This window comes from Zalophus californianus, chromosome 4 (assembly GCF_009762305.2).
Source record: "Zalophus californianus isolate mZalCal1 chromosome 4, mZalCal1.pri.v2, whole genome shotgun sequence".
Lineage (NCBI taxonomy): Eukaryota > Metazoa > Chordata > Mammalia > Carnivora > Otariidae > Zalophus > Zalophus californianus.
In genome coordinates, this window is record NC_045598.1 from 189,621,434 (window position 1) to 189,754,761 (window position 133,328).

Consider the following 133,328-nt stretch of genomic DNA (forward strand, 5'->3'; position numbering starts at 1 on the left):
CCCGCCCCCCGCTCGCGCTCCCCTCTAATGTGTGATCTGGAAGCTCTATAAAGCCTGATGTAATCCGTAATGCAGTCTCTGGCTCCCGATTCGGGATCCAGTTTCAGAGAGCGAGAGATTGGGGAGCGCCGGCAGCCCGGTGGGGGGAAGCAGCTCGCCTCTCTCCTCCTCCTTCTCCCCGTCCTCGGCCTCCTCCTCCTCCTCCCCTCGCCGCCCCGCCCCCGGCTCAGCTCGGCTCGCCCCCCCCTCAGGAAGGGGAAAAAAGGCGAGAAGAGCGGGGCAGGCGAGAGGAGCGGAGCGGCGGCGGCCGGAGAGGGAGCGGCGAGCGCAGGCGGCGGCGGCGGGCGCGGCGTTGGCGGCGGCCCCGGCGGAGCGAGCGCGGAGCCGGCGAGCCGGGAGCACAGGCGGCCGCGCCGCGTCCTGGCCGGGCCCCGGCCCGCGCGCCCCGCATCGCCTGCAGCCCGGGCATCCGGACCCCCGGCGCCTGGGGGCCTCCAGCAGGCGGGGGGAGGGGAGGGGGCCTGCGTGCGCCGGCGGGGGCACCCCGGGGTGCGTCCGGCTAGGCCTGGAGCGGGCCGGGGGCGGCGGCGGCAGGAGGAGCCCCCCCCCCCGGGGTCGGGCGCCCAGCTCGGCCGCCGGCGACGCGGGGCGCTCCTGGGGATTTGCAACTCGCCGGATCAAGTCTTCGCCGGCGGGGCCGCCGCTGCTGGGGAAGGTAAGGAAGGCTCTGGCTGGGAACTGGGGGCTGGGGGCGCGGCGAGAGGGGCGCAGCGAGGGTGGGAGGGGGTCGGGGGAGGGGCGGGCGCCCGGACTTCCTAACTTCGCCGTTTGGGGCTTCGCAGCTCCGAGGTTTGCGCTCGGAGCTCGGGAGTTTGGGACCCCCCCCCCCAACGAGCCCCCTGCCTCCTCCAGCGGCAGCCACGGAATCCGGCAGGTCTCTGAGCGCCCGCACCGGGCGGGCTGAGGAGGGGGCGACCCTGGACGTGGTAGAGGCTCCTTGGCGCTGCTCACCTCCCCCCCCACCCAGTCTACACACGCAGCCTGGCCAGGCTAGCAGGCTGGGCTGGGGAAGGCATCCCCTCCCCATCACATGCACAGACCCAGGGCAGGCTGGAGAAGGCGTTCCCGTTGTGTCCCCAACACATACAGATATTGGCAGGGGTCTTTGGGAGCCCCAGATGTGACCCCTACAGCCACACATAGACCCAGGTAGGTTGAGGAGAGGCACCCCAGTGTGTCCCCCTTCCCTTCATGACACTCAGAGCCCCCTACAGACATTGTAGGGGCCGGAGATGTCCTCCCCCCACGCAGAGCCCCTGGGCGGGCACAAGGAGCCTCGGTCTCCCCCTCTCAGCCCTCACCCGGTAGACCCGGCACTGGCTTTGGAGCCTCCCGGAGGTTCTCTTCGCCCCGAATCGGGAATCGGCAGAGGGCCACCCTAGCGCCCCCCACCACCCCCCACCACCCCCACACACAAACGACCTGGCTCGTTCTATTCTCGTCTTCTTTTCCACTTGCTCGGACAGGCCGCGCGGATAAGCCGCTCCGAAGTTTGGGTCGGCCCTGAGCCCTCTCCGCGCGAAGCGGCGAGGCTAGGAGCCGGGCATTCCTCGGTCCCCATCCCCAGCGGGCAGAGGCCGCCGGCCCCCCGTCGCCGCTGCGCTCTCTGGCAGCCTCGCGTAGCTGCCTCGAGGAATGAACACGTCCCCCTCCCGGGGAGGCTGGGGGCTCTGGGCCCAGCCAGGCGCCCTCTCCCCGGGTTTCCGTGGCCCCCTGGGCAGGGCAGAGCGCGCCTCGGGCCTGCCTCGGAGCGGGCGGCGCGGAGGAGAACCGCCGCGGAGCCAGGCGGCCGGGAGAGCTAGTCCGAGGCTGCGGCTCCGAGCCCCGGTTCCTCCGCCGAGCCTCGGCGGCTCCTGCTGGGTCACTTCCCAGGCAGCTCCGAGAGAGCGCCCAGCCTGGCAGCCAGGCCCCAGCCCGCTGGGCACCTTACCCTTCCCACTTTTATTTTGGGTTTCCAAGTTTCTTGGAGCGCAAGGACCCAGGCTGGGACCTGACGAGCCATAACCCACCCCTCGTAGGCACCTTCCGCTCGGCGCGCTCCCCATCACGTCCCATTCCCCCGGGTCTGGGGCAGGGATTCCTTAGCGGCAACTCGGGAGGAGTTGAAAGGCATGAAGGCGCGTGGGTGGGCAGGGGGCAAGCACCCCCGCCCTAGAGGAGCCTCTTGGCGTAGGTGTTGGGAAGGTGGCTGGGAGGTCTGCGCTCCCACCCCACCCTCGGGATCCAAGGAGACCCTTGGCGCCCTCCCCCACAGACACAAACACACGCCCCCTCCGAGCAGCGGCCGCGCGGGCGGTGGTGTGGGGGGAACCGGAGGCTAGGGTCCCTTTTCGTATCCGGGAGGTGGTACACGGTGTTTGGGGTCTGGAGAAGCGGCCATGGCGTCTTCTAGAACCCTGAAACCTTCCATTCCCCGACGACCCCCGCAGCCGAGGAGGCAAAGAGGGAGGTCGAGGGAGGGAGCCGCTCCCTCCCCGACCGCAGGCGACAGAAACTCTGCGCCCGGACGCCGGGTGCCGCCGGGTCCGGCTTTGAGTACCCCGGCAAGGTCAAGCAGGCGAAGGAGGGGGCGGGGGCTCTTGGGCGCGCCCCCGCCCGCGCAGAGTCGCAGCCTAGGGAGGGGATGTGGGCCGCCCGCCGAGTCACCCGAGCACCCGCCACCCGCGCCGGGTCCCTAGAGGCGGACGTTGCGCGCATTCGGGATCCCGGAGCGCCCCGCGCCGAGTCCGGCGCCTTCCTTCCCGGCTCGCTCGCTGCTCCTCCGCGCTGCTTTCAGACTTGTTGCGCCTGGATCTGGGGGGCGGGGGACGGCCCGGGAGCCCGGGAGCTCGGGCGGCTGGGGGCCGAGCCCTAGGCCCGCGGGAATGCGCCCCGGCGGCGCGCGGACGGGCACGGCGCGGGGGGCTCGAGCCGGGAGTTTGCTGCCTCGGATCCTGGAGAAGGGCTCTTGTCCCCGCCGCGCTCCCGCGCGGGGGCGAACACAAGGCGATTCGTCGCCCTCGGCCTCACGCCGCACTTCGCCGACCACAGGCGGGGAGGGGCCCAGCTAAGTTGCCGAGCCCTCCAAGTCCCTTCCCTCGTCCGCAGGCTCCGGCCCCTCTCGGGCCTCGGTGGCCGCGTCCGTGCAATGGGAGCGCGGGTTATGCTCTCGGAGCCCTTCCAGCCCAGGCCCTCGGTACTCGTCCCGCGATCCAACGTGCTGGGCCCGCAGCGTGCTGGGTCTGCGGCGTCCGGGCCGGCCAGGTCCCGAGGCAGCGGCGCGCCTACAGACACTCGGCTGCGAGGCTCGGCCATAGGCGGCCCCGGCAGGCCCGGGCGAGCGGCCGAACGCGGGCAGCCTCGCGTGGCGCCATCGCTCCGCTGGCCCGCCCGCCCGGCCTGGCCCGGCCCCGCCTCCCGGAGCGGGTCCGGGGACCCGAGCCCGCCCCCTGGGAACACGTCCCGGCCGGGGCCCGGGCGGCCGGCGCGGGGCTGCGGTGGCGGTGGCAGAGGGCGGCGCGCTGCCCCGGACGGCCGGGAGAGGGCGCCCGCGCCCGCCCGCCGGGCCTGCCCGCCCCTTCCGTCTCCTTCGCGCCCGCCCGCGCCCGCCCCATCCTGGGCAGCCCCCGGCCGCCCCGCCCTCCCGCCGGGTCCTCTGCTGCCCGCCAGGCCCGGTCACTGGCGTCTCAGCCGGGCCCCGTCACCTGTCTGTCCGCTCGCCTGGCCCCCGTGCCCTTGCGCACTGTGCACAGGCGTGAGCGAGCGTGTTTGTGTACATGTGTGCCACGCACGCTTCCGGCATGTGTGTGCAGACACGCACACTGTCACATCTGTGTGCGCGACGCGGTGCAGGTCTCCTGGGAGTGCGCGCCCGGGATGGCAGTGTTCCGTTGAGCTGCGTTTCACCCTTGGGCAGGTCCTGTGTCCGCACTGTGTGCAGGAAGTGGACCCTGGGAGTCAAGCTCTATCTGAGCCCCATGAAGACCCTGAACCTGGAGGGTTTGTGCCAGCAAACCCACACTCCCATTGTCCTCTGCAACCCTCCCACCTCCGGCCTCCCCGGCTGCAGCTGCGCCATAGGGCAGGGCTGTGATTTCCGGGGGAAACACGCATGGCCCAGGGCCCCTGTGCATCGTCCGCATGCACACACACACACTACACCTGGGGGTGCCCACGTGGGTACACTTGCACTGGGGGTGCAGTGAGGGCCAGGGGGAGGGCATGGTCACAGCCCCACACCCCCAACGTGGAGGCTGTCGAGAGGATGGGAGTAAAGATGCTCTGACAAGCCCTGTGAATCAGCTCTAGGGGGTGGAGGATAACAGCCAGCCTGCAGGGGTCCAGATGTGGGGCTCCCACAGAGGCTTCCGCCAGAAGGGGTGGGTGGGTGTGGTGAAGGGAAGGGAGCAGCCATGCAAAGGCCCTGTGGCAGGCGACAGGACAGCTGTGAGGAATGGACAGGACTTGGAAAGGAGGAGGAATGGCAGGTGGGGGCTTCAGAGGGAGTGGGGCCTGACCTGAGCCCTGGAGGCTTTGGGCTGCTTCCTGGGAGCTGGGGGAGGACCAAAGGGGATCTTAAAGAGGGGTGGCAATTTGGCCTGATGGACATGTCAAAGCAGTGGCGGGCGCCCCTGTGGACAGCAGCCTCACAGGAGACGGAACGCACAGCCAGTGACAGGTGCTGCCACCCACACCTGTACCGCATGGCAGACTACATCCGTTAGGACCAAATGCCCCTCAAGACCCCCCACCCAGCTTGCAACAGGAGCAGACTCAGTGCAGCATGCATGTCCCATCAAGAAAAGTGCACAGAGTACCCCTGCCCTGCGGTCTGGACCCCGCTGTGCATGCGCACACCCCAGGGTGAGGTGTTGCTCAGAGGGGAGAGTCTCCATGGGCACAGCTGCAGGGGACGGAACACGACCCCCCCCCCCCCGCAGGAGCCCCGAGACCTGCAGATGCGGCTGGATGCAGAGCTCTGGGCTCGGATCCCCTCAGCTGTGTGCTGGGGCTGGCAGTCCCCCAGTCTCACAGGGTGAGGCAAAGACCGGCGCTCAGGGACAAAGCGCCAAGCGCGCTAAGGGGGCACCTCTGTTCTGCTCACCCTCACTTCCCCTGCCATCCCCCTTCTTCACGTGAACCCGCACCTATTAACCGAAAAAGTGGCAACGGACGGGAACACAGGGTCTGGGGAGCAGAAGGGAGTCTCCATCTCGTGCCCAAACTCCAGGTCCTCCTGCCCCGTGTGACCGTTAACGATTTCCTAACTTGCCACAAGACAACTGCGTGTGTCTGTCCTGAAAATGGTTCAGGCAAATGGAAGTGTCCAGTGTGTACTGTGCGCCTCTGGCTCGCCCTCCGCCCCACTGTCACCTTTGGCGCCTCCATTATCTTTGTGCTGGTCCCACCACCTGTCTCCTGTGCATGGATCTCTGTGCGCCCCTGCACCACCAGAAGCCAGGAGAGGCCTCCGGGGCAGGCGCCAGAGTTGGGCCCCGGCCCAGGCAGTTTTGGGAGGCTGGCTGCCAGTTTTGGGGTTCTGACTCTTGGCTGAGACGTGGGCTGAGGGTCCCTGAGGAGGAGATGCTGAGGGCTGGTGGGCAGAGGCCTCAGAGCTCTGCAGGGCCCCGCAGTGCCCCGCAGGGACCTGGCCCCCACCCGGATGGGGGGGCGGAGGGGAGCACCAGACCCCACCCCCTGAAGTCTGTGCCTCACCCTCGCCAACCCCTATTAAGCCCTGAGCCTGCATGGGAGTTGATGGCCCCAAGCTCCCTCCTGCTTGGCAAGGTGACTTTGGACCAGCCGCTTCTCGGAGACTCCATGACTCAGGGCCAGGAGCCCTTCCACCCTGTGCCCCAGAGTGCCGAGCACTGCAAAGGGCACGGCTGAGGTTGGCGCTGTCGAGGGCAGGTCTTGGTAAGGACCTGATCTGGCTGGAGGGGGGGGGGGGTGACATCCGGTGCCCTGGGGAATGCATGGAAGGAGAGAGAATCGGCAGGGAGAGAGTGCCCTCCGCCGCCCGCTGCCCCTGCTCCCCACCGGGGCCCAGACGAGCCCTGACCTGTCCCTGGGCCCCACCTCGCAGGTGGTGCCTCCAGAAGCCTTCCTCTCGACCAGAGCACGCGCACTCGCACACTCACATGTGTGCACGCACACACTGGCACGCCGGCACGCCGGCAGCTCACTCACACTGCAAGTGCACACACTCCCTCCCCCACACAAAGCCTCACACACACATGTCCTGGGACACACACAGTCCCTCGTACATGTGTGTGCACACATGCTCTGCACCTGCACACGCTCCTCAGCACCCCAGCCCGTCCATCCGTGGGCCCCGTGGTCCTGCCCTGGGGCGCCGGGTCCGCTTGTCTCGGTCTCCTTCCAGAACTGGGGGAGGGGGGCTGTGGTTGGGGCCTTGAGCCCCAGCCCCTCTTTCTCTCTCCTTCTCCTTGGCTGCCCCCCACGGAGAGCAGAGGTCACCCTGGGTGAGGGTGGAGGCCCTGGGTGCAGCCTCCAGCTTGGGGAGACTTTGCCCCTCCAAGCACTGGGTCGGGATGCCTGCCCTGCGTCTCCTGGGGGGGTCAGTCTTGCTGTAGCCAGGGGTGCTATTGGACTCTGGGAGCCAGAGGACCTTACTTCCACGAAGCGGTTGCAGGCTAAGTGCCGGTCTCTGCTCATCCCCCCCACACGCTGTCAGGACCTCTGCCGTCTCCGCCCAGCCCGGCCTGCCGGGGATGCCCCTGGGACCTCAGCACATCCTGCCCAGGGCAGCCCCATGACCTGAGTGTGCCCCCCAGCCCCTTCCTGACCACTTCTTCCCACCCTTCTGCTGTCTGCTGGCCCTCTCCATGTGACCTTGGGCAGGTGACCTTGGACAAGCCCATGCTCCTGGGGACCTGGGGAGCACAGATCCTGGTGTGGAGGTGTGGATAGGGGCAGCACTCACAAGCCAGCAGCTGGGTGGGCAGGCAGCGGAGCCTCTGTCCGTCTCGGGGCACAGGGGCTCACTCCGGGCACTAAGCCGGCCGACACAGAGAGGAGAGGGCACAGTGACGTCTGTCACACTCGGAGCCTCAGCGACCCCCTCCTCGTGAGAGTCCCCCACCCCCGTGGGGAGCCCCTAGCCCTAGGACAGATGCCGTCCCTGTCCCCACTTAGGACGCTCCCCAGGAGAGCCAGTCTGCGTGCACGTGTTTGCGCCAGACGTGCATGACCCCACGTGTGCATGTGTGCGAGGGCGCGTGCATGCGTGGGGATGCAGGACACATCCGCTCCTGGGAGGGCCCGGCAGCCTCAGGTACGGCTTCCTGGGGCAGGCCCTTGCCCCGCGCCCTGAAGGACGAGAAGGGGTTCGCCGGGCGGGGGCAGCGGGGGCAGCCCAGGAAGGGCAGAATGGAAGCAAAGCCAGGAGCTTGAGTGCATGGAGTGTCTTCAAGGCCTGTGAGTGGTTCGGGGTGATGGGATCCTGGGCAAGAGGTGGCGAGGCCCCTCGGAGAGCTGGCCCCTGGCTCCGGGACCAGGGGGTCTGGGGCAGTGGGGTGGGATGCGGGGTGATAGTCTCTCACTCCTGACTACTGAGACGGGGGCTCTGTCGACCCCCTTTGTGAAATAGAGGTGAAGACTGCCTTGCCCTCCACGGGTGGGGGAGCAGGTAGGGGTCTGTATGGGGTGGCCTGAAGCAGAGCCAGCACAGGACATGCCCTTCCCAGCAGCGGACCTTCGGGTGGGGAGGGCGGCTTCCTCTCTTGGCCAGCTCTGCCTGGCTTCCAGCCAGGTCCCCCCGCCATGGCCCCTGGGCCCAGGCCGGCGGGCAAGGGAAGGAGGCTTCCTGGGGGCTGGGGCTGGCAGGCATGGCGATGTGGAGGGCCTCTCAGGGGCCTGGCCTGGGGGCTCCTCAGGGCAGGCTTGGGATACCCCGCAGGTCAGCTGAGGGGTTCACCGGGAGCCTGGTTCACACGGGCTGGGAGTGCGGGCAGCTGGTGGCTGTGGGGTGGGGGGCAAGTTCTCCCACCCCACCTGCTAATGTGCTCATGGAGGGAGGCCTGCCTGGCCCCTCTTGGCCTCTCCTTGTCCTGGGTTGTCCTGGATCGATAACAGCAGTACCCCCTTCTGCCCCCACCAGACCCGACATGGCCTCCCCGGGGACCAGGCTGCCTGACTTGCCACGGCCCAGGAGGGATGTGTGGGGGCTGATGGGACCCCCTGGGCAGGCAGGGCAGGCTGCCATGGGTGGGGGTGGTCGCGCGTCCCTGGACGGCCTCTCCTGCTTGCTCTGCCGGCCCCTGGGCTATCGTTGGTGCTGAGGGTGCCCACCCACCCCTCCCCCAGTGCAGCCTCTTCCCAGGACACACAGGCAGGCACTGTTCAGGGGGCCGGGCAGGACAACAGAGTGCCTTTTGTGGCTGGCATCTGGGGATGCCATTGGCGGCCTGGGGTGGGTGGGGAGGGGATGCGGAGGCCGGGCCTGAGGTGGGTCTGTGTGTGTGCATTGGGTCTTTGCGGGGGAGGGTGCTGAGCCTGGGGAGGAGGGTCGGACAGACCCAAGTGGGGCTGGAGAATCATGGAGCCTGCAGGGGCAGCGTCCAGCCCAGGCCCTTGCACGGTGGGGAAACTGAGGCACCCGGGGCTTCTGCTGTCGGGGCGGGGGCACAGATGGCCTGCACGTGCATGGATGCATCTGGGACGGTGTGGAAGGTGGGCGGGGCACCCCGCGGCTGATGGTGGCCCCGGGAGCCTTGCTGTGGCCTTGATTCTGCTCCTTCTGCACAGGGGTGCCGTGGGATTGAACAGGGGGGTTCCGTGGAGCAGCTTGCGGTCAGTGCTCAGGAAATAGCCGTCACTCTCACGGGTCCTCCTCACCCTGACTCCCAGCTTCCTGTCCCCACCTGGCACAGCCAGTTCTCTCGGTCCACACCCCCCCCACCGTCACGCCCCTCCCATTCCGGTGGCCTCTAGCCTGTGACCCCGCTCAGACACCTGCAGGGCTCCCCTGCCCTCCCGTGCAGGCTCAGGGAGGCCTTGCAACAGGGGCGGGGCTGAAGCTGGCCGGGGGCCGGGGGCTGCACACCAGGAAAAACTTCCTGGCAGCAAAGGCAGTTTGGCCCTGAGAAGGTGCTGGGGGAGGTAGGAACCTGAAGAGGTTCGGGTGCTAACGGTCACTGTCCTTGGGAGCCCAAGAGCGGCAGTGGGTGACAAACTGCAGTCACGCAGGCTGGGATCTGGGGGACCAGTGACCAGACCAGTGGCATGTGTGTGGGGAGAAGACAGCCCCCTGTGAGCGCTCCTGGAAAGGACCGGCGGTGGCCACACGAGAGCGCAGCACCAGGGGCAAGAGCGGAGCCTCCCCCAGCCCCTCACGGTTGGCCGCAGCAGGCTCAGAGAGCCCCGACCGCTGGCAGAGGCCTGGGCGCTGGATGTGGCTGAGGGAGGGGGTCCGAGCCAGCCCGGGGCGCCCCCGGGCAGGTGCTGCAGGAGCTGCGGGAGCTGCCCGCCGGCCCTGCACCTGGTATGGAGCCGGCCTTCCACCGGGCCCGGCCCTCCCACTCTGAGGCCCTGCCTTGGGCTCCTCGGGGCTCTGGCCTGGCCACTGGGGTCTCCCTAAGCAGTCCCCTCCAGGTCCCCTCCTGTCCCAGCCCCGGTGTGCATCTGGCCGACCCTCACATCCCAGGGAGCACACAGTGAGCCCTGTTCTCCTCTTGCCGTGGGACCATGTACAAGCGTGTGACCCGTGCATGTGTGCGCAGACGCGTGTGTACACATGTACATGTCTGTGCTTTCACATGCGTGCCCACACATGGGCATATTCCGACACGTATGTGGGCACACAGCTGCCTCCCATCTCCTTGAGGGCCCCCACTACCCAGCGTCATCTCTGTGACCCCGGCTCCCCCTGGCTCAGATCCCACGCAGGCCACTTCCTCGCTCTCCCTGCCTGCATCTGCCCCCAGCCGTCAGAGGGACCCCAGAATGAAGATCAAATCAGGCCCTGCCCCCACTCATCCTAGGACCTGACCCGAACACTGTCCCCTCTACGACACCACCCCGAGCACCAGGGCGGTCAGGACCACGCCTGGTATGCCCCCACCGTGTCTCAGCACCACTCGCCGTGGCCTGGGATAGACTCCACTTAGCCTCCCCCACGGCTGTTATGACCTGGGGCCTGACACCAGTGTGCCCCAAGCCTGCCCAGTTCTCTGCCCGCCTGGGGCCGCCTTGGCACAAGAAGGCTCAGAGGGGCGTGCAGCTACCCGAGGGGGCTCAGCTCTCCCTGGCCTGCCCCTTGCCACACCCTCACCCCTGCACGGCCCCCCACACATCCCACAGCCCAGCTGGCCACTGGGACTTCTGTCTTCTCTCTCCCCAGCACCCTCCCCCCACTCCCCTCCTCCCCCACCACCACCCCTGCCCTTCCCGCCAAGACCACTCTCCCCGACGGACTGCAGGGCTGCCCTTCTTGGGGGCACGGCCCTGCCTCTAACCCTCCCTGCCACCTCTTCTTGGTGTGCAGGACACAGCAGGCAGGCCGCCCCCTGCACCACCACCCCCACCGCCCCGCAGGTGCTCAAAGAGTGGAGTGAGCCAGTGATGATGAGGGCCGGTGGTAGGGTTGCCGGGAGGACCCGGGCTCGGCCTGGCTCCCGCGGCCCTGGGACAGGCATCGGGTTAGGTGCGGTGCTGAGGGGCCAGCTCCGACCGGCAGACCAGGCTGTGGATCCTGGCTCAGGCACCTGGCACCTACGAGTTCCACTGAGGCTGGCTCCTCTGGGGTCCCAAATGGAACCCTAACAAAGTGCCCCAGGTTACAGTTCGCTGCCGTCAACACAAAATGCCGGGCACAGGACAGAGCTCCGCAGAATGTCCCCACCAGCGCAGGCCACCGAATCCACGGAGGTGTGGAGCGCAGAGGCACACTGTCATCCCCAGCACCACATGGCTGAGCATCTACTTCTTCCAGATGGGATGACAGAGGCCCTAGAGGACCCCGTGCCTGACACAGGCCCTCAGGCCACCTCCTGCACCCACTCCTGGCCCCCCGGGACCAGCCCGCCTCTGCGGGAAGGTTATGGGATGGGCTGCCAGGGGCTGGGATGAGGGGCTGTGGCCGAGGGGGGCCCTTGGCCTGGGCCATTTCAGACTGTGCAGTCCCACTGGGGTCAGTGATGGGGCGCAGTGAGGTGGGCAGATGTATGTGGAGGTCAGTTTCTGCTGGGTTCTGCCAGCATCCCCCTGGGCCTGGAGCATTAGGGAGAGTCTGCCCCCGGGCTGGGGGCTGGCTTCCACATTAGGTCCCAGCCTGGGACTTGGCGTGGGGGGGCGGGGGTGCTGCAGTGGGGGCTGAGGCTCAGGAGAGGTTTCAGAACACACTGCCACCTCTCTGCAGCAAGCCTGCAGGGGACCGACCAAGTCTGGGATTGGCCGTAGGACCCCGGCCATGGCCTCTCCATCCCCATAATGTGGGGGCAGGTGGCCAGGACCAGGGGGCTCTGCTATGTCTACATCCAAGTCCGGCCCCAAGTGGTCTAGAGGCAGTGAGAGACCAAGGGCCAAGTGCAGAGTCTGCTCAGCTCTGCCCAGAGGTGCCAGGATGAGAAGTTTGCAAATTCTTTTCTCGGGGCACCTAAATGTCTGCCACGAAAGAGCCCCCAGAGGACCGGGTTTGGCCCAGCTACCCCAGATCCAGAGCCCCACTCCAGCCTCCTCTCCCCTCTAGAGCCACCTCCTGCCCCAAACACGGGGAAAACCCCAGGTCTAGCTCTTACTCTCTTGCAGGAGAGGGTGAGGTTTCACCCCCCATTTTACAGATGGGGAAGCGAGGCTGGGCGTCAAGAGACTCGCCCGAGGCCACACAGCCAGGAGGGGGCAGCCCGAGTCCAGGCTCCCCCACTTGGGTCTGCTCAGGGCCCAGGGCTGCCTGCTCCCAGCTCCCTGCTCCGCCAACAGCCGGTGCAGGAAGGACACCAGCCAGCTGGGCCTGGGCAGTGAGCAGGAAGCAGCGAGTCCCTGTGGGCAGGCGGCCGGCACGTGCAAGGTCAGCAGAGGGGAGGTCGGGCTGCCTGAGGTGCCGGTGGCAGCTCTCCTTCCTCACCCACCGGCTCAGCGGCTGCGTGCGATGGACAGCTGACCCAGCCTGTGGCCTTGGCGATAGTGGGGAAACCGAGGTCTGGAGGCAGAAGGAACTTGCCAGGGCGCACGTGGTGTCGAGTCCAGGAGGGGCATCGCCCATTTCTGAGCCCAGAGCGGCTCCGCTGTCCCTGCACTAAGGGACTGGCGGCTGCCGTCCCACCCCAGCACGCGGCCAGCACCCTCTCCCAGAGCAGGGAGGGGACCCCGTGGGCTGTGGCACGGGCTGGGGTCAGTGGGGGAGGTTCACGGTGGGTTCTCGTACCCCTCACCGTGACCTCCGGTGAGTCACTTACCCTTATAGCCTCTGGGTCTTCCCAGCCGGAAGCTGGGGGTCCCAGTGCCGGCCTGGCAAAGAAGGGGTGAGGCAAGGGCTTAGTGTCGGCTGAAGCCTGGGTGTATGTGGTTCTGGGTGGCTCCGTCCCCAGCCCTCCCTGCCCAGAGCTGCAGGGCCCCGGGGCCAGTGGGGGCCCAGGGTGGGAGGAGGGGGAGGGAGGCGGCCTGAGAGGCGGCCGTGACCCGTCTGGTAGTGTCACGGTCCTAGTGCGGTGAGGAGGCACCAGGCGACGGGCAAGCACCCCCACCCCTGGGGGATGGAGAGAGTGACTTCTCCCCTCCACAGCCCCCTCCTCTTCCTTCCGCTGAGGTCTGTGGGGTTTTCCCTGAAAGGCAGGGGATGGAGAGGAGGAGGGCCTGAGAGGGCGAAGACCCAGGATGTGTCCAGGAGAGAGAGCCAGGCCCCCCACCAGAGGCCCCCGGGGGTGAGCGGCGGCTGTGGCCATGACAGGAGCAAGCAGGCAAGCCCGGAGTCCACGGGAGCCGCGCCGGGCCGCTCAGCCACACAGGCACAGCGAAGGCCCCAGTGGCACGCGGCGCCCGGCCTGGTGCTGCCCATCCCTCCCTGCTCCGGCCAGGCTGGGGGAGGAGGCCCCCTGGCCCCCTACAGGTGGACACACTGGCAGGAGGCAGACATGGGTGGACCGGGCAGGTGCCTGGGAGACAAGCCAAGCCCTACGTCCCAGGCTGGGCAGTGGGGCCCGGCCGCAGCATGCCCAGGGTCCCAGTCTCCCAGGGGGGCTCACCCTATCCCTTCTTCTGCTCTTCTTCCAGCTACTGCTGAAGCCACAGGCCCGCGTCAGGGCCCCGAACTTTAGGAGCCACTGCTGCCCTCGAGATCATCGGAAGCGTTCCCCTCCTGCTGCCCTGCCCCCCACCCCCAGCTCCTGCCCCGCCCGGCCCCGCCGTTGCCGGACCCTGGCATGTCAAGGCCTGGCCCGCGCCTGCCTGCCCAGCCCGCGGAACCCCGGCGGCCCCGCGAGCTAGGATGAGGGGCCAGGCCGCCGCCCCGGGCCCCCTCCGGACCCTGTGCCCCCCGCTGCTGCTGGTGCTGCTGGTGCTGGGGCGCCGGGCGCGGGCGGCCATGGGGGCAGACGCGGGGCCCGGGGCCGAGCCGTGTGCCACGCTGGTGCAGGGCAAGTTCTTCGGCTACTTCTCGGCGGCTGCTGTGTTCCCTGCCAACGCCTCGCGCTGCTCCTGGACCCTGCGCAACCCCGACCCTCGGCGCTACACGCTCTACATGAAGGTGGCCAAGGCGCCCGCGCCCTGTGGCGGCCCTGGGCGCGTCCGCACCTACCAGTTCGACTCCTTCCTGGAGTCCACGCGCACCTACCTGGGCGTGGAAAGCTTCGATGAGGTACTGCAGCTCTGTGACGCCTCGGCGCCCCTGGCCTTCCTGCAGGCCAGCAAGCAGTTCCTGCAGATGCTGCGCCAGCAGCCACCTCTGGACCGAGGCCCCCGGCTGCCGGGGGGTCCCCCGGGCCCCAGCGACGACTTCTCCGTGGAGTACCTGGTCGTGGGCAACCGCAACCCCAGCCGGGCCGCCTGCCAGATGCTGTGCCGCTGGCTGGATGCCTGTCTGGCGGGCAGCCGCAGCTCCCACCCCTGCGGCATCATGCAGACCCCCTGTGCCTGCGTGGGCGGGGACACCGGCGACTCTGCCCCCGGCTCCCTGGCCCCCCGCGGGGACGTCTGCCTGAGGGACGGCATGGCTGGCGGCCCTGAGAACTGCCTCACCAGCCTGACCCAGGATCAGGGCGGGGATGGCGCAGCAGGTGAGTGCCCGGCTGGGAGAGGACCTCCACTGGCTCTCTGGGCAGAGGGCGGGCGGGGGGAGAGGGTCATCTCTGCAGGGCTACCCCGGTCACCTGCCTCTGGAGCGGTCACCTGCCCCCAGAGCGGTCACCAGCCCCCGGCACGGTCGCCTGTCCCCGGAGCGGTCACCTGTCCCCGGAGCGGTCACCTGCCCCCGGTGTGGTCACCTGCCCCCGGCGTGGTCACCTGCCCCTGAGCGGTCACCAGCCCCCGGCATGGTCACCTGTCCCCGGAGCGGTCACCTGCCCCCGGTGTGGTCACCTGCCCCTGGAGCACACCACCAGGGAAGCCAAATGCATTGGGATAAGGTTGCTGCATGTGTGTGCTGCGGGCGGGCGGCCTGAGGACTTTGTCCTGGGTCCCAGGGCCCGCGTGCCTTGTGCCTGGGAGGGACCTGCTGAGCGTCAGTGAAGGGATGAACGACGGATTTCTCCCAGGATGAAGGAATGTTAATTCCTGGCTTGGGGAGGGTCCTTCCATCTTTGCAGGCAGACGTGCTAAGGGGCAGTGGGCTGCTCTGGCCTACAGCGGGGTCTGTGGGGCCTCTGGGGACTCGGGCTACACGGAGGAAAAGTGAGCCGAGTGGGCTGTTTGGAGATGTGGTTGGGAGCTGAAATTTGGGGACTGAAGGTGGTTCGGCCACACCAAGCATGTAGCCAGCAGCTGGTTACGGTGCGCCTGCAAGGTGCTGCGGGCACCAGGGACATGCAGTGAAAACAACAAAGACCCATTGTCAAGAGGCTGCCTTCAGGGCAGAGGAAGGGGCCAGCAGTCACAAGGGAGCTCATTGGGGAAACAATGCCGGGGAAGGGTCTGTGGTGGGCTGGGGTCTCTGTTTCACCAGGAGGTTGGGGGTCACCTGGACCAGGGAGCCGTGTTCAAGATTCCAGGAGGGGCACACTGAGCCCCAAGGGTGTCGAAGGGCATTGCAGGCTGCGGGCGGGGTGGATGTGTGCGGGGCATCCCAGCAGAGGGCTGGTGGGTCCTGTGCAGTTCTCGGCCTTCGGAGCATCTTGGCTTCTCCTTAGAGAGCTGGATGCCCGTGCGGGAGGATGTGACTGGGGGAATGGAGTGCCGGTGGGGCTCGGTGGGCAGTCCTGGGCAGGTTTGGTAGTGGAAGCCCCCTGGCGGAATGCCCGGGGTTTCGTGGGAGCATCCGGGAGGCTGGAGCTGTGGCCGGAACAGGGAGGCAGCAGGGGACAGCTCTTCTCAGACTGCTGAATGGCATGCAGGCCAGGCAGCTGAATACAGGCGCCGAGCAGCCAAGGGCTGGGCCCGGCTGGGGGTTTCACGCTGGGCAGGTCACTGTGGGGCCAGGTGACATTGTCCAGGGCCCTTGGCCAATGAGGTCAGCGGACTGCTCCGAACCAAGTCTTTAAAGGCAGAAAATAAGTTACAAGAGGTTTCAAAGGAAGCCAGTTATCTGGGAACACAGTTCCAATCATGGCCCCCGGCTGTACATCCCAGAACGTCTGGGAAGCAGTGAGCATTGCTGGAGAGGAGCAGAGGAAAGGGGGAGGCCACTGCCTCTCCCGTGGTCTCAGGAGGAGGAAGGCAGAGCCCCTGGGCGGTGGAGGCAGATGGGGTGTCCAGGAAACGAGCACAAATGCCCTGGGGACATTAGATGTGGGGGGGGGGTGCCCAGCACCAAGGTAAGAGGCTAGAAGGGCTGACCTTTGGGCTGGGCAAGATATAGGTCGCTGTGACTTTGGCCTGGGCAGCTTCCGTGGTGAGGCTGGAGGTGGTCCTCGGGGGGTGAGGGGGAACAGAGCAGCCGGGCAGGAGCTGGTTTCCCCAAACCGGGCAGATGATGTGGGGCAGGGCCGGGCCCTGGCCTGGCCTGTAGTCTTGCTCTGCTACTCCCCGGTGGTCATATACTCCCTGAGCTTTCATTTCTTTGTCTGCAAGGAAGGACTGTGGTGCCACATTGGGTTTGACGGCCCCGGGGCCCGGCCCACCGTGGCAGCTATGCATCAGAGCTGGTCTGTGTTAGCCTCGCGGGGCTTTAAGCATTAGAGTGACACGCGCTGGTGGTCCTTGGGCTGTCCATGCAGAAGGGCGCTGGAGCTCAGAGCAGGAGTTGGGGACAGGGTGGTGGCCACGGCAGGCACCCTGGAGGGAGCTGATGCTGGCCTGGCAGGGCGGGAGGAGGAGGACCTGGGGAGGTAGAAGCTGACAGTTGTGCTGATATGCAGGACGTGGGGAAGGAGATGACTAGAACGCCCCCAAATCTCCAGCCAGGACACCCCCAAATCTGCAGCCAGGAGCTGGAGAAGCACGGGGTGGGGTTGCAATGGGGAGGAAGATCCGGAGGTCAGAGTGAGACTTCAGTGTGGGCTGGCCGGGGGTTCCCCAGGTGGGATTGTCATTTGAGCAGGGCACTCTGGGATCTGGAGCACCAGCCCAGGACCAGGTCAGCCTGACCCGCACTCACTGGGAGTCCTGAGCCAATCCCAGAAGCTCTGTTGGCCCCTCAGGCCGCTTGTCTTTAAAATGGAAAGAGCAAAAATAATCCTTCCTTGATTGCTTGAGGAATGAAGACCGGGTGGAAGCGATTTTGTGCAAAAAAGATGCCAGCAACAAAATACCAATGCCCGTGTCCATCATTAGGTGGGGGACAGAGGGCTTGGGGGGCAGGCTGCCGGAGGAGGGGCACTTGGGGACAGAGGCTGGGCAATCGGGGCTCGCACGGGAGATGCTAAAGAAGGAAATGCTTGGAAGTGGTATTCAGAAGAGGGCAGGAAGATGTGTGTGTTTCCACTCGTGTTCACACCTCCATGTGCACATGTGCAAGGACGTGTGCGCTGTATCGTGTGTGTATGCGTGTCGTGCATTGTGTGAGCACTGTGCTTGTGCGTCTGTGGATACAAGTGTGTGCACACATATGAGTGCATGCATTGTGTATGTGCATTGTGTGTGCATGCGTGTGCCCATGTGTATGTGCAGGATATTGAGCATGCACAGGTGCACGTTCACGCCTACATGTGTGTACACGCGTGTGCATGCTGGTGTGAACAGTACATGTGTGTACCTGTGCTTGTGTGTGAGCCCATGCGAGTGAGTACTCATGGTATGTACACATGTTCAAGCATGCATGTGTACACACGTGTGCACAGCTGGTGTGCACAGTACACCTGTGTACATTGTGCTTGTGTGTGAGCACTCACAGTATGTACACATAGTCAAGCATGTGTGTACATGTTTGCACAGCTGGTGTGCACATGTGTGAGCACTCGCGGTATGTACATGTGTTCACACATGCATGTGTACACACGTGTGCACAGTACACCGTGTGTACACTGCATGTGTGTGAGCACTCACGGTGTGCACGTGTTCATGCATGCATGTGTACACACGTGTGCACAGCTGGTGTGTACAGTACACCGTGTGTACACTGTGCATGTGTGTGAGCACTCACGGTGTGCACATGTGTCCATGCATGCGTGTGTGCATGGCTGGTATGTACGGTATACTGTGTGTACATTGTGCTTGTGTGTGAGCACTCACGGTGTGTATGCATGTTCAAGCACGTGTGTGTACGTGTGTGCACGGCTGTGTGCATATGTGCAAGTGTGTGAGCACTCGCCATATGTATGTGTGTTTATGCATGTATGTGTACATGTGTGCAAGGCGGGTGTGTACATTGTGTTCATGTGTGAGCGTATGTGAACACTCGTGGTATGTGATCATATTCGTGCATGCATGTGTATGCACGTGTGCATGGCTGGTGTACACAGTACACCGTGTGTACATTGTGCTCACGTGTGAGCATGTGCGTGTGAACACTCACAGTATGTACGTGTGTTCAAGCATGCATGTGTGTGCACGTGTGCGCGGCTGGTGTGCACAGTACACCGTGTGTACATTGTGCTCGTGTGTGAGCCTGTGCGTGTGAACACTCACAGTATGTATGCGTGTTCAAGCATGCATGTGTACGCACGTGTGCGCGGCTGGTGTGCATAGTACACTGTGTGTACATTGTGCTCGTATGTGAGCCTGCGTGTGAACACTCACAGTATGTACGCGTGTTCAAGCATGCGTGTGTATGCACATGTGTGCAGCTGGTGTGCACAGTACACCGTGTGTACATTGTGCTTGTGTGTGAGCGTGTGCACGTGAACACTCACAGTATGTACGCGTGTTCAAGCATGCATATGTACGCACGTGTGCGTGGCTGGTGTGCACAGTACACCGTGTGTACATTGTGCTTGTGTGTGAGCATGCGTGTGAACACACAGTATGTACGTGTGTTCAAGCATGCATGTGTGTGCACGTGTGCACGGCTGGTGTGCACAGTACACCGTGTGTACATTGTGCTCATTTGTGAGCGTGCATGTGAACACTCAGTATGTACGCGTGTTCAAGCATGCATGTGTACGCACGTGTTCACGGCTGGTGTGCACAGTACACCATGTGTACATTGTGCTCGTGTGTGAGCCTGTGCGTGTGAACACTCACAGTATGTATGCGTGTTCAAGCATGCATGTGTACGCACGTGTGCGCGGCTGGTGTGCACAGTACACTGTGTGTACATTGTGCTCGTATGTGAGCCTGCGTGTGAACACTCACAGTATGTACGCGTGTTCAAGCATGCGTGTGTATGCACATGTGTGCAGCTGGTGTGCACAGTACACCGTGTATACATTGTGCTTGTGTGTGAGCGTGTGCACGTGAACACTCACAGTATGTACGCGTGTTCAAGCATGCATATGTACGCACGTGTGCATGGCTGGCGTGCCCAGTACACCGTGTGTACATTGTGCTTGTGTGTGAGCGTGCATGTGAACACTCACCGTACGTGCGCGTGTTCAAGCACGCATGTGTACGTACGTCTGCGCGGCTGGTGTGCACAGTACACCGTGTGTACATTGTGCTCATGTGTGAGCATGTGTGTGTGAGCGCTCACGGTACACACGCGCCGCCGAGCATGTGTGCATTCTGAGGCTGGGCTCCGTGCAGGGCCAATTCCAGCGCTCCTGACAAAGGGCAGTGCCGCGGCTGTGTGGCCGGGGCTGGCGGTCTCGTGGGAAGACGATTTGGAGAGTGTGGGCTGGGACTGCCCGCCATGTGGAGGAGGGGGCTCACCTGCGCTGGGCAAGGTTGGCCAGCTGGTGGTCACCAGGCCCAGAGGCAGCTCCCACCTCAGGACATGTCCCTGGACCCGGAATGCCCTGGTGCTTCTGGGACCTTGGGAATAAAAGCTCTCGTAGCCGTATTAACAGCAGCGGTGTCTTGAGGGTTTCCTTTGTGCCGGAAGCATCCACACATTAACGAGTTTACTCTTTCTAGCAGCCCATGAGATAGGCCCACCAAGCACCCTCCTGCCCCTGGGCCTTTGCGCTGGCTGTTCCTTTTGCCTGGAACACTCATCCCCGGATACCTGCAGGGCTCTTGGTCTCAAGTTCTTGCCCAGACACCACCTTCTCGGCAAACCCTGGCCATGCTGGGTCAAACAGCGGCAGCCCGAGCCCCCCTCTCCAGCTCCACATGCTGTCCCTTTCTTTCCACAGCATGTATCGCCCGTGAACACACTGATAACTTGCTGATTTTGTTGGGTCCCTGCCCCATCCTCTGTCTCCGCTCGGGTGTAGGCACCACCTGGCTCACCACGTAGCCCCCAGCGTGCGGAACAGTGCCCGGCACGGGGCAGGCCCGTGATGAGTGCTCCTTCACTGGAATAAGGCACAGAGACATTGGGGCAACAGCCGGGGTCACACAGCTTGGCAGGGGTGGGCTGGCCACAGGGCCAACTCATGGCTCCCGGGTGGCATGCGTGGGGGCCTCTCCTACAACAAGCTTTGCTGGGAAGCTGGCACTCCTGTGTGCACATGTGGGCAGCTCATGGACCAGGGAGGTGCCGCAGCCCCTCGGAAGACACGCAGCTGAGCCAGGCGGGTGCCAGACCCCAGATCTCGTCCGCTGAGCCAGGTGCCCCGGGCGCTCCAACCCCTCACGCTGGCCAGGGGAGGCCGGGGCAGGCACGGCCCTCCATCTGCACCCCAAGAAGGCCGTGCATGGCGGCGCCGGGAGCCTGGCCAGCCCGTGGCCCATTTTCCGCCCCCCCCCCCCCCACCACCCGGCCTGTCCAAATGCCACATGGCTGCGTCACGCCTCCGACCTGGCGAGCGCTTCTCAGGCCAGAGCAACTGTTCGCTGTCCTCCCCGCTGCCCGCCTGCTGCCCCGCGCCGGGGTCTCTCGGGGCCGGCTCCCACGCCTCGTCCCCCCGTCTCTCTCCCACAGTCTCTCTCTGCGTTTTTCCGCCTCTGGTGAGATGGGGCCATTTCTCTCAAGGATTGTTTTAAATATTCATGTTTTAATTAAAGAATTTTATTGCAGAAGCGACACATAAGATAATGAAAAAGCAGCATCCTGGGGGCTGGGAGCAAGAGTGTGTGTGTGTGCATGCGTGTGTGTGTCCCCGTGTGTCCGCGTCCCTGTGTGTGCGCATGCACTCCCACCATCACGTGCCTGCACAGCGTAGGGGTGCTGGGCTGTAGTGTGGGACATACAGGTGTGTGGGTCCCAGGGGCTGTGGGTGTGGGACAAGGCTGTGATGCGGGGCAGAGGAGCCAGACCTGCCCAAGGCCACACACACAGCCCGGGTTCCAGGCCCGTCACCACTCAGCCATGACACAGGCCCCTGCAGGGCTTTGGGGGTGTCCCAACCCCAAGTGCCCCCCACTACCTTTAGAAAGAAGGGTCTGGAGCCCCTCTCCAGGGTCAACGGGGTACAGAAAGAGGCTGGGCTTGGGCTGTGGAGGAATGATGGGGATCCAGGTGGAAAAGCCACATCTCTGAAGTTTGGGGGTGACCGGGGGAGTGGGATGGGGCATAGGAAGGTGTCAGGGCCTTCCTGCCAGGGACTGAGGCTTATCATCTCGGCCACGGATACTGCTCTTTTTGCACCAGGACCCATTTATAAAAATCCAGAAAACAAGGTCCAGGCTCATTGTAGACAGTGCCTGTTTCAGACGAAATGGGATGTGACCCCATGAAAATGACAAGCTCACGGAAGCCATGGGGAATTCCCACCCGAGGTCAGAGCTCACCCCACGCACCCCCAACCCAGGCTGCCAGGGATGCAGAGCATTACGGCCCTGTTTGCCTTCCACGTCCCAGGACGATGGTGAGAAGGGGTGTCAGCTGAACAGCCAAGGCCAAGGTGGGGAAGCAACGTGTCCAGGTCAAAACACCACAGGGCAGAGCCGGGGTGGGACCCGGCCATCAGGCTTTTAACAGGACACCCTTCCCAGGACAGGGGATAGACCCCTGCCTGACCGAGGAAGAGAGGCAGCAAGCAAGCATATAATCCTACAGATGAGGCCAAGCCAGCCAGGTAGGCAAGCCTCAGTTTCCCTTCTGTGAAATGGGGATGGGACAGACCTGGTCCCAGGGTCTGCCTGAGGCTAAAGGAGATGCAGCCTCTAGCGCAGGTGCTTGCAGTTCTAGTCCTACCTGAGCCGAGGCCCATGGCCAGTGGGCACGGCTCTCAGCCCCGTCCTGAGATCGGACGGCAGCTGCTACGGCTGGGTGGGCTGCTGGCCACGTGGGTCCTAACAGTGGGAGCTGTGGGCCCCGGTGCAGGATCAGCTAAGTGGGGGCAGAACCAGTGGACAGGGGTTGGGTTGGGGAGGGGCATCGGGGAGCTGTCTTGTCCCCAGTGGTCCCCGTTTGCACATTCATGTGAGCGTGGGAGAGGAGGAGCCTGGGTGCTCCCTGGATAGGCCCTAGCTTGGTAGGGGGCAGGGGTCTTCCCGGGGGCTGGACCGTGCAGCGGGTCCCTGGGGAGCCCGGCCTGCAGCCGTGACAAGGACCCGTGGAGCCGCCCCCACTTGCGGGACTGGGGAGACCTCTGCTGGAGGAGACAGGAAGTGCGCGGCCCTCCTCTGAAGGGACCAAGGCCCCGGCGAGTGGGGGGCTCGGCGCGCCCCCGGCCGGCGCGGGGCGCTGGGGTGGGAAGGCGGCCGCGGAGCCCCCTCACAGGCTCTCTCTCCTGGGCGGCCATTAATCGGCTCTATTCATCCATTAATGAGATGGAAATGAGGCGCTGAGACAGAGGGGCATTGAGCCGGGGAAGAATGCGGCTTCTTTCCGCGCCTGGAGGGGCAGCCCGCCCCCCCAGCCTTGCCCACTGCTCAGCAGCCCCGGGAAGCCCGCGGGGCCCTGCGGGCCGAGGAGAGTTTGCAGGGGGACCCCTCCGGTCATGGACGCATTCGCTCAACAAACACTGATCCAGTGGCAGCCATGTGTGGGAACACACGTTAAAAATAAAAACGATAACAAAAATAGCAGCTTCCATCTCCTGAGTGATCATCAGCGGCCAGAGCATGGCCAAGGTTGGGGATCAGTATGTGACGGGGATCAGGCCTCAGTATGTGAATGGGGAGCAGGGATCATGCACCCAGGATCCCAAGTTAGTCTGTCACGAGGATCAAGGCTCCGAGTGTGACCAGGCTCAGAGCTAGACCCAGGGGCCAGCCTGTCCTCCAGGCTTGTGGGCCCCCTCCCCAGCCCCCCCGATGCGCCCCCTCCTCCTTACCCCTCCCCCCCACCTGGGTCACCAAGGTAACCAGCCCTGAAATAGTGGGTGTTTTGGCAGCTGAGGCCTAACCTGAGTCTATCCTGAAACTCTGAGCTCTGCAGCAGTTGCCATGGGAACCAAGTGGCATCCTCCAATTAGCCTGGCTTGGACACCCTCTCTCTCCCACCCACTGCCAGTTTCCACGTCACTCAGGCTTCCTTGTGGGGGCTGGGCTGGAGCAGCCAGGAAGGAAGGGCAGGACGTGCCCCCTGACCCTGTCACCTGGCTATCTCCCTGGACTCCAGCCTCCTCCGTTCCTTTGGGTCTGTGTGACAGGATGGCACGGCTTCAGCAGGCGACACCACTGAGGCCTGGAGCGAGGGGTTGGGGCTTGTGGGCGGTCCTGGCAGGTGGCCTTAGTCGGGAGGCACAGGGGGGCTTTTGGAAGCTGATTCTGGGCTCGGTGCTGGCTCCTCTCCTCGTCAACGGGAGGTAACTGGGCCTCCCTTCTGCACCTGCCTGGCGGCGTGGGCACGAGGCTGCTGCCCACCCTGCCCGAACTGCCCCCCTGTCCTGGCCCGTGGCCACTGGGGGCTCCCCAGCCCTCTCCCCAGGCCCCCAGTCTGCGCACCTACTCACGTACCCAGCCCACCTCTCTGGAGTCCGTACAGGATATGGGTGGTTTAAGATGAAACGGCATTTACGTAGGACCCTCCACGTGTACAGTTCCTACTCAGCTCTTGAGACCCTGGCTCCGTGCACCTTGGAGGCTCAGGCTTCCTCAGCGCCAGCACCCTCTCCCCGGGCAGACAGTCTGGCCCTAGCCCCTGGCTGTCCTGACCGCCACTCTGTGAGCCTCCATTTCCTCTGCTGTAAATGGGGTGAAAGTGGCCTCCTGGGCAGGCCGAGGTTCAAGGCTCCTGTGCCGAGGCGGCTGTCACAGATTAGGGCCCACCAGGGCAGGGATAGGGGCAGGGACAGGGGCAGGGTCCCCTGCACAGGAGGTCCCCCGGGGGGGCTGGCCACAGTGGCTGGGGAGGGAGCATCCTTTCTTGGAGGGTCCGACAGCCTGGCTCGATTGCCCTTTGGCCGCTCCCTAGCTGGGGGGCACAGGCACCCCTCCACTTCAGCGGGCCTTGGTCTTCTCATATGAGCAGTGGGAGCCACAAGGTGTCCCTCGTGGGAACTCAGTGACCAGTGAGAGCATCTGACCCAGACCCCGTAAGGGGCTCAAACCAGGCCCCCCCACCCCCCCCCCACCAAGAGCGAGGAACCATACAAAATGCAGCCCTGCTCCCACTGTGTGGCCCTGGCAGGCCCTTCCCAGGCCCGACAGCACATCTGCAAGCCCCGTGCTCCTGTGTGTGAGCCCCAGAGAGCAGCGTCCACGCCCGGCCACTGAGGGGCAGTGACTGCCGTCTGAGCCAGCCCCTCCCGCACGTTCCCTGTGGTCTGGATGCCTTAGCTGGCCTGCCTTCCCCATCCACCAGCACCAGCCGACGTGCAGGACGAGAGGCTTGACGGCTGTGGGCCCTTGGCAGAGGTGCTCTGCCCTTCTGGGCCCAGGGGGAAGGGGCTCCCGCGGGCCTGTGCCTCCCGTGCGCCTGCCCCGGCTCCCCCTGCTGGGCGCTTCCCAGCACAGGCCCACAGGCAATGAGGAGGGTCTCTGGCACCTTCCCAGGTGGCCACCCACAGAACAGATCAGCTCCCGCCCTGAGTCCCCTGGACACCAAGTGGGTTCTCCGGGGTCAACTCTGCCCCCAGTGACTGTCCACACCCATCCCCCCCCCAGCCCTTTCTTGCCATTTATCTCCATGCCATCAGTTCTGGGAAGTAGCTCCCCATCACCCTCAGATAAGAGGCATGAGGCCAGGGCAGGATGGACTTGACCATCCCATGCCAGTGGGCGGGGGGGGGGGGGCCCAGCATGGAAACCTGGTCTTTCAGCTCCAGCCCCGCCCTCTGCCCCTGTCCTAGGGCCCACCCTCGGGGGCTCCAGCAGCCTTCATTCTCTCCCTTGGGGTGGGGTCTACTTCCCCAAGCCACAGATAAAAACCAAACTCCAAGAGGCACCCGGGGCCCTTCTCACAGGCCACGTGTGTTCACCCTCAGGTGAGCAGGCCCCGTGGGGCAGTGGCCCAGCTTGAGTGCAGGTTCCCTGTTGGGCCCGGCCAATGCCAGCCAGTTTCCTGGCCACCTCGGAAGTCAGTGCCATGGCAGGGCGCCCCGCCCAGAGTAGGTGTTGGTGAAGCTGCTTACCCTGACCCAGTGTGCTCTGATCCTGCTTCACTGGGAGCGTAGGGGTCCTGGTGTCCCTGAGGACACACGGGATGGTGGTGGCTAGAGTCCAGCGCAGCACCGTGGTCCGGGCCTGGACCCCGTGGTCCCCGTCCATGGCCTTCGGACAGAAACAGCCTCCCTCGGCCCATCAGTGCGGCCTCCACACTCTGGCCCAAGATGAGCAGCCTCCCTGCGACTCGGCCATCAGCAGCCCCCCAGTACTTAGCCTGCTCAGCGTGCTTAGTAGACGTGGGCCACCCAGGGGCTCAGACAATCAGGGATGTTAGGTCTGGATTTTAGGGCGACAGCGCCAGGATGGAGGAGACTTATGACAGGCGCTGAAAGGGGGTGGCTGGAGGCCTTCGTCCCCAAGCTCCCTCGGCAGCCAGGCACCAGCCCTCCTAGGTCTGGGGGAGTGACGGAGAGAGCACCCAGGTCATGGCCAGGAGGTGAGGGCTCAGAGGACACTGGACTGAGGACCGTGGGGAGGGGTCCAGCAGGGCTTGAGGATCTGTGTCGGGGAATGAGGGCCCCCTTGGCCCTGGCACCTATCACCAGAACCTTACAAGAGGCAGCCATGGGGGGGGGGGAGGCAGGGCTGTCTTTCTTTCTTTCTTTCTTTCTTTCACTCTTCAGACACCCCTGGGGCTCCAGCTCTGTGTCCAGCCCCTACACTGGGGGCCTGGGTTCACAGCCAGTAGAGACCTTGGCACAGAGAGCTGTGAGAGGGACAGAGAGCTGGAGAGGGACACCCGGGCAGTGGGGTAGGCACCAGGCCCCCAGGGCCATCCCCCAAGGCAGACCCTTTCCCCAGCACCTCTGCCCCTCCCTGCCCCTGCCTGGCCTCTGCTTCACAGGCCCAGGACCGGCTGCCCAGGCCCGCACTGGTCTCCCGGCCCACCCCCCACAGGGCTGTGCTGCCTCACCGGCCCCGCACTCACAGGCTTCGGACCCGCGGGTGCTCTACGACCCTGCCCAGGAGACTTCCAGAGGTCACTCCCTGAAAGACACCCCAGCCCTTTGCCCCGCCCCTGTCCCTGACCCCCACCCTCTGATTCCTCCCAGGTGGCTGGAAGCTGTGGTCCCTGTGGGGCGAGTGCACTCGGGACTGCGGGGGAGGCCTACAGACGCGGACGCGCACCTGCCTGCCGGCTCCCGGCACCGAGGGCCACGGCTGCGAGGGGGTGCTGGAGGAGGGCCGCCTGTGCAACCGCAAGGCCTGCGGCCGTGAGTGCGCTGACGACGCGCGGGCGGGTTGGGCCTGGGGGGCCGGGTGGAGGGCAGGGGTCCACGAGGCCAGAGGAGGGAGGGAGGGAGGGGGCCCAGGGCGGGGCCAAGGGAGGGAAGAGGCCCGGGGCGGGGCCAGAGGAGGGAAGGGGGGTCCGGGGCGGGGCCAGGGGAGGAGGGGCGGGGCCAGGGGAGGAGAGGGGAGGGAGGGATCCAGGGCGGGGTGGGACAGGGTGGAGGGAAGGAGACCTCGAGGGCAAGGTCGGGCCAGGGGAGGAAGGGCGCCCGGGGCGGGGCCAAGTGAGGGGAGGGAGGAGCCCGGGGAGGGGCCAGGTGAGGGAGAGCGGGGGCCCGGGGAGGGGCCAGGTGAGGGAGAGCGGGGGCCCGGAGAGGGGCCAGGTGAGGGAGAGCGGGGGCCCGGGGTGGGGCCAGGTGAGGGAGAGCGGGGGCTCGGGGTGGGGCCAGGTGAGGGAGAGCGGGGGCCCGGGGTGGGGCCAGGTGAGGGAGGCTCGGGGGACGGGGCCGGACGAGGGAGGGGCCCGGGGCGGGGTGGGACCGGATAGAGGGGAAAGGAAACTTCGAGGGCAAGGTCAGGTGAGGGAGGGGCCTTGGCCCGAAAGAGGCAGGGTGGGCCCCGGGCTTTGTGGGGCGGCGCCTGGGGCGGGGCGGGGCCTGGGGCGGGGCGGGGCCGAGGCCTGGTCCAGGTGGGGCAAGCACCCGTAGAGGTGAGGACCCGGGAGGAGGGGGTGGGACCCCCGCCCCGCCCGAAGTTAGGCGGAACTGGGTGGAGGAGCTTTCTTCTCCCCTGGGGGAGTAGGAATTTGGGGGTGCTCGCGGAGGGCCGACTGCTCGCGGAGGACCCGGGGAGCCCGGGCCAGATCTGCTGGCCCCAGCCTGATTCTGACTCCAGAATGTATTTCTCTAATAAGCCTTTAATGTCCTTATGCATATTTTAGCCGCTTGCATAATGTTAAATCAAGTTATAATGAGACTGTCATTCTTCGGGTGGTTTATTCCCTGAAGAACTTTCCTGGGGAGAGGAGCTCATCTCAAGAACCTGGGGAGGGCTCTGGGGTGTCAGGAGGCCATGGGAGACAGGAGCGCTGGTGGGACGCTGAGCAGGAAAGAGCAACAGCCACTCAGATCCGGTCCTGCCGGCGATGCCTGCGGACCCTGGAGGAAGAGAAGGAAGGGGCGCAGGGCAGGGGAGAGGGGACCCACAGGGAGGGGTCTCATGGTGACCCCTCAGGGGCTGGTGTCAGGCCAGGGTGTCCTGGTTTCAGGTTTCCTAACTGCAGTGGAGCCACATTACCCGGGTGTGGCAAGCCTGCCCCCACTCTGGCCGGGGTCGGAGGGACACAGGGCCCAGAGCGCCCCTCCCGAATTCTGGGGGTGGTGCTGCAGGCGGTGGCCTGGACACTGACCTGAGCCCGTCCTGCAGCGGCCAGTCGCACCAGCTCCCGAAGCCAGTCCTTGCGATCCACAGACGCTCGGCGGCGCGAGGAGCCGGGGGAGGAGCTGCAGCAGTTCGGGTTCCCGTCCCCACAGACAGGTGAGCCACGGGGTGAGCGGGCCTGGTGTGCCCGCGGTTAGACTAAAACACTACAAAGTGGGGAAGGTTGCTTTCAGGGAACAGGGTCTTTGGGCAAATATTCTATGTTATTAATTGCTGCTAATTCTAGGTAATAACCTTAATAACTTACCTTTAGACTCACCTCTTAGGTGCCAAGCAGACTGGATTTAGGGGATTGGTGCGAGGCGAGGGGGGGCCTGTTTGGGGCTAGACCCGGGGACCCAGAGGTGGCACAAGGACACCCACAGAGATTCTCAGCCTTGTAGGGGAAATGGCAAGTCCTGAAGACCAGCCCAGGTGGGAACCTCCCGGGCTTAAGAGCCTAGCCAACGGCCTGCTGCCCCGCTCGGCGGCCCTGCTCCTCAGAGTCCGACCGCAGCCTCAGCACCGAGGCAGCGGCAGGCCTGCGATGCTCTTGGTCTGGGCCTGCAGGTGACCCCGCAGCCGAGGAGTGGTCCCCGTGGAGCGTGTGCTCCAGCACCTGCGGCGAGGGCTGGCAGACCCGCACGCGCTTCTGCGTGTCCTCTTCCTACAGCACGCAGTGCAGCGGGCCCCTGCGCGAGCAACGGCTGTGCAACAACTCGGCGGTGTGTCCAGGTGGGTCCGGGAGGGGGCGGGCCGGGGACTGGGCGGGGCAGCGGCGGACCAGCCGGGTTGCTGAGCCCAGCCACGCCCTCCCGTCCCCTCCCGCAGTGCATGGCGCCTGGGACGAGTGGTCGCCTTGGAGCCTCTGCTCCAGCACCTGTGGCCGTGGCTTCCGAGACCGCACGCGCACCTGCAGGCCCCCCCAGTTTGGAGGCAACCCCTGTGAGGGCCCTGAGAAGCAAACTAAGTTTTGCAACATTGCCCTGTGTCCTGGTAGGTGAGAGGGAGGGAGCTGGGCTGGGGGATGGGCAGGCAAAGAAAGGAAAGGGGGGAGGGCCAGTGGGTCACTGGCCAGCTGCAGGAGCCCAGGGCCAGCCCGCCAGGGTGCTTAGAGATTGGAGAGCCTAGGGCATTCTCACTCATGTGTCATGGGTGTTGGGGTGGCACCCCCCCCAGGTGCTCACACCTATGTCCCAGGCTTCGTGGTGGTGTGGTGGACCCCAGAGGCGTTCACACCTATGACCCAGGGTTGGGTGGTGAGCCCCTGGGGGTGTTGATTTCTCCCCTGTGGTCCAGGCCGGATGGTGGGGTGGGAGGCCCCTGGAGGCATTCACACCCGTGACCTAGGCTGGGTACTCACGCTGGCTTCCTGTTCCCTTTCTCCCCCGGGCCGGGCAGTGGATGGAAACTGGAACGAGTGGTCAAGCTGGAGCGCATGCTCCACCAGCTGCTCCCAGGGCCGGCAGCAGCGCACACGGGAGTGCAACGGGCCTTCCTATGGGGGCGCCGAATGCCAGGGCCACTGGGTGGAGACTCGAGACTGCTTCCTCCAGCAGTGCCCAGGTCAGGACCATGCCTGGGGCCTGTGGCGGGGGAGGTCACGGGGACCCCTGCACGGGGCGGGGTGGGGGGCTCTGGTTCTGCTCCCGGGTCTCAATTTTTTTTCTCCTCATGGCTTCCTGCTGCTACATCCCTGGGTCCCCATGTCTCTGCGTCCCCACGGCTCCTGGACCTGCACCTTCCTTGTCCCCATCGGGGTGTGCCCCGTGCCGGGCTGTGCCCTGCAGTGGATGGCAAGTGGCAGGCCTGGGCATCGTGGGGCGGCTGCAGTGTCACGTGTGGGGGCGGCACACAGCGACGGGCGCGCGCCTGCTCCGGCCCATTCTTCGGGGGGGCAGCCTGCCGGGGCCCGCAGGATGAGTTTCGGCAGTGTGGCGCCCAGCGGTGTCCTGGTGAGTGTCCTCGTTCCCGTCTCCCTGGCTGGGCTCTGGGCAAGGCCACCCGGAGCAACTGGGTGGGCTTGGGGCTTAGCTTTGCTGGGAATGGCTCTGCCTTGGGACAGTAGATGTTCTGGAAGGGTCTTGGCCTCCCAGAGCCTCTGCCAGCTCATGGTCCCCCTTCCCATACCCTGCCCCACCCACTGCTCCTGGCCCCTCGGCAGAGCCCCATGAGATCTGTGACGAGGACAACTTTGGCACGGTGGTCTGGAAAGAGACTCCGGCAGGAGAGGTGGCTGCCGTCCGGTGTCCCCGCAATGCCACAGGTGAGGGCTGGGGGGGGGCCGAGTCCCACCTCGCAGAGAGGCACTAACACGCCCTCCGGGCCTGCCCCAAAGAACTGTCAGCTCATGCCCACTGAAGCCAGGGCAGCACGGCTGGGCCCCACGCGGCCTGCCCCCGTGTCCTGAATGCCCCCCAAAAACCAGCATCTGCACAGAGCCCATTGCAACGGATGTCCAGTTATAGGTGGGAAACTGAGGCACAAAGAGATTAACACACCTGCCCTGGGCTTGCGGGGCCAGTAAGAAGCTGACTCTGAATGCAAGCAGCCTTAATCCCCGGGCAGCCCTGTGGAGGGTTTGGGGGTGTGTGGAAAAGCGGGATGTGCTCCTAAGGGGAGGGGCTTAGCTGCCCTGAGGGCTTGGTCTTCTTTGTTCCTCTTATTTGAAGGAATGCCGTCAGTTTGTGGACCCTTATTGCTGTGTGATGTACAGGAATTGATTTGACCTCTCTGAGCCTCCATTTTATATCTGTAAAAGGAGGGTGTTTGGGGCTGTCCCACCAGGGCTGTCGCTAGGAAGGGTGGGGTGGGACACAGAGGTTGGGGACAGCGACGGGGCCCACGGTGGGGCTGTGTACTCCTGAGCCCCACCCCGTCTTGTTTACGTGTTCCTGGGAGCATATTGCAAATGCAGAGAAGCAAAGTTAAGAAAACGTAGGTCCCACGATGGCGTGATCGCTGGCCTTTGGTCTGCGAGTATGACCACATTCCCGCCTTATTGTGATCCTGCGCCCCGCTGTGGAACAGGTGTCCCTTCCCGCCCAGGGGTTGGTGTCGGGTGGCAGTTCTCTGGGGTCAGCCCTGTGGTGTGCCACGGCTGCGTGGCCACTGCTGCCAAATGCCCCCTTGGTGTCCATACGATGCCCAGGCCAGCAGAGGCCCCTGCCGTGCTGTGGGTGGAGCTGGGCAGGGCCCCGGCCGTTGGCTCTCCCGGGGGCTCTGGGTTGAGAGGGGCTGCGGGAGAGGCCCCCCACTCAGCCGAGGCCTCCACCTCCACGCAGGTGGGGTCCCTGGGTCCCTGGCCCAGCAGCTGCCTTGCAGGAGCTGCCACTAAATGTGCTGAAGGAAAGAAACAAGGAAGGCCAGGCCCCGTGCTGGGAGCCCACCCCCCCGGCCAGTCCCTGCTTCTGAGGGCCGGAGGGGCTTGTGCCTAGGAGCAGGGGGTGGGATTTCTGCGCCGGAGGCAGAGGTGACCCGCTGTCTCCCCAGGCCTCATCCTGCGACGCTGTGAGCTGGACGAGGAGGGCGTCGCCTATTGGGAGCCCCCCACCTACATCCGTTGTGTCTCCATCGACTACCGGAACATCCAGATGATGGTGAGAGGGGGCTCTGGGGTGTCCCGCCCTGCCCGGCACTCCTCTGCCCTTTAACTTCAGACCCAGCCCTACGGCCGGCCCCATGACATGGCCTGCGGACACGAGTCAGCTATGGCCACTGGCTGGGGGCGGCAGGAGGCCCAAGGCCCTGCCTTGCCGAGTCCTGCAGAATCATGGCATCCAACCCCCTCCATCATCCCAGACCCGGGAGCACCTGGCGAAGGCTCAGCGTGGGCTGCCTGGGGAGGGAGTCTCCGAGGTGATTCAGACGCTGGTGGAGATCTCCCAGGACGGGACCAGCTACAGTGGGGACCTTCTTTCCACCATTGATGTCCTGAGGAATATGACGGAGATCTTCCGGAGGGCGTACTACAGCCCCACCCCTGGGGATGCGCAGGTGGACTCCCAGAGGGCAGCCCTAGGGAGGGCACCTGGGAAAGTGAATAGGGAGTCCCTGACTCCAGCCTCACACTAAGCCCTGACCCGGCCACCTGCTGAGCCCTGACCCCTGTTACTGAGCCCTGACCTGGCCACCTGCTGAGCCCTGACCCCTGTTACTGAGCCCTGACCTGGCCACCTGCTGAGCCCTGACCCCTGTTACTGAGCCCTGACCTGGCCACCTGCTGAGCCCTGACCCCTGTTACTGAGCCCTGACCTGGCCACCTGCTGAGCCCTGATCCCAGTTACTGAGCCCTGACCTGGCCACCTGCTGAGCCCTGATCCCAGTTACTGAGCCCTGACCTGGCCACCTGCTGAGCCCTGATCCCAGTTACTGAGCTCTGACCCTGGCCACCTGCTGAGCCCTGATCCCAGTTACTGAGCCCTGACCTGGCCACCTGCTGAGCCCTGATCCCAGTTACTGAGCTCTGGCCTTGGCCACCTGCTGAGCCCTGACCCCTATTACTGAGCCCTGACCTGGCCACCTGCTGAGCCCTGATCCCAGTTACTGAGCCCTGACCTGGCCACCTGCTGAGCCCTGATCCCAGTTACTGAGCTCTGACCCTGGCCTCCTGCTGAGCCCTGATCCCAGTTACTGAGCCCTGACCTGGCCACCTGCTGAGCCCTGAGACCTCCCTGGCCCCACCGCCCCGTTACTGAGCCCTGACCCTGGGAGCACATTGAGCCATAATTCTGGTGCCTTTTTCTCTGCTCACTGGCCCTTTTTCCTCTTTTTTTCCAGAACTTTGTGCAGATCATCAGCAACCTGCTGGCGGAAGAGAACCGGGACAAGTGGGAGGAGGCTCAGCTGGTATGACAGCAGCCTGGGGCCTCCTGGTCAGGGCAGCAGGGTGGGGCCAGGCATGTCTGCTTCTTCCCTGGGGCCCAGGCTAGCCCAGGTGGGGCCCTGGTTTTGAATCCCAGCAGGACCTCCGAGCTGGTGTGACTTTGAGCTGCTATCTCCCCATCCACCAGAGGACGGTAGCTCACCTTGTGGGCTCAGTGGCGGGTGTGGGAAAAGGTGTTGGCCACATGGTACGTGTCGGGGCCACTGGGACATGGTCCGCCTTCCTTCCTCCTGGACTGACGTGGAACCTGCCGCCATCCCTGACCCCAGGACAGTAGTCGGTGTAAGGACAGTGGGTCTCCAGAGACCACGGCCTTGTCCCCAGGCTGGACCCCTGCCCACAAGTACAGCAGCCTCTCTGGGCTCAAGGTTCTGCTCTGCCAGATGTCAGTGGAGTCTCAGAGGTCCAACCCTGCTTCCCAAGTTGGACCCGGAGCCTCTCGGTGACAGGACCCTGGATAGGGGGCGACAGGTGCAGGAGCAGAGGAATGGGAGGGTGTGTCCCAGGCTGGGTGGGGGGCTTCGATGACACCCTCATTACCCTCTGTGGTCCCCCACCGGCTCTGAGGCTCCCTGCCCCTTACCCCCACCCTGTCCCCAGATGGGCCCCAATGCCAAGGAGCTCTTCCGGCTGGTGGAGGACTTTGTAGGCGTCATTGGCTTCCGCATGAAGGACCTTCGGGACGCGTACCAGGTCACAGACAACTTGGGTGAGCCCCTGCCCACTCTGCTGACCCCCGGCCCTCTTCGCAGTGCTGGGCCGCCCTCCCGCCTCCACGGGAACAGGCGTCGGCCAGACGCCCTCCGCGGGCCCTCCCTGTGCCTTCGCACAGACTCAGCCCCCAGCCCCGTGTGGACCTCAGCCTGATGGGACCCCAGAGGGGAACCCCAGGGTGTCTCACCCCAAAAAAGGGCCTGCAGCACCGAGTCCTGGGCCAGAGCCAGCCCCTGCTTGCACCCGCAGTGGCCTGCCTGTGCTGGGACTGTGCAGAGGCTCCAAGGCAGGACCGTGCAGCCAGTCCTTTGTACCCTCCACCCCCAAGTGTCTCATCAGAGGGTCTCCGGCTCTACCCAGCGCAGGTGCACTGACCCAGTCTCTAAGATGGGACAGCCACCAGTTCTTGCCTCCTGGGGATACGGAGAGCCCCAGATCACCCCACCTGTCCTGCCAAACACCTGCAGCTAATGGATTCAATGGTGGTCATCACCCCACACACCCCACATACTTCACACCCCAGACCCACACACCACTGACCACATCATGTGCACCCCATACCACACACTCCACACACCACATACCACACCCCACACACCCCACGTCCCACACCCCACGCACCCCACGTATCCACACACCACACCCCACACACCCCACACGTCCACATACCCACACACCCCACACACCGCACATGTCCACATACCCCACAGCTCACACACCCCACATGTGCCTACATACCGCATGCACACTTCATATACCTACACACCCCATGGGTCTACACACCAATAGCCCACATACCCCATAGCCCACATACTGGACACTCAGAGAGATGGGCCCCATCTCTGTCCCTAGGTCCTCCTACAGGGAAGGTGCCCTTGTCCCATACAGCAAGTGCGTGGATGGTACAGCCAGGTAGCCAGGTGTGGAGGGGCCAAGGGAGTACGGGCAGGGGGCCCCATGAAAGCAAAGGCAGGGACGGACATGTGAACTGGCTGCATGTGGTGGGGTTTTGTTGGGGCTGAGGCCCCAGAGGTGGGTGAAGGCCAGGTGGTAGCTGGGCACCGCAGGTGGAGGCTGTGGGTTCCCAAGCCCCACCCCCTGTTCCCCACACCTAATGAGGGCAGGCCGTGGGGTGCTGGGAGAAGGGAGCATGGTGTCTGCCTGACATTGGCGGGCTTGGGGGGGGACTTGGAGACACTGGGACCCCCCCACCCCAGTCCTGTGCCCCCTAGCCTGTGTGTGCCACTTTGCCCCCAGGGATGACCTGGGAGGTGGGGTCTGTTCCCTTTTGTAGAGCAGGCAGGAAGGGGGGCTGGGCTCCAGCATCCCAGGGAGGAAGGGGGAGCCCCCAGGGGACACTGCTCCCTGGGGACCCCTTCATGGCCACAGTCCTGACTGCAGAAGCTGCCTTTGACCCGTGGGGCCACGGGGGCTGAGTCAAAGCCTGGATCCTCACCGTGGCCGGGAGCTCCTGCTGGGGCGGGGGTGGGGATCCTTTGAGGGCTTGGAAGTTGGGGTCCCTTCTGAGCCACGAGCTTCCCAGGGCCAAGGCTCCTGGTTGCACAATTGTTCTCTGCGTGTTGTCTGTCTCTGTCCCTGTGGTCTCTGGGCGGGTCCCCCTGCCCCAGTCCTCAGCATCCATAAGCTTCCGGCCAGTGGAGCCACGGATATCAGCTTCCCCATGAAGGGCTGGCGGGCCACGGGCGACTGGGCCAAGGTGCCAGAGGACAGGGTCACGGTGTCCAAGAGCGTCTTCTCCACAGGGCTGGCAGGTGAGGGGCCCCAAGCTGCGGGAGGGGCCCTCTCGGGAGACTCAGGCCCTGGGGTCCGAGGGCCCACCTCCCCGCCTCCCCCCGCCCCGGAGCTTCCTTCTGGAATCGGGCCTGCTGCTTCAAGGGCCAGGACAGCCTTCGTTTCTTCTCCGTGTTCCTGAGGTCACCCCCTCCTCCAAGAAGCCCTCCCTGCCCTCCTGCTTTTGGAGGCTGCTAGGCGACCTCTGCTGAATGCCCCAGTGGACCTAGTCACTGCAGGGACGGAAGGGGTCGTCCTGGGAGTGCATGGGAGCCAACTCTGGTTCCCGGGAAGAGAAGTGTGCCCTGCCTGCCCCCCTGCCCTCAGGGGTCACTTAGGGGGACCTAGGCCTAGGCCACCACCGCAGCTGTCGGACTACAGTGCTGCGCGTGTGTTGGGGGTGGACACCACCACGGAGCCCGGGCCTCCTCCCGGGGACGTGCGCTTCCCGCACCGGAGCGAGGCCCAGGCTACGGCGGGAGGGAGGAGGTGACCGCCGCACCCTCTTCCAGAGGCTGATGACTCGTCTGTGTTCGTGGTGGGCACCGTGCTCTACAGAAACCTGGGCAGCTTCCTGGCCCTGCAGAGGTGGGAGGCCCGGCTGGCCGGGAAGGGACACGGGCACAGCACGGGCGCGCGGGCCGGTGGGAGGCGTTCAGGGGAGGGGCTGGGTGGGGAAGCGTCACCCCTGTGGCCCCCTGACATGGCCTGCTGGCTCTGCCCCAGGAACACGACCGTGCTGAACTCCAAGGTCATCTCCGTGACTGTGAAGCCCCCACCCCGCTCCCTGCTCACGCCCTTGGAGATTGAGTTTGCCCACGTGTACAACGTGAGTGCCCCCTGTGTGCACGGGGCTGTGCATGTGTGCTCGATTCCTCCCGCCTGATCCCACGTGGATACTGCGGCCTTCTTGGGTCTCCCTTTAGCCTGCTGCTCGCATCCGTGACCGATAGAGGGGAAACAGGCTCAGAGAGGTGTGGTGATCTGCCCAGGCTCACACAGCGGGGGACGTGGGAGGCAAAATTCAACCTGCTTCTGTAGCCACTGCCCAAGCTCTAGTGGCCATGCCCGGCCCTGGTCGGCCTGATCTCGGGGAAGAGCCACCCCCTTCTGAGAAATGAGTCTGCCCGGGCCTCACAGCCCCGCCGTGCCCTGCTCCTTGGGGCTCTCCATCAGGCCTCAGCGGTTGCCCTTTGGACCCGTTGAGAGCCGGGAAGCCAAGGGTGTGAGCCAATCCATTACCCAGCCAGGACAGAGCAGCGCCAGGCCTCGAACCCCCGGCCAGGGTCGTGGCAGGAACTGGCTCTACTCTTTCCCGCTGTGTGGCCTTGGGCGAGTTGCTCGGCCTCTCTGTGCCTCGGCTCTCCCTTATCAGACGGGAGCTGTAGCCTTGGTGGAGAACTAACATTGCCACCAGCGCTCAGAGCGCACCACTACTCACAAGTGCCCCGGGACCCTGCAGCTCGCCCTCCGCCGGCCTGCAGGACAGGGTCTGCTCAGGCCCCGCCTGTGCCCACCCCGCAGGGCCCCACGGGAGGGGTCTCCCTGGCACGCCATTTTGTATTACGCTGGACGGGCTGCCTGGTCACCCAAGATGGGCTTCGGTCTCGCTGCCCAGCCCCCCTTGAGGAGGGGAAAAGAGTGGCTTGAGGGCTGGGCCAGTGCCCTCCCCGCTCTGGGCCTCGGTTTCCTCCTCCTCAAGCTCCATCTCTGGCAGCGACAGCAGAGTCAGAAGGCCCGCCTGGCAGGCCTGTGGGTAGCCCCTGGCAGTGACCCTGGGGCAGGCCTGTAGGGTGGGCACGTGACCCTGACTCTCGCTGCTCTCTCCCAGGGCACCACCAACCAGACCTGTATCCTGTGGGACGAGTCGGATGTGTAAGTCCACGTGGGCTTTGTGGCCTCGGGGCTTCCAGGGTGGGCTCGGGGGAGGCTGGCCCATGGGGAGGGGTGTGGTCTCAGGTTCGAGGCCGTGTCCTCACATCCACCCGTGTCTCACGTGATCCGTCCGTCCCTGTCCACGTCTGGCTCTGAGGCAGCTAGGAGCCCACCCAGCCCACCTCCCACCCCAGGAAAGAGTTGTGCAAAGGCCCGAAAGTGGGAGCAGCCTCCAGAGGAGGAGGGTCAGAATTTGGGGACATGGGGCGGGAGAGAGCTTGGCACTGGATCCTGGTGGGTCAGGTGAGCCTGGTGGGAGCTAGGCCTTCCCCACTGGGGAAGATGTGGTCGGGGGTTGGGCATCATTGTCGCCACCCGTCCCTCTCAGCGCTGGATCGGTATCCCTTAGGCCTCCCTGCCCCCCTTCCCCAGGCTGGCCAGGAGTGTGAGCGTGCACAGCCTGGCCCTACGAGCCTGGGGGCACATGCAGCAATCCCTTGTGCTCTGGGCAGGGCAGTGATGAGTGTGCGTCCTGGGAGGTCAGGAAGGCTCCCACGGTAGCTAACACTCAAGGAGGACACGTTTGCCTGGCAGGGAAGGGGACTGAAGCAGAAGCACAGCTTGAGCAAAAACATGGAATTTGGACGGTACGGGTGGAATGTGAGATGTGGCCAGGAAGAGCAGGTGGCTGGAGGACAGGCAGGATGGGCCAGTTGGTGGGGCTGTTGTGTCAGGAGCTATGGAAGCTGTTGGGATGGGAGCATCCACCCCCCCCACCCACCCACCCACCCCCATCCGTTCACCCCCATCCATCCATCTACCTGTCCACCCACCCACCCACCCATCCATCCATTCTCCAGTGATTACCGACCACAGACGAGGCACTTCTCTATCAGGTTTTGTCCTCAACCTTGTCCCGTCTCCAGTGAGGAGGGGCAGTAAAGCAGGAATATATAGATTTCTTTGAAAATGTCAGGTCATGCCGCATGCCAAGAAGTGGAGCCAGATGGATCTGATGGCAGGTGGGGTAAAGTGCCTTTTAAAGCGGGTTCCCGGGAGCCTCTCTGAGATGATGTTTGAGCAGAGGCCTGACATAGCACCGTGCACGTGGGTGTCTGGAGACAAACATTTTGGCAAAAAGGACAGGCAGTGCCAGGGCGCTGCTCTGAGGGCACGCGGGGCCATTCGGCAGATTCCACTGGCCTTTCCGGCTCTGGGCCTGGGGCGGCAGCTGGGCTGGGGGAGGGCTGGGCAACCTGCAGGCCTGGCAAGTGGCCCTCTGGCTTTGGTCGTCGTCCTGCTTTTCTCTGGGTTTTACAAGCGGCACAACCTCTTGGTACACAATGGGGTGTCTGAAAGGAGTGATGACATACAGAGCAGGGAAGCAGGCCCGCACGCTTGCAGCGCCCCAGCCAGCCCCGCCGAGTTTGCCTCCCCTGGCAGCCGGGTTGTGCTGTGGCTTCTGGTCCATCTGTCCGGCCCTTCCCGCCGCCTGGAGCTCCCTCCCACCGGGGGCAGTGCAAGGGCTGCCTGCAGTGCCAGGGCACGCGGCTCACCCCTGCTGCTGGAGGAGCCTCCTCTTTCTCCTCACAGCTTCACCCACATTTCCGATTGTCTCCAGGACATTGTTAAGCTCTTGGAAGTAGATTGCTTTCCAGAGAGGTGGGATTCATCCCCTTTGCCCTCCCTGGGCAGCTCTGGCCAGCCCAGCGTGTCCAGCTCACCGTCCTGAGGGCCCTCGTGTGGCCCAGGAGGACCACGTGGCCGACCGCGCCCTGGGGGAGCCTCCGCTCCCATCCTGTGGCCAGGTCCCCACTTCTCAGCTCTGGCCGTGAACACTGTCCCAGCGTGCCCCACCCACCTGCAGTGACCTCTGGTGGATGCATGGGATCATTAAGGTTTCTGTACCTGTGGGCCCAGGGCCCCGAGGGCAGAAGGAAAGTGCCAGTAGCTGTGCCATGTTTGAGACGTGCCCCGGGCAGCATTCCCACACAAGCTCCCTGTTTGGTCCTGGGCATGGCCCTGGGAGCCCAGCTGCACGGTCCGCCACCTCGGAGGAAGCGGCGCTCCCTAGAGGCCTGTGACTCAGCAGACTGCTCAGGAGTGGGGAGGGTCCGAGGCCCGAGGCTGGGGTGCTGTGGCAGAGGGAGCTGGCTCTGCCCCCCACTCCCACCCCTATTCTGCGCTGGACACCTTCTCCTTCCATGGCCAGGGGAGCTGCTCCTCACCCCACGAACGGGCCCAGAGGAGCCCAGGGTTTCCTAGATGACCTGACGTAGGGTCCAGGGACAGGGCCCCAAGTCGGCTTCCACCTGTGACCCAGGACCTGACTCTGTGCTGGCCTGGACCTGTGTGTGTGTGTGTGGACAAAGGGGGTGAGAAGGAGTGTCACATGTGTGCAGGATTGTGGGTGGGGGCTTGGGGGAGAGGGAACCAGGGACCATCCGTTGAGAAATAGTGATTTTCCATCCATGACAATGATCCCGAACGGAGCCCTGTCCTGATCACAGATGGAACCTTGACACAGGTCACCTGCTGAGCCCTGATCCCTGGTTACATACTGAGCCCTGATCCCGGTCACATGATGAGCCCTGACCTTTATCAAATACTCAGCCCTGACCCTGGTTACACACTGGGCTCTGACACTGGTCACGTGCTGAGCCCTGAGCCCCTGGTCACACACTGAGTCCTTACCCTGGTCACTCTCTGAGCTCTGACCCCAGTCACACTCTGGACCATGACCCTGCTCACTCTCTGAGCCCTAACCCTGGTCATATTCTGGGTCCTGATCCTGGTCACACTTTGAGCCCTGAGGCTGGTCAGATGCTGAGTCCTGGCCCTGCTCACACACTGAGCCCTTACCCTGGTCACACTCTGAGCTCTGACCCCAGTCACACTCTGGAACATGACCCCGCTCACTCTCTGAGCCCTGACCCCGGTCACATGCTGAGCCCTGACTATGTGTCTTCTCCTGGATCCGTTGAGCATGTTCACATATAATTATACATGTGTCATATGCTTGCAGGGCCACCTCCTCTTCTAGACACATGCGACAGTTGACCATGTGACATGCTCGTCTTAGAAAAACTGAGTCAGAGGCTTCCACCCACAGGACAGACCCTCCACCTGCCTCGCCCCCAGTTACACACACATTTCCACACGAAGCCTCGACACCCACGCTCGACAGCTCTGTCAACACTGGGCCCTGACAGCGCCCTGGAACCCCCCTTGCCGCAGATGCCCGCGTTATGTGGCCGGGTCCCCTCTCCCAGCCAAAGACCCCGATCACCCGCTCTGGAACCCCAGCTGACAGCATGGCTGGGCGCCCCTCCCCCGCAGCGCTACTGCAGCCTGGCCCTGGCAGGGAGGCCCGGGGAGCGGGGGTGTTCGGGAGGGGAAGGGGGGGTCCCTGCAGAGCTCCCAGCCGTTCAGGAGGATGGGTGGAGGATGGGTGTGCCGAAAGGATGGACTGCTGGGTGACAGAGCCGAGGAGGGCCCGGAGCCCATCCTGGGCCCCGGTCCCGTGGTCCCGAGAAGCCAGCTCCTGGCGTCTCCCTCACGGCAGCTGCTGAGTTAGCTCCTAGAAGTCAGAGCTGGTAAGATTCTGGGAGACCGTCCGCTCTGCTGACTTGCAAGTGGGCCGGCTGGGGCCCCGCGTGCAGGCTGGGGGCAGGGACGCCCTCCCGTGCCCCTGCTGCAATGCCCATTTTGGGGGCTGCTGGGGGCCAGCCCCAGGAAGGCCCCGGGAAGGGCAGGGCTCCACGCTCTGGGACCCACACGCACCTCGGCTGCGAAGCCTCTGGCAGGTGCCCCCGGGTTGGGGGTTTCCCTCCCTGGGTGGCTCTTGGCACCCTTACTCTCTGCAAGCTGAGCCAGCAGAGGGGGCGTTGGGACAGGCTGGCGGAGGGGGTGGCGTCCCGCACGCTCCTGAAGCCTGACCCCACTCCGGGCTCTTCAGACGGGCTTCGCTGACTCACGCAGGCTCTTGTCCACCGAGCAGACCGGCCCAGAACAGCGCCTGGCAAGCCAGGGTCGCCCTCGGGTCTGTGCTGCAGACCCTGGCCCTGCCACACAGGGACGCTCGGGACTCAGGCCGGCCCCTCCCCCGGGGCCCCTGCCCGAGTCTGTGCCCCGGTCCCTTTAAGAGCCTCACCCCCATCCTTGGTTTCCTTGGAGAGGGCAGTGAGGGGCAGGCGGGGCGGGGGGGGGGGGAACGGAAGGGAGAGTTGGCAGGGTCCCTAGGTCCCTGTCAGTGGCTGGTTCCCGGCCGGAGCCCTCCCACGAAGGCTGGTTTCTGGTGGGGGCAGAGGAGGGGGGCAGAAGGCAGATGGGGCAGGATGGCCAGACCACCCCCGCTCCCCAGCCCAGTCCTCGGCCTGGCCCCTTCCCCAGTACCCTTCTCTTCTCTGAGTGCCCCCCCTACTTTGTCCTTGGGGGGCAGGGGGCTGGCGGAGCTCCGCTGGGGACCTGCCCCCTCCTGCAGGGGCTGCTGAGCCCAGGCCTGCCCGTCTCCTTGCAGGGGTGGGAGCTGGAGGGGACAGACAGGCCACCAGGTCATGGTACCGCCGTTGCTTTCTGGCTGACAGCCCGGCTCCCCCAGCCACTGCCCTCCACCCCGTGGGCCCCTCGCTGCCGCCCCCCCTCAGGGCAGTGGGGACGCGTGGCCCGTTTGTGCCTGGCCCCTGTGCTCAATTCTGCCGTGGCCTCAAACACCACCTGCACTGAGAGGCCTTCCCGCCCATTTTCCTACACCCACAGTCCTGTCTGCCACATCCAGCTCAGACCCCAGCGAGCAAGAAGTCTGTGCAGCCGTGTGTTTCCTGCCTCCTGTTTGCCCCTCCCCCTGCAGAATGGGGGCCCCAGGGCAGGGCCTGGGGCTCGTCCACTGTCCACACGTCTCCCCTGACAGGGACACACAGTAAGCCCCCAGGAGGTGAACAGAGGCTGCTGGACTGTGCCCCATTTGAAGGGGGTCCCTCATCCTCAGGGGACTGGGGATTTGCCCATTCACTCCTTCCCTGCATCCAGCCTGCCCAGTGGGGTCTGACTTCGGTGACAGTGTCCCGCCGTCGAGGTGCCCCCACGCCACCCACCCAGCAAGATATCCACCAGGGTGAGCCCACCCCCTCACCACTCACATATGGGATTTAAGGGGGCCCCTAGGAGGGCAGGGGCCAAGGAAGCTGAGTCTGCCCTGGACATGGCTCCAAACTGTCCCTACTGGAGTGCGCACTTGGGCCGGTATGTCCCAAGGGCAGGGGGGGAGTCTGTGTGGGTCCCCTAGCCACACTTGGCTGGCCAGGAGAGCTCCTCGCTCCAGCTCAGGAATCCCTGGCTCTGCTCACGCTGGCTGTGCAACCCCAAGCCTCAGTTTCCTTGACTGTACAATGGACGAGACAAGTGCCCACCACCACCCAGTCTGGGAAGGTGTCACCAGCCCCCTGACCCCCACCAGGCACCTCCCAGGCCATGCAGAGGATGGGACTGCCAGTGGTGGCCCAGAGCCGGCCCCGGCCCCAGCCGCCCACCCCTCCCCCACCCCTCTCCCCTGCTTTCCCTTCTCGTTCTGCTGGAAAGCCATGCCAGTCGCTTCTGGCCAGTGACAGGCCTGGGGGACATGTCTGGAGAGGGGGCTTTGGCAGAGGAAGGGGGTGGTCTGGCCAGCAGCACGGTGGGGGTGTCAGAGGTGTGCACGGGGCCTGAGCGAGTTGGTGTGGAGGGCGCACCTCGGGATGGGGCCTTTCCTGGATGGAGCGTCGGGCACACAAGCCTCCTACTGCTGTGTGTCCACCTGTGATAGGTGCCCCGGCGTTCGTCCCGTAGCATCTCTACACCCACAGGTGGGTGGGGCCGTGGCCCTGTGAGCGTGGCATCCATGGAGACACAAGGGTCGCGGGGGAGGCCCCCGAGCTCACGAGATCTGCCTGGCAGAGTGGGACCAGCGCTGGGTGGCCTGTGGCCGGCTCGGTTTCGGAGGATACCCGCAGGGGTGGGAGATGGGCCGGGCGGCTGTGGGTGCAGACTGAGTCAACTACGTTGCCTGTCCCTGGTCACGTGGCCAGGCAGACAGAGACCTTGGAAGAGGGGCTTGGGACCAGGCGGGACCATGGTCATCAGCACCCCCACCCACAGGCTCTGCCGTGTGAGCCTGTGCCAGGCTCTGGCTTGGGGAGGGGGTGCGGGCGAAGAAGACGAGCCCGGAGTTGCCCTCAGGGAGGAGGGGCTGGCGGCACAGGGAGCCCAGTGCTGGGCGCTAGAACGCTGGGCCGTGCCAGGAGATTGGGGGGGTGGAGGGGCTGGAGGGGAACGGCGGCCTGGTTGGGCCACGTCAGTGCAGGAAGTGGCGTGTGCGGGGACACAGCAGGGGCCTCTCTGGGCAGGGCCTGGGCCTGGGCTTTAGGATGATCCTAGCAGGGGTTCCATTCACCCGTCCGTCTGTCCTTCGTTCATAGCAATGCCCACCCATAGGGCGTGCTCACCCCACCAGCACTTTCATGCCACTCTGTCCCCCCAGGAAGAGGGCTCAGCTGTGCCCAGACATCTGTTCCTGCAGGGATGGCCCTGCCCAGACCCCGTCCTGCTGCCAGCCCCACGCTCTCGGGGGCCTCTCTGCCCACTGCCTCCCAGGCCCAGCCCACACCGCAGGCTGCCGGGGTTTGCCCACGCTGTCCTTTGCAGTGCCGTCCATCTGTCCTCTCCGAAGCCAGGTCCTCATGTCCAGAGTGCCTGCCCTGGAGCCCTGCCATGACCCGGTAGCTGAGCAGGGAGGAGGAGGGGCTCCTACCCGCGGCAGGCCTGGCCTCAGATCTCGGCCCCATCCCTTGCTAACTGGGTCACGGTGGGTGAGCCATTTTGTCTCCTTGAGACTCAGTTTCCACATCTGTAACACGGGGTTGCTGCACTGCCGAAATGAGGTGATGTGGGTCGAGTCCAGGTTGTGGAGTGGGGAAGTGTTCAGCAAGTAGGCGCCATCCTTACCCCTTCTCCAGGAAGATTGTGGGAGAAGGCCCCTCCCTGGCCTGCACTGTGCCCTGTGGGGTAAGCACCTGCCTCAGGGGCCCGGGGTGAGAATCCGACACCGGGTGGGGGGAGGCTTCCTGGTTCCCCAGCTGGAGGCCACCTGGAGGTGGGCAACAGAGGCCCTCTGGGTCCAAGCACAACACATGCAAAGGGGCTGAGGCAGGGGTCCCCGGGCTGGACTTGCAGGGCAGGTGGCCATCTCCCTTGAGACACTTGCTTCCCTCTTCCAGGGGGTGTGACTGCTCATTTTCTGAGGCAGAAAGGTCTTAATCCCACTCCCCAGGCAGCCGGGGCCTCATGCCCCTGCTGGTGGCCCCGGGGGCCAGTGACGCTCATCTGCAGGGAGCTGACGCGGCTTGCGGGAGGGGGTGACGGGGGGCAGACACGGGAAGGACTTGCAAGCTATCAGCGAGGCCGGAAGGACCGTGGCTGTCCGTTCTCCCCTCTGGGCCTCAGTACCGAGGCACCAGGAAGCAGGGGACGGTGGGATGACCTGGAGGGCACCCGAATCACTGGGCCTTTGGGGTCAGGAGGCCTGCGAGATGCCTGGAAGGTGGGGTGCGGTCAGGGGTGTGACAGGCGGTGGTGACGCTGTGGCTGCCTGCGTGCGTCCTGTCACGGGTGGTGGGGATGGCGGGACTGCCCGAGAGACGGGGTCCGTCTCCGCAGCGCCCCGGACGCGGCAGGCGCCGAGGAACGCTCGCCGGTGAAAGCCGGTGACGGGCTTGGCAATGGTCGCCGTGCTGGTGCCAAGGGGCCGAGGCGGCCGCAGTCGGGACGCTCACGGTGGCGGTGACGCGGGGACCAAGGAGGCCAGCGGTGGTGGGACGGCGGTGGTGATGCGGGTGATGGTGGCAGTAGGCACGTGGCCGATAGTGTGGAGGTGGTGCTGAGGCCGTGGCTCACCAACGTGGCGGCGGTTGATCACATGACACGTCGTTCTGGGGGGGGATGCCGGTGGCGGCGGCGACGCTGACGGGGCAGCGCTGACGCTGACGGGGCAGCGCTGTGGCCACGTGGCAGTGGCGGCGGTGGGGGCGGTGCGGTGACGGGCTGAGCTCGGGGGGGCCTGCAGCCCCCTCCCCGCGGAACCAGGGCACACCCATGGCGCAGGCAGCGAGCCAGAGCACGGCTTTCGGCGTCAGATGCCCCGCAGAGCGGAGAGGGTTGTGGGGGGGGAGAGCGGAGGGAGGCTGTGGCCTCGGGGAGCACCTCTTGGAGGTGCCTGGGCACAGAGCCTGGCAGAGGCTGGCCGGGGAGGTGCTTCCGAATGAATAAGTGAGCACGCCCGTGGACGGTGTATGGGTGTCAAGGCAGTGACCCCTCGAGTGACAGCACGGACGGAGCTTGGCCAGGGGCATACCGGGGGAATTTCTAAGTGAGGTGACAGGCTCGGGTAGGGTCCCCAGGGTGCAGGCCTCTGAGCTGGGAGGGGTTAGCAGGTGGAGCGGGGTCAGCCAGACCCCGGCCTTCTCAGGCCGGATCATTTGCTGGCGGGGCTGGGGGGGCCCAGGGTCCCGCCCTCTCCCGGGGGTTCCCCAGTCTACCCAGGTGAGCGGAGGGGGTGAGGACAAGAGCCTGGACCATGGGGAGGGCCGGGTTTGCAGGCGGGCACAGGCCTGCGGCTGGAAGCACTGACTCAGAGTGTGGCTGGCGCCGGGTGGGAGCGAGGAGGCATCGTGAGCAGCGCAAGGAGCCACGGAGCCTCCAGTCATGAAATCACGAGGCTCAGACACTGTCAGCACCAGGAGAGCCACCCCACGGGCAGGGACACAGGCCTGAGGAGGCGCAGGTCTCATCCGGCAGCTCCCTTAGCAAGACCCAGGTCAGGCACGTGTCCCTCTCCAAGGTCCACGGGTCGCAGACATCAGGGTCCGCTCGCGACCACGGGTGTTGCCCCCAGAACCTGAACCAGGATAGGCTCGAGCTGACGTGGGCCAAGCCGTGGGGAAGCAGACACGACCTGCCCTGCGGGTTCTCATGAGCTGGAGGCCAGCTGGGGTCTGGGCACAGAGGGGAGCTCAGGGAGGCTTCCCTGAAGGACCAGGTGAGTCAGCCAAGGGACAGCAGGGCATGTGGTCAGAGGTACCGGCCAAGATCAAGGCCTGGAAGCAGGAGACGGCGCCTGTGTTCTGGGTCACCAGTGGTACTGTCTGGGCTGGTGTGTGCCGGCAGGTCCAGCGGGGCTAAGGGAGCTTGGGAGTCCTGATAAGTTCTGGCTGCTGGCTGAGGCAGGACCCAGGGAGAGGGGTCCCAGCACAGAAGCGGGGCAGGACCTGATGGAGGGGTCTGGTGCAATGCTCAGGAATTCACAGGCTATCCGGGCAGGCTCCCTGGAGGAGGAGACTCAGCACAAACCTTGATCTATGGCTCAGAAGTCAATAGGCAGAGGTGGGAGGTGGGCCTCCTGATGGATGAAGTGTGATTTAGCAGGGCCTCTGCCTAAGATGGTGGGTTTGGGGAGCACAAGTGGAGGCCAGTCCGCTGAGGATCTTGAAGACCAGGCTGAAGAGTTTTGAGGGGCTTCTAGAAGCCCCTGCCTTCAGGGTCACTTTGCCTGCTCCCAGTTCCCCTATTGGGGTGTGCTGTGCCCACTCCGGCTTTTTTCTGTTGTGTGGGAGGCTACCTATGAGTCATTCACACTCCAGTGTGAATTAGCCCATCAAACCCCAGGGGACCCTGACGGTTCTAGTCCCGTAATAGACCTGCTTCGTGGGCCGGCAGGAGGCATCATGAATGCAGCGAATGCCCTGGCTTGGTGGGTGGACGAGCGGACAAGGGGGGCGGCTCTCAGCGCACCCTCAGTGTTACTGTCCCCTGATGCCCATGGGCATAGCGTCCCCGTGTCTCCCTCAACGGTGTGCTGGCTGAGGATTTGTGCCCACTTCACAGGGGAGGCAGCTCAGCGCCAAGTGGCTGGGACAGAATCTGCCCGAAGTGGGAACAGCTCCCCTTTCTTGGGCTGGGCACTGGCAGGTGGCAGGGGGGCAGGGGTGCCATGGGCTGAGCCTCCTCCCAGGGTCTCTGATGCTCCTTGGCTCCCACCCACCCTGGGCCCCAGGGAGGTGCCTTGGCGGCGCTGCCCGAGCCAGGTTGGGGACCAGGCCTGCTGCTGATGGCTGCCAGCTTGTCTTCTCTGGGCTGCTCTCGCCTGGGACTTGGGCACAGGCAGCGGCCCCACACTGAGTGCTAAGTGTGAGACGAGGTGGGCGTTTGTACTGGGAGCTGGGGTCCGCGGCCTGAACGTGGCCAAAGGGGAGCCCTTGAGGGGCAGAGCGGTGAGGTCAGGCCAGGGAGGCTGGACGGGCCCCTGGGGCCTGGGGGTCTCTCAGTGAGGGGTGGGCGCGTGGGAATTTTGAGCAGAGGATAACATGCCTAACACGTTTCCTGGCACTGTGGGGAGGACAGGTGGAGGCCAGGGGGCGCAGCAGATTTGGCGGGGGTCCCAGCAGGGTAGTGCCAGACGGGTGAGCGGCGGTCCGACTCTTGGGACCTTATGCAGGGAGGCCAGTCGGAGCGGCTCACGGGTCGGCTGTAGGTGTAGGAGGAGCAAGGGAGGAGGCGGCGAGGTCCCCAGGGGCTGCGGAAGTTTAGAGGGGCAGAGGGCCTAGCTGCCCAGTCTGCGCTGGTGCCCCCACTGGTGTGCCGGCAGCAAGGCGAGCGGGCTGGGCCTGGTCCTGCCCTCCCAGAGGAGCAGAGCAGAATGTGCGGTGGGAGAAGGTCCCCAGAGATGGAGGCTGTGGGTCAGGGACGGCCTCACTGGGGGAGCCCCGGAGCCGGCTGTAGCCATGGTGGCCTCCCAGCAGGTCAGGTGGTGTGATGGGGGAGGCATGGTTCTGTCCTGAGAGCCCTGGTCTGCTGGGGGAGACATGGCCCTTTTATGGGAGCCCTGATCTGAGGGGCCCAGGGGCCCCCAAATCCTCCCCTCAACTCCGGCGGGGCGGGGCTCCCTCTCTAACCCCTGGGTCCCCCTGCCCTCCTGGTCCTGGGAGGAGGGGTCACTGAGCCAGTTCCTTCTCCCGCCCTGGGCCTAGTGAGGGTCTCCCGCCCTGGACCTAGTGAGGGGAGGCGGAACAGGTGTCACTGACCCAGATTCCTCAGGCCTGGGCTCAGGGAGGTGGGGGTTGGCTCCATGACCCAGATATTCCAAGTTTCAGAGGCTCAGACAAGAGGCAGCAAATGGTCTCCCAGTGCTTTTGCTGCGGGCAGGAGGAGGGAATGGCCTGCCTGCGCTGCAGAGATGGGGACAGGTGTCCCTAGAGCAGGAAGGATTTCGGTCAGATGTGGGAAGAACTGCCAGATGTTGGGGTATAAGAGGATGTACCCTAGAGGTTTTGCTGAAAGAAAGACTGAGAATTCCCTGGCCTTTCCCAGGTCAGGGGGTGCCTAAGAGGCCAACGAGAGTGCTCGGGTCAGGGACCACCCGTCCACCTGTCTGGCTGCAGGTCAGTCCTTGGCTGATGTCCAGCGTGGCACGGGAGGCGTGGCGAACCACCTGAGCATCCTGCATGGACTGAGTTCTTTTCCTGGCCTGGGGGGGGAGGGACGTTGCTCGGACAGGTCACCTCTCTCTGCTTTGGGTCTCGGGTTATCCTTGAGGATCCCTTTCAGATGTGTTCTTCACAATCCAGTGGTTCAGAGGTTGTATGTCGGAAGCAGATGTCAGACAGATAGTCAGACAGATAAGGACAGGGGCTTATCTGCTGGCCCTGCTGCTGTCTTGCTGTGTGGCCTTGGGCAAGAGCACCCCCTCTCTGAGCCTCAGTTGCTATATCTACACAGTGGCGGCGAGGGCTGTTGCCAAGCTTCAGGGATAAAATGCACAGGAAGCCATTGTCACTGCGGTGTGGGAGGGAGCAACGAGAGGGTCCCGGTCCCTGTGCTGCGTGTCAGGAGCCCGAGCATGCTTCCCTGACACTGGCCACAGCTGCCCACAGAAGCCGGGGAGACGCTGGCATCAGGGACAGGTGGGGCGGAGGGCGCCCGCACGGCAGTCCTGCAGGGTCACGACGAGCCCCCGCCCCCTCGGTGCAGGCCCAGGCACCTTCCAGAGTGACCGCCAGCGGCCGCCTCCTGGACTGCCAGCCCGACCTGCCGGTTCTCTGGACCAGGGGTGGAGGCCTTCTTGTGCCCTTTGTGGCCTGAGGCTGCAGGGCAGGCAAAGTGGGCAGCAGCCCCCCGCCCACCCCCTCCTCCTCGGGAGCCCTGCAGGGCCAGCCAGCAGCCTGGACTGGCGTTCTCCCAGGGGGTGGTGTGCAGCTCTCAGCCTGGCGCCCTGCAGACCTGCCAGCGCTGCCTGGAAACCTGCCAGGCTGCCGGTTCCAGCCAGCTCGGCTCCCCTCACCCCCGGCCACAGGGTGCTGGCCCCGCCTGTCCTCCCAGGCAGGAGAGCTGGGTTCCGCATGCCCCCACCCCCACTTTGCTCAGAGGAGGGGAGCAGAGGCAGAGTCTGCGCCTGAACGAGGAGAAGCCCAACTGTGATTTGAGCCCAGGACAGGCTGGCCATGGACTCCTGCTCTTAAGAGCAGCTCCAGGGCTGATGTCCTGGACAAGCAGTCAGCTTGAGAGAGGGCTGCCCGGCTGCAGATGGGAATGGCCTGTAGGACTCTTTCTCAGAGCGGGCGGTGTTGGGCATCTCCTGGCCTGTGCCGTGTTGGCTGGCTCAGCGTCTGGTCAGCGGCTTGCGCATGCGGGGCAGCAGCCCCATATGCGGCTCCGGGCCTGAGGACAGGACACTCCTGGTGGGAGGGGGGACCCAGGGCAGCGGCAGGGGCCGGGGTCGGCCAGGGCTTAGCGCTCCGTGCCCCTGTTCTGCGTGGTGCTGGGGGATGGAGGGAGAGAGTTGGGGTGTGCCAGGGCACCCCAGCGAGGCCCTGATAAACCTCTGGCCCACAGTGCGGGGAGGACCAGGCTGGGCCTGGGGTACCCCTGGGAGCTCCGGGACTCTCCAGGACCCCTGCACTCCCTTTGCATTCCTGCCATTGTCCTGGTCCTGGTTCTGGTCTGTGGTTAGTGCAGAGGAAGGAAGAGGAGGAGGGGTCTCTGGTGGAGGCTTACCAGGCTTTGACTTTGCTGCACCCCGTGCCCCTTGGGGACTCATGGCTTCTCCTGCATTTATTTTATGGAAACCCCTGACATGGAAGAGCCTTGAGCTCCCCAATGCTGGGCCCTTTGAGCTCAGCCCACGGTGCCTGTGAGAAGAACATGCTCTCTTCTCCCTGAACTCTAGAGATGGAGCAGACCAGCTGGAGCACTGGGGTGGGGGCACTTCCCCGGGGGCCACAGAGCCCCGATGTGCCCTGATGCACCCCGATGCACCCCGCAGAGCCTATGGCCGGCTTCCGGGCCTTGAAACTCCGCCTTGCTGCCACTGTGAACTCGGCTAGCCCCTCAGGTCCCAGCTTTTCTCCTCTGCAAAAGGGGGGCAGGTCCTTCCCTGAGGAAAGAGAATCAAAAGAGCAAGGCCCACGCCCCGGCTTCTGGCCCAGCCCAGAATATATCCCTGCTCCCCGGGGGCCTGAAGCTCAGACCCGGGATTGTGTAACGTCCCCGATGCAACAGAGCCAGTCTGGGGCTCTCAGATCCCTGCAGCTGGAGATCCTAAACATTCCTGGAGATGCTCCCACATACGTGCAGGCACAGTGCCGGGTGCCTCAGGGGCGTGTGCCCACTTCATCCTCCCCATTTTAGAGCTCAGGAAACTAGCAGTGAGAATAGGGAATTTCCCCAGGTGACACGGTGAGGAAGCGGCCGAGGCTGGTCGTTTGCAAACCCAGGTGTTGCGCAGAGGTGGCACCCCCAGGGTCCGTGTGTGTGTAGGGGGGGAGTGTGTGTGCACACGCACACACCTGCCGGGTCAGGGCTCCTGTGGGGAGAGCACTGGGCAAGGAGCAGCTCAGCCCCCAGCCCGCCAGGCATGCACAAGTGCTGGGGTGAAGCAGTCAGCTGCAGGCCCCGGAAGGCACTCTGCAGCTCCATCGCGCTTGGACTGAGAGGCCATGAAGCTGCAGCCTGATTCTAGAGCAGGTCCTGGGAAGACCCTTGCTGCAGAGACCTGGAATTTTCCCCTCAAGTCCTGCGAGGAGGCATGGGGTCTGAGTTATCTGTGGGAGACGGCAGGCCTTTTGTGGCCCTGGATTCACAAGACCACTCCGGGCTGTGGATCCCGAACTGCAGGGTTACCATCCGGCCTCTTCAGACCTCTCCGAGCCCCCTCCCCTTGCCCCGAGCCCGCAGGCCCAGGAACCCCCTACCCCACCCCCCACCCGGAGCGGCCCTCCATGGGCACCCTCTGCAGGCCGGGGGCCCCAGCAGGCTGAGACAAGGCAGGCCCAGCCCAGGGCCAGGTGTGCGTGGCTGGACACTCCTAAGTTCCTGTACTGGCGGGCTGGCCTTGCAGGGTGGGGGACTTGGCGACCGGCTTGCGGAGTAGTGGAGTCCGCCAGTCCCGGTGTTGAAATGGATAGGCGCAATCATGGGCCTCTAGACATTGGGGAAGGCTGTAATGTGCCCGGCCTGGGGCGGCGGACGCCTGGGGCGACCAGCCCGCGGAGGTGGAAGCGGGGGCGGAGGCGGTCCCAAGGTCACCCGCGCGCGGCGCCCGGCTCCGGGGCGGAGGCGGCCCCCCGCACCCCTCCCGGCGCGCCCCCGCCCTGCCCGCCGCCCCCGGCTCCGCTCGGCTCGGCTCCGGCGCGGGCTCCGGCTCGGGGCTCCGGCTCCGGCTCCCGCTCGGGCTCCGGCGCTGGGGGGCGCGGCGGGCGGGGCGCTCGGCGGGCGCGGGGCCAGGGCTCGGCGCCCCGCGCTCCCGCGACTCGCTCTCCCGTGGCTCCGCGGCGGCCATGGGGCGCGGGGGCTCCGGGGGCCGGCGGCGGGGCGGGGCGTGCGGCTGCGGGCGCAGGTGCGGGTGCGGGCCGGCGGGGGGCAGGGGGCCGGGCCGCCGGCCGCCAGCCGCTCACACCGCCCCTGTCCCCCCCCACCCCCACCCCGTGTGTCCCGCCCCCCAGGCCCTCCTCCCCCGCCCCCCCGCAGCTCGGGCCCTGGTCGTGGCGCGGCTGCCGCACGGTGCCCCTCGACGCCCTCCGGACGCGCTGCCTCTGTGACCGGCTCTCCACCTTCGCCATCTTAGCCCAGCTCAGCGCCGACGCGGTGAGACCCCGGCCGGGACACGCGGGGGCGACGGGCGCGGGGGGCGCGGGGGGGAGGGGCGCGGGGGGGGGGCGCGGGGCGGGCGCTTCCGGCGCAGGACGGGTGCGGGAGGGGCCGAACCCAGCCCTGCCCGGGTCTGTGCGCCGGCCGCCGCCCCCCCTCCCGCCGTGGCCTGGCGGCCGGCCGGCCTCTGGAGAGGGTGAGTGGGAGCTGGGCGGGTGGCAGTGTGGAGTTGGGGACTGGCCCCGGAGGGGCTGGGCACACCCTCCCCCCCCCCAGGGACCGATGGGTGAGTTTCCCCCACTCTCCTTGGGGGCTTGGGACCTTGGAGGGAACCGATCCTCAGGGGAGCCAGGCAGGCTGGGCCCAGGCTTTTGAGGACTGGGGGAGGGCTTGGCCTGGCAGAGCAGGCATAGCCACTCACTTAGTCGCTGCTGCCCTCAGCTGGGGGACAGGGCCCTGGGCTGCCACCTTGTTGGAAGACCTTGCCCACCCTCCTCCCCAAGTGCCCCCAGGTCGGGGTCCTGGGGTGGCTGAGGGTGCCGGATCTGGCCCAGGTCCACAGCTCTGCTGGGGAAGGCCCCATCATCTCAGGGGCCTCCTTTCTGTTCCTGATTCTTGTGGGGGCTGCTGGTTTCTATGGCGATGGCGTCTGGGGCCAGCTCCTGGGCTGGGGCCCTGGGTGCTGCACTGGGCCCACTGGGGCTGATGGGCTGTCTCGTCCAGGGCTGAGCTCTATTCACGGGTCCCGGGAAGCTCCCCCCCCCCCCCGCCCAGCCACTGAGCCCCCCGAGGAGGGAAAGGGGCTGGGGTCTTCACTCACTGAGACCCCGGGTCCAGGCCCAGTGTGGAAGGATCATAGAGCAGCAGATGTGGAGGACAGACTGGGGAGGGGGACATGGCTTTCCTGGGTGTTTGGGGCAGCTGGTCCCCATCCAGTCGGGACAGCGCAGCTCTCCCTTCAGGGAGCCCTGGGTTTGATGTGGAAGATGGCTCGAGGCCTTTCTGAGAATGTTCTGCCCACCACCCCTTTGTCCAGTGGGACATGGGCAGGGAGGGCAGTGTTGTCAGCCAGGGTCCCCCAGGGGGGGAGAGCCAAACGCGACCTTAGAGGTCATTGCCGCTAAAACCTTCCATTGACAGGCAGGGAAACTGAGCCCTGGGGAGGGTGACTTGCTCCAGGTCTTGGGGCAAGTCGCCGGACTGGGGTCTGTGCTCTTGGCCCTGACTTCAGTGCACTCTTCCTCATTCTACGGTCCCTGTGACAGGGCTGTTGGTGTTGTTGGTTCTGGGGGAGGGCCCTGAAGGCTGCAGCCAGGGCCATCCTGGGGGCTCCCTGGAAGAGGTGGCTTTCTGTATAGGCGGTCATCAGTGCTAAAGCAGCAGGCTTCTTCTGCACAGGGGAGCAACCAATGGGGCTGGGGGCTTCCTGAGTCCCTGCGAGGCCAGAGCCAGCAGAGCATGGCCCAGCCTTGGGTCCCCAGGTGGCTGCCCATGCTTCGAGTGTAAGGAGGAAGGACCGGGGGCAGGGGAGTGTTCTGGAGTGGGACGTGTGACCAGGGTTAGTGTGGCCAAGTGTTGACACGCAGGTTTGTCCCTCACACACGGTGACTCTAGTCTGGTACTCTGTTCCTCTGAAGCTTTTTCTCCCATCAAACCGAAGTGATCGTGTGTTACTCAGGGTGGCTCTGAGGGGCGGACCAGTTGATGGGGGGGTCCCGCTGGGCCAGGGTCTGCAGCGTGGAGGGCCTACTGCATGCCCAGGCGGTGCCTTCCGCAGAAGGTGGCGTCCCGGTCGGGCGCTGAGCTCCAGGTTGGCTCGGGCACGGAGGCCGGGTTTGGTGAGGGGCAGGAGGCTGATGCTGGTGAAACCAGGCCCTGAAGACTTGGGGCCCAGGACCTCTCCCAGAAGACTGGCCTGCACTGGGTGCCGCCAGGGCTGAGCATTCGGAGGCCGCTCTACCAGGGTGGGCAGGTCTCGGTCTGTGAGGGGTTTGAGGTTTTGTTTGGTAGGGGGGTCGGCAGCTGTAGTTGGGGGGGCTTCTGGTGCCATCCTGACCTACCGTGTCAGCGTACGTAGAGGTGGGACCCCATCCCCATATCCCAGAAGGGGAGCTGAGGCTCAAGGCACAGCAACTCACGGTGGCCAGTCCCCCAGTGGCCTTGGGGCCGAGGGCAGGCTGCCTGGCCGCTGGGAACCTCGGTCTCCTCATCTGTAAGATGGCATAGTAGTTGGCTCTGCCTAATTCCGGGACCCCTCCACGGGCATGGGCATGAGCTCAGAGCCAGAGTGCCAGAAGGACCGGGGTGGGCTCCGCCTCCCACCTGGTACGGGCCTGCCAGCCTGCCATCAAAGCCCTCTAGCACCTCCCTCTCCTTTCCTGGACAGCTCTGGGGCTGACCGCAGAGACACTGAGTTGGGGGGGGGGTCCCCAAGCACAAAGGTGAGATCGCTGTCGTGCAGCCTGTGAGGGGCTGGGGCCGGGGCCTGTGCCAGACCCCAGGCTTGCCCAGGAGGAGCACAGGGTCTGCATCCCGACAGGCCTGTGGCGGCCCAGGCTGAAGGGACAGATGCTCTGGGGGCACAGCAACAGCTTGCGTCCCTCCCCGGGGGTGGTTTGGGAGGGGAGCATGAGGTGGAGGTATAGAGTGGGGCCCTGAGGGGTGAACAGGAGTTCACCAGCTGAGCTTAGTGGAGAGGAGCGGTGGTCATGCCGGGGAAGGTGAGGAAAGCAAAAAGAAGTGGGGGACAAGGTGGGGCTCAGAGGCCAGGGCAGGGGAGCAAGGCCAGTGCGGGGGAGAGCTGGAGCTGCATCCCGAAGGCAGCGGGGAGCTGGGTGGCCGGCAGAGGATGACAGAGGACGGTAGTGGGGTTGGGGCCTTGGAGGGATCCCAGCAGGAATGAGGGCAGAGTACCCCAGCCGGCAGGTGGGGTAGTGGCAGAGGTGGGCTGCGCCTAGGGCAAGATGGGGTGCCACCTGCCTCTTCCCGGCTGGGGTTGGACGGGCGTGGGGATTTGGGTCCGAGCAAGTGGAGAAAATGGGAATCCTGGAGACTGGAGTGGCCACAGGGGACTGGAGTCCAGAACAAGGGCCAAGAGTTAATGGTGGAGATGGAGAGCTGGGGTCACAGGCCAGGAGCCAGGGAGGGCTGAGAGCCCACGCAGGGGCATGGGCGCAGGCGGCCCCCCCGGCTGCCGCCCGAGCTGCGCCTAGAGCCCCTGACCGCTGGAAGGTTGAGTAACGGCTCTGAGTCACATCGGTGAGGGGGCGACGCTGTCTGCCTCCGAGCTGCGGTGGGACTGAACTCAGTGAGGGGTTCGCAGCCCGGCGGGTGGTGGCGCCTGTGCCCACGGCTGCCGCTGTGGCACAGTGTGGCCAGGATGTGCCTGAGAGTGCGTCCCCGGCCTCGCCGGGGTCGGGGCTCGGCGTGTGACGGGGACGCGGGGCTGATCTGTGTGGGAGCTGTGAGCCACGGGTGGTGCAGTAGGAGGACAGCAAGGCTGGTGCTGGAGGAGGGCGATCCGTGTTCAGGACACATCAGATGTGTAGAGAGTTTAAGAGGAGGCTAAAAGCAGGGAGTTTATGGGGTAGAAACCAACGGTAACCATGTGGACGATAAGAGAGAATTCCTGGGTGCGTGGGGGGCCAAGTACCCTGGTGAGTCTCCAGATAAGGCGATGGGCAGAGACGAGGGGCTGGTTCAGACTGAACGTTCAGTGAGGGCCTCTGTGAGGGGGTGACATCTAAGCTGAAGGCAGAGCCAGCCATGTGAAGGTCAGAGGAAGAGCACTGGGCAGTGAGAGCAGCATGTGCAAAGGCCCTGGGGTGGCACCGAACTTGGCTAGGGAACCAGTCTCCGGCGGGAGGCCGGCTGGCTTCCGCCCTCTCTCTGTGTGTGGGTTGGGGCCAGTCACTTGCCCTGGAGGTCTCCACTCCAACCCTCCCAACAAGAGCCAGAGTTCCTTGGCACCCCTGCCCACGCATTCTGTCTCCCCTGCCTTCCCCACATCATCTAGAACCTGCGGGACCGGGGCTGTCAGGAGTGACGGATGAGCCAGGTGGAGAGGAGGAGAGAGTGGGCAGGCGTGTGGCTGTCAGGCCTAATGAGGGCAGATGGAGGCAGATGGCCACAGAGGTCAGGGCCAGAGCCAGCCACAGAGCGGGTGCGAGCCACTTGCTCCACCACCCGTGACTCGCGTGGCCAGCCAGGCTTCGAGGTTACCTGGCAAGTTCAAGGGTGCGTGCGGCGGCCCAGAGCCCCCGCTTCCCTGGGTCCTCCAGCTCCCTGCATGGAAGCCCAAGTTTGTGTCAGACCCTCACCCTGGGCCATGCCTCCAGGGCCCGCTGACTGCTTGGCTGACCTTGGCTGACTTTCTCCCTTTTCCTGGAGCCTGCCTTCCCTGTCTCCATTCGTCTACCAGCCACTCGGGCTGAGTCTGAGCCGGGCCCGGGCCGAGGGGGCTCAGGAACGTGACGATGCCGGGCTGCGGGGACAGGCAGTCACCCCCAGGAGGGGGACCCGGGCTGGAACCCAGCAACACCCAGAAGGACCTGGGGGGGCCGGAGGGGAAGGGCAGTCTGGGCCACGGGAACAGCATGCACGTGGGCAGAGGGCACAGCATGGTTTGCGCACCGCGCCGTCGGTGGGGGCAGCAGCGCCAGGTGGACCAGGTTCAGGCTCCAACTCTAGGGGCCTGAGGGAGGCGGAAGGCGCCACCTCGGGGCGGGAATGCTGGGCCAGGGCTCCCGGAGCCAGTGAGGTGGAGGAGTCTCCCTGGGCAGCCTGCAGGGTCAGCAGGGCTCGGAGAGCTGCTCTGAAGGGCTTTAGCCGAGTCAGACTTAGCGCAGGCACAGGAGTGTCCCATTTAGGGTGGGGGACCCCCTAGGAGGTCCCGTGCCCCCAGCACGCCTCCTCCTCCCTCAAGCACAGAGGCCGTGGGCTGGGGAGGGGCTGCAGAGACCGTCGTCAGTCCCTCCGAGCCTCCGTGGCGTCCTCACACAGAGGAGCCTCGCTCCCTGCTCACCGAGTGTGGCTGTCCACCTGCTGTGTGTCCGTGTGCCCACGTGCCCTGCCCACCGTGCGGCGGCCCTCAGCATGGACTGTGTGGGTCAGGCTGTGACACGGGGCTGAGCACGTGGAAGCACACGTAAGCGGGGACCGGCCGGGTGCTCAGGCCTCCGTGGTGGGGAGCAGCCGGGCCCATCATCCAGCCCAAGGCACCCCCCACCCCCCCGAGAGGCACCAGCACATGACAGCTGGGAAGGGTGTTCTGGGTAGAGGGACCAGTCGCTGCCACGGCCCTGCAACGGTGGGAACGAGGAGGCAGCCAGTGATGGGGGGCAGGCCAGGCCCAGTGGCCTTCGGGGCATTCAGCCTATTGGGGAGGGGTGGACGGGCAGGGGGTACTCTGAGCAGAGCAGGGGTGCTATCTTTAACGGCATTTTACAAAATTCTCCAGCCGCAGCCTGGAGAAGAGCCGTGGAGGCCGGGCCCGGGTGGGGAGCGGGGGTGCAGTGCGGGGATCTGGCAGAGCAGAAGGGAGGGTGTGAGGGAAGAGTAGAGAACAGGGATGCTTGGGGGGCTGTGGGGCAGCAGGTGCTGGGCTGGGAACCGGCTCTGAGGCAGTGGAGGCTGGGCCGATGCAGCTGCCACGGAGGGGCCCTTCCAGGAAGCCCTGTGGCCTGCTCTCGGCTGGTATTCCAGAAGCACGCAGCCTGGGAGAGCTGTGCCTGTCGGGCGGGGCGGAGCGGGGCAGGCCCCCCCCCCCCGTGACCTGTCTGTGACACGGGGAGATGGTCCCCCTCTGGAGCTGGGGGGTTCTGTGAAGTGCAGGCAAAGCCTTCATCGCTAGACTTGGCAGGTGGCTGTGACTGTACCAGTGACGGGGGTGGGGGTGTGCACAGAGACCCCACCCCCAGCGAGAGGCCAGAAGCCCCTCGCAGGGGCCAGCCCCGCCCAGCGGCACGGGGGGCGGGGGCATGTGGGGGGCGCGTGGGGGGGTGCTGGCAGTGGAGAGGGAAGGCTCCATCCCGGCATCCACCCCCACCCCCAGCCTCAGTCTGCATGTGCCCGGCCCCCTCACTCCGCTTTCTCTCTGCTCTGGAACCCTCAGAACATGGAGAAGGTGATCGTGCCGTCGGTGACGCTCATCGTGGGCTGTGGCGTGTCGTCCCTCACCCTGCTCATGCTGATCATCATCTACGTCTCCGTGTGGAGGTGGTGCCTGAACGCATGGGCTGGGCAGGGGGGGGGCTGGCCCCCCGGTGGATCCCAGGAACGGGGTGGCCGGGGTCAAGTCTTGTTCCTTCTCCTTTGAGGGCGGCCGTGGGGGGTGGGCCGGTCCAGAGCCCCCTTCCCCGTCAGCAGCGCCATCCCCCCCATCTTCCCCTGCCCACCGCCATCACAGACCGACCGCACTCTGCCGCCACCCCCTCCCCTCTGTCCCCCTCCCTGGAAGCTGAATGACAATGACGGGCTGGGGCACAGGTGCAGGCCAGGGGTGGGCCGGTCGCCCTTGTGCTCCTGGCCTCCACTCCGGCCCACAGAAGGTGGCCACGCTTTCTCCTGCCCTCCGAATGCACTCCCTGGCCGATGCTGGCAGGCCTGGCATCCTGCCCTGGGGCCTCAGAGCCCCCAATTTCTGTGTTCTGCCACATGGGCGTGCAAGGCCACAGCCCTCTCTGAGCCCAGGGCCACATCTCGGGGCAAGAACCTCTGCTCGCATCCCTGCCCCTCACTCCCCTCCCCCGGGTCACAGGGCCTCATGCCAGGACCCCTGGACTGCCTCCCCAGGCAGGGCTGGGCAAGTCAGCAGCCCCCAGTGGTCCCCAGCTCTGGGGCGAGGAACATGTATGCACAGGCCTGAGCTGGGGTGTGCGAGGGGTGTGTGAGGGCGAGTGTGTGCCTGCAGGGCGGGTCTCACCTCCCTGCCCCCAGAGCCCTGCTTTGAGCCCCACTGAGCAGAGGCTTAGGACAGGGAGTGTGAGTCAAGGTCACCCACCCTGCAGCAACATGGGCAGCAGAACTGATGTCACACCCCGAGGCCAACAAGGAGAGATCGATGTGGGGGGGCGGGTGGCTTGTGTTTGCCTGTGCCCCCTCCTCATCCTGCCTGAGGGCAGAAGCTAGCCCCGAACCGCCAAACCACCCTCATCCAGCCGGCACCCAGTGGCCCTCTGACCCAGCCCCTCCTCAGACCATCTGTCCCAACCCCCCACTGGCCCAGCCCACCCCCTCCCCGGAGGCCTCTGTTTCTGGAGGCCTCTGGGACAGGGGGCTTGGGACAGCCCCTCCAGCCCTGCCTGCTATGGTTCTGAGGGGTTTGCTGATGGTTTTCAAAGCGCCTCCTTCCTGCGCTCTGCTGGCCGAGTCACTGCCCCTGTGAGCCACAGACAGGGCCCCATCCCGGTGGTCCCCATGAGGAGATGGAGACCCACTCAGGGAAAGTGACCCGCCCAAGGTCACATCATGGCCCCTGAGGTGTAGCGCTGTCGCCTCTGCTCACCACCTGCCAGGATCTCAGCCCCCAAGGCCACTGGGATGCTGCACTGGGAAACGGGGGCAACACTTAGCAATGGTGGCTAACACTTCCTGCCTCCTGCCCATTTACTCTCAGCCACGCCCTGAGCAGCAGGTGCTATTCCTCCACCCATCCCACAGATGTGAAGACTGAGGCACAGAGGGGCTGGGCCACTTGCCCAATGTTACACTGCGGCCGACCCTCAGAACCACTCTGTCTTCCTGCCTCGAAGTCAGGATCAGACAGGGTGGGAAGGGCTGGGGGCCAGGGGGACAGCCAGGGTGAAAGCCAGGAGCAGGCAGAGACTGAGACCCTGGAAACGAGCTGTGTCCAAGGGATCATGGCCCTCCCTGGCACCTGACCGTGTGCTAGAATTTAATATGTGGTAGAGTGCAACTGGTGGTGGTGGTGATGGTGGTGGTGGAGGTGATGGTGATGATGGTGGTGGTGGTGGTGATGGTGATGGAGGTGATGGTGTTGGTGGTGGTGGTGACAGTGGTGGAGGTGATGGTGGTGCTGGTGGTGTCTCTGGTGATGGTGGTGTCTGTGGTGATGGTGACGGTGACAGTGGTGTCCATGGTGATGGTGGTGGTGGTGGTGGTGGTGATGGTGGTGGAGGTGATGGTGGTGACAGTGGTGGTGATGGTGGTGGAAGTGATGGTGGTGGAGGTGATGGTGATGGTGGTGGTGATGGTGGTAGAGGTGCTGGTGGTGGTGGTAGAGGTGCTGGTGGTGCTGGTGGAGGTGACAGTGGTGGAGGTGGTGGTAGTGGTGATGGTGGTGGAGGTGATGTGGTGGTGGTGGTGGTGGTGGTGGTGGTGGTGGTGATGGTGGTGGAGGTGATGGTGGTGATGGTGGTGGAGGTGATGGTGGTGGTGGTGGTGGTGGTGACCGTGGTGGTGGTGGAGGTGATGATGGTGACGGTGATGGTGGTGACAGTGGTGGTGGTGATTGTGGTGATGGTGGTGGTGGTGGAGGTGATGGTGATGGAGGTGATGGTGGTGGTGGTGGTGGAGATGATGGTGGAGGTGACAGTGGCGATAGCAGCAATGTTCTCAGGGGGGAGGTAGTGCTCTAGCCTTGCTTTGGCCACAGGACCCCTGTTCCCGCGGAGATGAGGCCCCGTTGGGCGCTGAGCCCGCTCTCTCCCATAGGTACATCCGCTCGGAGCGGTCTGTCATCCTCATCAACTTTTGCTTGTCCATCATCTCCTCCAATGCCCTCATCCTCATCGGGCAGACCCAGACTCGCAATAAGGTATGTGACCTTTGCCCTTCCCTGCACATCCCAGTGCGCCCTGGTGGAATGGGGTGATGGTGAGGACCCCAAAAGGATTCCAAGGAAGCTTAGGGAGGAGAGTGCTGCAGCCACACAGAGGCCTTCGTTCTCTGACTGAGGCTGTCCCCTGGTCAGGGCATGGGGACAGGGTGTCTGGAGGGTCCAGCTGGACTGGCACTTTGAGATGGGCCGGTTCGAGCCCCCTGTCCCTGGCCCACCGTGGGGCCTGGACTGTCATCTTGTCTGTATGTTGTCATGTGGCCTTAGGGGTGACTCGCCCTCCCTGGGGATCGAGTTCACCACCTCCCGGGCAGATGGGCTCACACCAGAGCCTTTGAGCGGGCTCCTGCTGGCATGTGCTGTGTGTCTCCAGGTGGGTGAGGACGATGGGGCCGGGGGGGGGTCTCTCTCCCTGGCCGTCTGTGGACCAGGTGGCACACCCCCCCCAGGGGTCGGGGACCCCGGATGTACAACAGGCCACCTCGAGGCAGTGGACCAGGTGACCCTTCAGTGGCTTCCTGCTGGGGGGTCTGAGCTCGTCACCACTGCAGACACTGGGCTTGGGCCTCTCCCAGCCTCACCGAGCCCCTCCCGTGGAGCAGGCCTGGGGACGGGTGACCAGGCACCTGCCCCGCCTCACCCGCCTGCCTGCCCCGCCCAGGTGGTGTGCACGCTCGTGGCTGCCTTCCTGCACTTCTCCTTCCTGTCGTCCTTCTGCTGGGTGCTCACCGAGGCCTGGCAGTCCTACATGGCCGTGACAGGCCGACTCAGGAGCCGCCTCATCCGCAAACGCTTCCTCTGCCTGGGCTGGGGTGAGCGGTGCCGGGCAGGGTGTGGTGGGCCCCCCCCCCCCCCCCCCCCCCGCCTTTGACCTCTGTCCCCGCCCCTTGCGGCCCCATCCCCCACCCCCAGCCCGCTGTCCCCGCCCCTTGCGGCCCCATCCCCCACCCCCAGCCCGCTGTCCCCGCCCCTTGCGGCCCCATCCCCCACCCCTGGCCTCTGACTTCTGTCCCCGCCCCTTGCGGCCTCCGTCACCCCCACCCCTGGCCCCTGCGGCTGTCCCTACCCTTTGTGGCCCCATCCCCCACCCCGGCCCCTGCCCGCTGTCCCTACCCTTTGTGGCCCCATCCCCCACCCCCGGCCCCTGCCCGCTGTCCCTACCCTTTGTGGCCCCGTCCCCCACCCCCGGCCCCTGCCCGCTGTCCCTACCCTTTGTGGCCCCGTCCCCCACCCCCGGCCTTGCCCTCATCCTCCTGGGACCTCCACGGGGTTGTCAGGTAAAATGTGATGCTAAGTTCTATTTGAATTTCAGATAATGGGTTATTTTTTTAAGGATACCCCGTTCGGGCACACTTACAATAAAAAGGGTTTCTTTTTTATCTGAAATTCAAGTGTGACCCGGCGTCCTGCGTTGCGTTTGCTAACCTGGCCGCCGTGCCCGCAGTGCGTAGGCCCTCCTGTTCCCCCTCTCGCGCTCAGCGGGACCCTGTTCCGGGGCTTCAGAGGCACAGTGTGCCCCGACCTCGCCCCACCCGCGGGGCTGGAAGGAGGCAGAGGGCGGACAGGGGCTTGGATGGTGGGGGAGCCAACACCCTTTCTTTCTGGTCCTTCCGCAGGGCTTCCTGCGCTGGTCGTGGCCATTTCTGTGGGATTCACCAAGGCCAAAGGGTACAGCACCATGAACTAGTGAGTCGGGGCAGGGTGGGGATGGGGTGGAGGCCGCTCGGCTCCCCCAGACCCTCCCACTGCCTAGAAGGTGACAGCTGGCTGGTGCCCATCTCACAGAGGAGAGCCAAGGCTGGGAGAGGCTGGGGGCCCCGGGACTGGAGGCTGGGGGCTCAGGGCCATCCGAGCTTCCCACCTCCTCCTTAGGTATCCTTGGACGGGTCTGTTAGCCTCAGTTTCCCCTCTGCACCAGTGTGTCCACCCCTGCGCAACCATGGTGACAAGGGGGCTGTGGCCCCGAGGAGGGCAAGGTGCCTATTTCACAGATGAAGTCAGCGAGGCCCTGAAGGGTCAGCTGGGCCAGGCAGGTCCAGGGGCCTTGAATACCAAGCCAGGAAGCTCGGGGTTACCCTAAAAGCAGTGTGGCTGCCTTTAGGGTAAGGGGAGAGGAACCACGGGCTGGAGGGGGGCTGTGGCTACAGGCGTGGAGAAGAATGGGGGAGGCAGAGGCAGGAGGAGGGGTGGATGCAGGTTGCACAAGCTTGGCTCACCTTGGAGCCCCAGGGGGACAGGCCATTGCTGGGCCCTGGAGCAATGCCCCACTTGGGCAGCAGGGGCAGCAGACATGAATGAGGACCCAGTTACTGGAACCCCCGTAGGGTGAGTGCCAGGAGGTAACTATGGACACGGCTGCAGAGCTGAGAGGGTCAGGGGTGGGTCAGGGGAACACCAGGGGTTTTGAAGGCTGAAGAGGAGTTCGTCTGAGAGCGTTGCGGGGGGACGCTCAGGGCAGAGGAAACGGCACGTGAAGACTGCAGTGTCTTTGCTGGGCCCAGGGCTCCTGCAGGCCACCATCCGTGGGGTCCAGGAGATTTGGGGAAGTGTGGGGCCGGTGACCACGTGTGGCGTGAGGAGGGGCCCGGCCAGACGTGTGAGCAGAGGCCTGGGTGACCCGGCCGTGGGGCCTGGGTTGAGTGGGCAGGTGGAAGGCCAGACCAGGGACCCAACACAGAGTTTTGGCATCGTGTCCTGAGGAAGGGTCTGTGCATGATGTAGGAGGAGAGTTGGGGGGCCAGCCTGGGGCGGTCAGAACACCCTCCTTTCTGCCGTGTGGGTGCGAGCAGCCTGCCCCGTGCCTGTTTCTCCCTCCATAAACTGGGGTTCGTGGGGCCACGGGGGCCAGAGTGAGTGCAGTGTGCTGTGTGCAGGAGGGCCTGCCGGGTGCTGAGCTCCTTCTGCCCAACGTCTCACCTGCCTTCCCGGGGGGTGGGGGCATCATGCCTGGCCACTGACCAGCCTGTCTCCCTCCCCAGCTGCTGGCTCTCCCTGGAGGGGGGACTGTTGTACGCCTTCGTGGGACCGGCCGCCGCTGTTGTGCTGGTACTGACCCCTTCCCCATTGGCCCGGGCTGGGGCCTTGGACTGGACCCATTGCCCCTTCAGGGTCACCGTGGTCACCGAGGGGTGGATGGCGTTCCTGGCCCCCCCCCCGACCTGCCCTCAGGGTACAAGGGTGCGGAGACTGGGCTGCAGTGGGGGCCTTCTCTTTCCGTGAGCACCCCTCGCGTGGGGACTGGGCACTGGCTGTGCACCTGCCAGGAGATCCATGTGGGTTTGCAGGGTGAGTGGCCGGCTGAGGGGAGCCGAGTGGACAGATGACTGACCAGGGCAGCAGGGAGTGCCAGCTCGGCCTGGGGGATGGGCAGAGCCTGAGGCTGGGGGGCCGAGGCCGGACCTTGCTGCCGCTGGCTTTCACGCTCTGGAGAAGGAAGCAGCTACCTGCTCTCCCTCGCCACGAATTCCCAGACGCCTACGGGGAGGGATGCGAAACAGGGCCTTGGGGCTCACGGGGTTCCTGCCCCCGAGTTCGGGCTGGGCAGAGGGAGCCGGGCACATCTGGGGGCCGGCGCCTGCCCTGCCTGAGCCCATTGCTCTCCAGCCCTCTGGCCCTCACGCAGGGCCACGCGCCGCTCCGTGGCTCTGTGGCGGGGGCGCCCGGGCGCAGGCACAGGCATGGGGAGGCCGGAGGGCCCCGCGTGGGAGGGTGGAGCGGTGGGCAGCAGGCCTAGCCCGAGGGTCCTGGCTCCTTTATTCTTTGAAGGGAGAGGCCTTCGTGCCGTGCATGTCAATGCGGCCCTTCAGAGACCAGGCCAGCTCGCCATTTTAAAGACAGGAGACTCGGGAGTGCGGGAGGCTCAGATGATGGAAGCAGGAACCCCCAGCCCCCACGTCCCTTCCCGGGGCGTCTGCAGGGCAGGGCCAGTGCCGATCTGCTGTGGCCCCCAGCCCAGGGCCCCCTCGGTAACACGGGGACATGCCGGTCAAGCCGCACAGAGCCTGCTTCGGGCAGGGCGTTGATGGCTGGTGGTGGCCTGTCCCCCTCTGGCCCTGGCCTTGTCAGAATATGAGGTCACCCAGGAAAGACGCCTCCACCCCAGTCAGGCACTCCGGTGCTGGTGCCAGCATCTGGGAAGTTTCCGTTCGCACAGGGATGAAAGGCAGGGCCTGACCACGGTGGTGTGCAGAGTCAGGGGCGCTCAGAGCCGTGGGGTCACGGAGAGTCAGCCTCCTTGTACCTCTGCATCCGAGGGGCCTGGGGCCAGGCCTCGTTCCTCAGTCAGGCAGCCTCTGCAGAGTGGGAGCCCAGGGGACGGCTTTTGGGGGGCAAAGGAATGAGCTGGGAGCCTCCCCACCAGGAGAGAAGGCCAAAGAGGGGAAACCCCAAGGTCTCCAGGGCCGAGGCAGGGCCGACAGGGGCCCCTTGGGGACAGCTGCTGTTTGCTGTAGGCAGCGTGCGGGACGCGAACACCAAGGAGCACTTGCTAGGGTGCTGGCGCCCAGCGGGAAGGGGTCAGGAAAGGTGCCTTGGCAGAGAGCACAGGAGCAGTGTGCCCTCAGGTAGAGCCCGGATGGGGACGATGCCCCCAAGATGGCCCTCAAGGTGGGCCCCGGTGAGGGGTGGGCTCCCTGTCGTGGGAGGGTTGTAGGGAGCAGGGGTGCTGAGACGCTGGGGGCTGGCCACAGGGCACACCTAAGCGTGGAGGCAGCTGGGTCATCTGAGGTCCCTTCTGTGGTCGGAGCAGGCAGGCACCCTGGGAGTGCGCTGGAGCCAGCCTGACCTCTGACCCCTGGACAGCAGGAACCCCAGCTCCACGAACACCATGGGGTGGCAGATAGGCCTCTGGGCCATTCAGGGCAGACCACCCCGGGGATCCAGCCGGTTGGGAGGGCCCCCCACATCACTTCTGCACCCCCGCTGGGTCATGCTGGCCCCTTCTCACATCCACCCCTGCCGGGCAGGGCTTCCAGATCCTCGTGGAGCGGGTCACGCAGGAGGGTCACATGGGGGGCGTGAGCTGGAGCTCCTTGCCCTGAGTGGGGTCTTGTGGCAGAAGAACCCCACCCAACAGCCAGGGCTCTGGGGGGAGCTGGCCAGGCCCAGGAGAAGGAGCTGGAGGCCTGGCGAGCCTATGCCAGTGGCCCCACCTCCTGGCCTGGGGAGTAGTGTCCCCAGAGCCAGTGCTGTGGGTGGGAGCCCACGCCGAACCCTGGTGTGGAGCCCGGAGCCCAGAGGGCAGTACCGCACCCCCACACTCGGCTCCTCTCTGCCTGGCAGGTGAACATGGTCATCGGGATCCTGGTGTTCAACAAGCTTGTGTCCAAGGATGGCATCACGGACAAGAAGCTGAAGGAGCGGGCAGGGTAGGGCGGGGCCCGCCAGGGCTCCTCACCTGCCTTGAGTCGAAAAGACCCAGAGCCCACTCACTCCCTGCCAGGCCCCAGAGCAGGCAGGGAAACCAGAGCACAGAGGTCTGTGTAGGCTGACAACCAGCCCCGGCCTTGCCCTGTGCCTCAGTTTCTCCGTCTGGCCTGTGGCAGGTCCTCAGAAACTGTGAAGCCAGTTGTTTTCAGAGACCCTGCCCCTGCAGGGACCACTGGGGTGGTGGGCGGGAGCCCCTGGCCTCCCCCTTCCCTACCGTGGGGTCGGGTGACCCCAAGCGAGGATGTAACTTGCCCATCCTTATGGTGCCTTCAGTGACAGGAGGAGAGGCCAGGGGACAAATAGGGTGTTCCTCCCGCGTGGGGAGGCTGAGCCCAGAGAGGGCAGGGCGTGGCCAGAGGGCACGTGGTCCCGAGCGACTGGGCGGTGCCCAGCAGTGAAGGCCAAGTGTGCTTGGGACAGGCCTGCTCCTGCAGCCCCCCAGGGCATGGGAACACCGAGATCACGGAGGGGCCGAGTCCAGGCTGAGACAGGCCCCTCTCTCCGTCCTGCCCCAGCCCTCTGAGCCCTCCTCACCTCCCCTCTGCCTGCTGCTCTGTTCGTCCCTCTGCCTTGGCTGGTGTGTGTGGGGGGGGGCCCGCCCTGCCTCCTCTGTGCCCTCCTCGGTGTCTGTCTCTGTCTCCCTCCTCTTCCTGCGCCTCCTGCTTACCCTGTAGCTTCAGGACACCATCCCCCGGAGGTCCCTGATGGCTTCTGGTCATGGTCAGAAGCCTGCTGCACGGCTTTGGAGGAGGTGTGTGATCCAGAGGCTGGCCTTGCCGTCTGTAGGCCTGGGTGCCCCACTCGCTGGGCACCGTCCCCTGGCAGTGGGGACTGACGTGCCCACATGCATTCCTGGAAGGCCGTTTGGTTTGCTTCCTACAATAACCCCCGAGGCCGGCTCTCCTGTTCCGTTCCCGTCTGTACAGCCCAGTGGACTGAGGTTCAGGCAGGGTGAGCGGCTGGTGGTGGGGAAGGCTCTGGAGTCCAGCGTGTCCATGTGGCTGGCCGCCTCCTAGGGCCCCGTCCTGGGCGTGCCGCAGGTGCCCCGGCTCAGAATGCTCCTGGGGGCGCCCGCGGGGCCGTGCACAGAGACCCGCTCCCACACGGACAGGAGGCACCGTGCACACTGCTGTGTGCTTGCCAGCGTGCACACACACACACAGGGCCCGTGGAGGACGCTGCCCAGCTAGCTCCCCGAACCCCAGTGCACTGGTGGATGGAGCCCTTGCCCCCTGGCTGGGGCGGTGCATGGTCAGGGCAGCTTCAGGGGGGCGAGAGGGAGGTGGCCGTGGCCTGCCCCTGGGAGTTCTGCTTCTCTGTGCAAACATGGACAGATCGGCTTCCCCTCTGCTCCGCGCGGGCATGCACGGGTTGCCGGACCCGGACCGCCCCCACTTCCCGTGGCTCCCCCGCTTCCCCCGGGGAGCCCCCCGCCCCCCAGGGCCTGCCTAGGGAGGCGCAGGCCGGATTGGTGCGGTCGGTACGCACTCTGCCCCCGTCTGCGAGAACAGTGTTCGCTCTTGTCTCAGGCTTTGAATTTCACTTCCAGTCAGCTGCCCTGGGCCCCCCTTGGGCGCGCCCTCAAATGTGCCGAGTGTGGAGCCCTCTCCGCGGCCGCCGCCGCCGGTGATGCCACGTTAGTGCCTCTGCGTGCTGGCGCACCTGCCGGGCTCCGCTCTCCTCTCGGTTACACTCTGTTCCAAGCTTTTCCTGTCCTCTCTGCCGCCTCTGCCGACTTCTCTGGGGGTCCTCCGCTAGCCGGCCCTTCGCCAGGCTCCTCTCCCCCGTCTGCTGGGGCCTTGGGACAAGGTGGACCGGAGGATCAGTGCTGCCGGGATGGGATGGGGCCGGGTCAGCACAAGAACGCGCTCGGTGGGCCGGTCATTGGCGTGTGGTCGTGCTGGGGGCTGGGGCGCACTCTGTGTGTGCATGCGTGAATGTGTGAGAACGGGGTGTGCGTGAGCGTGTGGGCGTGAGTGTGAGTGTGTGTGAGCGTGTGTGCATGTGGGGTGAGTGTGTGCGTGTGTGAGCGCATGTGGGTGTGTGGGCCCTGCTGCAGCGGGGCGGCCACGGGTTCGGGGCAGGACGGGTCCGTTGAGGCAGAAAGCTGTGTTGGGAGGGCCGAGGGGGACCAGGCTCTGGGAGTACGCGCTGTTTGTTTCACGCCCCAGCTCTGCCCTGGGGTAGGCCTGTCACGAGAGCCTTGGGGGCCGTTCCCTGAGAGGCCGAGTGGCAGGTTGGAGGCAGCGGCCCTGCTCCCCCGTCTCCGCTCCTGCCCCTCCCCCGGAAGGCATCAGACTTTCCAGAGGGCGGGGTGGGGGGTGTCCCAGTGCCCCCAGGCCTGCACCTGCTCCTCCCCCTGCCCTCTGCCCTCACAGAACCCTGCAGAGGCTGGGCTACAGGAATTCGAGTAGTTCACCCGTCCCCAGGCCCCAGCCACCTGCTCCCCCCTTCAGGCCTAGATAACAGGCCCCAGGCCCCAGGGAGGGTGACTCACAGCAGGATGACACTTCCCTGGGAGAGGCTCTGCCCTGCCATCCTGTTCCCAGCGTGTCCAGAGAAGGTCTGCTTCAGACGGGAGGAGGGAGACGAGGCAGCCCCCCCACCGCCGCCAGGGGGAGACGCAGGGGCTCGGGGTCGGGGAGGGCCCGCTTCTTCAGGCTCTCCAGCAGGCGCGGAGAGAGGCAAGGCTGGGTGCCGGGACCCCGACTGGGGGTCTCCACCCTGGAAGGGGAGGTGAGGCGGGTCTGTGAAGTCTAGTTTGGAAGCTCGTGCAGTGGCCAGGGGAGGAGAGGCGTGGGGGCTTCAAGGCAACTCCTGGCTCTGGCTCGAGCCACCGGGCGGCTGGGCAGGGAGCCGTCCTGGAGAAGAAATGGGGCTGGGGCCGGGATGGGGACCTGGGTCCTGGAGCAGGGAGGAGGGAGGGAGGGGGAGGGAGGGGGGGAGCCGGGCCTGTCTTCTCCGCGTGAAACTGCGGAGCCCAGGCAGGACAGAGAGGACGCGGGAGCCGAGAGCACAGTCCTGGGGAGAGCTCCTGCCCCCACCCCTGACCAAGGTCCTGCTGCTCTGGGGGTGCTTCTTCAGGCCGGGCTTGAGGTCCTTCCAGCCTCTCTCCCACCGGCCTGTGCCCCCGGCCCCTTCCTGGTGTTCCTCGTGCCCCTCTCCCTGCCCACTCCCCACTCCCCCTGCCCCACTTCCTCATCCTTTTGACAAGGCCATTCTGTAAGGAGGGGAGCAGGTGGTCCTGACCTCGGCCCCCACCCCGGGGATGCCAGGGGCCCCAGCGGCTCCTTGGAGCCCCTGCACAGCAGTCACCTGCCCATGGGGGCTTCTGGAGGTCGTCATGGTGGTGAGGGTGGGGTCGGGCACATTTCCCAGACACCTGCTGCATGCCAGCCGTCCGCGGGCACCGTCTGCCCTCACACAGCGCCTCGAGGACGTGGCACGGTGACGGCACCGTCCGGAAGAGGCAGGCTCAGAGTGGCCACGGTGTAGCCCACAGTGGCGCAGGGAGGTGCCCGGCGGCAGAGGGCAGTGCCTGCCATGGGCGCTCCTGGGGGCCGGCCGAGCAGGGCCTGCCAAGAGGATGAAGTGCCTGTGGGTCTCTGTCCTCGTCTCTGCCTCCCCGTGCTCCTCTGTCTGGCTCTGTCTGTCTGTCTGTCTGTCATCTCTCTGCTCCTGGAGCAGCTCTCTGCTCCTCTCTCTTTCTCTCCAGAGCTCAGAGGCCCGGCCAAACAACCCCCTCCATGGCCGCCTTAGAGTTGGGGCCCTGGACCCCTGGCGAGGGGGGTGGCCTGAGGGCCCTGGAAGCTGGGACCAGCAGGGGCCGTGGCCCCCCAGCTCCCGCCTCCAGTGTGCCTCCCCTCCTGTGGCCTCCTGGACAGTTAGGAACCTGGGTCTCCCAGAGAGGTCCCTCCCTGCCCACTGCCCAGCCCCCGGGGATCACCCTCGGAGTCTCCGGTCTCCACTGTGCCAGGAGCCCTCGGGCCGCTGGGCAGGCCGGGGGGGGGGTGGGGGAACAGAACTCTGTTCCTCAGAAGGGGCTGCGAGGCTGGTGGGCCCGGGTTCCTCTAAGGACAGGAGGGGAGAGGAGAGGGAGGAGGTGAAGCCCAGCGAGGAGGGGTGCCGGGGTGGGGAGGGCGGCCGGGGACAGCCCTGACGAGGCCGCCCGCTGCGCTGTCCACAGGGCCTCACTCTGGAGCTCCTGCGTGGTGCTGCCCCTGCTGGCGCTGACCTGGATGTCGGCCGTGCTCGCCGTCACCGACCGCCGCTCAGCCCTCTTCCAGATCTTGTTTGCCGTCTTTGACTCGCTGGAGGGCTTCGTCATAGTGATGGTGCACTGCATCCTGCGCAGAGAGGTGGGCCGCGCGGGCGCCCCCCGCCCCCCACCCCAGGCCCTCGGTGGGGCAGATTCTGGGCCGCAGTGGGAGGTGGGGGGGGGCGCGGCTTCAGGGCCCCTCACTTCTGCAAGGCGGGGCGGCCTGGGCTGCCCGGCTGCCGGAGCCGTGGCTGCTTAGTATGAGCGCTTCTTCCTGGCTCGGACCGGGAGGGGGGCTCTGTCCTCCCGGGGTCCTTGGGACCGAGAGCCACTGGAACCGAAACAACTTTCAGCACAGCTGAGACTCCTGTCCTGGTGCCCTCTGGGCCTCTCCCAAAGGGAACAAGAGAGGGCCACCTGTCCTGGCTGCCGGCTGCCTGGTATAGCAACAGTTAAGGGGACCTGCTCCCATCTCAGGGGGGTCAGAATGTGGAAGAGTGTGCTCCTGACACGGATGAAAGAGGTGCCACCGTGAGGCTGGACGAGGCCAGGATGGCCGCGGAGGCTGAAGGGGCAGGTGTGGGTGGGCAGACACGTGGAATTACCTCCCCTCGGAACCTCCTAGAAAGATGACAAAGTGATTTTTAAAAGCACTTAGATTCGAAGGGATGAGAGAACAGGAGAAGGGTTTTGCAGCAAACCCTGGGCTTTCAGGGAGAGAAGGACAAGGGGCATGAGCTCAGCCCACCCGAGGGAGCCCGGTCCGCAGCAGGTGTGGGGGGAGGCCAGGCAGCAGCTACTTCACACTCTGAAGCCAGAGCGCTTCTAGAAGGGGGTCTCCCGGGCCCCCCAGATGCCCAGGGAAGGTCTGTAGTGGACGGCAGGTGGTCTGCTTCAGGAGGGGCTTGGACCCCCTCCTGGGCTGGCAGTGCCGCCCCCACCCAGCCTCCCCCACCTGCAGCCCCACTGTCCGGGGTGGGGCCCTGGTCTGGGGGCGCCCGGCACAGCTGACAGCATGCTGAGACAGGGATGCGTGGGCTGCATCCTGGCTCTTGGGCACCCGTCGCCTGAGGCCCCCAGGCGGGAGGAGAGGCGAGCAGAAGGATGGCAGGACACAGAGCCCGCGATTCTGGGGTTGGACGGCCCCATCGACAGGCTCCCGCCCACAGCCCCTCCTTCCACCGTATGTAAATGTCCAGTCGGTCGTGAGCATCTGGTCTGAAATCCTGAGGACCCGGAGAGCCTGTGCCCGAAAAGCCACAGACCCGCGCAGCCACGGCCCCCGGGCACAGCCCCGAGCTGGTGTCTCCAGAGAGGGGGACCAGCCCTGCTCCCCAGCCTTGCACCCGTGGGTGCCTGGCCCCGGCCGCCTTTACTTGTGCTAGCGGTTCTCACCGCGGGCCAGCTGCTGCCTGTCTTCCACACGCGGGCCAGCTCCGGGCCAGCACAGGCCTGTCGCTTCCGGGGGCAGGTAGCCAGATGTCACACTCCGGCCAGGCTCTAAGGCCCTGCTCTTGGCCCTCGGCTGCCTGGCTTCCGGGTAATGAGAAGAGCAGGCTATTAAGAAGGAACATCTGAGAATAGAAGGGAGCTTGTAGGAATTCAAAACCCGGGAGCAGACGCCGGAATATCCGGAGGGTGGGCCCACGCCTGGGGAGGGTCAGGCGCCCCTGAAGACACACGACTTCCCCGTCAGCCCTCTGTGACCTCCCGGGTCCCACACGTGGGGTTTGTGCTACAGGGATCCTTCAGCCAGGGGAAATTCGGGAGAGGGTCTCCATTGGGAGGGGTTGAGGAGGCCAATGCTGAAGAAGACAGGCCAGGAGCGGGTGGGCAGGGGTGATGCCAGGCAGCTCCAGCCAGCGCGGTGGGCATAGAACATTTGGCAGGTGGACAAGTAAGGTGGTCATCTGAGTCTCCTGGGGGGGAACAGAGGGGGTGAGGCTGGCCAGGTGGCCTTCCTGGAGGAGGAGGCCATGAGGCACTTGGGGAGACCGTCTGCTCTTCATGCCAGTGGAGAAATGCTTTCGCATCTGCCATCTCCTGGACTGCGGCCTGCCTCCACTGGGCACACCGTAGGTGCTTCGAGATGTTTGCTAGGCAGGTCAGTGAGTGCAAGGACGGGAGGAAGGCGCACCTGCATAGGAGGCCCAGCGGCCCTGAGGCCAGCGAGGCCCCGGCACTGCCTCTGATCAGCTGTGTGGCTGCAGGGCGCAGGGAACAGGTCCCCGGGTCTGCGCTGGGTCTGAATCTGAGCCAGGAACCCCCGGCGCACCCTCCCCCCAGAGCTCCCCCGTTCACTCAGGATGCCTCCTCCAGGAACCCCTCCATGCTTTCGCCGCCCCTGTGCCTTCCCTTATTCCCTTTGCACATCGTGACCGGGAAGCTCCTTGAGGGTGGGCAGTGCTCCCTGCTGCGCCCAGCGCCCAGAGCAGTCGGTGGTGGAGAAGGTGCTATATAGCCTTCACCCTTCGCTCACACTGACTGGCTCTGTCCATCCTGTGGGCAAGCTCTGTGCCAGCTGCTTGGGTGGCCCCTGGCACAGAGCCACCATCACCTCCTTTCAGAAGAGTCCGTGGCCATAATGCCTGAGACCCCCCTCGACGGAGCGCGCCCCACAGACATGCTGTCCCCCCAAGGGCCCTTGTGGACACCGGGGTGGCGCTTCTCCAGGGGCGTGAGGGCGGGGCCCCCCACTTGCCCAGCTGCTGTGGATTCCGGTGCCCTCCTCAGGCTGACGGCCGGTCCATCCGGACGGACTCCAGCAGGGCTGCGGCACGTTCGCGGGGGGTCCGGAGCTCCCTGACTTTGGAATTTCACACCCATGAAGGGCACAGAGAGAATCTCCGAGAGGGAAGGGCGGCGGGGCCCCCGCACACAGGCCACCCTCGCAGAGACCCCGCCCCATGCCGCTCGCCCTCACCTTCCCGCCACCCCACAAGGACGCCGCCCGGGGCGGCTGGGGACCGATCTGTCCTCTCTCCCCAGGTCCAGGACGCCGTGAAGTGTCGCGTGGTGGACCGCCAGGAGGAGGGCAACGGGGACTCGGGGGGCTCCTTCCAGAACGGCCATGCCCAGCTCATGGTAGGGCTCAGAGCTTGGTGCCCCCAGCGGTGCCTGCTCACGCTGCTCAGAGCTGCTCTGGGCTCCAGCAGTCCTTGGGAAGAGCTCCGAGCCCAGTCTGAGGCTGGGCACACTGAGGCTCACCAAGGTGACGTCCCCGTCCCAGGGTCTGAGGGCAGGCAGGACCAGATGGAGAGAGTCTGGCTGGGCCTGGCGTCGGCGCACCCCCACCCCCACTACCACAGCACCCTTGCCCAGATGCCAGCCTCCAGGGGCTGTTGCCTCAGCTGCTGCCCCCCCACGCCCTGTGCCCCTCGCGCCCCCCTCAGTGCCCTCCAGCCTGGCCAGGATGGGACTGGGCTCCCTCGGTCTCCATCCGGGAGACCAGCCCTGGCCTGTCCACGCACCCTCCCCCCTGCCGTGGCCTTGTCCCAGCCATGTCCCCTTGGGCCCCCCAGCATCACACCTGGCATGCAGCCTGAGGCACAGCACGGCCCTCCCACCCTGCCGCCCACCTCGCAGGTGTCCACTAAGATGCCACCTCCAGGGAGCCCTCCCTGACCGCCCGCCCCCACTTCTGCCATCAGGCCTCCTGGCTGAATTCTCCACATTGTCGCTGGTGCCCCCTGGCGTGCCATGAGCCTGGTGGGCAGGGGGTACTCATTCAGTCCTCGGGGTGCCCAGGTTCCTTATGGTGGTTGTGAGCATCACAGGCAGGGCCTCAGCAGATGCCGGCAGATGCCGGCCATCGGACCTGGGGAGGCTACTTGGGTCCTCAGGGGTGAGGACAGGGGTCCCAGACCCCTCAGGCACTGCTCCTGGCCTGACCTGTGACCTCAAGCCAACCTCCGCGTTTGCGGAGGGGGAGCCTCTGGTTTTCCACAGCCCCAGGAGAAGGCCACACCCCGGCCGGTGGCCCCCGCCCACCGGGCTCTCTGAGGGCGGGGCCTGGGTCGCTTGCTGTCGCCTGCCCCTGTCCCAGGCTGGGATGGGGCAGGTGCTCTAGCAGGGGCCTCCGCCATTGCTCAAGGGACAGCTGGTCTCAGCCCGGCACCGACATCTGTGTCTGCAGCCTGTTCTGCTTCTCTGGCCGGCTGGCCTCCATTTCCTCGTCCCCAGGGCTGTGGTGAGGACTACAGGTGACATCCTGCACACTGGCAGGTGGCGGCCTGGGCGGCAGGGGCTCTGGCGTGAGACCCTCTGTGCCCCCCCACCCCGTCGGACGTGAGGGACAGAGCGAGGGGGTCTCGTGCTGCAGTCCCAGGGGGCCAGCGGTTGGGGGAGACTGAGCCAGGGGCGCCAGAGTGTCCGAGCTGCAGTGGGACCAGCCTCCCACTTCCCAGCTAAGCCGCACGCGCCGGGAAGGAGCCCCCGTGCACTCATGTACACACGCGCACACATGCGTGCACACACAGGCAAGAGCGTGCAGGGTCAGGGTCCCCCACCAGGGCCCACGTGAGCACACGGGCAGCCTTGAGCTCGTGGCCCCCGTTAGCAGTCGGTAGCCGGCACGCACGTGTGCACGCACGCCCCTTCGAGGTATAGCTCCAGCTCGGCTGTTTCCCGCCAGCCCGCAGGCAGCCCTGCCTGCTCGCTCGCAGGCCCTCACCCGGCCTCGCCTCTGTCTTGCAGACTGACTTCGAGAAGGACGTGGATCTGGCCTGTAGATCAGGTGAGCGCCTGCCAGGTGAGAGCGACAGGTGGCCCTCGCCTGGGCCCACTTGCTTCCTTTTCTTTTCTCTGTGCGTCTGTCTGTCCATCTGTCTGTTCTCATCCCACCGCCCGCACGGCGAGGTTGGATCAGATCCTCCCCCGGGAGGCCGGGTCAGCACAGGGCCCGGCCCGCACCAGCCACCTCCTGCCTCCCCTCCTACTGCACTGAGGCTGCAGGCAGGGCCTGAGGAAAACTGTCCTGGAGCTCAGGCTTAGCAGGGGTGAGGCCCCTGCGCTGTGCGGGCGGAGCTCTTAGCCCCGGAGCAGACCCTGGGGCCCCCTGCGCTGGGGCTGGCCCGGTCCTCTCCCCACCGCGCCCCCTGCCTCAGCAGCCACACACACTTCTGTTCTTTGCTTTCCACGCTCTTCACTGGGGCACTGAGGCTGCCCACCTCCACCCTGCCACCCACCTCGCCACCCACCCCTGCCTGCCTTCCCTCAGGGCCCAAGCTCTGTGCTGTCTTCATGTCTTCATCCCCAGTCCATCCACGGGGGGCAGGGGGGGCTGGTCACGCTTTCAGAATGGGGGTGGGGGATAGCAGTGGGAGCAGGGGTAGAGCAGGGAGAAAGCCCTACCACTGAGCCCTAGGCTAGTGCTGAGTTTCTTGGAAGCACGTGGAAAAAGGGACTCAATTGCCCAATGAAAGGGAGCCCCCTCAAGGGTCATTGTTCTGGGAGCCGGGCGTCTGAGGCAGTGACAGTATCTTCCGGAGCTGTGGAGAACCAGCTGGCCACACTGCCTTGCATCTGTCAGATATTTGGGGAGCATCTTCTCTAGAGACAGCCGTGGGGGCAGGGCCTGGGACAGCCGCAGGTTGGGAGTGTCAGCTGCTGCCAGGTGGACCCCAGAGGGCTTCCTGGAGGAGGTGGCTTCTGGTTGGGTTGAATGGGGGACTGGACAGAATGGTCTTCCACCTCCCGCCTTGGTCTTAGGCAGCCTTCCTGAGAGGTGGCCCCAAGACTCGGGGGCCTTGGAGGCTGGGGCCCAGCCCTGCTCGGGTGCTCCAGGCCTCTCTGAGACTCCAGTTTCTTCCTTGTCAGTAAGCTGGCCCAGCCGGGCCTGTGGCCTCTCAAGCACCTAGTGGCTGGGGGCCGAGCTGGGGGTGAGGGGGGCACACCAGCTGGGGGCCTGGGTGTCTAGAGGATGTGGGCCTATGTGTGAGACCTGCAGCTGGGTTTGTGCAGGGGAGGCGCACCCTGGGTCCATGGGGCTTAGCGCTCACTCAGGCGGACCGAGAGACCTCAGTAGGGGGAACCCTGGAAGGGTGCAGGTTTCGCGGGTAAGATGGCAGGTCCCCTGCTGGGCTGCCCGGTGGAGGTCGGTGCCTGGAGGCTGGAGATGAGAGGGGGCCCGGCCCTGTCTGAGAGGAGGGAGAGGACCCGGGAGGGGATGGCGGAGTGACCGTCTGCTGGGAGGGTGTGTGCTCATGGGGCGGCTGCAGGAGGCAGCTAACACGCGCTGCTGGTGTTCGGGGGCTGGGCAAGGGTGTGGCTGGGTGCCCGTGCGCCCGGCCAGCAAGGAGAGGGCCCTGCAGTCACAGCAGGCTTCCAGGGACGGGCCCTAAGTGGGGCGCGGGTGGGCGGCTGGGCCTGGCAGCTGTGTGCTCTCCACGGGCCGGTGAGGCTGGACTGACCGGTAGGAGCCCGGGTCAGGGGTCATGCGGCCCTGTCCCCCTGCAGCCGAACGGAAGGGGGGCAGCTAGGTGTACAGGACACGGCACCCCAGGACCGGGCCGCCCTGCCCCCCCCCATGAGGAGCTGTGTCCCTGCACTTCCCAGAAGCGTGGGCTGGCTCCAGGGCCAACAGGGGCCCCCCAGCTGCCAGGGAGCGCACTGTGTGGGTGGTAGTCCTTTGTCCTCCTGTCCGCGGGGCAGACAGGAGCACCCCATGTTCCAGCCTTCTTAGAAGAGGCAAAGGAAACCCGGCCGCCCCAGCAGCACACACCACACAGTGGCCCCACTGACCAAGGCAGAGGGTGGCCTGCAAGGGGCCCGGGTGCTGGGAACCGCAGCTTCAGGGCTGTCAGAGGGCGTGTGGCCGATCGGGCCCTGGCCGGGGCACCCCCGAGGCTGGCCTGACCGCCCCGCCTGTCCCCACAGTGCTGAACAAGGACATTGCGGCCTGCCGCACGGCCACAATCACGGGCACGCTCAAGCGGCCGTCGCTGCCCGAGGAGGAGAAGCTAAAGCTAGCCCACGCCAAGGCGCCCCCCGCCAACTTCAACAGCCTGCCAGCCAACGTGTCCAAGCTGCACCTGCACGGCTCGCCCCGCTGCCCGGGCGGCCCCCTGCCCGACTTCCCCAACCACTCACTGACCCTCAAGAAGGACAGGGCACCCAAGTCCTCCTTTGCCGGTGATGGGGACATCTTCAAGAAGCTGGACTCGGAGTTGAGCCGGGCTCAGGAGAAGGCCCTGGACACCAGCTACGTAATCCTGCCCACGGCCACAGCCACGCTGCGGCCCAAGCCCCAGGAGGAGCCCAAGCACAGCATCCACATCGATCAGATGCCCCAGACCCGCCTCATCCACCTCAACATGGCACCTGACGCCGGCCTCCCTGCCCGCAGCCCACCCACCCGCCAGCCCCCAGGCGGTGGGCCTCCGGAGGCCCCCCCTGCCCAGCCCCCACCACCCCCACCGCCCCCACCCCCGCCACCCACCCTGGAGCCAGCGCCCCCCAGCCTGGGGGAGCCTGGGGAGCCCACTACCCACCCGGGGCCCAGCTCGGGGGCCGGGACCAGGAACGAGAACGTCTCCACCTTGTCTGTGAGCTCCTTGGAGGTGAGGGCAGCCCAGGGGCCCCAGGGGTAGGGCATGCCATGGGCACTGCTGGTTTGGGCTGCAGCCAGCGTTAGGAAGTCCAGGCCTGGGAATGCTGGGGGCCAGCATCCCGGCTCCCCCCTGCTAGAAGGAGTCCCTTGACAAGAAGGGGGACATGCTGGGGAGCTGGCTGCTGACAGGGCATGCCCTAGGACAACCCCCCTGCCGCCATTCTCATTCTGTTCTCTAGCCACACTGCCCCTGGCGCTGCTGGGCCCTCGTGACAGGGAGCTTCTGGCCTGCGCCAAAATGGGGGTCTCTCCCATTGCAGAGAGGCCCACCAAGCTGGACTTGAGCTAGCTTGAGTTTAGCCCTTTCTGTGGTTGGGGTCAGGGCAGCAAGTCCCTCCTTAGACCAACCTGAAGCCTACACTTGATCCCAAGCCCACCCAGCCTATGCAACATGGGGCTCAGAGACTAGATTAGGGAAGCACTGCCGAGCACCCTCAAGGAACCCCACCCTCCCACCTCCTGGCTCACTGCCTCTGTGGCCCCCCAGCTGTGCCGCTGCCCTGCATCCAATGCTCCTTGTCCCTGGGGGCGTGTTCTGGGCAGGCTAAGCCCTCTGCCCTTGCCCAGCACTGGCACTGGCCTGGAGGTGGGAGATGGCCCCGGGGACAGTCTGGCTCCTCTCAGCTGGGACAGAAAGTGACGAAGAGCTTCTGCAGGTTCACCCCCACTCGGGACCTGGGATACCAGAGCCCCAGGGTGTCATGGGGCAGAGAGCCCCCTTGGGACTGTCACTGCCCTCTGGGGCCGCGCTTCCTGTCCACTCTCTTCCCGCAGAGTCCTCCGGCTGGGCCCCCACTGTCTTTTAAGGCAGCGGGTGGCCTGAAAGGGGCCCTCAGAGGCATGTCCCCCAGGGCTTGGCTGAGACCCCGAGAGGAGGCCTGGGGTGAGGGGGTCCCTGGTCTCCCCCATACTCAGGCAAGGAGGGGCGAGGACCTGTGGTCTGGGAGGTTTTAGGGAGCTGCTTGCAAATGGGCACAAACCTCTTCTCCCCACAGCGGCGGAAATCGCGGTATGCAGAACTGGACTTCGAGGTGGGTCCTGGCGTCCCGTTCCCCACACGGCCAGGCTGGAGGTGCTCTGAGCCCTTCCAGCAGGCAGGGAGGGGCAGGGCAGCCCCCCTCTGGGCTCAGGCTCCGCCACCCCTCCTGCCCCGCAGAAAATCATGCACACGCGGAAGCGGCACCAGGACATGTTTCAGGACCTGAACCGGAAGCTGCAGCACACGGAGAAGGACAAGGAGGTGCTAGGCCCAGACAGCAAGGTCTGGAGCGGGGCAGGGCCCTGGGGCGCTGGGTGGGGTGGCGGCGTGGGGCGGGGCGCTCCGGGAGAGCCCTTAGGTAAGGCTGTCTCCTGCCCTTTTCCTTCCTACCCTGCCCATTCATTCGTTCTTTCCTGCGACCTTTCCTGGAGACTGGCCTGACCTGGCCCGTGCTAGACCCTGGAGGGCAGGGCAAGCCAACGGGCCTTCCCCGGCAGGGGGGAGGCTGTCTGGAGGGGTGGGGGTGCACTGGCTCCTGGGGCCCCGTCTGGAGGGGCGCACCGATTCCTGGGGCCCCATCTGGGGCGTGGGGGTGCAGTGACTCCTGGGGCCCCGTCCGGAGGGGTGGGGGCACAGTGACTCCTGGGGCCCCATAGGGAGGGGCGCACCGATTCCTGGGGCCCCATCTGGGGGGTGGGGGTGCAGTGACTCCTGGGGCCCCGTCCGGAGGGGTGGGGGCGCGCCGACTCCTGGGGCCCCATCGGGAGGGGCGCACCGATTCCTGGGGCCCCATCTGGGGGGTGGGGGTGGGTGCAGTGACTCCTGGGGCCCCGTCCGGAGGGGTGGGGGCACAGTGACTCCTGGGGCCCCATAGGGAGGGGTGGGGGCGCAGTGACTCCTGGGGCCCCATAGGGAGGGGTGGGGGCGCAGTGACTCCTGGGGCCCTGTCCGGAGGGGTGGGGGTGCACTGGCGTATGGTCAGGCTGCCTCCCAAGGAAGACCACGGCCAAGGGAGTGCTGCCAGACAGCTGCCCTTCACCGCAGGCCTTCCCCCCACTCAGTGCTGACCCCACAGTGGGAGGTGCTCTGCTCCTGGGTCACCTGGGATCTCCCCCCACTCCCCGCCTCTCCGCTGCCCCTTCCCCTCTGTTCTGACTGTTGCCTGCATTCTTTCCCTGCTCCCCATCTGTTTGCTCCGTGGCCTCCCTCGCGGCCCCTCCCTCCGCCCTGCCCACGGCCCAGCAGCCAGAAAAGCAGCAGACACCCAACAAGCGGCCCTGGGAGAGCCTTCGGAAAGCCCACGGGACGCCTGCGTGGGTGAAGAAGGAACTGGAGCCGCTGCCGCCGTCCCCACTGGAGCTGCGGAGCGTGGAGTGGGAGAAGTCGGGCGCCACGATCCCGCTGGTGGGCCAGGACATCATCGACCTCCAGACCGAGGTCTGAGCAGGTGGGCGGCAGCCATGCACCGGGCCACGAGGAGGGATGCTGCTCTGCCCGCTCCTGCCCGCTCCTGCCACGGGACGGGCACAGACATGCTCTCGGGCTGTGGGCCCGGCCCGCGTCCCGGCCTCAGGGTGCTCGGATGGCGGCCAGGCAGAGGCCCGCAGTGCTGGGACCAGAGCCAGACGGGACAGGAGGCACCGGCGGCCCACGTGGGCACAGGGCTCCAGAGGCCGGAAGGTGCCTCAGACTCCGCCCTCCTCCAGCCCCGCGCCGGCGGGCAGGCGGGCGGGCCGCGCACAGGGGCCGGGCCAGGTGCGGCCAGCATCCCCGGGATGCCTGACGAGCTGCCGCAGCAGAGGACCAGCCTGCTTGGCCCAGCTGGCCTGGCACCATTTTTTAGACATCCTTACCCCTCGGGAAGCAGCCCCCCCACCTTTCCAGGGCCCGGGGCCCCTCCCCAGACCCAGGTGGAGAGCACAGCCCTTGCTCACCCGTGCAGACCCCAGGGGCAGGACTAGAAGCCCACTCCGGGAAGAGCAGGGGTGGGGAATCTATTTTTTCTCTCCTTTTCTTTTCTTCAATAAAAAGAATTAAAAACCCACGTCCCGTCTGTGTGGCCTCCCTCTGTGCTGCCCAAGCCACAGCCCCGTGGCTTTCACGGAGCGGCCTTGGTCCTTCCATGGCGGTCAAAAGGGCTGGGGAGGCCTGGTGGGCATGGGGCTCCACCCCTGCACCCTGCCCGGGAGTCAGGAGCCCACGCTGTGTGGACCTTGGCCCCCAGGCCCACGGTCGTGTGTCCCCCAAGCGTGCTATGAGGAAACTGATGGGGACCCTCGGATGCTGGGCTCCCTTGCTCCCCTGCCCCCAGACTTTTAGACCCACAGGGGTCGTTGGCGTGTGATGTCCCTGTGCCCTTGCCGTTTCCTGGGGGGGAGGGGGCGATCTGGGACCGGGGCAGAGTATGTGGAGGGAGGGAGGGAGGGAGGGAGGGAGCCGGGGCCCCACTCCTTCCAGCTGGCCTTGGTGTGCCCAAGATCTCCTCCAGGACCCCGGCCCTCTGCCCCACCCCTGGCCCACACACCTCCCCCTTGGTCCTGGGGCAGGCGTGAGGGACAAATGAGGACACGCCTAGAGCCGCACCCCGTGCTCCATCCTGCCCTGCCCTCTGCCACCTCCCACCTTGGCCCGCCGCCCACAGCCCGGTTTCTGAGCCTGAACCTTTGAGAAGCTTGTCCCTGAGAGCAGAAATGCTTGCCTCTCCTCGGTGTTTCCAGCAGGGGACAGCCTGAGCCCGCGCAGAGAGCCCGGCCAGGCGCTGTGAGGCTGGGAGGGGCCGTGAGCCAGGCTCCGCCCCCAGGCTGCACGTCCCCCCCGCGGGCAGCAGAGTCCACTGGCCCAAAGAGGGGGTGCACAGGTGGGCTGTTGGCCGGCCCCAGCACCCTGAGATTGCGGCCCCCCAACCACGTCATTCAAGATGAACACAATGCCAAGCCCACTGAAAAGCGGGGGAACTGCCTGGCGTGGGTTCCCACGGCACCTGGCCCACCACTCTGGACCGCCTCGGGCCACGAGCACAAGTGACCGAGGATGGAGAGGGGCCACTGGTGACCAGCGTGGCTGCTGGGGGGAGTGGACAGCCAGAGAGGATGGCACAGGCACACAGGCACGCAAGAACCCGCCTCTCAGCCACGGTCCTGAACACTTCAAAACGCCAACTTTGTTTGGTGAGATTTGGCAGCAAAACCTAAGCCCAACCGAGGCTTGTTAAAGTTCATTTGACCGCTAGATGCGACCACGCACGTTCGAGGGCGGTGCTGGCCGGGCGCTGGCTGGCATCTTACCAGTACTGAATGCATGCTCTCCACCCGGAGGTGCCTCGGACTCCAAGCCCCACTGGCCTGGGGGGTGCAGACGAGGGCGGGGGGCCGGTGCCGGCTCTCTCATGCCCCCGCGGATGCCGAAGGAAGCCGGAGGACCCCCCGGGACGGGGGTCCAGGTAAGGGGACCACCGAGTGCAGGGCGCCCCGCTGCCCTTGTGGAGTGACCTGACCTCCCCTGCCCTGCTTACGCATGCCACAGAAAACCTGGAAGAAACGAACCAATCAGGGTGGACCCAGGGCACGTGCTCCCTGCCTGCAATGGGAGTGGCTCGGAGGGTGCGAACAGCGGCTCAGGCTCCCCTCCATTCTAGCTCCCACCAGGAGGGCCCTGTCCTTCCAGGAGAGGCCACATCCTCTGTTCTTCCCCGGGCCCCACATTCCCGGCTGTTCAGTGCTCCATGGCCACCCGGCATGGGGACGGAGCCCGGAAATCGCTGTCTTCTCTCCTGCCCACGGCGCAGGAAGCCTGCTGGGGACGTTCCCACCGGATTCGTCAAGACCGCTGGGCCCTGCGTGGGTCGGCCTCCGGTGCCTTCCGTGGTGACCCCCAGGTGCGCAGAGCTGGTCTCTGGGTGGCCCTCAGTTCATCCAGCTGTTCCCACGGCTGTGCTCTTGGGGCTGGACAAGGCAGGGTCCTGGCAGCCTCTCCGGATGAGGAAACGGAGCCCCGGGTGTTGGAGTGGGGCTTCCCTGCGGGGCGGGGGCTGCAGGGCAGGTAGTGAGCCCAGCCCGCCGGCCCCAACCCCTGGACACTCCCCTAGGGGGGGAGGTCACCCATGGGCAGCCGCGGGCCTCCCTCTGCTGTCCCCTCGGTCACAAGCTGCTCCTTTCCCTGGACGCTGTTTTCCTCACGGTCACGGCACCTTTGTAGGCAGGCCGCGTCCCCCTCGGCCCTTCGAGGCTGCCTCCCAGGCCACCCTTCCCCTGCCGTCAGCGGGACCACCACGCCCCGAGGATGGGGCTGGCGATGGCGGTGGTCACCGTGGCGGGCAGGAACGTGTGCAGCCAAAGCTGGTGGGGACGCCTCTGTTGGGGTGGGGAGGGATTCTCGTGCTGGTGGCGGCGCTTCCGGGATGGCAAGGGCAATGTCCCCAGGCCACCCTGTCCCCCGCTCCCACAGACAGGAGGAGACCCTGGAGGCGGGGCCTGACGGACGGAAGGTAGAGGGACAATGACGCGGGCCCGAGTCCCCTGGGGGGCAGGGCGCGGGACGCGGCCACACTCCTGTCACCCAGGCAAGTGGCGCCTGCACAGAGTGGCCCTTCCTCTGGGCAGGTGGAGACTCTTCCTGGAAAAGCCTTCACAGCCACCCCTCCCAGCCCCCCTGGACCCAGCCAGCAGCGAGTCCGGACCATCGGAAGTCCCCCTTCCTATCTAACCCCCGGCCAGCCGCCAGCCGCAGTGAGAGGCTCCTGTCCCCAGCAGCAGACTGCTCTAGTTCTTACTCCCTCGGTCCCTCCCTCCATCCGTCTGGGCTGCTCCACAACCGCACGGCGGGGCCACACCGCAGCATCCTCGGGCTCCTCTCGGCCATGTTCACGGTGAAGGACCCGTCTCCAGGTTCCCATCACCTCCCCGGGCCCCGCGTCCCACGTGGGCTTGCCTCCACAGAGAAGCGAATCCTCAGGGAACTCCAGGACTTGTTCCGGAACCTTCCACTAGCCGGGAGTGCCTTCCTGGCCCTGCTCCACCCACCCCCCAGCCCGCTGGGACGTCCTCCTGAACCTGGAGCGATGTCTGGGGAACGTGGGGCCGCACTGCCCTGAGTTGACAAGGCAGCTGGTACCCCACCTAAGCCGCCCAGAAACCGCCACCCACATGGCGGCCATCCCACTGCTCTAGGGGGTTACCAGGCAGCGCTTTCTAGGGGCGCCTGGGCGGCTCAGTCGGTGAAGCGTCTGCCCTCGGCTCAGGTCGTGATGCCGGGCGCTGGGATGGAGCCCAGAGCTGTTCTCCCTCTCCCTCCGCCCCTCCCACAGCTCGCTCTCGCTCGCTCTGTCTCTCGCTCTCTCTCTGTCTCGCGCTGTCTCGCGCTCTCTCTGTCTCTGTCTCGCGCTCTGTCTCTGTCTCGCGCTCTCTGTCTCGCGCTCTCTCTCTGTCTCGCGCTCTGTCTCGCGCTCTCTCTCTCTGTCTCTGTCTCTCGCTCTCTCTGTCTCTCGCTCTGTCTCGCGCTCTCTCTCTGTCTCTGTCTCGCGCTCTCTCTCTCTGTCTCTGTCTCGCGCGCTCTCTCTCTGTCTCTGTCTCGCGCGCTCTCTCTCTGTCTCTGTCTCGCGCTCTCTCTGTCTCTGTCTCTCGCTCTCTCTCTGTCTCTCGCTCGCTCTCTCTGTCTCTCGCTCGCTCTCTCTGTCTCTCTCTCTCTCAAATAAATAAGATCTTAAAAAAAAAAATCCTGGGGTCCCTGGCTACCATCCCCGCCCCCCCATCCCTGTAAGTGTCTTGGCTCCTTACCCCGAGGAGGCTTCACTCCCAGGCCCTGGGGAGGGCACGAAGGCCCTGCAAGGAAGGGCTCGCACACTGGGCAGCGATACGAGGGGCTGCACTGGCCTCCCCCTGCGTTACCACTCTGCCACCTAAAGCCGGTGACCAAGGGAGTTCTCAGGCCTCCTGCAGAGGGGGGGTTCCCCCCACCAGGGTGTCCCACGGCACTGGCCAGGTCTGCTCGGAGTGGCCCACGGTGGATGGGAGACCAAAGGTGGGCCAGCTGGGGGCAGAAGGCCTTGACCTCGGGCAAGCCCCGCCCCTCTGGGCCTCAGTGTCCCCTCTGGCACTGTGGCAGCCAGACTGGGAGACTGAGATCCCTTCCAAGGCCAGCAATCGGTGGCCCTGCGGCTTCTTGAGCTGTGGGGACCAGCAGGCTCCCCATGTATTTTTTAGGGCCTAAAAATAACCAGGAGGGGAAGGGTGTCTCTGAATAGCTCAGGAATGTGCCAGTCACTGCCCCACTCGGAACTGCCTCCAAATAAGGCTGTGGCAGAGCCGGAAGCCCTGAGACAGTCACTGCTCACGTCAGCCTCCCAGCTGTGCTGCTCCAGAACCTTCCCTCCCACCCCGGCCAGCCCTCAGCCCGGCCCCAAGGGTCTCCCCCAGACAGCACTCAGGTCCAGGGCCGGGCATGGGGTAGGGGTCCTGGGAGCCCCCTGTGGACCACAGCTCTTTGGACAAAGAGTAAGGAAGTTACAGTCATACAATCTAAGATTTACTCGTCTAGAAACTTCCATTTACATGTGTGGATCTTAGGACAATCCAATCCAGACCCCTTCCCCAAATCCCAGAAGATGGAAGTGCGGGGCCCCCTGAAGAAGATGCATGCTCTCCCCTGGCACCCTGGGCGTCCCCAGGAGCGGATACCCCGACTGGCGATCGGGGGCAGCTTGGAGCCCTGCTCAGACCAGGTGCAGGGCGCAGGCGTCCCCAGCTGTCCCAGGAAGGCAGAGGAGGTGTTGCTGGACTCAATATGGCTCTCTGGGAACACCATATGGATGCGGCCCAGGAAGGGGAGTCGGGAGGAGGCAGGACGCAGTGCCCCCCCCCACTGTATCCTCTCCTCTCCATCACAGGGAGTTCCCTTGGGAGGCAGGTGGCAGATGGGGTGGCCTGCAAGTCAGGGTTCCGGGACGATGCCCCTGCCTGAGACCTCAAGGGGCCTGTCCTCCTCTCTACCAGCCCATGCCCCGCCCCCGGCCGACTCTATCCCTCCCAGACCCTTTCCAGGCTCAGCGTCCCCCAGTCCTCAGAGGGCAGGCAGCTGACAGATGCCACCCCAGTCCCTCTAAACCTCCTGGAGAGATGAGAGTGGGTTTTGGGGAAAGCAGGTGGCAGAACAGGAAGAGAAGGGACGGAGTGGTGGTGGGCAGGGGCCACTTCCCTGGAGGAGAGGAGACAACACGGCCTGGTGATGGTGCCCTGAGAGCCAGAGCAGGGACGTGACCCCCCCCCAAGGCCTCCTGGAGGAGGGGCCCAGGCCGAGCCTGAGGTCAGTGGGGTGGCAGACAGGTACCCAGGTGGGCAGCCTGAACCCAGCCTTGAGGATGCGGAAGGCTGGAGAGCCCGTCAGGGGCCTACCTGCTGCGGAGAACGAGGGTCCGCGCCCCGGCCCCACCCCCCGGGGGGATTCCAGGGGCCAGTGTGGGCTCTGGCCCACCCAACAAGTCACCAGCTGGGGCCAGGACGCTGCATGGCCAGCCCTAGGAGCACACTCCCCTTGCCCCAGCCCCAGCCCGGGCCCCGCCTTTGGCTCTGAATCTCTCTGGAGTCTCCATGCATCCTGCATCAGGTTTCAGGTAGGGGTCTGGTACCCCTCAGACAGGGGCCACCCCCAACCCCAGTGTGCACAAGAGCTCTGTTCCTCTGACCGCTGAGAGGGTTCCTGGGGAAGGAGCGCCACCAGACCAGGCCGGGACGGTGTGCAGACCACCTTCACTCCCTGGGCACATGGCAAGGCCTGGGCCGCAGACGGACAAGGGGGACCGTGGAGTGAGCCGAGCGGGCAGGACAGGGGCAGGGGACAGCGGAGGCTAGGCTGTGGTCCAGGCCGAGCAGTGAGCCGCCAGGCTCGAAGACGCGGGGGGTGGGGGTCTCCTGGTGGGGGCTCCTGGCGGGGGCTTACACAGGCCCCGAGCAGCACAAGCTGACCGGTCGGGGGCAGGCGCTGGTGAGGGGCAGAGGCGCGGTGACAGCCTGCCGGACCCCCACGGGGCAGACGTGTTAGCGCCAACCCCCTCCCCCGAAGAGGAGACTGAGACACGGAGAGGGCCAGTGACCTGCCCGCGCGGCTGCAGAGTTCAGGTTGCAGCAGGTGCACTCGCCAGAGACTGCAGCAGCCAGCTGGGTTTGTAATAATGGAGGATTGTCAGGGAAAAAACAGTCCTTTACATCGCCTGACTGAGAGCAAAGCACCAGGTGAGACCCCACGCCGACACAGTCGTTCCCGCGGCCTGGGCAGTCTTAAAGTGCCAGCTGGAGGCAAAATTTGTGGGCACACGGGCCAGGCCCTGACGCAGTCTTGGGCAGGAGGCTGGCGTCCGCCTCTCTCTGCACGATGTACCTCTCCCTTCCGCTGGGGCACCGGGGTGCGGACACCCCCCGCCTCCACGCCCTGCTCTGTGCAGGCCCCGAGACCAGGGATGCCTCCCCTTCCAGCCGCGGCCACATGGCCCTCAACTGGGCCTTCGCGTGCTTCATTTCCTTACACAAACATGCAGGCTTTCTACTTCTTCACTCACTCCTAGTGCGTTTTGTTTTTAGAAATCCATCTATTTCAACTAAGCTCTCAAATGTATTGGAATGAAACCACTTCTTCGGTTTCTGAGGGGTGCGCAGTTGGGTCCCCCTTGCAGCCGGCCTTTGATTTGTGCCACCCTTCTCTCGTTCGACATCGCATCAGCCGCTGCAAAGAACAGACTCATCGCTAGGTGGGCCCACGTCTCTCCTCTCTCATTAATTCCTGCTCCCATCTTTGTTATTTCCTTCCTTCTTTTGGGGGTTTTTACGAACAAAAATACTTGAGCGGATGCCTATCACGTTAACTTTTAGCTTTTAACATTTATCTGATGTAGGTCTTCAGGCTATAAATGTCCCTCAAGGTGCTGCCTTAGCTCCACCTCACAAGTGTCCGTATGTATCATTTCTGTCCTCATTCAGTTTCAGTGGTTATTTATTTTGGAGAGAGGGCGTACGAATGGGGGGCGCGAGGACCCTGAGCAGGACCCATGCCCAGTGTGCAGCCCAACGCGGGGCTCGATCCCACGACCCTGAGACCACGACCTGAGCCGAAAGCAATAGTCGGATGCTTAACTGACTGAGCCGTCCAGGCGCCCCCAGTTTTAATGGTTTTTAAATTTCCATTATGGTTACTTTCTTTGGTATGTTATTTTATATGATTTAGAAGTCCTAAATCATGGACATTTTTAATCTGCCTTTTTGTGGTTTCCATCGTAATTATAATGCTGTCATGGAATGTAGTCTGTAGGAGACCTGCTAGTATGTACCAAGTAAAAAAAAAAAATCTTCCACCCGTACTCTCCAGTTGCTGAGCTCACAATCATCTCTGTGGTCATCACACGAAGCCTGTCCACCCCATTGCTCCAACCTGCCATATGGCAAATCATTTTGTCTCTGCGTGACCTGCCAAGAGCTGAAAAAAGATGCCCTGAAAATCCCCACTATGACAGTGGACTGTTTTTCTTTTTGGAGTTCTAGTAAGGTTTGTTTTGTTCATATGTCCTTTCATGTGGGGAACAGAGTTCAGAACTGACACATGTTCCCAGCAAATCAAATCTTCTATTCTTTTGAATTGACCGTCTCTCTGCATAATAATGTCTTTATCTCTGACTTACAGTCCATCTTGCTTGATGTCAATATACCCTAACTACCCTTTATTAAACTGTATTGAAAATCCTGCCAGAGAGGGTCTGTCTTGAGCTGGTCTGATCACATTGCGCATAACCGCTGCCCCTCAGCCTCACTTAGCGGCCCACGCTCGCCCTGCTGTTACAGCGCTTTTCTTGATTTCTGAAATAATCGCATTTTTAAATATTTGTTTTTGATCCATTTTTACCTTTTATTGGTCCAGAAACCATACAGATTCTTTCCCTTTCAGCTTACCTTTGAAATGTAACCAGTTATTTAACTTGATAAGGTCTAAAATTTATCAAAATAGTTAACACCCTTTTCAAACAATACAAGGATCTCAGAACATTTTAATCCTTCTCTTTGGACTTACGTGCTCTATTATTTTAGCTCTGTATTTTTGAACTCCCTAAATTAGACATTATTTTTAAAAAAACAGACAATATTGGGTTGCATTTACTTACGTGTTGAGCAGTTACCTTTCTCACCATTTAAGTGGGTTCTGCACCCAATTCTGATTCGTGGGTGTGTGCTGGGGTGGGGTCCCACCACCAAGCGATTCTCCAGTTCTCAGTGGACCCTGACGGGGTGTCATCTCAACTCTGACATGACCTGGAGACGGCATCAGACCCACAGGTGGAGGGCTCTGTCCCACGAGACGCCCCCACTTCAGACGCCAACCCCAAGTCCACCTTGTGACCTATGCTTCTGACCAACCAGCTCCAGGCAGGAGGTTCCCACGCCCCCCGCCATGGGTTTGATTCATCTGCTAGAGCAGCTCACAGAACTCAGAGAACATTTCACTCACTGGATCACCGGTTTATTTAAGAGGATCTAACGCCAGACCAGCCAGCGATGCACAGGGCCCTGTGTGGGGAACAGCACGGAGCCTCCGTCTCTCCAGGTGAGCCATTCTCCCAGAACCCTGATTTGTTCACCAACCTGGAAGCTCTCTGAACCCATTCCTTCCGGGTGCTAATGGAGGCTCCCTTACACAGGCATGACTGATGAGATCATTGGCTATTGGTGAACAATTCTATCTCCAGCTCCCTGCTCTCCCCAGAGGTCAGCGGTGGGACTGAAAATTCCAACCCTCTAATCCCAGGGTGGGTTCCTAGGGCCACCAGCCCTATCCGGAGGCAAGGTCCAAAAGTCATTCATTAACATAACAAAAGACGCCTTTCCGGTTTTCTTCTCTTGGAAATTCCAAGGGTCTTAGGAGCTCTGTCCCAGAGGAAGATGTGTGCTTACTCTAAATCACATCACACCAATCTGCCTCAAATTTCATGCCTTCCTTCCTTCTTCCTGGAGTACATTCTCTCAAAGTCCTTGTAGTCTGGGACGGTAATGCTCTCTCTTCTTCCACAAGCAGAAGACCGAGTCGCCCCTGCTCCGCAGCCCACGGCCCACCGCACCCCCATTCCTGTTTCCTTCGTCCCCCTTGTCCCTCCCACCAGCCCACAACTACTCTAATTTAATGTCTCTTTTTTGTTTGTAAGTGCTTTTGGGGAAAAAAAAGTTTCTGGTTTTTTTTGACTTTTTGAAATAATTTTAGGCATATGGAAGAGTTGCAAAAATAGTACAGAGATTCTGTACACCCTTCACGAGCTTCCTCTTATGTTAACATCCTATAAAACCGTGGAACACTTATCAAGTGTATGGATTTGAAATGTATTTAAGTTATATATCTCATTCTATATATTTTTCCAAGCCCTTTTTAAAAAAAAAAAACAACACCCATCTGGGTTGCTAGGTGTGCATCTGATCTGTTTTCTTTTTTTCCTTTTTCTTTACATGATTAATTTTAAGAAAAAAAATACTGCTGAATGTATATCCTAGATGACAAGAAGCCCCACATCATGACCCCCTGTGTGTGGTGACACACACCGATGTGCATGCTGGAATTTTCCGTGTTTTAGTCCACGTCACTGAGGCACGATTTATGTACAGGTACGACGCACCCATTTCAAGCGTTTGAGGTTTGCGGAGCGTGCACACCTGCAGAGCCACCGCCGGGGTCAGGGCTGGGACAGAGACACTGGCCTTCCTGCTGTGTTGGGGGCTCACCGCTGCTTGCGGGGCGGGGGGGAGGGGCGGGGGGCGGTCCCTTGTCCTCCTGCCTGTGGCCTCTCACCTTCCCCTGGCAGCCCTGCTGTTCTCTTCCATGGCCTGCGCTCTCAGGGCTAAACCTACGTGCTCATCATTAGGCCAGCACCATCCTTTCTCCCGGGTGTTCTTCGAGAAGTTTTACAGTCCTTAGCTTTAGCACCCACCCAAATTCATGTTTGTGCTGGTGTGATGGCTCGGTCAGGATTTTTTTTTTTTTTTGGAATGCGGATGTTCCATTATTCCAGCACCACTTGTTGGGAAGACCATGGTTGCCCCACTGAATGGACTTGCTCTCTGTCAAACATGGGTCGGCAGCTATCACTGGGGAGGGCTCTATTTCCAGGCCCCGGGTTCTGTTCTCCTGACCCGTTAGTGTCTTCTTTCGCCAATACCGCCCTGTCTTGATATTTTATTCCTCTTCTGTCTTCGACTGCTCTGAGAGGTGCTAGTGTTCCACTCGTCGCTCATCTCTTAGGCACGATGACAGTCGTTGATGGAACGTCTCTGATGGTTTCCACCTGTGAGCCATCTGTCCCTCCCTGTGCCCCGCACATGAGGTGTCCGGGTTTCTGCACAGGTCAAGACAGTTTGGAGTGCACCCCGGACACGTGGATACCTGCTTGTGAGACTCTGGGTCCTACTGAAACCCCGAGTATGGACTTGGGGGTTTATGTAGGCGATCAGATAGGCAAGGTTCGTGCTGCCCGTCCCACCTTCTGCGAGCACTGGTCCTAGTATCAGCTGGGTTTTAACTCTTTCCCCACGTCATTCAGGTCCGTGTCGTGTGGCCACAAGTGGCAAGTGTGAGACCAGAGCAGGTCTACGCCTTAGAGCAATCCTGGAATCTCGTGCGTGCTATTCAGGGTTGCACGCAAACATGCCCCGATCGGGGTGAGCCCAGCGCGTACATACAACTTCACGCGCCTGCTCTCCCAAACTCCCTCCTCCGTGCGGTTTCCCAATACTTCTTGGCTCTTAGGGGACCTCCAACCCCCGCCTAGCCTTCGGGCTACAAAGTCGGGGCCGCGGCTTGCCACTCAGCCGTGCACCTTCTCTAACTGGTTCTGTCTCCCAACCAGGTGCCAAGATCATAGAAAGAGAAACACGGACACGAAGCGGCACCCCCTCCCCACACCGTCCTCGGCCTTAGAGTCTGTACTACCAGCCGGGCTGCTGCCGCCACCAACCTCCTTGTCAGAGTCCCTGGGGCCTGGAGTAGAGAACAGAAAACAAACAAGAAAACAAGGGAATTCCCTTTTCCAGGTCACGTTAGGACCCCTACCTCCAGCTCCTGCACCTGCTCAACACGTCCAGGACTGGGGCTGTCTTCGAGCCCAGGCCAGGAGACACCAGCTCGGGGTCCTCTGCGTTCCACAATCCACGGGCTGGCATTTACAAAGTCCACAAAAAGCTGCTCCATGCACAGCATCCAGGAATTCCAGCTACATTCAGCGGAGAGGCAAAGCGGAGGATGCTTACTTCCCATCATGCCCAGAACCAGAACCGGGTCTGAGCCAGGACCTGCTACTGTTTCACGGCCCTCCGTGGCCTCCATTCCCCGTCGTTTATTTGCCCGCTTTCACACGATCGTCACAGGCACTGCTCTGGTGTGCATCCTTTTGCACCCGTATGAGAAGTGCTTTCCTCTGTGAAGGCAGGAAGGGGTGGGGGTCACTGGCGCGTGCCATCAGAGTGCTCTCTGCAAGGTCCGCACCCGTGCAGCGCCCTCGGGACCCACCAGCGCTCTCAGACCCACACGCTCACCAGCGCCAGGAGGAATCAGCTGGCTAGCGTTTGTCCGTCAGGAAGGCATAAAGCCAAGTCATTTTGTTTAATGTGCATTTCCCAAATGACTGATGAACGTCTGTATCTTTCCAAACACCTGCTGGCTTTGGGGGTCCCTCCTATGTGAACTCCCGCTTCTATCCGGGGTCTGTCCGGACTGGTCTGTCTGCTCTAGAGAACAGTTTCAGTGGCTGCGAGTCCCTGGTGCTTTCAGTGGTCTTTCGGCTTTGCCCCCAGCACCCTTCACGGCACAGAGCCCTGCTCCGGGGGCACACACTACCTTCTCTTCTGCGTCAGCTGTCATCTCGTGTTTGCAGGTCTGTGCCGGTGTAATCAAGTACATCCACCTCTGCCTCGCGGTTTATTCTCCGGCCCTTCATTGTCCACAGGTCCTAAAGAGATTCCCTATTTCACTGTCCCTGCATATTTAGCTCCGGAGCTGTTGGTAGGGAACCAGCTAAGCTTTTCTCCACGAAAAGAGGTTATTTCCAACCCGATCACTGAAATAATTCATCCTTTATGGATATCTGTTCTTAAGCCAACACACACTCTTACTTTATTTTGCTGTTACTGCTTCCTGGCTGCCAGGACTTTACAGTAGGTCTTAACACTTAGGAGTCGTCCCCGGTGCCTGGTATGTTCCGAGGCTGTGTTTTTTGGTCTATGTTTCTGATGGTTGTAGCTCATCCTAACCCTCCCTTTACTACCTGCAACCAGTTTTGCTCAGTAGAGAAGTTTCTGTGTCTTGGAGTCTATTCTGCCAGCTAAGCAGACCGCCACTGCAGTTCTCACTCACCGATGCTCAGGATGCCGTGCTCCATCCCGGGCTTCCCCAGCTCCTCCAGGCTGACCCGAGCCGGGCGTCAGTGTCTGGGTGTCTGAGCCGGTGCTCCTCTCAGCCCTGGGGCTGCCTGCCGGCTGCACCGCGGGCCCAGCTCCTGTGGAGTTAACAGCCTCGCCCTTGGCTGGCTTCCGGGGCGGCGCTGGACCCAAAGTCGGCCCGGGGGCTCTGTGCCTCCCTCCGTACTGGCAACACTGCCTTCTCTTCTGCTCTAACCAGCATGTCTCCGGGTGGGTCTACACTTGCCCACCGCGCTTGAGAGGCGTGCGCTTCCCATTGGCAGACGCATGCCTCCCAGCGGAACCGGGGCATCTCTAGGAATTCCCTGTGCAGCTTTCCACTCAGTTCTCCCCCCGGGTCTGATACGGGCTCTCCCACAAAGCCACGGAGATTCAAATGTAGCCGCCGTACTTTCCTAAAACTCCCTTTGATTCTTTTTCAGATCCGTTTGGCCCTGTCTGGTAAGTTTTTATCTTTGGTCATTTTCTGGTTGTCTTTTTGTCTCTTCAAATATTTCTATATGTGATCATTTGGTGCAAAACTGTACATGTTGATTCCAGTCTCTGAAAATCCCAGGAGCCTGAAACAGCTGGGAGTTTGGTCGCACTCAGGGGCTTCTTTCCTCATGTCTGCAAACTTTTCTCAGGAGCTCAAATACGGTTTCACTCACCCCAACTGCATGCTGAGGGCATAAGGGGCAAACTCCCGCCTGTCGGGCGGCTATCTGCTAGCTGCTGCTTGGACCCGGGGGGCAAGGCTGCCCGCAGCCCCTTCCGGAGCCCAGACCAAGCCTACCTGGTCCAATGCTCCCTCCTCCCTGGCTTGGGGACCGCGGCCCTGGCCCCACCCCGGCCCCCAGCCCAGCCCCCCAGCCTGGCTTCCAGCCTGGCTCCACCACGGTCCCCCAGCCCAGCTCCACCCCGGCCCCCAGCCCAGCCCCCCAGCCTGGCTTCCAGCCCGGCTCCACCCCAGCCCCCAGCTCAGCCCCCAGCCCAGCCCCCCAACCCAGCCCCAGCTCGGCTCCCAGCCCGGCTCCACCCCAGCCCCCAGCCCGGCCCCCAGCCCCTGGACTCTCAGTTGCTTCCCACCCACCATTCTGTCTGTCGGCTCAGTTTTGGATACTTTGCTTTTTTGCTTTTTGTTTTTAAGCCTTGAGAGATTTCCCTTACTGTTCTTGAGCACCAGCAATACATTTAATCTATCCAAGATCTACTTGTGTTTTCATGGAGGCTTCTTTGGAACACTAGTCTGCACGCTGCGGATGTTGGCTGGTTGTGTCCCCTCAGCAGACCCCAAAGCGCTCTGGAACAAGATACGCTCCCTGCCACCTTCCTCATCTGCTCTCTGAGGGCTCACTGGTTCTGGGCTCCTGCAAGGCCACACCCCCCCTCCTCTCTGACTGCTTCATGGACTATTCTTTGCCGGGCGCCCTCTTCCATCTAACCGCAAAAAGCCGAAAAGCCGCTGGCATCCTTAAAAGAGTCTGCTTGCTTCTCCCCGACCCCCTGCCTTGATGTGCAGACTCTCCCCACAGCTCGGACTGCTCCTGGCCCCAGGCCCGCCCCCAGGCACAGATGCCCTGGTGCTCCCCACCCTGCCTTCTTGCCCACCCTGCCTTCCGGCCCTGACCACTCGGTACCACTGCCACGCAGGGCTCAGAAGGCAGGGGCACGGCTGTGCCAAGCTCCCAACAGCCACTGTCTGAAGAAGAGCCTCAGCCCCCCAACTGCTGGGAAAGGCCGTGGGGGGTAGCACAGGCTTCTCTCCTGCTCGACACCCCCATGGGCTCCACGTCTCCAGCAGACGCAGGCCCAGACTCGCAGGCCTCTGCAGCTCAGCCTGCCCCTGCCCACTCTTCCAGCTTCTCGCTCGGGCCCCAACCTGTCAGCTGCTGGCCGCAGGGCGGGCCTGGCCTTCGAAGGTTCACGCAGCACCTCCTGCCAAGGCAGGCTCCAGCTCAGTGCCTTCTACCCCCCTGACCACTCACTGGCCACGTCCTCCAGGCTGGCCTCCAGCTTCCCCTTCTCCAGAACGCTCCCTCGCTTTCCTGGCTGGAGTCTCTGGGGGACTCCTGGCCTCCGCACAGCTGAAGGGTGCACCTGCACAAGCAGGCCCACAGCACCTCGGGAGGATGAGAGCCGTGTCCCAGGCATTGTCTTCACTCGTTGGTCTGAGTCACATTCACCAGGCGACTACCACATGTCCAGAACTTTCTGAGAAGCCGTGGATGCCGTCCCCAGAACAGCCACAGGGAGCAAGGGGGCCACAGCACACACTGGAAGCGCCCCTCACCGGGGTCTGCAACCATGCCGCTTTGCAATGCCACTTGGGCACTGAGGAGAGAGCGCGGAACAGGCAGGGAGACAAGCCAGAGCAGGCATCAGGAAGGGGCAGACCAGGTCCCAAGGGTCTCAGGGCCACGGATGGGGCAGGAGGAGAGACTGGGGGGCCTGGGTCAGGGCAGGGCACATGGGGAGAGTCCAGACGCTGGGGAGTAGGGATCACTGGATCTGAAGCACTGGGAGGGCTGTGGGGTGTCAAGGCCGACCCCCGAGGCTCTGGGCTCAGCACCAGCAGGCAAGGTCTTGGCTCATGCGGCCAAAGGACACAGCAGCAGAATTCCTGAGGACCCCATGTCCTGAGTGTCTGGAGAGGAGACCACCTAGCCTCACAGAGGGAGGTGGCAGGAGGGTCCCAGGCAGGGAGAGTCTGGGGACGCCAAAGGGAACTCTGTCACATTTTTAATAGAGAAATAACACAGCATCTGCCAGGAACAAGTGCAGCCTCGGCTGGGGCTCAGTGCCTCACAAACTGGGAGAGTTCACTGATGTCTTCCAAAAAGCTGTGGTAGAATCTGCGGCTCACGGAGTCTGGGTCCTGCTTCAGGACCTCCACGTCTGCAGCAGAGATGCCCAGGGTCTGACGCACAGCGCCCCGGGGTGCAGCCCTGCCCCGGGAGCCCATGTGGGGTGTGGGGGGCACAGCCCTGCCCCGGGAGCCCATGTGGGGTGGGGGGCACAGTCCTGTCCTGGAAGGGAGTCTCAAGGACAAAACAATGCCCCACTCTTGGGACAGGCTGGTTGAGGGACCTTCTTAGGAGTTGGGAGACAAAGAGGTCCCATGTTCTTGGCCCCCGGGGCTCACATTTCCTGAGGATTTTCAGGTCATCCTTCTTCAGGAAAAGCAGAGGTCGGTAAAGTATTCCTGCAGAATGCCCCCTGGGTCAGGAGGGGAGGTGTGGGTATGGGCGCCTCTGGGCCCAAGGAGGCCAGCTTGGCAGGGAAAGGAAGTCAGCACCTGGCTGATGGGACCGGACTGTCCATGCCATGGGGCCAGCGCCACTGCCCCTACTGAGGCTGCCCCGAGGGCACAGGACGTGACCTTTAATGTGGCAGCTCAGGCAGTGGGGGGGGAGGGGGGCGGGCACCGCGGTGGAAGGGCAGGACCACGGGCCGGCACCTACCGATGAACTTCATGGCCGTGTGCTTCAGGTTTTTGTGGGGCTGACTAGGTAAATCAACGCCTGCATGAGAAACTGTGGTAACTGCCAAAGTTGCTCTCCACCTGGGGGGGGGGGAGACAAGGGCCCCATGGCTCCTGGGCCTCTGTGACCTGGCTCTGCCCGGGCCAGCCAGCAAATCCCAGGCCTGGAGGGAAGAGGGCCATGACCCCTCATGGGTCCAGGCCCCAGAAGCTGGTCCCCTACAGGGGGGAGGGGAGAGGGGCTGCAGAGTCCCACCCCACTGTCGGGGGGCGGGGAGGAGCCTGCGTTGAGGGTCTGGGACCTCCACATGGCCACCACCCCCAGCACTGTCCCAAATGTCCTTCCAGGAAGCCACCCGTGCCGCTCCCACCGGAGCTCCAGCAACGGCTCGGGGCCGGTCGGAGGCAGGGAGGGCTGCTGACCTCCCTGCTGCCTCCCTGCCGGCCTCGCACACTCCCCCGGGCACTGCCGTGGACTCCCGGGTGTGCGGCCGCTTTTCCAAACAGGGGAGAGCTGGCCCAGGACAGGCCGCCCCCCAGGTGGGGCAGGGGACGCGCACAGCCCAGCTGCTCGTGCCGGCCATTCCGTGGCCGCGTGCCGCGTCCTCTGAGCCTATCCAGGTTTGGAAACCAGTTTTAACCGTCTAAGCCTGCTTGGATTGGCTTCTCTGCTGCAAGCGCTCCCCCTGCCTCAGCCGCCAAGGCCGCCGTGTGGCCCACACGTCCCACAGAGAGCTACCGTGCGCACGCCAGGCCGGGCTTCCCCGAGGGGCACTAACTCCGCCACCCCGGCCGCCGCCTGGCCATCCCCTCTGGCCCTGCGCTGGCCGGCCCGGACCCTCAGAGCCGCCTTCCCTCCACAAATCACCTAGACCTCCAGTCCGGACGAGGCAGCCTGAGGCCCACAGACATGCTCCTTCCAGCCCCAACCCCTGGCGACCAACTCCCCTTCTGGTCACAGACCCACGTGCTGGGAATTTGGTCACTGCTGGTGACTTTACAAAGACAGCTGCCTTCCTGCTCTGTGTCCGCTTGAGGGCCCACCTGCCAACTGCGAGCCCGCTCAGCCAGACTCTGGGCCCTCATGCCCTTTTCCATTCAGACCCCAGACTTCCTGAGGCAGCTGATCCCGGTCTTGGAAGGAAAAGCCCTAGGAAGGTCTGGAACATTCTAATCTCCAGAAAGAAGAATGCCTAAAGAAAGGGTCCAGGGCAGGGCTCACGAGAGAAAGGCCTCACGTTCAGGAGAGGCCAGGTGTGACGGCTCGAGCAATACAGTGATGCGGCTAACAGTGCGAATAACACCTCCCTGGAGCGAGCGGGTCTCTCGTGAGCCGCAGGATGGGCTGGACCGCGTCCCCCCAAAAGAGATGCTGAGTCCCAATCCCCAAGACCTCAGAATAGGACCGTACTTGAGATGGGGCCGCTGAGGTGATGCCGTTATGAGGTCACGCAGTAGCCGTGAGCAGCTCGGCTGGTGTCCTCGGGAGGAGGGAGGCGCCCACACAGCGTGCAGGGCGCAGTGACGCGGCCGAGCCCAGGGACCCCGGCCTCCAGAGCTGGGGGACAACAGCTGGTGGAGTGGTCACCACGGCCGAGGAACCCCCACAGGCCGAGCAGGACGGGGCCCCAGCGCACCTGCAGGGACACGGGAGACAGCCGCCATGTGCAGGCCGGGAGCATTGCAACTGGAGAACACGTCACCCCGTGTCTCAAGTGGGACGGAATTCCCACACCCGTGATCGGTTGAAGTATCGGGACGGCAGCACGGAGGACAGGAACGCCCCCCCAGACACTTAGCGGAAGAGTTCGGGAAAGGGGGGAGTTTTTGAAAAGTAAAAGGTAAGTGACAGCGAGTGGCTCAAAGGCAGCAGATGTGGTGGATGACACGTCACCGCGGACGAGCCCTGCCAGCCCGGGATGACACCCGCTTCCTCCTAGCAAAACTCCAGAGCTCCTGGAAGGTGTGGACGTGGAAAGTCTGCAAACCCAGGACGTCTCCTTGGGGAAGAGCAGGAAGGAGGGCCCTGGAGTGGAAAGCGGCGGGGACCACGTCGCGCCCCCAGCACCTGAGCCGCCCCCGGGACCCCCACGGTCACACCCGAGCCGGTGGTGAAGACTCACTTTCCCCCAGCACCTGAGCTGCCCCCGGGACCCCCACGGTCACACTGATGCCGGTGCTGAAGGCTCACATTCGTCTCAAAAGTCTGTAGCCGACACGCAAATACAGTCACAGAGAAACAGACTTTGTGAAATCCGTGACCGTGACCTAGTAACGTGGACGGTTCAATGTCCTAACAGACGGCCCATTTAACGAATCGATAAGATTTGGAAAGTAGGTATTAACGTTGCACACGCTCTCTACCTTCTTCAGCAGCTCACGAGACAGAGGTCCCCAGGGCGGACGCGGGCGGGTGGAACCAGAGCCAGAAGTCCCCGGCAGGCACCGCGTCCTAGGGGGGAGCAGCCACAGACCTGGCATCACACACGCACTGCTGCAGTCTGGACCCAGGAAGGCAGAGGGAAACCGGAAGGGAGTCTGTCTCTCTCGTGCCCTGAGTGAGGAGCAGGAGCCCCGTCCCTGAGGAGTGGCGATCCGGCGCAGAGCCACCTGAGCACCTAGGACAGCTCAGAGCTGCCACGTCAAATCCGTCCCAGGTCCTACTGGCGGGACAGCATGAAGGACTCTGGAATGGGGCGCACAAAGAGAAAGACCACAATCCGAAACGACAGGATACAAAGCTGAAAACCCACCATGGGCCATAGTCGGAAAACACCCGGAGCAAGACTCGATGCGGGAATTCCAGCAAGCGAGCCCCCGGGGTGACAGTTACCTCTGGGGACAACGGGAGCTCATGAGAAGGGAGCCGTCCGCAGGAGGACGAGCGCCAGTAGGGGTGCCGAGGCAGGTCAGAGGCGGGTGTGGAGAGCGGAGGTGGATGGAAGGCAAGGCAGCCTCTCCCAGGGTGGCAGCCTGAGAAGGCCAAACGCACCCACGCGGGAGGCCCCGGTGCCCAGGCAGCTCGCCTCCTCGCCCCCAAGCCTGCCCTCGTTGCGTGCTCTCTAAGCGCGGAACCGGGTCCCCAAGTGTCCCCACGCCGGGCGGGGGCGGGGGGCCGGGTGACTCGCTGGACGTGGTGGAGAGACGAGCGGCTCCCGCGCCGGTCCCCCAGGCTCACCCTGCCCGGGGGCTCCCGCCCGCTCCGCGCGTGCACCATCCCAGACATCCCAGGGGGCTTGTCCGCAATGAGTCGTGCCACGCAGCAGCTGTGCCCCGAGGGGTGGTGGCCATGGTCTCACGGGGCCCGGCCTCACTCAGGGGCCGGGGGCGTCCTGGGCACTTCTCTCAGCCCCCGGCCGCGGCTCTCTTTCCGCTCCGGCTGTCCCGGCGTACCACGTTCCTTGGAGCTTGCCCGCCTCCACTTTATGCCAGCATAACCCCTGGACGGATCCGGACGGACAGACGCTGAGTCCCCTCACAGCCGTAAGCGTCAAGGTGCAGCAGGCTGCAGGTGCCCACGACCTGCGCTTCAGGTGACTGCTCGTGCCACGTGGAGCCTCTGCGTGCAGCGGGTCACCAGCACCCCACACGTCCCGGGCGGAGCTCGCACCGCCTAGATGGCGGGGCACAACCAACCTGCCCCCCCGCCTGCTGAGGTCTCGCTCCTGGGCCGCTCCTGGCACCAGCACTGTCCTGCAGCAGCAAGGGTTTCTTATCCAGACCCAAGCACAAACCACGGAAAGTCACACGTCTGCCTATGTAAAATTCAGAACTTCTGCCCGACCAGAGCCACGGTGAGTGAAGTCAACAAGTCACAAACTGGGCAAAAATACAAATAACTGGCCAAGGACCCACACCTGAGCGTGCAGACAGTTCATCATTCACACGCATCAAAGCACAAACCAACGATCCCACACAGTGGGCAGGGACTCAGCACGGCGGCCCCACCAGGCCCGCCGGCCCCCCAGAGAGGCGGCACCCACGGAGGAACTGCCCTCCGGACCTGGGGAGCCCAGCCTCCCTCCTCTCTGGGCAACCTTTGCCCCCAGACTGCGGGCCTCCCCCCCTTCTCAGTCCCAGCCTTGGCAGGGCCCCCGGACTCTCACACCTCCACCAGATCCAGCATGGGCCAGGTGTGGCGGCCCTGCCCACCGCCAAGCTGAAGAAAAGCCTGGGATCGCGGCCCCTGAGCAGCAAGGACAGGTCCCAGCCGGACAGGGCCGACTCAGAAATAAACTGACTGCTAAAATCAAGCTAGGTTTCTTGCTCAGCCACCTCCCACAGCCTCCTCAAAGGGGACATGGGCCCAGCGATGTCTGGGGGCGGGTGGGTCCTGAGTTCCGGGAGCTACAGGGCCCTCCTCATGTCTGCACTGGGGGCATCAGTGGGGGCCATGCCCCCGAAGTTCTCCTCAACCGCAGCCGTGGGAACTGTGTCCCCCCCAGGGCTGCAGCGGCCCCCACGGAGCCGCCTTCAGTACAAACCCCGGACCGAGTCAGGGACCACACCAAGGCTTCCAGCACCAAGCCTGTCCCCATCGGGTGCCCCTTAGAGGTGCCGGGGCTAAGCCAATTCCCAGAGGCCCCCGGAGTTTGCACGGCCCTTGTCCGCCTCCCCGGTGTCAGGAGGGCGCCGGCGCCTTACCATGTAGATGAAAATGTCGTTCTCAGCACCCAGGGCCATGGCCCCATGCCAACTTCCCAACAGCTCCTTCCGAAACTCCCACTTGAGCAGGATGGCACAGCGCAGAAGGTCAGCTTTGTATTCTGTGGGCGGCACGCAGGAGAGGCGGGTCTCAGCCCTCCCCATCATCAGTGCCCTCCTGGCCACACCCCAAGAGGGTGGCCTTCTGCAGCCATGCTGGCCCGAGGCACTGGGGGTCCTGGCCCGGCGAGGACCCCACTCACAGCTGTGCCCAGGCCAGGAGCCTGCCCAAGCCCTGGAGGGGGCTCCATCCATGGGGGCAAGGGTCGCCCCCACAGTAGGGTCTCACCCCCCACACCCCGTGGGTGTTCTCTAATTCACAGGAAAACTCGAGAAGCCAGTGGTCACTCTGGCCACCCCGGCCTCCTTCCTGACCCTGGGGGCTTCTCTCAAGGGCTGAGGGACAGGCACCCACGGAAGGAACACTGGCCCCTCACTCACCAACACCCAATAGCCACAGCCTCTAGTCTAGAACTCCTTTAGAAAGTCTCTGTGCCCCTGTGACGGGCACAACCGTGTCTGTCCTGGTAACCCCCAGCACCTCAGAATGTGACTGTCTGTGGGTGGGGTCTCTACGGAGGTGATTAAGGGCATGGGGTTCCTGGATGGCCCTGGGGGAATCTGACTGGTGTCCTTATGAGGAGGAGAAATTTGGACACACACACAAGGCGATGACCACGTGAAGACACGGGGAGAAAGACGCGGTCTACATGCCCAGGAGAGAGACCTCAGAGGGGACCAACCCTACCCCACCCTAAACCCAGCAGTGGCCTGAGCTGAGACAGGCCTGTTCCCAAGCGGGCCTCTCCCTGCCTTGCTGAGTTGAGCGGGGAGTGGCCCACCTGGTCTTCTCCAAAGCCCTCAGCTTCCTCCTAAGTCCACCTGCCAGGTGCTCACACCTCTGTCCCCCAGGAGACTGTGCTCTCCTCCAGCACCTATGACGAGGCCCCGATCACAGCCCGGGCCGGCCCTCCCCCTCCTCCGTTCATTCCTGCTGGCTCAGAGAATGTGCTGCCCTCCCTCACTAGGAGGCCCCCGGCCCCGGGCAGCTTATCCTAAGACTGCAGTTTCCGAGGCTTTTATAGCCCAGCCTCCCCCAGGCAGCCTCTCCGGCTTACCTTGACACTCTCCTCTGAACTCCTATGTGTACGCCCCCACCTCCCACCTGGTCTCCCTCCACCCCCCTTTCACCCCTTCACTCCGCCACACGGCACTCAGCAGCCGCCCGTTGTCAGGTCTGGGTGGGGGCTGGCTGTACAGACCCACAACCTGAGGCACACCCTCTCCCGGGCTCGAGGGCTTCCTAGCCCCGTCAGGCCACCAGCAAAGGGTCCGGAGGGCTGGCTCCTGGGTCTAATGGTCTGGGACATGGGCAGAAAGGAGGCATGGGACTGGAGGAAGCCCCTTTGTGAGAAGGAAGCAGTTTGCTGAGGGCTTGAGAGGGGCTGGGGAGGAGGTGGCCATGAGCAAGAGGGCTGCAGGCAGGGCTGCCTGGGTAGGGGTGGGGGGCGCTGAGCCAAGTTATCAGATGATTGGAGGCACCACCCTGGATGGGCCCTCTCCTTTTGCCGGTGTGCATGTTTGGGCGCAAGGCTGGGGGGCGCTCACCGTGACCACTTTGGGGCAGGAGTCCACCAGGTGAAAGAGCAGCGGCACCAGGGCCTGGAAGGCATAGCTCTTGAGCACCTGCCGATACTTCTTGCCGCCGCTAGATGACATCTCCGCTGTAATGACATCTCCGAACAGGGAGATGGCTCTGCCCCGAACCTGGGCCTGCTCCTGCGGGAGGTGGGGGGCCCTCAGCCACAAGCAGACCCCCACCCACCACGCCCCCTCTCTCACCTTCCTCTCTGGCCGCCAGGCTTGCTGCGGCCCAGATGCTGGACGGCTAACCAGGTGGCCTCCCAGCACTGACACTCCGGGGCCTGTCCCACCAGCGAGGGCTGCCTTCTCTCTGGCCAGCCCCGGCTCCTCGAGCCACCCCCTCCAGTGGCTGCAGCCCTCCCCGACTGGATTGGCCATTTGTCCCCGGTTCCGCTCCTCGGTGGGTTCTCTGCGGGGCCTCGGCCGCGGCAGCCACATGTCCACTCCCGGGCACGCCGGGCGAGGGCTGGGGCGCAGGCCCTGCAGCCAGACCTGCCACTTTCTAGCTCGGGGACCCCGGCCGGCCGGGGACCCTTCGGGCTTCGGGCCGGGGTCGTGCTGGGGCCTCCCCCGCCTTACCCAGCCTCGCGGACCGCAGCTCCCGCGCCCCTCGCCGCCCGCCCCCCGGGCCCTGAGGTCCCTCTCGGCCTCCGCCCCTCCTGCTCCTCCTGCCGTCAGCTCGCGGGCTGCACCCCAACCCCTGCACTACGGACCCCGCCCCGGCCCGCTGCCGCCCCCCCTCCCCAACCCCTGTGCCCCACCCCCACCCTCGGCCCCAGCCCTCCATGTGGAGGAGCACGTGGCTTGGGCAGCGCAGAGGCCTCCCAGAACCTTCCGTCCTGCGGGCCAGTTTTCCGCGGGGCTCCACAGGACTTTACCCACAAGCCCCGGGGTGGGGGTGGGAAGCAGCTCGGCTGCTCGGATTGGCGGGAAGAGCAGCTTCGGCTGCTCCGATTGGCTGGCTGGCAGCTTCGGCTGCTCTCATTGGCTGTGCAGCCGCCCCGGCCCTCACATCCTCGAACAGCGGCAGCAGGTGCTGGGCCATCTTGAGGCTGGTGGCGCCGACGCCCTGGGTGCCCAGGTGATGCAGGATGTCGCCCAGGATCTCCATCAGGCCCAGGAGGTCCTTGGGCTCGGGCTTCGCGAAGCCGTCCAGCAGCCCGGCCAGCCGATTGCGGGCGGAGCAGCGCCACCTGCGGGGTGGGGAGGAGACTCAGCCGCTCCCCCGGCCTGCCCTGCGCCCCTCCCCCCCCACCCCGGGACTGCCCGTCCGCCTTCTGCACCTGCTCCACCGGGCCGTCACCTCCACGGCGCGGGCCGCGTCGGAGGCTGCCGCTCCCTGCCCACGCCGCCTCCCTGGCGCGCGCAGCAGGGGCCTCAGCCCCAGCCCTCGGCCTGCACTGTGGGGCGTGGACATGTTCTGGAAGGCCTGAAGGGCAGGTGGAGGAAGGACGTCCCCGTCCAGCCAAGTGTGAGTCCTCCATGTGCCGGGTGGAGCAGGAACAGGCCACCTAGCTGGCCTGGCTGTCAGGTAGGGAGGCCAGAGTCCCAGCCCCCAGAGGCCCCTCCGGCCCTATGCAGTACAGCAGGGTTTCCCAAACATTCCCAGCCTCTCCTGCCTTGCCGGACTTGCCTCCCTCGTCCACCCCTTCCAGCTGGACCCGCGGTGGAGGCTCTTCTCAAATGTCTCCTCCTCCCTAAAGTCTTCCTGGCCGAGGAGTGGGCAGCCCCTCCTCTCACCTTCTTGGGGTGCATCAGGATGCTGCTGAGGCCCTTCAGGCTCATGGCCCGCACCAGCTGGTTGGGGTTGTTCAGGCCCAGGCTCAGGAATTTGTCCATGGTTCTCCGAGATATGTACTGGGTGAGCTCTTGGCTGTTGAGAAACTGAGTGGGGTTGGCACAGTCAGCCGCCAGGGCAAATTGGCCTGTAGCATGAGATAGTCGGGTTAGGCATAAGGGGGCACTTCCAGGCAGCAAGCAGGTCTGACGCGGAAGGCAGAAGTTAGGATGCCCCTCTACTGGAGGGTACGGAAGCAAGTCCAATTCTCTGACCTTCTTAAGGGCCAGAGGACAGTGGTGAGGAGCAGGGCAGGGCAGAGCCAAGGAGGGGCTGACCTCTGTGATGATGAGGATGGCCACGATGTTGTCCCGTTCCTCGGAGCTCTTCAGGGAGATGACTGCCTGCCCCAAGACAGCCTTGACCTCACAGTCGTAGTGGGCCATGGCCCTGCCAGGCGAGAAGCAGACACAGGGGCCCCGAGGCCTTCATCCTTGGCTGGGAGATCCCTCCAAGCCCCCAACAGACCTGGCCCTCTCAGGGACATGGCCCAGGCAGCGGAGTCTAGAGCACAGGTCCCAGGACGGGGCACAGGAGCAGCCCCACAAGGGATGCTCTCTGGGGCCAGGTCCCCCAAGGCTTGCGCTCACCTAGCCAAGAGGGTCACTCCCTCTGTGTAGGTTTCCGAGTGCTCAAAGAGCTCCCAGCCTCTCAACAGCTTGAGGTAGGCAAACACCTCCCAGTAGTTGGTAGTCCAGAAGAGACCCTTCAGGGCCTCCAGGCAGGTCCTAGGGGCACGTGGGGTATTTAGAGGAGGCGAGTCAGGGCTCGGGGCCAGGTTCTCCACCTGGAACACAAGGTCCTCTTCTGCCTCTCTCTCCTGTCTGGGCCCAGGTGAGCTTCCATCTTCTGACTCTGCCTCAGGATCCCGGCTCCTGCTGGCTTTTGGTTGCTGTGCCCCCTGCTCCCCACCCTGGACTGCAAGCCTCCAGCTGGAGCTGGAGTTCATCCCTTTCTGGGTCCCCCGCGCTTAGCCCAGGGCCTGGTGCCCACCAGGGGTTCCACAGGTGTGTGGAAGGACCCAGGAAGAGGGCCTGGCGTGGGGTCCTGAGGGGGCTGGGCCCTGAGGCCCAGTCAGAAATCCCACCTGCAGGGGCTGAGGGGCTTCATTTCCAGGATGCCCTCCTGGTAGTCCGAGATGCCCTCCACCACATCCAGCTCAAACAGGTAATGGAGCTTTGTCAGCAGGCCCACGAGGATCCCTGCGAAGGCCCAGTGCACCGTGGCCTTGTACTCCCGGGTGTACAGGAGCTCGTAAATGGTACCCAGGGCCTGCAGCGGGCAACAGGGCTGGGCTCGGATAGGCGACACCCCCGCGGAGCTAGCTGAGCGGCTGGGAGCAGCAATCGCGGCTCCCCGCCGCCCCCCCCCCCCCCCGCCCCAGGCCCAGGCCCCTGCTGCCTACACCTGGCTGGGGCTGGGAGTGTCCACTCTGGGGCTCAGCATCAAGAGTCCTTGGCTGCTTCTACTGAGACCCTCTGCTGCCAGGTCACCCCAGCATCCCACGGGGCCCCTCAATGACAATGCTGTTGCCGGGGGGGGCGCTGGGCGGGGAGACACAGTGGGGATGTGGTGCTGCTCACCAGCAAGGAGATTTGCTCAGCCTGCTGGCTGAGCCTGATGAGCTCCTTAGGGGGCCGCAGCTTCAGCTTCACATAGAGCAGGGTGAGGACCTTGCGGGCCAGCTGGGTATTGCTGGCCAGGGCCTTCCACAGGGGTAGGACCTGTCTGGGGAGGCAGGGAGCCCATTCCTGCCAGCTGGCTGGCCCCACGGGGTAGAGGGGCCGGTGGGACGTGACCCTCAGGACTGCAGGATGACCTGTCAGCCGTGTGGAAGTGGAGATGCCCGGGCCCCTCCGGAACGGGGAGCCCTTCCCTCGGGGGGTCCAGGAGGCTGTGTCCTGATGACCAGTCAGGTGGCGGCCCCTGCTCCAAGCCCAGAGCACAAGCTAGCTTTCCCTAACGTTGGTGCGCGTTCCCATGTTGCTGCAGTCCCTTGCTGAGTGACCTTCCCCAGCTTGCTTCCTCCCTGGGGACACGGGGCTCACCCCTCTGGCGGCCTACGAACAGCTGGACTGGGCAAAGTGGCACCACATTGGGCATGTCTCCCTGGGGAAGGAGGGGCTCGTGGACCTGCACCCCTGGGAGGCCTGCTCCCTGTCGAAGGGAGTGTGGCCCTGTGACAGGCTGGTGTTCCCCAAGATGCTCCCAGGGGCACCCTGGTCCCCAGCACCTCTCACACTTCAGAGTGCACACACACCACTCAGGGCTGCTCGGACTGGGGCTTCTCAGCAGCCTGGGGCCCCCGCATTTGTCCCGGGCTCCAGCCTCCTGCTGCTGGGCCCAGCTGACGTCCCCAGGTGCACTTGCAAACCTAACACTAGCCCCGAAGGGTGGTGGGGCGGACCGTGTGTGGGCCTGGGTCACCCAGCTGACCTCCGGGCCCCCTGCCGTTTGGCCTTTAAGGGCTCTCTGAGTCTGAGGGACACTTCCATGCTGAAAGCCCCCTTCCTGGGACTGCTGGAGCCTCCGCCTTAACCCCTCAGCCTGGAACAGCTCCGGGAACCCCCGGCCTTGGTTCCAGGATCTGGGAAGGAGAGGAGAGTAGGGCAAATGTCCTGCACACGGCTGCCTGCCCAGGAGCAGGGTCTGCCCAGGGAGAGTGTGTGGCCTGGGAGCGCCGACCACAGACGAGGCACAGGTATCTGCCTCTGGGTTGTGGGCGCAGGTGACCTACCTCTCAGAGGGGTGACACAGGGACAGTATCACCTCGACTGTCTCCTCGGGGTACTGAGTCCCCAGCACTGTCACCACCATTCATCATGGTCTGCAGGATGCTCTTGAACACGATAGAGGGCAGCTCCTGGAACAGGCCCTGCAGGATCTCGGCCACCTGCGCGTGGAAGGACAGGCAGGACAGAGCCTCACAGCAGCCCCCCCAGGCCCCGCCTCGGTGCCCTGCCAGGGCCAGAGTCCGTCGTGGCCTCCCCGGCCCACAACGAGGCATCTGCACGCATGCCGGACCCATGGCTAGTGCTGCCTGCCGCCACCATGTCTTCACCCCGCCTCCCGCCCGTCCCTGGGACCAGGAGGGTCGATGGGTCTGGCAGCCCCAAGAGACAAAACGTCTGCGTGGGCTGTGGACTAGGTGGGCCAGGCCAGACCCACGGCGGTCAAACGCCCAGGGAGCAGGGGGGTGGGCAGGGAACGCTCTCCTGCTGAGTAAGACTGAATGAGCAGGGCAGGGTGTCGCTGTCATTGCCGTGGCAGGGCTCTGGGGCCTCGAGGAGGCCGGGGCCTGCTGGCGGCTGGGCTGTGCCATTTCGCGTAGCAGGGGCAGGGCTGTGTAGTGCTGTGGGCTAGGGGCGTACTCAGGGCCCACTGCCTCTGGGGTTCAGTGCTCTCTGTGACGAGGTGTGTGCCCCCACGGGCACATGGACCCCCTGGAGGCGCGGCCGGCGTGCTGCCCCCTGACTCCCGCACGGGGCCCGCAGACAGGGCCCGGCGCCCAGGGCGCACCTGCTCCGCCTTGATGCTGCGGTCCTCGAAGATCATCAGGAGCAGCTGCGAGGCCAGGTCGCACTGCAGACAGTTATGGCTGCACAGCCCTCCCAGGAGGGCGAGGCTGAGCTGTGTGTGCTGGGCCACGGTCAGGCTCCTGTTCAAGGCCTGTGCCAAGGGGTGGGGTTGAGGGGCCAGAGGGCCACCGGCCCTGCTCTGCAGCTGGGTAGGCTCTCCTGGGGTGGGCCGGAGATGGGGCCGAGGCGGGGGCGCTGCTCTTACTCAGGTGGGTTGGATGCCAGGTGTGCAGACTTGCAGGGACCCCCAAAGGACCCCGCCTTTCCCCCTTCCCCCAACAGGCTCTGGGGTGTCCACCCCCTGCCCCCCAGCTCGGCTCGGTGGCTGGTACAGCCTGCCAACCGCGTCTGCTCTGGGCAGTTGCTCTGGGTGGTGATGGGAGCAAGCAGTTCTGTGCAGGGGTCAGGGGCCCCCACCTGCAGCCTGCAGCCAGGGACTGACTCGGGCACAAGGGTCCAGCCCCTGCTTCGGGAGGGGGTGCACTTCATGCTGCCACACTCCTGTGTGTCGGGCTGGGACCACCCCCCTCAGCTCATCCCTGCCCCATCTTGCTCCCCTCACTCCCCCGTCCTGAGCACCCAGCTTCGTCCTTGTAACTGCCCATCCCAGGCTCTGTTTCCAGGGACCCCGCCAGGACAGCAGGCTTCTGAGCACCCAGCTCTCCTGGAGGGTTCCCGGGGCCGTCCGTCTGTGCCGGGCCGGCGAGGGATTGCGGCTCCCGTCCCAGCCGGCCTGTGCAGCCTGGGGCTCAGGCCCAGTGACCCTCGCTTAGAACGGCAGGGAAAACCGAAGTGTGGAAGGGTTGAACGACCCCCTTCCCCCAGCTGTTGGAGGCGGAGCTCGGACTCGAACCCGAACCCTTGACTCCTAGTGCACCTTGAGGGGAGGGGCCAGCCTGGGAAGGACACACCCAGGGCAGGAAGGGCAGAGGCAGCGAGCGTGGGCCAGTCCCAGCAGACGCACTCGGCGCCCTCGTGAGGAGCCACAGAGGAGAGGCCACAGGGGAGTGGGTGCCAAGAGGGCAGACGTCAGTGAGAGCCCTAGACTCTGACTCAGGGGGCCCTACCGCACCTCCAGGTCACAGGTGGGAGGGTGCGGTGTCCGTGGCCTGGCCCCACATGCCCTGCCCCCTGCATAGGCTGTAGAATGGGCAGGGGGCTGGGGGCAGCAGACGGGGGGGCGTTGCTCTGGGGCCATGGGGGTCCTGCCGCCCCTCCCTGCCGCAGCTCTGACAGGCCCACCTTCACCACGTTGTAGAACCTCATTTCTGACTCTCTGCGGGCCTTTGCTTCAAAGTTCTTCATTTTATTCAAATGCATGAACTGCTCCGTGCTCCCTGTGGAGGGCACCTCATCAGGAGGCCTGGAGCTGCGATCCCCTGGGTCAGGGGCGGGGGCTCCCCACTCACCCTTCTGCTGGATCAGGAGCTGGAGGAGCAGGTAGATGCACTGGCGGGAGTGGCTCTGTGTCACCGGGTCCTTGTCCCGCCACAGCAGCGCCAGCAGGCCTATCTGGTGGCCCAGCAGGGAGGGCGTGGCCTCTTCCTGGGGAGGCCGGGCAGATTGAAGCCCGGCCTGGCATGCAGATGTCCTCGCCCCGTGCATGCCCCTGCCGTCCAGCTGTCCGTCCATCCTGGGCCCAGCGTCTCACGGGCCAGGCCTCTGGGCGTTGGCCGGCACTCTTCCCTCGGCGGGAGTGCCCTCCCTCTACCACCCAGTCTCCTTCGCCATCTTCCTTCAAGTCTTTGCTCCCAGGCAGCCGTGCCATCAAGATCTCCCCGACCACCCTATCTGAACTGTAACCTCTGCCCCAGGACCGGGGGCACCGCAGGGCCTTCGTCTTGTCCCCCAGCACCGTGCCTAGCAGCCCGGACACTCGGTGAATACTGACTGTGGGAGTCAGGAGCAGGGGCTGGGCTGGGTCCAGCACGGAGGCAGGAGCACCCTGGGGGCTCCTTGCTCCTCCCTTCACTCAGGCCCGCCTGCCTGTCCCCCGCCACCCCCCTGGGTGTCGAGACCACTCACAGTGAGCGTCACGTAGTCCACCACGTACTTGAGGAGCGGGAAGATGGTCTGCACCACCCGCTTGCGCTCATGGCTCTTGTCTGACTGCAGCCAGGGCTCCATGTGCTGCAATGGGGGAGAGGCGAGCCCGAGAGCCCAGTCAGCCTCGTGGACCCACCCTCGGCACCCACCTGGACCCCCCTGGCTTGGACGTGGCCGCTGGGGCTGAGTGACGGTGAGGTGAGCATAGCCAGTCCCGCCCACCAGATGGTTCAGGCTTTCGTGTCCGGCCACCAGCCCAGCTCCCCCGGGTGAGGCCAGGTCTGGGACCGTGTGATCCAGAAAGCCCTGGGTCGCCCTCAGCTGCCTCGGGGGCTGCAGCAGCCGCGGAGGACAGCAGAGGGAAGCCAGGAGCCCGCAGACCATCCCTGAGTCTGTTGCTCCCTGCCCTCAGGGGTGCCGGAAGCTGAGGTCAGTGGGTCACTTTGATCCTTGCAGGGTCCTTAGCTCTTCCGAAACACCCACCGCTGCCCTCGTGAGAGAGGACAGCCCCTGGAGCACTTGGGTCAGCGGCATGGGGCATACCTGCCAACCTGGCCCTCTTGCCCCTCCCCCCCCGAATACGAGGGACCGACGCTGAGTGGACCTTAGAGAGTCCAAGGCCAGGATCGAGGTGGGCAAGGGGGAGCCCTCTGTTCTGCACCCCATGCCAGCCCAACCCTCACCTGCAGGAGGAAGCACATCTCATCCATGCTCTTGTTCTCAGAGATGAAATTCTGGAGAAGCAGGTCCAGCGCCTGCATGGATTTCTTGTACAGCACCTAAGGGGACAGACCACGACCTGGCGTCAGTCCACCGGGGTTGGCCTGCCAGCGCCATGGCCTCCGTGGCCGACACGCTCACCCATCTCTCCCCAGGGGTCCCAGGAACTGCCCCCGGCAAGGGCTTGGTCACTCCTCCCTGCAGGGCCTAGGGAGATGATTGTAACGACCAGCCCTGTGTGCCCACCGTGTCCCTGGTGAGGACAGACAGCACCCTCATGGCCGCCCGGTCTTTACGTCACAACTCCTGTGGGGGTTAGACCTCTCCCCAAGGCCCCAGAAGGGAGCCGAGTCCAGGGAGCCGCAGATGCTGTGGGCACACTGCCCCGCCCTGGGCTCCTCAGGCAGCACCCCTAGGAACTCCTCCCAGCACAGAAACTAAAACCAGAAAGTACTTTGAGGGAAAATGAAAACACAACATGTCAAAATTGATCATCTCCACAGAAACAGCAAAAGCATTTGACAAAGTCCAACATCTGTCCTGATCAACATGCCCCACAAACCAGAAACAGAAGAGAACCTTCCCAGCCTAACGAAAAGCATCTAAGGACCCACAAGAAACCACAGCAACAACACACCGGATGGTGAAGCTGGGTGCCTTCCCCGTCGGACCGGGGAAGATGAAGTCAGCGTGCTGCTGGAGGTTCTAGCACGTGCGGTAAGCTAAGGAAGCGGAGCAGGCATCCACACCGAAAAAAAAGAAGGAAACTACTCACAGAAGTCATGTGGAAAATGCTACAGAATCTATAGAAAGCTCCAAACAGCTAATCAGTGGTTCAGCAGGGTTTCAGGAAGGTACAAGATCAATGTAACAGAAGTCAATTGTAGTCCTACTAGCAATGAACAAGCGGAAATTAAAACTTTAAATATTACTGTCAATATCAGAAAAAAATACAAAATACACAGGAAAGAATCTGACAAAAGACGTGCAAGACATTGTACACGGGAAACCGGGGAGCTTTTGAGGGGCTTAAAGACAACCGAAGTGAACGGAGAGGTACGTGGAGCTCCTCGATTACAAGACAAGATGATGTCAAAGTGTCAGTTTCCCCCAAATCGTTCTATAGATTCAATGTAATCTCAATCAAAATCGCCGTGTGCCGACCTACTGATTCTGTAATTCACATGGAAACGCACAGAACCCAGAAAAGTGGAAACAACTTTGAAAAGGATGAACCAAGTTGGAGAACATCCACCACTTCAGAATGTACCTGAAGCTCCCCAGGGCAGGACAATGTGGCTTTAGCATAAACAGATTGATGGAGCTAAGGGTACTTGAGTGACACAGGTGGTTAAGCATCTGACTCCTGGTTTTGGCTCCGGGCATGATCTCAGGGTCATGCAATCAAGCCCGACGTCGGGCTCAGCATGGACTCTGCGTAAGACTCTCTCTCCTGCTGCCCTCCCTTCCGCTCTCTCGCTTGCTTGCTCTCTCTAGCTCTCTCTCAAATAAATAAATCTTAAAAAACAAAAAACAGATCAATAGATCCGCGGAACAGAATAAAGAGGTCAGAAACAGAAGCAGACACACGATCAGCTGATTTTCCAGAGGCGTAAAGGTGATCCGGAAGAGAAGGGGCGGTCTTTTCAACCCGTAAGCTGGGACTTGGGTGGTCCTGGGACACCAGCAAGAAGCTAAGCTTCAGTCCGTACCATACACCATGTAAAAGCTCAAAACGTCATGGACCTAAGAGTGAAACCTAGGAGACAAATCTTTGTCACCTTGGTTTAAAGAAAGAGTTCCTTGATACAACACCAAGAACACGATCCGTGAAAGAAAAAATAGATAAATTGAACTTCCTCAAGATCAAGAACTTCCACTTTTCAGAAAAGACTCTTAAGACAATAAAAAGATAAGCCACTGATGGGAAGAAAGTATTTTCAAATCACCTGATAAAGGATTCACATTGCAACTATAAAAGGGACTCTAGAAACTAATGACCAAACAATGTAATTTAAAAACTAGGGATAAGATTTAACAGACACCTCACCAAGGAAGATATGAAGATGGTGAAAAGCACACGAAAAGATGCTCCACATCTTAGTCAGTAGAGAAATTAAATTTCAAGCCACCACCAGACACCACAACACACCCACTGGAATGGCCAGACTTGAGGACCGACTCCCATGGGTGTTGACGTGGACATGGAAGGACCCGGGGCTCCCGTCCGTGCTGGTGAGATACAAAGCAGCACAGCCCGGTGGCAAGGCAGTTTGGCAAGTTAAACATACAGCTACCTTATGACCCAGAAATTCCAGTCCTGGGCATTTACCCCAAAAATCAAAATCGAGTCTGTACAAACACCTGCATGCACAGCAGCAGTATTCGTAATAGTCGCAAACCGGAGGCAACAGGATGCCTGTCGACCAGTGAGTGTATGCCAGGAAAGCGGATTGCGCCGCGGATACGAGCTACGGTGTAGATGAACCTCAGGACCACTACGTGGAGCGGGGAGAATCCAGGCAGATAAACATATACTGAATGATTGCACTTGTATAAAGTTCTAGAAGATTCAAACTATCATGACGACAATAGCGAGACGGAGGGACTCCACAGTGGCACGAGGAAGCTTTTGGGGGTGATAAATATGCTCATCATCTTCATTTCAAGGCTAGTTTCACAAATAGAGGTTAAAATGTGTAAAATTGTATACTTTGAATGTGTGCCATTTTTTTTTTTTTTCTGTGGCAATTCTACTTCAGTTGTTGACTCTGTTAACCAAGCCCAGCTCCTGCCCAGGGTCACGTTCTGTGGCCTCACTTCTGAGGCCCTGGCCTGGGCTCCAATTAGATGTTGGACTTGGGGACCAGGCACCCCCTCCCAGCTGCTGGCCACTCAGGACTTGGCCTCCAAGCTTACGCCCCAGTGGCTGGCCGGTGCCCTGGCTGGCTGGTGTTCTAATTCAGCTGCTTCGGCACCAGAGTTCCCCCAGAGGATCGGCGGAACCCCCTCGCAGCTAGCTGCACGGCGGTCCACTTCTCCTGTGATCCTCACCCTCTGAGCTCCCCCAGGAGTGCACCCCCGACTCCGGGTTCACATCTGCTCCCTGGGAGCCAAGCCTGGGCACAGCTCACGTCCCTGCTGTGACTTGTCTCCACGGCGGTCTGCTATTTCTCATGACGGGGTTCCCGGGAGCAGGAGTGTGTGTGCCCTGTCGGTGCTGTTCTTAACACAACACTTGTGGGCTGGAAGTTTCACTGCCTGCTCTGCTTTGTTTTCATGGGACCGAAACTAAAGTCCTCAAAGAAAAATGATTCTTGGGGGACTGTGTCACCCAGCCCCCTGTCAGTGCTCACCAGGACTCTGCTTCCCTGTGGATGGAGAGCAAGCTGGCCTGCACTTCGGGCACTCGGGACCTGCCTGGCTGCTGGCGTGTGGGTGGACGTGTGTCCGTGTGTCCCTGCCAGCCCCTGGGGGGACAGCACGCTGGGCCTGACTGGTGGGGGAGTGTGTTTGTTAGGGCAGTGGAAGCTGACGGATAGGTGGTCAGAAGCAGCACACGTCTGGGGAGTGCTTTTGCGCCCTGGTCCCATCTGAACCACAAAACATCAGTGGGCAGCATGGAGACCAGAGCCCCGCTGCAGGGACAGACATCAAGACTCAGGCTTTTCCAGAGTCAGGATAAGACTGTGGCAAAGCCAGGATGAAAGCCGGGCGGCCAGGGTTCTCTCCTGTGCTCCCCTCCGCTCCCACATGCGGCAAGGGCTTGACAAACCAGCCCAGCCCCCAGAACCCAGCCCCCAGAGCCGGGAGAGTCCCAAGAACAGGCAGTCACCATGACGTCTGGGGCCGAGTCCAGCGGAGGTAAGCAGCTCTTCAACTTCTCCATGGGTGGGAGCATGAACAGGCTCTGCAAGCAGGTCTGCAGGATCCTGGACTTGACCACGGGTTTGAGACTGGGCCGTAGTTTGCTAAAAGAAATACGAAGTTTCCGGACTTCTTCATAGAGCCCATGGTCCAGGAATGAGAGACCTGGCTGAAACAGATTCCCAGCTGGGAGAGGCTTTCACAACTTAAAATTTGGAAGTGGATCTGGATTCCAGACAGGCCTTAGACTCTGGCTTGGTGGGAGGGTTCTGTGAGGGAAAACAGAGCTCATTGGGACTGAGGGAGGCCATCCCAGTTCATTCACTTGGGTTCAGTGACATTTATTTGTGAGAAAACGTGGGAATTATTCTGCAGTCAGTGTCAGCACTGTGAATGGGATCAGGGGTCAACCTGTGAAAAAGGTCCGGGCTCAGTGTGTGACCAGGGTCAGGGCTCAAAGTGTGACCAGGGGCAGCACTCAGCGTGTGACTGAGGCCAGGATCTGGTGTGTGACCAGGTCAGGGATCAGTCTGTGTCAAGGTTAACCTGTCTTGGACAGGAAACAAAGCAAATCGGTCCCTGATGGTAGGTGGCTTGGCTTCACTGGGCCAGTCCCTCCCACCGTGCACCTGTCTCCTCACACATGGACTCCCACCGAATACACAAAGGACTTGACCTGTCTTCGTTCCTGGACCCCAAAGGAGAGTTACCTCAGTCCCACAATGACCAGTATGATCTTCTGCCGGAAGAGGGTGGCCAGGAAGTTGGGCTCCTTCTGGAGGATGCCCTGGGGGGGGGGTCAGAGCAAGAGGTGCTTGGCGATAGCTCCCGGCCTGGTTCACGCATGCTCCATGTCCTGCTGGCCGCCCCTGTGATCAACGGCTGGCAGGTCCCCGTGGGAGTCACTCACCAGGAGGCACTGGATAAGCTCTGGTATCTGAGAGAATTTGTAGCTCTGGGTGCTGTTCTCTTGCTTGAGAGCTTTCATAAGCATGATGACGGCCGAGAGGAAGCTGGTTTTCAGGATATTGTCCTGTCCGTGCAGAGTCAGGGGAGGGTCAGCGGGCGGTCCCTGGCCCGCCACCACACAGCCCGAGTGCCCGCCCCGTCAGAGGCTAGGAGGCCCCCGTGCGTGCATGCAGACACCCCGCACCCCTGCTGCCCGAGCTGGGGCAGGGCTCACGTAGCAGCTGCAGGAGAAGTAGTAGACCATCCTGGAGATGATGTTGTCCACCCAGGGCAGGATCTGCTCCCTGGCGTGAAGCGCCATCCGCCCGTAGCAGAGCAGGGAGGTGCAGCTGACCCACCTCCAGTGCCTGTCGGGGTCCAGCTGCTGCAGAACGGAGCGTGTTAGCCCTGGGCACTGGTGCCGGCCCCTCCCCCAGAAGGCCCTTGGCTCCCCTGCCCTCTAGCGGGAGTTGCTCCTTCTCCAGGCGGGCCAGGGCCCCTGAGTGTCTCCTGCGCATCTGCTCTTCCCAGCGAGGGGCCGAGGAATAGCAAAGTAGAGGTGCTCAACGTAGACCCGCAGGGCAGGTGCCAGGTGAGGAAGCTGAGGTCGGGGCCAGCCCACAGTTCCCGACCGTCAGACCCCCACAGAGGCTCTGGATCGTATGTGTGGGGCCCCAGGGACCAGGCTCACAAGTGCCAGGCCACAGCAAGAACCAAGACAGTCTGAAAGCCATGCACCAGCCCCTCAGGGAGGTGGGCAGGGCAGCAGTCACGTTTCCGATGAGCAGATGAGGCTCGAGCGCCCGCATGACATCTCCAGGCCCCCAGGCCCCTCCCGCCCGCAGGCTGCCCTGTCTACCTGGCAGTCTGGGGACATGAAGGCGGTCCGCAGGAGCCTGGTGCGGCCCAGGTGCTCCAGCACTGCCCAGACGGCCGGCAGATGGGAGGAAGACACAATACCGATGGCAGTAGCGATGCCCTGCGGGCCGGAGGACCCCGAGAGTTGGTCCCCCCGCCGGCCGTGCCGGTGTGCTTGCTGCCTCCTGCCCGCTCCTCCCGAGGGCCCTGCAAAGGCAGGCCTTGAAGGGCGTCAGGGCAGGATGGAGCCGGGACACGGCTGTGGGCTGCACCTGCAACCGGGCCCCATGTTTCCCAGCGCAGCGCTGGGGGCTGGGGGCTGGGGGCGCCCGGGGGGCTGGGGGCCGTGGACCCACCTCCCGCTGGTTGGCTGACTGGTGGGACAGCTCCAGGAGGTCGGCCAGGTGCCTTCTCACCAGCTCCTTGTTGGCACTCTCTCTGAGGATCAGCCCGTAAATGTGGAAGAGGAAGGTCTGGGAGGAGGCGGGTTGGAGCAGGTGTTGGGCCCCGCGGGCCAGGGACTGGGGCAGCCACCCCCTCTGGGTGAGGGATGAAGGAAGCTGGGGAGCCTATCCTGAGCCCCCTCCCAAACTGCACGGCCCCTGCCCCAGGCTGCTGTGCCCACCATCTGTGTGAGACTGGAGGAGGCGCGGGGGTTCACCGCAGCCCCCCCCCACCAACCTTGCAGTGCTTCCTTGCTGGGCCTGGGGCACTGTCCATGTACCCAGAGCTTCGGACCATGACAGTCACTTGGGGGGTGGGGAGGGGCCTCAGCAGCCACATGCTCTGCCACACTTAGAGCCTCGTGGGGGTCTCGGAGCACACATAGGCACCCTGGGCAGCCCTGCCCAGGCACTGACCTTCTCCAAAGGCTGCTTAAAATTGGGCACGGGGGACCTGAAACAAGGGCCCGGGGAAGGGGTGCGCTCCGAGCCTGGGGGGACAGAGAGCCGACCAGAAATAGCCCCACGGGCCCTTGAAGGCCCTGGAGCCCCGCTGCCCACAGGCCCCTGCCTGCCCTGCTCACCGGCATCCAGCTCCTCCTCCTCTGTGGGCGACAGGCGGTTGGAAGTCCCCTGGGGACCGGGGGAGTCATCACTGGGTGCAGTCACCATGGACAACCGCACCTCCTGGGAGCACCGGTTGTGGGTGGGGGGCAGAGGGCAGGACCAGACAGACCTGCTCAAGAGGGGCCAGACACAGTGGGGCCCCCCGCCTTGGTCAGTCACCCCAGCCTCATCAGGGTCCCCCACCTTCATCAGTCACCCCAACCCCACCAGGGCCCCTGACCTCAGTAACCCAACCCTCCAGACCCTGGACCTCCGTCAATCACCCCAACCCTCCCAGGGACCCCCAACTCAGTCAGTCACCCCAAACCTACCGGGGGCCCCCAGCTCAGTCAGTCACCCCAACCTTCCAGGTGTCCCCCCACCTTAGTCAGTCCACCCCAACCCCACCAGGGCCCCTGACCTCAGTTAGCCACCCCAACCTTCTCAGGCGCCCCCCACCTCAGTCAGTCACCCCAACCGTACCTGGGGCCCCTAGGTCATGCAGCTCCAGGAGCTCTAGGGAACCTAGGGAAGGAGGAAGGATGAGGTTCCTACCTGGAGCTGACATGCAAGGCCCCCTGTCTTTACCAGGAGCCCCAGGCTCCCCTCCCTAGAGGCTCTGGGATTCCGTATCCTGAGTCCACGTGGGCAGTGACCGCACTGGCTTCCCACCATCCATACAACCACAGCTCAAGAACGTGGCAGAGGCGCCAAAGGAGCTTCCCCGCCGTGGCATGGGCCTGGTGGCGGGGTCATGTGCTCTGAGAGGCTTGCGGCCCCATGGCAGCCTGGGCCCTCCTCTCCCTCACCTCCCCCCCCTGGACTGTCTATGCCCACCCACCCTTGCACCAGGCTCCCAGCTGAGAGATGGCGAGGGGCCTGGTTCTGGGGCACCTTCTGGTCTGAGGGCCTGGGACAGGCCCAGATTCTGCATTCTAAGAAGGCTCCAGTGACCCTGATGCGCCGGCTGGGCTCAGGGGCCGCCCGGGGCCCCACAAATCCCTCTCTGGCTGGACCCCGTAGCGCTGCAGATGCCGCCGGTGTACCTCCCTCAGGCCCTGACCCGGGGGGCTCTTCCTCCGGGAGAGGGCGCCTTTGAGAGCACCACCACCCTAGGCTCTGGCATCCCTTGGACCCCCCCACTGCCCCCACCTTAACTCCCAGGGACTCCCCAAAACTGTCCCACTCACAGCGCACTGCCCCCGAAGGACCCTCACCCATCTCCTGAGCCCTGGCCTCGCTTCCCGCCTCTGTTCCAGTCCTCCCGAGAGCGGGGCCTCCGGGGCGCTGTCATGCGCTTCCTCACCACCCCTGGTCTGGTTCCCTCCCCTCTGCACCCCCAAGGCCCCGATGTGTACAGGGACCCATGATATGTGCCCGCCAGAGGACGCACCCGACGGTGAGCCAAGGAAAGCGCCCAGCCTCTCCCCAGGCAGTGGGAACTGGGCCGTGAGCCTCTTACACCGGCTGGCACGGTGCCCACGAAGACGTGGGCACCTGTCTGTGCTCATGAGCCGGACCTGTGTCTCCCTGCTCCTTCCCTCTCGCCACCTTTCTGCCCTCACTCGACAGATGGCCGGGGTCCCTCTGCCCGGGCCTGGAGCATGTGACAACTGACAAGCACAGCCCAGCCCTGCCCTCCGTCCCAGGGCCACCTACCGCCAGGCGTCCCCCAAATCCCAACATCGGACCCACCCTTCTCGCCCAGGCCCTCCAGCACTCTGTCTCTTCAGGGGCCACGTCAGCTCCTTCCTTCCGCGTCCCAGGCTGAGATGTCCGTGCCCGCATGGGGGGGCCCCCGCGACTCCTTCCCGACCCCAGCGGGCCCCACTCTTGCTCTGGCGTGGCTCATGGTGATAGACTCCTGAGGGCGCCCCCGACACCCCATGCACAGGTGCTGGCCTCCACAAAAGACTCTCATACCTGCGCTCTGGCTGTGGGCTCTGGATGGGAGGGTGCTGATGTGTTTAGAGAAGACAGCTTTCCCTGGAGGTTGAACCCCCTTCTGCAGATCGGTCCCCAAAACTCTTTTCATGATTAAGACAAAGGCCACGGTCATCCATTCCAAGCCTGGGATGGGGCAGGCTGCTGGCAGTGATGGTGGGAGCAAGCCTGGGGGGCTTCCTGGAGGAGGTGAGGTGAGACCCCAAAGGCAGAGAAGGGGGACAGTAGACCCGAAGAGGTAACCAAGTCCCGAAGAGAATACTTTGGCCAGAGAGGGCAGAGGTCAGCTGGGGAGGCAGCTGGGGGAGGGGGCGAGCACGGGCTGGGCCCTCCTCCCCCCCCCCCCCCCCCCCCCGCCACCACTACCAGATGCAGTGACCTCCTGGCTCCCTGCTGCCCGCACAGCCCTCCACGCCCTGGTCCCTCAAGCTACGGGCCCTCTGCTCTGGCCCCCGTCCGCCCCTGCGGCGGCCCCACGTGGGTCGGCTGCCTGGAGAGCCGCTCAGGTATGCTGCAAGTCAGCTCGGAAATGAGCGTCAGGCTCATCCAAGAAATCTTGTATGACAGATGTTGTTCACCCGTAAACATTGTTTAAATGTTATCAAAGACAACAGCCCCCGAGGGGGGGGGGGTCTCTGCCAAGACCCCCAGAGTGCACACTAGTTGACGGAGAACCTCACTTCTGGGAATTTAATCTACGTAAGGACTATTTCATGGTGGGGGAGACTGCTTAGGATCCCACATGCAGTAACAAGGTCCCAGGATTCTCATGTAAAATCAGAGGTGGTCTCGGGTGCAAGGTTCGGGGGGCTTTGTCTGCGGCGAGCCCGGCCGACCCTTACCAGAGATGGAATGTCCATTGAAAACAAAGACGGTGAGGGGTTAGAACAAAGGTAAGGACAAGACAGGTCAGTGGACACTACCTGGGGCCTGGGGGGGCAGGGCCGCCTCCGGAGCGGGGGGGCTGCATGGGCGGGGGACGCTGCCCAGGCGCGAGGTCCGGGAGCCTGAGGAGAGGACGGGGGGGTCAGGCCTCTGAGCGGCCAGTGTCGGCGGGGAGGCCCCCGGGGGTAGGACAGGGTGCTCTGGGCGAACCCGGGCGTCCTGCAGTCGAGGACATATGAGTTCATAGGGTCCGGAGCAAAGCCAGGCTGAGGGGACCCCGAGGGGCCTCCCCGCCCTGCCCTGCTGGCCCAGGGAGCCCAAGCAGCCTGGCTTCCCTCCGTGTCATCTGGAGGTGAGCAGAGGCCCCGTGACGTCGGGGTCAATATTGCCCGTGGTTGCGAGCAAGGTGGGCCGGGAGGCGGAGGGGGTTGCCCTGCTGAGCTGGGGAGCACCCAGAAAGGACAGTGGGGGTTTACCACTGCTCGGCTGGGGCTTGGGTGGGGGTGGGTACCTCCGAGAGACACCGCTGTGAGTCAAGAGTCCCTGTCCCCAGGGCTCACTGGGGACTCGTCTCCTGAGGAAGTGAGTCCAGGAACCAAGGTTCGGGTTCCAGCTGGCCATCCCCCAACAGCCAGCAGGCCTGAGAATTCCGTCCTCCAACCGACACCGCGGGCGGTTGGGGCCTTCCCCACGCACGAGGCCGTGACTTTGGTGCTCTGAGGCCTAGAGGGACCCCAGGCTGGACGCTGACTCAGACAGGCCCTGGGACTGTGGTGCCACCCTGGCTCGTGGCAGCCACCCCAGAAGGCAGGACCTGCCCCATCCTAGGTGGCCTCCCTCTGGCTGCCGGTCAGGCCAGGCTCCAGAAGCTCCTCTTTGGAGAGACCTGGGTTTGCCCCTGCCCAGCACCATGAAGACCCTTGGGGGGGGGCATGTCCCCCACACCATCATGCGGGTGCTGCCTGCCTGAGTTCATTCCCAGGTTTGGGCTTCCTGGGTCGCCGGGTCATGTGTCTCCGACCCAGGGTGGCTATGCGCTCAGCTCCCACAGCCCCGGGGCCGTCCCCTCCAAAGCCCGGAGAATATATAATGGATCCAGACTTGAGCTACCTGCCCAAAGGCATATTCAGTGACATTCTCCCCTTCACCGCACACCGCGACCACGACCAGAGGGCACTCGGGGGCCGAGCTGAACCACCTGCCCCTGGGAGGGGCCTCTGAGAAAACTGAGCCCCTTCCTGGTGTGTGCTCCCCAAGGGACCCTTCTCCCGCCTCACCGCCCCCAGGGCAGCTCCGTGACGGAGAGCCACCTCCAGCCCCAGCAGACCAGCGGTCCCCTCCCCGTGGGGCCTCCGGCTGACCCCTCACCCGGGACCCCCTCCACCAGCGGGCTGCCACTTCAGGGTAAAGCAAGTTGCCCAGGGGCGGTTCTGAGCAGAAGTGGGGAGGCGCTGCGGCCCTGGGAACCAGTGGTTTTCCCCCCCAGCCAAGGGGCTTAGTGTCCCCCAGGCCCTGTGCTCAGCGGGCATGCCCCCCTCCCAAGGCTGGCAGCATGGCAGGGGGGCTGGGGGAAGGGGTCCTGCACCCTGACAGCCCTTCCCCAGGCCCTCAGCCCAGCCTGGAGGGGGCTTCCCGGAGGAGGAAGAGAGGGGAGCTGGGGGAAACTGAGGCATGACTGCAGTTGGACAAGAGGGCTTCGGGGCAGGCAGTGTCCCGTGTCCCCAGGAGCTGGCAGAGGGCCCAGCAGGAGACCAAGGCTCAGGGGACCCTGGGGATGGAGCTGGCAAGGTCCCTCCTAGCTGGGGTCAGAAGTCAAGCATTGACCAGGCCTCGAAGGGCGATTTCTAGACAGGAGAGTGCGCGTGCCAGTGGTGCGGCCATTGGCCTGGGGTTGGTGACCGAAGGTGTGAGGAAGCAAGAGACGGCCCTCAACCCCGGCGTGGGCACGGAGTCAGGTGCAGCCTGGGAAGGCTTCTCGGAGGACGCAGAGAGGGGCAGAGGACCCTGGGTGCTCTTGGGGGGGCCGTCGTGAGAGGAGGGGCAGGGTGGGCACACAGACGTGGGGGCACCACGGGAGGGGGGTAACAGTGCAGCAGTGGGGAGCAGGCGAGGGGAACAGGGTGGGGTTGGGAGAAGGACTCCCAGCTGGAGCCGTGAGGCTTTGTGGAGACAGCAGGCAGGGTGGCTGCGCAGCGGCAGGGGTGGGGCGGGAGGTGGAATCAGGTCCCTGGTGTGGGGAGGGGTGTGCGGGGTGAACAGAAGGTGTGCGGGGTGAACAGAACAGGACGAGCAGGCCGAGGGGTGGGGACAAGCCCTGTCCCGGCCAAGGTCACGGTACTGGTGAGTGGCCACGAGCTCCTGCAGGCGGACAGCCAGAGGGATCCGGACGGGGAGGCGGCCAGCGTGTACCTGGTGGAGAAGCTCCGTCCCCGGGGCCTTCCGGGCAGCCCGCGGGAGGCCGTCCGCCCTCGAGCCTCCCAGTGGAGGGGCCTCAGCCGAGAAGGCCCCTGACGCTTGCACATTCTCACGCCCCCGACCTCGCTCCCAGTTCCCCCGTGCGCACCTGTCACGGCCAGAACCCAGAGCCGGTGTATAGAAAGCTAGATTTACCGAGGGACAGAGCAGTGGTGGGGGGGAACCCGCACCCCCATCTGGAGGCGCCCCTGGGCTGAGGAAGGCCCTGAACAGCACAAGCCCTCGGGTCACACCGGGAGTCTGGGAGCCCAAGCTGCTCACGTCACAAGGGACTGGCTCTGCCCAGGCCTCGCCCTGTGCCTGTGACTCTTACCGCGATGACTTTGCACCCTGCTGCCCAAGGTCCACGCGGGGGCTGGGGAACGGGGCAGGGCGGCGGGGGCCGCACCATCTCACATGGATGGGTCCCTCCCCGGGGGGAGCGGTAGGGAGGGAAAGACACAGGCTCCTCCGAGTCCTGCTACAGCCCACGGCTCCCCGCGACAGGCTGTCACCATCTGACTCATTTACTTATTCAACAGATGAGAACTGAACGCCCAGAATGTACTGTCCCCCATCAGCTTGGGAAAGGAAGGAGAAGGTGTGACCAAGGCGGGCTCTGTCCTAGGGCCTCAGCCTGGTAGGGAAACAGACTCATAAATGAATAGTCTCTCCAAAGGGCAAGTGCCCCGCGGAAACCGTCCGGTTCTGCCTGGGAGAATCCAGGCAGGACTCCTGGAGGAAGGGGCATCTGAGCTGAGGCTTGAAGCATAGGTAGGAGTTTGCCAGATTGCAGCACGCAATGGGAACCGCATACAAAGGCATGGAGCAGGGAAAGCTCCAGCCAGTGTCAGGAGTGTGTGGTGTGCAAGGGCAGAGCCCAGGGGAGGAACGTATTTGCAAGGGGGAGCTTGGGGGGGGGGGTCTCACGTGGCCCACACAGCAGGGGGCAGTGGGCTGGTATCCTCATCAAATGCAAGGCTCTGGACTTAGGTTTTGCCTTTTGGTAGAAGGGAGCCTTGTGAGGTTTCAAAGCAGAGGGAGCAGGGTCTCGGCCGCAGGAAGACAGTATCTGGTCTCCATCAGACTCCCGACTTCCAGGCTTTGCAAGAGGCCTCAGCAGCGCTGTCCCATGCTCACATTCGGCTCTGGCTCCCGCCCACACAGTCCCCGGCTGCCCCAGGCTCCTCCACCGTGATTCTCCAGGGTCCAGTGGGGCCCGAGGGGGCCAAGGAGGGGGAGCCTGGGGAGGGACAGGGATGTGGGCGGCTTCAAGGAGCCCGCGGCCAAGCCACGTGGGCCAGGGCTTGCTCCTCCTGTGGTCAGCCCGACTGTGGCCAAATCCCACAGGACCCCTTCTGCTCAGAGCCCAGGCTCACACCTGCGACTCCTCCACATGCTGTGTGGCCTTGGGCAGATTAGTGAGCCACCCTGGGCCTCGGTTTCCTGTAAAGTAGCTGTTGCTGCCTAGGGTTGTGATGCAGATTAGCTGAGCATCTCCTTGCAAAAGGCTGCTAATGGCGCTGGGGCAAGAAGAGCAGTAAAAGACAGCAGAAATACGAGGCTGCCAGAAACGAGTAGGGTGCAGATCCTCAGGGTGCCCCGGGTAGGGCTGGCGGCAGGGAGGAGCCCGGGCCCTGCGGACCAGGCTCTGTCCTCAGATTGGGTGCTCAGGGAGATGGTGGCTGGTACCGAAACAGGAGGAAGCCGGCGGGCAGGGCTGGAGGGGCCCGGGAGGGAGGCATTTCAGGCAGAAGGGCGCGGCTCCCACTGCGCGAGTGGAGCGAGCACGCGAACAAGCCGGGCAGCGAAGGAGCACCGCGCACTGAGCCCAGTGGCCGGCCTCTCGGAAGACTTCCCGGCGGCAGCTCGGGGTGGTGCCCCCACGATGATTTCTTTGCCCACTGGCTGCAGCGTCCTTCTGTGCAGTCTGGCCCCATTCAGCGTTCTCTCACTCACGGGAGATTTCAAGAAGCCTGGGGCAACACAGACTTTGTCCTAGTTTTCTAGCAACGCCGTGGTGCTCCGTGAGTGCGCGCCGAGTGAGTGAGTGAGTGAGTGAGTGAGTGAGTGAGTGAGTGAGTAGCCCGGCAGGAGCAGCGCTGAGCGGGCGCGTGCGGGCCGGCGACCCGCTTGGGACCCAGCTTGGGAGAACAGCCTCACCAAGACGTCCCTGCCTCCCCCCTGCCTCCTCCCTCGGGGTCCCCACCAACCCCAGCAATGTCCAGCTGTGTCAGGCGGGCCCCGGCGGCCCCACCCTGTCAGCCTGACCAGCCTCAGCCCTGCCCTGCCCTTCCCTAGTGCCCCCTGCCCACGTGTCAGAGCCGGGACTGGGAGCTAGGCCTGTCCCTGGCTGCAGGCCAGCCGCTAGCCATCTGCTTGGGGTGGGGCTGGGCCCCTCTGAGGGGCATAGCCAGCTGTGGGCTGCCTCTGGGGGCCCCGGAGTGCTCTGCACCTCCCGGCCGCACCTGCAGGCCAGCCCTGCCCTTTGGAGCGAGCCTGGAGCGAGGAAGAAGGAGGGAAGCTTGAAGGCAGCCAGGCAAGGAGCCGTCGCCACTACAACAAGGATCAGAGGTGGGCTGAGCAGGACGGCAGGGGGCACCGACTGTGCCTGCCCCAGTTAGAACGGCAGTCAGCTGAAGTTAACCCCAGCCCAACAGTAGTGGCTCAAATAAGTGGATCCGCCTCTCCCATCCCAAGTTCAGAGCAGGCAGCCCAATGCTAGTTTGGAAACTCCATGCCCCACCAAGGGTCCTGCCTCCTCCTACCCTCTTACTATGGGATATTTTTTTTCTTTCCTCTTGTCTCCGAGATGGCTGCTTTGGCTCCAACTGTCACATCACCAAACAAAAAAGGTCACATTGCGGTGGCAAAAGGGGTGACCGGTTCTGTGTCAGCTGAAAAGAAGCGCTTTCCTGTCAGCCCCACCCAGGGACTTACTCTGCATTGGCAAGAAACGAGCCACATGACTCGAGGTTCTGGAGAGGGGCTCTGGGGATAGCCGCGTGGCCACTTCAGTCAAAAGCAGGGCTTCAGTGGGGAAGAGAAGGGGTGTGGAAGTTGAGCAGGCAGCCGGCGGGTCTGTAGGGGAGACAATACTCTACTCACGGTGATCCCTTGGAGACCCGCCCGCCCACTTCACTGGCTGGCCCTGTCGTCACCGGCCCCATGGGCACCGTGCCCCCGTCACTGCTAGGACACCCCCTTCGCACTGTGTCTGCCAGTGTGGGTCTGTCCCCCGACTTGACTGTGAGCCCCTGAAGTCACGTCAGGACCCCCAGCCCCCCACAGAGACACCAGTGGCACTCAGGGACAACGATGATGCAGATGACAGGAGACCACCACACGTGGGGCTTCCTGTGGGCCCTGGGCCAGATGCTCGGGGTTCCGGGAGCCCGTCACTAGCTTCTCCCCGCCTCAGCCACGCAGCTATCCCGGATGCCGAGCGTAGGGCACCACGCTCACTAACACCATATGGGGGCAGCAATGTTGCATTGCCCTATCAGGAATAACCCACGAGTCCCCGCCTGTAGGAGCTCTGACCACAAAGGTGTTGTTTCTCCCTCAAGGGCCACCTTGGTTGACAGCGTGAGGTGACAGCTGTGGGAAGGGAGCGTGGTGGAGCCATGGTGGGGGAGGAAATGGGTATTTCCCTCCACCCCCCAGAGTCTGACAGTCACTTAACGATTCCTCCACTCTGTCCTTGGCCACCCCTCCAGCTAAGGCTGAAATTATCCCCACCTATCAGCAGGCACCTTCAAAGGACCAGCTCGGGGCTCCTGGCTGGCTCAGTCGGTTGGGTGTCTGCCTTCATTTGGCTCAGGTCATGGGGTCCCAGACTCCTGGGATGGAGCCCCGCATCGGGCTCCCTGCTCAGCGGGAAGCCTGCTTCTCCCTCTCCCTCTGCCTGCCACTCTGTCTACTTGTGTGCTCTCTCTCTCTCTCTCTCTCTGTCGAATAAATAAATTGGACAGTGTTATTTGTGTTACATCATGTTACATTGTATTCTCTTTCCTTGGCTTAGTTCTTTGGCTCCTTGGGGTTCATTTCATGAAGCTAGCACTACTCTGGCACCAAAACCAGACAGAGACGGTATAAGAAAGAAAAAGAGGAAGGAAGGAAGGAAGGAAGGAAGGAAGGAAGGGTTATTTCTTCCTTTAAATGTGTATGTCTTTTATGTATTTTTCTTGCCTTCTTTCAGTGGCTAGAACTTCTAGTATTCCTGATCTTAGAAGGAAAACATTTGATCTTTTACCACTGGTATGGTGTGGGGTATAAGTTTCCTGTAGACTCTCTTTATCAGGTTGAAAGAGCTCCCTTCTGTTCCTATTTTTCTGAGTTTTTATCATAACCTGAGTGTTACATTTTCTCAACTATCTTTTCAGCATCAAGTGATATGATCCTGTGATTTTATTTTCTTTAGCCTGTTAATATGGTGAATTACATTATTTGATTTTCTTTTTCCTTTTTTCTTTTTTTTTTTTTAGAGGGGGAGAGGGGCAGAGGGAGAGGAAGAAAGAATCCTCAAGCAGATTCCCTGCTGAGCACGGAGCCTGATTTGAGGCTCGATCTCACGACCCTGAGATCATGCATGACCTGAGCCAAAATCAAGGGTCGGATGCTTAACCAACTGAGCCACCCAGGCACCCTCGTTGCTTGATTTACAAATACTGAGCCCGCCTCGCATCCCAGGAACAAGCCTCTTGGTCACCGTATATGATTATTTTTATACACTGCTGAATTCTATTTGTTATTATTTTGTTAGGGATTTTTGCACCTATATTTGTGACAGACATTAATCTGTGTTCCCCTTCCTTTCCTTTCTTCCTTCCTTCCTTCCTTTCTCTCTTTCTTTCTTTTCTTTCTTTCTCTCTTTCTTATACTGTCTCTGTCTGTTTTGGTGCCAGGGTAGTGCTAGCTTCATGAAATGAACCCCAAGAAGACGAAGAGCTGAAACAAGGAAGGAGAATAACAATGTAACACCATGTAACACGAGGTAGCGTTGCGTGTGTGTGTGTGTGTGTGTGTGTGTGTGTGTGTGTGTGTGTGTGTGTGGTGGGGAGCTGTCCTGGGACAAGACAAATGGAAGCAGGAGCCCTTTGGAAGAGAGGGAAGAGAAAGAGTAGGGGCCGTCAGAAGGGGGGCACTCTGGAAGACAGGGGTGCTGTGGGAGGGGGGCACCGCAGGAGGGGCCCTGCACGATGGGGAAGAAGGGACACAGCTGGAGGGTTTGCATGAACAGGCTAGGAAGGCCTGACTCATCTCAGAGCTGAGGCAAGGACCAGAGCTGGGGACTTGGGGGCGAGAGGGAGGGGGCATGCTGGAGTCTTGGGGCGGGTGACAGTGAGGATCAGGAGGTAAGGGTGGTGGGATCACTCCAGCATACCCACGCCCCCCCACCTGCCTTGGGGAGCCCACAATCACAGAGCTGTGAGAGCAGCAGAAAACAGGGCCAAGATGGAGGCTGTAGGTAGGTCCAGGAGGAGAGAAGGGGGAGAGCGGGAGCCTCACAGGCTGACAATCCCCCAGGGAAACCCCTCCAGGGAGTTCTGAGGTGCCTGAGGGTGGGGTTCCAGGAAGGCTCAATGGGGCCAGGGTCGCTGTGGGCGAGGGCAAGCACGAACTATGGTTTTCTGCCCAAGATGAAATGCACCGGGGTCAGAGCTGGCATTTACATCCCGCCCCAGGCCTTGGTCAAAGCCAGGAAGCTGTTAGGACCAGGTCGGGGGAGACTCAGAGAAGCACACAGACACCGGGCAGAAGAAATGCTGAGACCAAGCTCGAAAGAGACAGGATGACGCCTGTGCTTGAGACTCCGTGCGTTCTGCCGGCCAGCGGGCGCCGCGACGGGTTTCCACGACCGGCCACTAGCATCGCTGGGAAGTGGCTCCGAGGCCCCCTGGCCGTGAGGCAGCACGTCCCGCTGAGTTCTCAGAGATGGGGCCGAGCCTCTTCCAGAGCGTGGGGCCCTCTGGGGTCCCTCGGGCTCCCTGGCTGGCTGGCAGCGACCCCCTGGACTCGGCCCCCTCACCCAGCGGTCAGGCTTAGCAAACCAGCCCCGGCCCTCCCCGGGGCTGTCCCCTGCCTGGGGCCTTGCTCGCCTGGGTGAGGCACACTGCACATGGCCACAGAAAGAGCGTGCGCCAGAAATGTGACTTAAAATTTTCTAGTAGCCACAATAAAAAATAAAGAGAAATTCATTTTAATTATGCATTTTTTAACCCAATATATCCAAAGCATGACCCTGTGCAGGAAGTACTCCAGAGGGGGAGGGAGAGAGAGTCCTCAGGCAGGTGTGATCTATAGGACCGGGAAGGACTTTGTCAGGTGTCAGAGCCAGGGAGCAGGACGTGTTGCGGAGGCACAGCCCTGTCCTGGGAGCCTGCTCTGCTGGGACCCAGGGCTCCGATGTGGGTCAGACCCCCCCTGAGCCTGCATCCCATCCCCAAGCATGCAGCCCCACTGGCTGGCCTGGTGGGGGCGCTGGGGGGGGGGGACTGCGGGAAGGGAGGAGCCCGGAGGCTGGCAGAAGACCGGCCCCTGCGGCTCTCCTCGCCTCTCCTCTCCCACCCACGCGGCTCATCTGGACTCCGGGCTCGGAGCTCCCAGGTGGGCGGGGGCCGATGACAGGCGACAGGGGTGGGGGGGGGCTGCTGTCAGCACTGCAGCACCGAGCCCAGTGCCGCAGCCCATCCCCCACCCCGGGGGGGCCCCTCTCCCCTCAGCTCGCCTCCGTGCTCCGTGGTCTGGATCCCAAGAGCAACAGAGGGCCCTGGAGAGGCCGGGTGGCCCTGCTGCTGCCGAGATGGGGACGCCGAAGAGCAGGAGAAAGCCCAGAGGACAGCAAGGCCTTGTGCCCAGGGAGCCCGCAGGGCCTGCAGCTCGGGGCACCCCGCGTCACCGCTGGAGGGCTGAGGCCAGCACTGACTCAGCTCCGCAAGCTGCCTGAGGGAAAGGAGGGGAGGCCCTGGAGTCAGACAGGCGGAAGGAAGGGGGCCGCAAGGGGCCAAGGCTGAAGGGAGGCCGCTGGGGCTGCGGGGACGGCGGGCGGCCGGGCGGCCAGGACGGCGGCACCCAGGAGGGGCAGCCGTGAGGAGCAGGGCCGTGGCCGTGATGGGGTCACACCCCTGCTGCGGAGGCTGGGGTAGCGCGCGCTGTGGGCTTCCCACAACCACCTTCCCTCTGCGCCTCCTGCTCCAGGCCACGAACCGCAGGGGCCCTTCTCAGCCCCCAGGCACGCCTCCCCCCGCCACACACGCGCACACAGGCACACCTCCTGACGTGCACGCACACCCCCTTCCACGCAAGCACACACACGCAGGTGGTCCTGAAACTCATCCATCAAGGATGCCGTGGGTACCACAGCCTGGTTTCCATAGCAACACCTGGATGACGGGACAGGGGAGAAGAGTGGAAATGCAGAGAGACATTAAATAAAGAACAACAACTTCAAAACATGAGCATCTGGGGAGAAATAAGCGTGGAGGGAGGGCCCTGAAGGCCGGCCAGGGGGAGTCAGAGGTGCCAGCTGACCTCAGGGGAGGCGTTGAGGTCCGGAGGCCCCAGGCCCCAGGCCGTGTCCCCTCCTGCACCTCCCACCGAGAAGCCTCCTTCTGTGCCTCTGTTCCCACAGATGCCTGTCTCCAGCCCAAGGAAGGACTTAGGATCCCAGCCCCAGGCAGTGGTGCGCATGGCCACGTCCCATCTGTTCTTGATGGGGAGCCCTGCACAGCAGTGATTTACCTGCTCAAAGGCGCAAACCCAGTTAGGGTCTCCTCGGAGGCTTAGAGGAACAGCAGGAATACACAGAGTTCCTGCCTGCCAAGGACAGGCTCCAGGAGATGTGGGGGTCTGAGTGGACCCCAAGCTCTTGCTTCATCCAGGGATCGGAGGAAAGCAGCGTCTGCTCCCCAAGGCCAGGCCCAAATCCTCACAGACAAGAACTCTTTGCACAGATGGCTTCAGTGCACCTCATCCAGGCCAGGCCCTGTTTTGAGCGCAGTCGGGGCACAGGTGAGGCCTCAGCCTGCAGCCCCCAGCCACCGTCCCACCCCCAGGCCCCTCTGGCTGGGAGGTGTCAGAATTTCCTCCGAGGCCCTCCTGGCCTCTGTTAGGTGGGGCCGGTGTCTCCTGTAGCAGGAGAGCAGAGCCCCCCCGGAGGTGAAATCAGAAGAGGTTCTCTGAGCAGCACAGCCAGCACCCACCCACTCCATGGTGGGGGTCCCCCTCGTCCCCGTTTCCCCTGAGTGTGAAGACAGACTGACATTTTCTGGCAGAACTGTACCAAGCACAGGGCAAAACAGAGACAAAGATAATTTTACGGGGATAACGGAGGCTAAAAATAGCTTTCTTCACAGCCCAGACTCCTGCCACGGAAGACGCCAGACGAGCCAGCAGCAGGAGCCCGGGAGCCCGGGGCCCGCCACAGAGGGGCGGCCCCCAGTGCACAGAAGGGCAAAGGGGGGGGCACAGGGCTGCCACGGCGGTCTCTGTCTTCAGAGAGCACCAAGCAGGTGCCAGGACAGGGAGGGCCAGGGAGGGCCCACAGAGGTGACACCAAGGGTGGGCTGAAGGGTGGTGGCCATGGAGGGGAGGCCAAGAGAGAGCAGGGCTTTGCAGGGTGAATAGAAGTCCGGCAGACGGGGTGGGGGGGACTGGAGTCTCACGGGCCGCTCTGTGGCCCCCATGAGATGTCCAGAGAGGCAAGCGAGGTGGCATCCCAGACGGCCTCAGAGATCCCTGCTCTGACTCTCTTTCTAGAGCCATTTTGTTACTCTTGCAGTGAGGTGCTCACTGCCTCCTCAGGTTGCTGCTGTCCCTGGGGAACAAACCGCCTCTGAGCAAGACCCCCCCTCCTTTGGGCACCCTGAGCCAAGGCTTGTCCTGCTCTAAATGGGGCCGCGGCTCAGAGACGGGACCGTGGCTGGCACCTAGCAGCCTCCACGGGTCAGAGCCAAGCTCGGGACCCGGCCGTGGACAGGGGAAGGGACTCAGAGGGGGACACCTGGCATCCCCAGCCCTTTCCAGGGCTGAGCCGAGGGGGCTGTGCGCAGAGGTCACTCGGCAGGGGGCCTGTGCCCAAGGTCCAGGACTCCTGCAAAGAGGCAGGTCGGAGGGAAGAGGCATTCCAGAGCAGTGCCAGGTGGACAGAGGTGGGCAGCGGGAGACAGCTGGGGAGAGCTGGCAGGGGGCAGGGGCCAGTGGGAGAGAGCAGAGGAGGAAGTTTTGCTTCTAAGGGATTCTGGAAGGACACAGCGGCTGGCAGGACGGGAGGGGCCAGAGGATGCTGGAGAGAGAGGAGGCAGAGGTAGGGACGGAAGGGCCGGGGTGGAAGGAGGGGGACGGGGAGGTCTGCAAAGGGGGGTGTGGCGACGGCGTGGCACCCCCCCCCCGTAGCACTGTGGGGTGGCGGCTAGGGGCAAGGGGGTGGGTCTGGAACTGGGGTTCTATGCAGAGGCAGTGGGAGACCCCTGGGGAGTTGGGCCTTTCTGGTCCTCGGTTTGGTTTCTTAAAGGTCTTTGTATTCCAGGACGAGGGTCTCCGGAAAACAAATCAGCACAAACGAGACACAAAAGCAGACGCAACGGGGCTGTAGGACGAAGCGCCTCAGAGGGCGGGAGTGAGCCGT

General features: G+C 63.9%; 2 protein-coding genes and 1 long non-coding RNA gene across 17 annotated transcripts; 2 read left to right on the top strand and 1 right to left on the bottom strand.

Moving 5' to 3' along the window:
* The first annotated feature begins 568 nt into the window (after positions 1-568).
* Positions 569-81,321, top strand: ADGRB1 (adhesion G protein-coupled receptor B1). Of its 8 annotated transcripts, none has more exons than XM_027573057.2 (31): positions 569-715; positions 13,270-14,270; positions 26,178-26,339; positions 27,781-27,891; positions 28,345-28,509; positions 28,606-28,770; positions 29,167-29,340; positions 29,565-29,729; positions 29,939-30,040; positions 31,267-31,373; positions 31,576-31,770; positions 32,554-32,622; positions 33,260-33,368; positions 35,002-35,145; positions 35,677-35,752; positions 35,891-35,993; positions 36,996-37,039; positions 52,063-52,204; positions 58,320-58,423; positions 60,881-60,983; positions 61,666-61,816; positions 62,621-62,690; positions 63,983-64,049; positions 66,285-66,370; positions 70,618-70,789; positions 73,678-73,773; positions 75,385-75,439; positions 77,566-78,248; positions 79,294-79,329; positions 79,455-79,559; positions 80,520-81,321. In XM_027573057.2, exons 2-31 carry the CDS (start codon positions 13,484-13,486, stop codon positions 80,718-80,720), a joined length of 4,749 nt encoding a protein of 1,582 aa, XP_027428858.1. In that variant the 5' UTR covers positions 569-715; positions 13,270-13,483; the 3' UTR covers positions 80,721-81,321. The 8 variants fall into 8 exon arrangements, with proteins under 8 accessions (XP_027428858.1, XP_027428868.1, XP_027428879.1 ...); XM_027573067.2 differs by having other exon boundaries at positions 80,523-81,321; XM_027573078.2 differs by having other exon boundaries at positions 75,385-75,424.
* A 24,308-nt stretch (positions 81,322-105,629) lies between these two features.
* Positions 105,630-121,337, bottom strand: LOC113910997 (maestro heat-like repeat family member 5). 7 transcript variants are annotated; one of them, XM_035727178.1, is made up of 17 exons: positions 121,285-121,337; positions 120,113-120,281; positions 118,901-118,942; positions 118,396-118,547; positions 117,725-117,841; positions 117,370-117,489; positions 116,746-116,895; positions 116,473-116,595; positions 116,273-116,349; positions 115,531-115,666; positions 111,659-111,754; positions 110,955-111,059; positions 110,339-110,474; positions 110,172-110,266; positions 108,871-109,020; positions 108,089-108,244; positions 106,966-107,079 (listed from the first exon to the last, which is right to left on the bottom strand). In XM_035727178.1, exons 4-16 carry the CDS (start codon positions 118,462-118,464, stop codon positions 108,092-108,094), a joined length of 1,527 nt encoding a protein of 508 aa, XP_035583071.1. In that variant the 5' UTR covers positions 118,465-118,547; positions 118,901-118,942; positions 120,113-120,281; positions 121,285-121,337; the 3' UTR covers positions 106,966-107,079; positions 108,089-108,091. The 7 variants fall into 7 exon arrangements, with proteins under 7 accessions (XP_035583072.1, XP_035583073.1, XP_035583071.1 ...); XM_035727179.1 differs by lacking the exons at positions 106,966-107,079; positions 121,285-121,337 and adding an exon at positions 105,630-105,741 and having other exon boundaries at positions 120,113-120,421; XM_035727180.1 differs by lacking the exons at positions 106,966-107,079; positions 121,285-121,337 and adding an exon at positions 106,579-106,623 and having other exon boundaries at positions 120,113-120,421.
* A 593-nt stretch (positions 121,338-121,930) lies between these two features.
* On the top strand, positions 121,931-129,861 carry LOC113911240. Of its 2 annotated transcripts, none has more exons than XR_003516406.1 (3): positions 121,931-122,650; positions 128,608-128,696; positions 129,388-129,861. It is a non-coding gene; the product is annotated as an uncharacterized LOC113911240 (long non-coding RNA). The 2 variants fall into 2 exon arrangements; XR_003516407.1 differs by lacking the exon at positions 121,931-122,650 and adding an exon at positions 126,163-126,274.
* Positions 129,862-133,328: the final 3,467 nt, after the last annotated feature.

Coding starts and splice junctions, on each gene's coding strand:
- ADGRB1 (XM_027573057.2), top strand. CDS start 13,484: ATGAGGGGCCAGGCCGCCGCCCCGGGCCCCCTCCGGACCCTGTGCCCC. Junction 58,424..60,880: donor ATCTACGTCTCCGTGTGGAG/GTGGTGCCTGAA, acceptor TCTCTCCCATAG/GTACATCCGCTCGGAGCGGT. Junction 61,817..62,620: donor CTTCCTCTGCCTGGGCTGGG/GTGAGCGGTGCC, acceptor GTCCTTCCGCAG/GGCTTCCTGCGCTGGTCGTG.
- LOC113910997 (XM_035727179.1), bottom strand. CDS start 118,464: ATGACTCCCCCGGTCCCCAGGGGACTTCCAACCGCCTGTCGCCCACAG. Junction 116,596..116,745: donor ACTTCTCCTGCAGCTGCTAC/GTGAGCCCTGCC, acceptor CTGCACGGACAG/GACAATATCCTGAAAACCAG. Junction 109,021..110,171: donor GGTTCTACAACGTGGTGAAG/GTGGGCCTGTCA, acceptor CCCTTGGCACAG/GCCTTGAACAGGAGCCTGAC.